Source organism: Dromiciops gliroides, chromosome 4, assembly GCF_019393635.1.
Source record: "Dromiciops gliroides isolate mDroGli1 chromosome 4, mDroGli1.pri, whole genome shotgun sequence".
In the NCBI taxonomy this organism is placed as follows: Eukaryota; Metazoa; Chordata; class Mammalia; order Microbiotheria; family Microbiotheriidae; genus Dromiciops; species Dromiciops gliroides.
In genome coordinates this window covers 367795517-367939695 of record NC_057864.1, presented here as the reverse complement: position 1 = coordinate 367939695, position 144179 = coordinate 367795517, and the positions used below count along the sequence as shown (strand labels likewise).

Below are 144179 nucleotides of genomic sequence, written 5' to 3'. Positions count from 1 at the left end.
AATGAGGAAACTATAGCTATGAGTGGTTAAGTGAGTTATCCATGTATACTTTACTATTGTCAAACACCTGAGGCTGTGAAGTGGATAGAGCTTGAGATTTGGTGGTGGGAAGACCTGAGATGGAATCTCCCCACAATTTACTTAACTAGCTGTGTGACCCTGAGCAAGTCACTTAACCTCTGTGTGCCTCAGTTTCCTCATTTGTCAAATGGGGATAATGACAGCACCTACCTCTTAGGATTGTTGTAGGGATCAAATGAGATGACATATGTAAAGCACTTTGCAAACCTTCAAGTGTCAACTAAATGCCATCATTATTGTCATCATCAAAGGTGCAAAGTGAATCCTAGATGGAGTCACAGAATTTCAGAAATCATCCTGTCCAGCTTGTTACTAAAAAAAAAAAAATCCCCTCTACTTCTTCCCTGATAAGTTAAACAACTTTTATTTAGAGACTTACAATGAATGAGGATTCAGTACTTCCAGAGGCAGCTTACAGAACTATAGCTCTAACTGTTAGGTGAAATGACTTACCCAAAGTCACACAGCTTGTAGGGGTTAGAGATAAGACTTTAAATCAGGTATCTAATTTCAAGTCCAAGACTTTTTTTCCCCTTGCTAACCACACCACACTACCTGTCACATTTAATGACTGACAGGTGACCAGACCTGACTATTTTACTGAGAAGGCACAAGTCTGTCAGTCTTGTGGGAACAGCAGAAAACATCATTGGATTGAATACTCTCCTTTCCCAAAACTTAGCAGTTTCTGGACCATAGACGGAGATCAGTAAATGCTTGGTGATTAATTAATTTAGAACACAAAAAAACATGAAAATTTATATGATTCCTTAATAGTTTTCTGTGATAATAAAGTATAATAGATTATAATATTTCTTTTTAATAACATATATACAGTGTATATGTATTATATATAGTAGTAGTAGTAGGCCTCCACCAGTGGCGGACGACCACGGATCAGCGCCTTGAAGAGCCACAGGCAAAAGTGTGGCTGTGCAGTCTGTGGGAGCCGAAGCTCCTGAGTGACTTATAACTGGTAACTGCTGCATCCCGTGTTGTATCTACCCCATGAGGAGTAGCTGGAGTGTCCTCTCCAGGGTGCTGGCCTGGGCGGATCAATTGGAAAACAAGCTGTTGCCCTTGCAGCAGGTTTTCCCTCTCCGGGACATTGGTGGATCCAAAGGAGAGGCAGAGCCAATACAGTTTGGCACCAGTGCTGCGGCAGGAGTTGCCAGAGGGATGTGATGTCCAACATCCAACTGCCTAAGGGACTCCGACTCCTGATTTTTCCTCGGGGTTAACTCCCGAAGCCTTTCCCATATATGAGTATAGCTACAAGGCAGCGGAGGTTTAAAATCAGGGTTTCCTACCCTTAGGCGGGTAGCCTGCCAAGAGCCCCACCTGCCCGAAGCGACTGGTTTTAAGGCGCCAGTGACTCACCTTCATCCCTTCTCCTGTTAGTGGAAACAGTTCCACCATGAGAAGGCCAGGAGTTGGGCTTAGGTTGTCAGAGGCTATTTGAGACACACGCTATTGGAGCATTTTATAGAGAATGGGAGCTTATTCCACTCCCACCCTGGCATGTGTAATGATTGGAATGATGCCACCTACTGGAGACTTGCTGTGGGAAAGCTCCACCATGAGGAAAATGCCTCAGAGGCATTGTGGCTTTTCCTTGGCGTCAGGAAATGACGTTTGCTCATGGGTGCTGTCTATCAAGGCTACCAGCCAATCAACTTGAGGAGCCTCCTATTTTCTGGGAGGAGACAGGAAGGAGGAAAGGGAGCCTGCGTGGAGAGCTCTTGCGCTTTGGGGTTCCTGACTTGGTTGTGGTGGCGGCAGAGGACTTCACAGGAAATTTGAGGAAAGATAGGAATGCCAGGCTATTGGAATTCTGTTTCTCAATCTTTTTCTATTTTCCAATAAACCCTTAAAAACCTAAACTCGTTTTATCAGTGATTTTAGTCAGTTTCCCCCAAAACTGGGGGAACAGATTAGAATCCACATTTAGAATCTTAAATTACACACATGACAAACCTTTTGGAACCTGTATTATATATAATATACAATAATAATATATTATATATGCACATACATTATATATACACACACACATTATATATACATGTGTGTGTATATATCTAAGTGTATGTTGATTGTTCAGTCATGTTCTACTCTTCCTGATCCCATTTGAGGTTTCCTTGGCAAAGATAGTAGAGTGGTTTGCTATTTCCTTCTCCAGCTCATTTTAAATAGCTGAGGAAACTGAGGCAAACAGGATTAAGTGATTTGCTCAGGGTCACACAGCTGGATGTGAACATTTGAAGATGAATCTTCCTGACTCCAGGCCCAGCTCTCTATCCAGAGCACCACCTAGCTGCCCTGTATATGTATGTACACACACATATGCATATATATTATATATGCGTTGTTCACATCTTAATACTCTTAAGCAAGAAATTTCATTAAGTTGTAATGATTTACTGCAATTACAGAAATAAATCTATATTCATTATAGTTTTACTGCTTCATAACCCTTAAGTCCTATTCATAGAAGCAGAATTTTGGAGAAAGGACATATAGCATTGGTTTTTCTATTCTGAAAAACTGCATAATGCCTAGCATGCCAGACTTGAGTTCAGGGTGATTTGGGCTCAAATCTCCACTCTGATATTTACTATCTCTATGACCCTGGGACACTTGGTTACCTCATCTGTAAAATTGGGGATAAAATTACCTGTAGTGGGGCAGCTAGGTGGTGCAGTGGATAAAGCACTGGCCCTGGAGTCAGGAGGACCTGAGTTCAAATCCAGCTTCAGACACTTGAGACTTACTAGCTATGTGACCCTGGGCAAGCCACTTAACCCTCATTGCCCTGCAAACAAACAAACGAATGAATGAATGAATGAATGAATGAATGAATGAATGAATGAATGAATGAATGAATGAATGGATGAATAAATAAATAAATAAACAAATAAACAAATAAATAAATAAATAAATAAATGAATGAATGAATGAATGAATGAATGAATGAAAATTTTAAAAATAAATAAAATACCTGTAGTAATGACCTCACAGGATTGGTGTAAAGCTCAAATGAAATCGTGTATCTAAAGCACATGTCTGTAAAGAATGTATGTAAGTTATTATGATCCCTTAAGTTATCTATATTATTTACAAAGCTGTAGGAAAACCTGGGGGGGGGGGGGCATCTAAGTGGTGCAGTGGATAAAGCACAGGTCCTGGATTCAGGAGGACCTGAGTTCAAATCTGGTCTCAGACACTTGATACTTCCTAGCTGTGTGACCCTGGGCAAGTCACTTAACCCTCATTGCCCTGCAAAAAAACCCCCCAAAAAACCTAGGTGGGCCCTGCGTCTTATTGACACAAACAAAAATATTGTGTTCTAGCAGGGCTTACGTGTTAACATTTGGAAGTATATGTAGGGTTATTTTTATACCAAAGCTCTGGCTGCAATATTGTTTCTTGGTATATCCTGCAGTAGAATTTTTTGGTTTTTGAGGGTCACAGAGAAGAAAACTAAGTGTCCACATTGTTGGGAAGTATCTTCCCTCCAAAGGATGGACATAGACTGACATCTAGTGGGCTAAGTGTGCAACAACTAATTCAGAATAGGGCTTCTTAATTTTTTTTCCATTGGGCAACCCTGAGTACCTAGGTATACAAAATATCTTCCTAAACTAAAATAGAGCCCACAGCATACAGATGCTCAATAAATACTTTTTGAATGAATGAGTTAATGAATGAATGAATAGCAAATACTCCATCTCTGATTATATTCTTTTCTTTTTTATTTTAAACTTAATTTTATTCTATTTGTTATTATATCCTATTTTATATTAATATTATTAATATCAATAAATTAACAACATATGTTTCTAATAGTATAATGTTATTATAGTGTTTTATTTTATTTTATTCTGAAATTAAGAAATAAAACAAGCATTTCCATAACAGTAGAACAGGGTGAAAAAAGATAATTGTATATTTCACTTTTAAAAACCAAGATGCTAGTATCAAACTAAAGAAAGATTAAGAATAAGACAGATTGGTGAAAAAAGTCCAAGAGCCCTGTGGCATTGATCAGCTCCAATGCCTCGAACATAATGGGCATTTACTACATGTTTGCTGATTGATGGCTGGTTGGATTGATTAATAAAAGTTTCCAAAGAAAGAAATGAAAGAAGGCAAGCAAATAATTTATTTAGAAGACCCCTAAGGGGTCTGGCAGCTATACTATGAAAAACCCAAAGCAACAAATAAAGGTTTAAAATATCAGGGTCAATAAACTGCTAGTCATTAAAATTCATTAAAGTTTTTCTGGGTCAAGCCAGTTCATGGAATAATTTACATGTTGAAAACAGTTGTCTAAAGAGGATTTGAGGAAAAGATATGAAAAAGAATAAGCTCAATTAAGCCAATAAACTTATTTCATAATAAAAATCATCTACATGTAACCACCTCCACTTCCAAGCACCCTCTCACTTTTTAACCCTTTGTAATATGGCCTCTACCCTTAAGAGTCTTATGAAATTGCTCTCAACAAAGCCACCAAGGACTTTCTAATTGTCATTTCCAATGACCTTTTAAAAGAATCAGAGTTGGAAAGGATCTCAGAGTCCATCCAGTCCAATTAGTCCAACAATCTTTTCTCCATCATACCAGAAAAATGGCGTTTTCAACCTTTACTTGAAGACCCCAAGTGCATAGGCATCTCCCAAGGATCCTTCCATTTGGGGAAAGCTCTAATTGTTAGGAACTTTATCTTTGCATCAAGCCTAAATCCATTGCTCCTACTTGTTTTCTTAGGTTGGATCCGAGTTAATGCCTCTTCCATTCCACCTTTCAAATATTTGAAGACAGCTAGCGTATCCTTATCCTTCCTTTGAAGACAGCTAGCGTATCCTTATCCTTCCTGAGTGTTCCCTTCTTTGGGCTTATAATGCCCAGTTTGTCAGACAATAGGATCTTGATAGAAGTCTTTTGCTATCCTGGATAACCTTCTCTGAATAGCCTCCCAGTTACTAATGCCTTTACTAAAACATGGCACATGAGAAAACTTATAAAATGTATTTTTCATGCATTTAACAAATGCATTTGACTTTTTTGAAAATCAATCTTTGATATGATATATCCTGCCCTCATTGAGACTCCCTTAACCTCCATGACACTGAATTATCTCATTTTCCACTTCTTTTCTGTCTCTTTAATTGCTTCTTCTTCACCCTTTAAATATTAGCCTTCTCTAAATTGAGGATTTTAACTTTTTTTGTAATGGATCCCTTTGACAGTCTAGTGAATCCTAATAATTGTGTAGTTTTTTGCCTATATTCCTAATTGAAGGAAATGCAAAATTGTATTTAGAGCCTAGTGAAAATAAAGATGTACTTTTTTTTTCTTTATCTAAGTTCATGGATTTCCTGAAATCTATCCAGGTTCCATAGTTAATGCTGAAATTAAGAACCTCTGGCCTAGAAGATCAATAACATGCTTTTGACCTCTAATAGCTATGAGCTATCTATGTTCTGTCTGGTCCTATTTTATCTCTCTTAGTCTCACTTGGAATAGATGTGAAAGGAATGTGTTCTGGCTTACCCTACCAGAACATGACAGGCTACCCCCATACCCTATAGCATACTAGGATATTTCAAGGGAATGGGGCTGTCTTATCTATTGCTAACAGCTGGAGTCCCTCAAGCTATGTTCTTTCAGTTGTTAGTTGGTGAGGAGCTAGCCTCATTTCCACTTAACCACCTATCATCAATTAGCTTTTACAAGAAGATATTTCCTGGCAAGTTACAGAAAAAAAACAAACATGTAAATGTCTTCTTGGTGCATACTTTCCCCTCTACCACCTCAATATCTAGGGGGAATAGACTTAAAACTTAATTCAGTTCTTACAGGGCATTAGTCCCACCAAGTCCATGACTACATGAGGCCTATTCTCAGCCTCCACTTGCCAAGATCTAAAGCACTGCTCTCAATAATTCCTCCTTACTATTGGAAGCATTGATGCTGGATTGACTATAAATCCATATACTGTAACACAATGATGCTAAGGCCCTTTCTGGCCCTTTCAAAACTCACAAGCTGGTGGATGCTCCATTCCCTTCAATCAAAATGGAAAAAAATGAACGGAATTTACAGGAAAAGGATTGGGGTCCATTCTTGGGCTACATGGCCTCAGAAGGGAGGTCATAAGGTCTCTCCCCCTATAGAATTGTTTCTCACTAGACTCTATGAGCAAATTGGTCTCTGAATGAAGTAAAGAGAGAAATATCAGAAGCCTGCCAGGCCTTTTGAATGCCTGTGCAGTCCCTCCCATTATGGACAATGTGCTTAGACAACTGGAGCCAATCATGTGGCTATTCATCCTTTTCAATCTTTCTAAGCCACTTCATGAAGTGAATCTTCTAGAGGACGATCCTCAGCTTCTCCATGTAGGGAAGTTATATCAACCAACCTGGTTAAGAGAGTCTGTCCAGGTACCATACTCTGGTCACATATGCAAAAGTCCCAAAAAGCTTTGTCAAAAGGCCCTTAATTAATGTTTCTAAATAAATCTAATTCTATAAAGCCAGTCATGGCACCAAGTATTTATTTATTTGTTTGTTTGTTTGTTTGTCTATTTATTTATTTATTTTTAGAGATACAGTTCTTTTAATGAATCTAAAGTGCTTGTTGCTGTGAATGTTCATTTCTTTGATATCAATATTCTCTCAGCAAGGGTATATGGCTGTATAAGACCAATATAAGACTATATGGGAGGCAGCTAGGCGGTGCAGTGGATAGAGCACTGGCCCTGGAGTCAGGGGGACCTGAGTTCAAATCTGGCCTCAGACACTTGACACTTACTAGCTGTGTGACCCTGGGCAAGTCACTTAACCCACATTGCCCTGAAAAAAAAAAAAAGACTATATGGCCAGAAAGGAAATGTTAATCATGAAGACCCTAAATAAAAGATCTAAGAAAATCTGCTATGCTACAATGGAACTTCTAGATATTGAGAGAATTAGGATTAGACTAATTAGAATGAGTCTATTGACTGGGATTTCTATGGAAAATTGAAAAGGAAAAATGGACAAGAATCACCCAAAATAAAGCATTATATACTGATAGAGAACTTTCTCCACTCAAGGTTCAACATCACCATTTCCTACAACTGGTCCTCAAATTACATTTTGAGTCTCTTCATCTTCCTAGCTCATCATCATTAATATCAATAAGCATTTATTAAGCTCTTCCTTAGGGTATAATATACTAAGTTCTAGGGATATAAATAAAGACATGGTTGGTCCTCAAGGAGCTCACATTCCAATTAGGAGAGTCAAACATGCAAGCAGCTTTGTACAAACAAAATACATACAATGTAAAATGGCAAGTAATCTCAGAAAGTAGGTACTAGCAAAGGAGGGAAAGGCCTTTTAGAAAAGATGAGATGTGGGCTGATTCTTAAAGGAAGATAGGGATCTTAGTGAACAGAGGTGGAAAAAGCACATTTAAGCCTTGGGGGTCAGCCCATTTTTTTTAATACACTCATATAACATTAGGCAAAAATATGCTGCAAACACACAGGTTTTACATATTTGTTTGGCACATGTGAACTAAATAATGTTATCTCCAATATCTGTGCATTTCAATTTATAGTGCAGGTTGGCATCCAATTTTATTCAGAGGGAAGAAAGAGATGGTGCCAATTTCTATCCCAGGTGTTGAGCCCCATTCCAGGCCTCTTTCAGGCAATCAATCTGCATCATACACACACACACACACACACACACATCAGATTAAGAACTCCTGCACTAAGTCTTTATCCTTGGGTCTCTTCTCTCTTCAGTCCTCTATTATGTCATCTACTCTTATAAGTTTAACTATTAGACATATTCAGATTAAGTCCCAAACCTTAATCTCTAGCCCTGGTCCCCCTCTCAAGCTCTGATTGAACATTTCCAAATACTTCCTGAGTATCTTTACCTGGATCTCCCAGGGCTTTAGCTTCTTCATCTATAAATGGGAAAGTTGCTCTAGATGACCTATAAAGTCTCATGCAATTCTACATGTATGAGTTGCACATATAGTTGAATACTGGCTCAAGCTGAGACTCCAATTCAATTTTTTGCATTGCCACCAAAAGGTTCTTCCCTTTCTGTTAACAATAACAACAATAATGCCTTTAAAGTTTGTAAAGTGCTCTATAAGTATTATTCCATTTGATCCTCTCAACAACTCCCAGAAGGTAGGTGCTATTATTATTCCCATTTTACAGAAGAAAATCACACAGCTAATAAATCTCTGAAACCAGAATTGAAATATAGTTCTTCTTGACTCCAAGTCCAGCAGCCTAGGTTATCTAGCTATTAGTGATAACTGTGTGTACCTACTACTATTGCCATTATAATAGGTATAAAGTATTTTTATCATATAGTTCCTGAAGATGAGCTTTCTGGTTGGTTGAGCAGTGAGTCATCAAAGCCAATCTGGAGAAGGAGGAGGTAGGAGCCTAAATTGTGAAATATCCAATCATCCAAACTTAGAAAATGAGCAAGAACTAGAGACCTTACTCAGTGAAGCTTAGTGAAAGATCCTAAAACGGACTTGGGTTTTGAAACAAGACTTGAGAGGATTATGGGTCACAGGAAGAATTAGGGGTCACACTGACAAGGTCCAGAGGAAAAAAAATGTGGCTGATAAGGGACTTGACTTCTTGGGGGAAACTAGATCTAGACGCTAGTCTAGAACAAGAACTGAATACTAACAACAATATCGATATTACAAGCACCTGAAATTTATTTCATATTTCCCATTTACAAAGCAGTTTCCTGTTAAAGAAATCATATATTAGACAAGTTATGGATTTTGCAAATGGAGAAACTTAAGCTCTGAGAGGTCAAATTCCACATAGCTATCATAGGAAAAATTCCAGAAGATCTATTGAAAAACAAACTTACTCTGTTATCTGAGAAGCCTGGATTTATTCATGGTCTGAGATTGAATATAGCTTTCTTGGTAGATTGGAATAGAGGATATGTTTTTGCCCATCTCTGTATTTTGTTTTAAATGCTGCTAAGGGGACTGTTAAACCATCAGTAACTTTTTATTTTCTACCACTTAAGAAAAACTTTCACTCATGTGATGTCAACAGAGTAAGAAAAAGGCCCCTTGCCTATCGTTTAACCTCTGTGGAGAATGATGAGAAGGCATGAGCAAGAATTGAACCCAATGAGGAGTAAATAGTTGTGACTTGAACCAGTGAAGGGAGATTACAGGACTCAGCTTGGCTCCAGTCTCCTGGCTTTCCATCCTTATAAGGTCCAGTCAAACTAGTTATCTTGCTCTTTCTTACACACTACATTCCATCTCCCATCTCTATGCCTTTGCACAGATTGTTCTCCATACCTGGAATGCATTCCTTCCTTATGTCTTCCTCTTACCTTATGTCTTCCTCTAATAATGCCTAATTTCCTTCAAAGTTCAGCTCCAGCTCCACTTTCTACATAAGGGCTTTCCTGATTTCCCAGCTGCTAGTGCTTCCTACTCAAAATGGCCTTATATTTATTTTGCACATAATTTGTAGATACTATCAGGATCCCCATGCCAAGACCACCCCTATCTTTTTACTACTCTCTTTTTACTATTAGGAGACACCCTGTTTTCCAGAGCTAAAGCCCAGCAAGCAAGCTATACCCTAAGACTGGCATAACAACAATCTCTTGTGCTCACCCTCTGGATGAACTCTGCTGCAGCAAAATCCCATCACTGTTTCACACCAGCCCCAGGTGGTTCCTGAGCTTGGGCAAGCAATTGCAGTACCTGTGTTCCAGCCATGAAGCCCTGTGATAAATCAAACTTGTCTCATTGTTCCTGTTACCCCTCATTCATTGTCAGGGCCACAGCTCACCACTTAGCTATCACTATATGTACTGAGATCTGGCCTCACTAAAGCAGGTCTATTTCTAAAGGAGACCCCAGTTTCCCTCCTCCAAAAGAATAAAGAAAGCTTTTTGCTATGACTACTATTGGCCCTATTTTTATATTTTGTTTTTATTTTATTTCTTAGAGTTAACAGTGGTTGTAGTACTCTGTGTGAGCTCTTTGGTATTTTTAGAGCTAACAACAGTAGCATAACCTCTGTGACTCTGGTCATTTGTTTTTTGACTTGACTATACCAATATAGATGGTCTTTTTCCTGATATAATGTTGCTACTGCTTTCCCTCAAGCCCAATCATCTTATATCTATTATGGATATTACTATATGGTATACATGTTGTCCCACCTCCACAGAATATAAGTTTCTTGAGAGCACAGACTTTCTTTTTTTCTTTGCATACTCAGTGCCTGACATTTGGTAGATGCTTACCAAACGTTTGTTAACTGACCTTTCAAAGTACGTGCAGTAGAGTTTTCTATGTTAATGTCTATTCATCTTGACCATACATCTCAGGCATAAAGGAATTAAACTTATCTAAGCTTTATCTCTCCATCAATCCCTAGCACAGCAGTCAGTGAACAGTAACTTCATCCATTTGTTGTCAGGCCCATCCTCCAAGAACCACCTAAAAATCCAAGCTATTGCATAAAACTTTGGATGCCCCTTCTTTCCCCTGAGCCTCTTTCTGTGACTTTTCATGAGCCTTATCTCTTTCAACTATGCTTTGTACTTATTTGTGTGCTGGTTGTGTTTGCTGTTATATTCCACACTAGAGCATAAACTCCTTGGGGTCAGTAATCATGTTTCATCACCCCCATGGGCTAATGTGGTTAAGCATAAATGCTGTTCAGTTATTTTTCAGTTCTGTCTGACTCTGTTTCCCCATGTGGGATTTTCTTGGCAAAGATACTGGAGTGCTTTGCCATTTCCTTCTCCAGTTCATTTTACAGATGAAAACTGAGGCAAACCATTAAGTGACTTGCTTAGGGTTGCATAGCTAAGTATATGAGGCCAGTTTTGAACTCAGGAAGATGAATCTTCCTGATTCCATACCCAGGACTCTATCCACTGTACCAACTTGATGTCCTTAAATGTAAATAATAAACACTTAACATATGTTCGTCAAGTGAATGAATGTTGGATGGAGAATGTATATTTTTCAATGAAATACAAGAAGCACATTGGAAAAAAAGCACTAACTCCAGAAGTATCTGCTTGAATTGTCATAATGCAGAAATATTCATATAAATCATTTTAAAATCCCTGTTAAAATCAATACTTGTATACTTCAAAATAAACATGATTTTCTACGTGTGGTGACTGCTTCCACTCACACAGATAGCTGCCATTCTACACTAAGGTCAGCCATTTTCATGAATTCTAGGGTCAAAAAAAAATTCCTTATCTGGTGAATAGGCCTGTGGAGGAAGGGGTGTCAGTCCTCATTTAGGCTGATCTTTAGATGACAGATGACACTATCTGTAGCCTGAGCTTGTGCTCTGCCGGCAAAGACTGAGAATACTTCTATGCCACTATGAAGTTCCATAGTAGGAATTTGGGGGCAGTTACATCAACGATATTGAACGAATTTTTTTTGAACAGGTGGAGAGTTAGGACCCAGGAGACTGGGAACTCCTTAATGAGTTGCCTCTGGTACAGAAGGGTTTATTATTAAGTGATTTGCCTGAGATCACAGAGACTACACTTGAATTCAGTTCTTTCTGATTCCAAAGATGATCCTTCTCTCCACCATGCTACATTGTCTCTCAAAATGGATATGATGCTGTACACACACACACACACACACACACACACACACACACACACACACACATTTTTCAACTTCTTTTCATGCCAAATCTCAGTCTCAGCTACCCAGGATCCACCATCTTCTCATCCTTATTAAGCTTTACCTAAGGAAAATTTGCTGTGTATGTACCTGGGTTAGCATAAGGGCTGGTATCTTTAGAAAAAAATTAAAAGCTATAACTATTCAATGCGCCCAAAAACTTCCCTGCAGCTGCTTATTAACAATATTATAGAATAAGATCATGGCTGGGTGTTTTTTTCCTATAGAAAAAAAAGGTAGCCAAAAAAGATTAAATCCAGTTTTCCCATTGAGATTGTCCATAGAGTTTTTTGATTTTTTTGTTTTGTTTTGTTTTGGGGTTTTTTTTATCCATAGAGTTTTAATAGGGTTTATTATAGAGCACTAACTGATATTTTTAGTAAGTGACTACATGCAGTTGACTAAATCATTCAATAAGCACCTAGTGTAACTAAGCAACCTCTACAAAACAACCTGATGGAACTTTTTTTTTTCATCTAAAGTCTCTTAGAACAGAGAGATATATAAAGGCTCAAAATAGATTCTTACGTGGAAATTCTACCTACTATGTCTTAATATTTTTTTCATTTCAGAGTTGATTACATTAAATCTGGATCTCCCCTACTTTAAGTAGACTACAATGGTAATTATTTTCTATTTCTCCCCCTCACCTCCTTCCTTTCCATCTCTCTCTCTCTCTCTCTCTCTCTCTCTCTCTCTCTCTCTCTCTCTCTCTCTCTCTCTCTCTCCTCCACTTTCCCCCTTCCTTCTCACCTCTCTCTGTCACTCTCTCACACACACAGAAATACATTTTCCTTTTCGATAAATGCTTTTTAACAATTTCAGTAGAGTAATATAAATGCCCCATATATCCCATAAATACTAAAATGGAGTAATTGAATATAAAGCCTATTATAAGTGACATGATGTCCAAATGGGAGATGACATAAAAGGGAAGTGGGAAAGAGGGGGTGACAGGGAACATGTAACAAGTTGGATGGCAGGCAGGATGCCAAAATATCTTAACAAACTAGAATAAAGGACTGAGTTCAATAAGATGTAGGTTTAAGAGGGATAAATAAAACCTCATCTTGACACAAGTACAGTGAAGACTGACTACACACAGTTGATGTGAGAAAGATTTAAGGAGTCAGTAGTTTAAGGTGGCAACCTCAGAATGTTCCTGTGTTCTTGGGATGTCTTAAGAGAGACCTTGTATCCAGAATAGCAAGGAGATGGTGCCACTGTAATCTGCCCTGGCAAGAGCCTGTGTTCAGTTCTGGATAATGCATTTTAAGGACGTTGACAAACATGGTGTAAGTAGAAAGAGCATTGCATTTATAGTCTGGGCAACTGGATTTGAATTCTTGTTCTGTTCTTCTGCTATTTCCTCATCTATAAAAAGGGAGTAATAATTGTACCTACCTCCCCAGGATGTTGCAAGGATAAAACAAGATAAAATTTATCAATCAGTTTGCAAACCTTAAAGTGCTATATAAATTCAAGCTATTATTATTATGTTATTATTATCAATAATATTAATATTAATGCTAATTGTTATTTTATCGATTTATCAATATTAACATCAATATTATTATTACCTCTATCTGACTTGGACAAGCCACTTCACCTTTCCATGCCTCAGTGTCCCCATCTGTACCGTGAGGAAGTTAGACTCATCAACCTTTAAGGTTCCTTCCATTTTTTTTTTTTTTTAGTGAGGCAATTGGGGTTAAGTGACTTGCCCAGGGTCACACAGCTAGTAAGTGTTAAGTGTCTGAGGCCAAATTTGAACTCAGGTCCTCCTGAATCAAGGGCCGGTGCTCTATGCACTGCGCCACCTAGCTGCCCCGGTTCCTTCCATTTCTAATAATCCTTTAGACTAGAGTATATCCAAAAGAAGATGATCAGGCAAAGGAAAAGGAGAATATTACAAAAGAATCTGGGGCGGGGCAGCTAGGTGGAGAAATAGATGAAGAACCAGACCTGGAGAACCTATCCTTACTGCTTAAAATCATAGATAGAGTCCTTAGGGACATTACACTGCTTTTCTCATTAGAATGCACTGACACCTTGTGGTCACCCAGGGGCATGCCTAGTAAAAAAGATGGGGATTTTGTAAGGTTTTAAAATCTTCAAATACTCATCCTTGCACATGCTATATGAAGAATTAAGTTGCCATTTTCAGAAATTCAATGAAATTCAAAAATTTTTTATACACACATACATTTATTTGTTTGTTTACACACACACACACACACACACACACACACACACACACACAAAATTGGTTTACTTCCTGAAAGAAGACCCAGTGTTCCCAAAATATTCAAGTTGCAGTTTACCCAGAGGGCAATGTTAGGGAGCTGCACTGTCAGTCTGAATAGTCTAGAATATATCATAGGATATTGGTCAGAAAAAAAAGCAGGAAATTTCATATCATGCAGTGTTCATGTAGTCTATAAACGTGTCAGTGCAAAAGTGCTTGGTTTTTTGTTTGTTTTGGTTGTGTTTTGGTTTGCTTTGCCTGGAGGAGGAGAGTGCCCCATCATCTCTCTTGATGAAATCCCAGGAGCACAATGATGAGATGCTAGTGGACAACGTGCAAACATGAGTCAATCCCCTGTAAAGTAGTTCTCCCTGGTGAAATTAGAGGAGCAGCTTGGCTGACTAACCAAAGATTGGCCTCATACCTGATGGGCCTTAAAAAGCAAGCTTGCCAGCTCTAAGAGACATTTGAGATAGTCAAGGCAAGGAAAAGCTTTATTCAGTATGACCCTTGTTATTTCTGCCAGAGGACAGCAGGGGAAGAGAAGTTTTCTCTCATCTTTCTCTACCCTCCTTAATGGGTTATAGCTTACTAGAGCAGAGCTACTCACCCAGTATGACAGAATGCATCCAGAGAAGAGTAAGATAAAGACAAGTAGTGGAGGTGGAGCAAATAAGTATGATCCCTGGCAGCAGAAAAGGGAGCCATAAAAAAGAGAATTATCTGTGGTAGTCAGGAGTAAAATTGCAGTGAGTAGAGGGCAAAAGGATCCTGGGGGGAAATATCATGAAAATACTATGAGAAGGGAAAGAATTTGGGGGCCCTGAAATATCAGAGGCATAAGTTGCCTTGCCCACATTTATGTGCCTCACTACCAGCATATTTGAAGTTTTTATCCACTTTTCCCAACTATGCTTTGTGCATTTGTAAACATGAGGAAACTGAGGCAGAAAGTTACTAATTTATTAATTCACTTAATTTCTTTCAGCCTCAGTTTCCTCATTTGTAAAATGTGGATAACAGTAGTACTTACGTCATAAGGGTAGTATGACTATCAAATTAGACAACATATGTAAAGGGCTTTGCAAACCTTAAAGTGTTATATAAATGCTAGCTATTATAAAAACATGCCTGATGTAACCTCCTTTCTAAATATTCCCATTTTATTTAACTTTATTATTTTTTCTTTTGCTTTCCTTCTCAATAGTCAACTTTGCTACTTCATTCCTTTTTTAGTCTGTTTGTTTTTTTCCAAACAACTTTGGTACTTTGATGGATCTCATGGATGTGAATACTCTCTTAAAGGGCATATAGATGGCAAACCCCACCCTTCCTCCTTATCCTATGTGACTATTTTCACATTCTCCTTCCACAGAGAGTCTCAAAGTGATGACTTTCTTCTAAAGTGATCCTCTTTATCCTTGAGAAAAGATTGAGAAATCTAACCATTCTATTCACACCCTTCAGCTAGTTTCATCCCTTCCCATCCCTTCCTGTGTTGTTGATTCCTTCCTTTTCCCCACCCTTCCAGCCTCACCTAATCCTCCACATACTTGTGCAATCACAGGTGCTTCCTTGTCCCTTTCATGCAGGACATGGAGGAGGGATTGGGACAGAATGGGAGGAGTATTACATTATTAGTTAAACACAAAAATTCAATACTCAATATTTTTTTAAATTCACTGAATTTAGAACTCTTAACATTTGTCCGAATTTTACCTTCTTATCTCCCCAGCACCTCACACAGCTGCATAATAATTACACCATAAATATTTTATTAAATTCTTATTTAACTTTGCAAAACAAGGTATTACTTATTTTATATTAATCTACTCTTTTCTATTGAAGTCCACCAATTGATCAGAATCATCAAAGACTAATCAGTTTACGGAGAGAGTAATATCTAATCTGTCAGAAAAAAGTCAATGAATGAAATCATTTTTTAAAGAAATGTAGCCTCCTCATTTGGCATCTAAAAGCTATTTTTACTCCCCACTGATATTTTCCACTTCAAAATTGTTGCATTTTTCATTGGTATATCACTTCCATCCCAATTAAGCTTCAGGGTTGCTTTCCACAGGCCCTAAACCAAAAGTTGGTCACTAGGGATATCTTTCAAAACAGTTTATATGAGAAAGGCTAACAGACCCTTAACTGTAGTGATATTAATGGTGCCTTTGATATATATTAGTGCACAAACAACTCTCTTCAACTACAGGGAGTGTTCATCAAACACACCACCACTTTAAATAGACACAACTTCTACCAGTCTTACCTTCATCCCCTCCAAGACACTCCACATCCGAAAACTCTATTCATCATTGGCATGCAACTGCTTAGTCTGGGCAAGGGAGTGATCTTGGCGAGACACTCAGCTTGCCCTTCCTGAACTCTCATGTTCCTATTTATGGTCTAGTCAGTCACAGTGGGTTGACTTCTGTTTCCCCTTTTAACATTATTTTAGACCTTGACAGGCCAATTTAATGAATGAAACCCATGAATGATCAAACCAGAGTAACAGAATCATAACAACAAGAAAGTGGCTGAAATGAGAACAAGAAGCACAGTGTAAATGATGCTGTTAATCAAAAGGTAAGAAAAGTAGTTTAAAATGACTTTGCCAAAGTGTCAGTGTAAGTAAAATGGCTGTTTATCATAAATTGATTACTTGTCATTATTATTAATATTATCAATTATTATTAATGATAATGCTAACTTCTCAACAATTAACCCATAAGCCAGCATGGGTTTACCAAGAAAAGGTAGGATCACATTAAACTCATTTCCTTTTTTGACCATGTAAACTGGCTAGTACATAGGCTCACCAATACTTTTACAATGTCATAAACCCTCATGAAATGTTCTCGATATGCTGGGTGGACCTCCTGGGGCAAACATGGGTAGGCAGAAAAGAGTTATATATAATGAATTATGATCTGACTTATTAGAATACTCATATCAATGGGATCACACATTAATTGGAGTATTGGCTGGTACAAATCAGACAAATGATATAGACATAATTGCACTTCGGCCTGGCATTTTACAAAGCATTTCATGATATTTGGGGGGGGGGCAAATCAAAAGATGTGGGTTGTATGATAAAATAAATGATACATATATCAAATGTGTAGAAAGCATTAAATTGATAATAAGACCTGTGATGCTGAAAAACAGAACTCAAGCTCAAGAAAGACATAAAAATAAGAATAATGTTCCAAATCTAAGAAGATTAAATTTATTAGGCATGAATATAAAATCTTACCCTTGAGGTCAAAATTAATAGCACACTTTTGAGGTGGCTAAGAATTGGAAATCAAAACAATGTCCATCAATCGGGGAATAGCTAAATAAACTATGGTATATGATTGTGATGGAATGTTATTATGCTATAAGAAATGGCAAGCCTGACAATTTCAGAAAAGCCTGGAAAGACTTATATGAACTGATGTATAGTGAAGTGAGCAGAACCAGGAGAACATCATGCACACTGATAACAATATTGATTGATGAGGAACTGTGAATGACTTAATTATTCCCAACAATACAATGATCCAAAAAAATCACAAAGGACTAATGATGAAGCATACTATCCACCTCCAAAGAAAGAACACAGACTGGAGCATGCTATTTTTCCTTTCATTTTTTTCTTTTATTCAAGTTTTCTTATACAAAATTACTAATGTTTTATATAATTGCACATGTGTAACCTCTATCTGCTTACTGCCTCAGGGAGGGGGAAGGAGAAGGAAGGTATGAGGAATAGAATTTGGAACTCAAAACTTAAAAAAAAAAAAGTTTATTATTTTTTAAAAAAATCAATAGCACATTGGGGGCAGCTAGGTGGCGCAGTGAATAAAGCACTGGCCCTGGATTCAGAAGGACCTGAGTTCAAATCCAGCCTCAGACACGTGACACTAGCTGTGTGACCCTGGGCAAGTCACTTAACCCTCATTGTCCCACCAAGAAAAAAAAATCAATAGCACAAATAAAGGATGGGTACAGAGATGGAACACTTTCTACTTCCACTTGAACTTTTCTTCTTTGCTTTAGTCTTTGTGGAAGAGGCAATTCTGCTACTCACCAAAGCTGACTCATCTATCTGTGGCTTTCATTTTCCCTTTCCTCCAATCTTCTTTAGGAGCTTGTCCAATTGGAACCTTTTTCATCCTCAATTGCTCCCTGTCTCTTGCAACCTTTCCCAAAACATATTCTCTCAAAAAAAAAAAAAAATCCTACACTTCAAGCTGCCATCACCTATCACATTGTCCTATATCTCTTCTTGCTTTTTGTTTCCAAGCTGCCAAAATAATTTTCTGTAATTGCTGTCCCATCTTCTTCATTACCCATTCCCTTCTCAACCCCTCATGACATGGTTTCTGAAGTCACCATTCTAATGAAATTCCTGTCTCAAAGGCTTTTCAGGATCTCTTAATGTCTCAATCTAGTGGACTCTTCTCGTTCTCATCTTTGTTATTTCTGGATTCTTTATATCAACACTCATTCACATATTCTGTTCTCCTTTGACTTCCATGCTATTTATTCTCTTAATTCTTTCCCTATTTGTCTGACTACTCCATAGCTATCTTTACCATTTCATTATCTATCTCCTTTCCTTTAAGCATGAGTATCCCAAATGCATGTGATGTCAATTCTCTCTACCTTCTCTTACTTGGTAATCTCTTCATCTCCTAAGGCGTCAATTATCAATAACTGCATGATTACCAAATTCCCTTAACCTACTTATCTAGCCCTGTTATGTTTCCTGAACAATCCCCACCTCCTCCTCATTCCTGCACCTCTACTTTCCTGCTGGATATTTCTATCTGTATATCCTATTATTATGTTAAAATCAGAAACTAATCCCATGCCCCACATCCTTTCCCCAAACTTTTGTTTTTCTATTAAGGGTATCACCTTTGATCCAGGCTCAAAGTTGGCTCAACCAAAACACAACCTTGATTCTTCCTTCTCCCTCATCTTCTTTATTTAATCAGTTGCCAAGTGCTGATTTCCATACCTTTCATGCCTTCACTATATAAAAATAATAGGCAATATTTATATAGTTCTTAGTATGCGTGATGCCCGTATAGTTACTCTTTATAAGAACAGTGGAGACAGGAGTGACTATAACAACTACAGAGGCATTTCACTTCTCAGTGTCATTAGGAAGATGTTTGCCAAGGTCATCTTGCTTAGACTGTGTAAAACTTGCCTACCGGGTTTACCCCGAATCGCAATGTGGCTTTCGAGCAGGGAGGTCAACTATTGATATGATTTTCTCGCTTCGCCAACTGCAAGAAAAGTGCAGAGAACAAAGAAAACCCCTCTTCATTGCCTTCATAGACCTGACCAAAGCATTTGATATGGTTAACAGAGAAGGTCTTTTTGAAATTCTCTCGAGAATTGGTTGCCCTCCTAAACTCCATAGTCTGATTCGCTCCTTTCATTGCAACATGCAGGGTGTCGTACAGTTCAAAGGCAACACCTTTAAAGCATTCAGCATAAACAGCGGAGTCAAGCAAGGATGCATGCTAGCTCCCACGCTGTTTGGAATTTTCTTCTCCATGCTGTTATGTCATGCTTTTGGTTCGTCAACTGATGGCATCTATCTGCATTCCCGGTCAGACGGAGGCCTGTTCAACGTTTCACGTCTGAGATCCAAAACCAGAGTGAGAGACCTGCTTTTCACCAATGATGCCGCACTTGCCTGCCACTCAGAGCGTGAATTACAGACCTTGATGGATCACTTCTCCCAAGGTTGTATGGACTTTGGCCTAACCATTAATCTTAAAAAGATGAAAGTCATGTGCCAGAGTGATGTCGCCTCCATTAATACACATCAGTAGCTACCAGTTGGATGTCATAAGCCAATCCTTGTATCTTGGCTCTATTGTCAGTGACAATTTGTCACTTGATTCTGAGATCAGAGGATTGGGAAAGCTACTTCAAACATGTCTAAGCTTGCCAAGTGTGTCTGGGCAAATAGTAAATGGACAAGACGAACCAAATTTGCCATCTATAGAGCATGTGTCCTGAGTACCTTACTGTACGGCAGCGAAACATGGACTACATACACTAGACAAGAGAAGAAGCTTAAAACTTTCACATGCACTGCCTTCGGCGAATCCTTGGCATATCTTGGTCAGATAGGATCACCAACACAGAAGTGCTCCAACATGCGCAACTTCCAAGCATCTACACGCTATTGAAACAAAGAGGCTGCGCTGGCTCAGTCATGTGCACCGCATGCAAGATGGGCCCATTCCTAAAGACCTACTCTATGGTGAGTTAGCCCCAGGCCAATGACCTGCTGGATGCCCCTGGCTTCGCTACAGAGATGTATGCAAGAGAGACTTGAGGGCTCTGGGAATAGACATCAGCAGCTGGGAGGAGATGGCCAAGGACCGCTCCCATTGGAGTTCAGTGCTCAAGAGTAGCTTGTGCGCAGCTGAAATGGGCCTCCAAGCTCTGGATTCAGAAGAAAAATGAATGAGATGCAGGAACTGACAGGCAACAGAGAGCGCAGTTTTCCGATGTCCTTGTTGTGGCAGGAGCTTGGGATCCCATATCAGACTGCACAGCCACACTGTGGCCTGTGGCTTTTCAAGGCGCTGATCCATGATTGTCTGCGACTGGCGGAAGCCTACTACTACTATGTGTCACATCCTGGGCTAATACTTTACAACTATTACTTCATTTGATCTATATAACAACCCTGCAAGGTAGGTGCCATCATCCCCATTTTTGAGAGAAGGAAACAGGCAAATAGAGGTCAAGAGAATTGCCTGGGATCACACAACTAGCAAGTGTCAGGGCTAGATTTGAACTCAGACAGGTCTTCCTGACTCCAGACCTGGTTCTCTATCCACTGCTTCATCTAGCTGCCCATAGCTACATCCACATAGCCACTACTGTAGTTCTGGCCCTCATTATATCTTGCCTACACACTATAATAGCCCTACAATTGGTTGCTTTGACTCCAGTTCTGACTTCTCCAAAACACCTTTTACAGAACTGCCAAAATAATCTAAGTCACATTTCAGACTATGTCACTCTCTTAACAAAAAAATTTTCAGTTGCTCACAATTACCTCTGACACAAAATGTAAACTCTATATCCTGGCATTTGATGCCCTTCAAAATCTGACTCTACCTTTCTAGCTTTATTTCATTAATTTTCTTTAGTCATTCACTCAAAGTTCATTCCAGCCAAAATGAAAACAAGCTATTCCACAAACTTAAAATTGCATTTGCTAAATCATGGAATTTATACAAGTTGTCTGTTCCATGCCCAGAAACTATATCTTTGCCTTTCAGAATCTTGATCCTCCTTCAAGGATAGGCTGAACTGTTACTCCTTCCATTAAGCTGATCCTTTAGGTCCTAGTACCTTCTCCTTCATTACACATCTGTGTACACCTTTCTCCAATTGAATGTAGGTTCCTTGAGTGATCCTCCTACACCCCCTTTTTTCTGCCTCCTTTTTGTTTGTCATCAAGCTCCTTAAAGGCAGAGATTGATTTTATTTTTATTATTTGTATCCCTAGAACTTAGCATAGTGCCTAACATATGGTGGATGTAAACATAAATAAAGGCTTATTGGATTGTATTGGGCTTTGAACCCACCTCTTCATGGAGGTGGAAGGCCCTCAGTTATTATACATTGCATGTTTTTGGATGTTTTTCTAGGTATTAACCAGCTATGCTGATTTTTTTCCTCTCTCAAAAAATATTATTTGGGGGGCAGCTAGGAGGCACAGTAGATAAAGCACCAGCCCTGGATTCAGGAGTACCTGAGTTCAAATCTGGCCTCAGACACTTGACACATACTAGCTGTGTGGCCCTGGGCAAGTCACTTAACCCCCTTTGCCCCGCAAAAAAAAAAAAAAAAAGATTGTCATATGAGATGGCTCTCTGGGAGAGGGAGAGGAAAGAAGGGATGGGATAACTATATTGATGTAAGAAAAAGAAGACATGAATAAAACCATATTTCTTAAGTAAATAAGAGGGTAGTTCACAGATTCTCTTACTTGAAGAGGTAAATAAAGTAAATGAAAACAGGATGATCCTAACTCCTGTGCATGGAATAGTTAAAGTATTTCAATGCGAAATTCTTATTTATCTGGAAAACTACTACCACAAAGTTCAAATAAACAGAATTTTCTTGCATTTTCACAATTCCGTGAGACCAAAAGAAGCTGAAATCGGAGTTTTATGTGGAAAAGAAACTTCCATGACTAATCATAGGGTAAGCAGATTCTCCCACATCTCTTGTGCCCTCTGCTGTACATCTGCAGAACTGCTGTCATCACTGAATTTAGAATAACCAGCCTAAGACGCCAAAGAATAAGCCAGTACCTTCTGCATCACCAAATAAAGCTTAAATCGTGAGCTTTGTCATCTTAGTGTTAAGCATATTTCATTGTTCTCTAATAAGTAAAAAAGTAAAATTTAAAAAATCCTCATATGCCATGTGGGAACTCTCAAACAGAATATTCAATTATTCCCCAATCATTTTCTAACCTGCAAAAGCTAAAATCATTGTGTAGTTTATTATTTTATTGATTGTATAGACGTTAAAAAGTGATGGATATAATTTTAAAATGCAGATTAAAATTAAAAATTAAAAGTGTGTTGTGCGTAGATTTGTTTTAAAAAGGAAAGACATACTTCTCCTAGGAATATCTCATGGTTTGGTGGTTTTTTAACCTGTACCTGAATTATCCCAGAATACGTCAACAGAGGGCGCCCTTCTCCCTTAAAAGAAACTGTTCCACTATTTCGGAGATTCTGCTAAAATGGTTCACTGGGAGACACACCTCCGTTAATTCCTCTCCTACTCTGACGGCATTGCTCATGTTGCTTCCCAAATGATGTCTAAGGCTTAAGTTAATACATAGAAAACTAATAAGTTCTCCAAAACAGATGCTTGAGCATGTGTCTATTTCCTCTTGAGCTGTCACTAACATTTACCAGATACAAAGCTGTCATATTCCTTTTGTTATAGCACACACAACAGCATGTGCCGCATGTGGAAGGCAGCCTTGCTAAACACACCCAGGAGCGTCTGTTTTGCTTGCAAAAAACTGAAGCTGCCAACCTCCATGAAGCATCACTTTCAGGAATTATCTGCCCTTTTTGATCTACCCTCCCTGTCTAAGCCAAACAATACTCATTGTCTTCTTGTGTTTCCCTACCATTCCAGTAACAATCTATTTTTTTTTCCAGGGCAATGGGAGTTAAGTGACTTGCCCAGGGTCACACAGCTAGTAAGTGTCTGAGGCTGGGTTTGAACTCAGGTCCTCCTGAATCCAAGGCTGGTGCCTTATCCACTGCACCACCTAGCTGCCCCCAGTAACAATCTATTTTAAAGAAAGCTTCAACAAACTGAAAGGCATTCCTTTCTTTCCTTCTCCACACCATCCTGGAACAATTAATTCCCCTTGTCTCCTCAACACCACTATGTATCCACAACTTTCCCTGGCCGCCACCCCGCCTCCCCCCATCCTCTTATTCAGTTTTTTTTGCCCCCTTTTTATCCAGACCATTCTTACAAGGAAATTCCAAAGAAGGGATTCCCTCTACCAGTTCATATCAGCACCTGTTTTGCAATTTCCAGTAGTAAGAGTTGACTGGGGCATTAAGTGGTTTGCTCTGTGTCACATAGCTATTCTGCATCTGAGGGAGGATTTGAACCCAAGTCTTCTGAATAACATATAACATTTAGACAGCCTTTTAAGGTTTCAAAAATGCTTGACAAATATTATCTCACTTTATCCTCACAACAACTCTGGGAGGTGGGTGTTATTATTACTCCTATTTTACAGATGAGGAAACTGAGGTAGACAGAGGTTAAGTTCCTAGGGTCACAAGACTAATAAATGAACTCAAGTCTCCCTGACTCCAGGTAAGTTTTCTATTCACTATACAATGCTGTCTGTCTCTCATTTCTGAGCTTTAGGAGAGGGGAAAGTAGAAGGTATAAAGATCTAAGAGAATCTATAATGTTCTAGCTCTCTGAAGTGGGCAGACCATAGAACCTTGTAAATGGAACATCTAACATCTAAAGTGCAGTTCAACCCAAATCAACTCAGGCAAGTTATTCATGAAGTTACCAAAATTGTAAGTGGGTATGTGTACATGTTGGAGTCAAGCTCCTTGAGAGCAGGGATTATTTCATGTTTGTTCTTGCTTACCAAAATCTTATTGAACGAATTCAACTCTTTTTGTGTGTGTGTGGGGGGGGGGCAATGAGGGTTAAATAACTTGCCTAGGGTCACACAGCTAGTAAGTGTCAAGTGTCTGGGGCCAGATTTCAACTCAGGTCCCCCTGAATCCAGGGCTGGGGCTTTATTTACTTTGCCACCTAGCTGCCCCCTGAATTCAACCCTTATTGAACACATTCGGTAATTGGCAACTCACTACCTCCCCAGGTATCTTATTCATCTTTTGAATAGGTCTGATCGTGAGGAAGTTTTTCTTATGTCAAGATGAAATCTGTTTCCTTAGAACTTCTACCCATTGTTCCTGTTGCTCCTTTCTGGGATCAAAAAGAACCCATAAAAACCCCTCTTCCAGCAGCTAACATGACCTCCCCTGAATTAAAAATATCCCTGGCTATTTCAAAATGTGGCATGGTCTCCAGGCCTTTCATCTTGGAATTAAATTAATTTAATGGGAATGAAAACCAGAACTCTTCTTTGGAACAAAGCTTAGTAGGCCATGGAAACAGCTATATTTTTGTAATCATATGCCTTGAACTTGAATCTCAGGACTGTGCCTTTCTACCCTTGAATAAGCCCATTTAATCATTGTAAGCTCCAGTTTTCTCTTCTATGAAATGGGAATAATAATGCTACCATATCTGTCTCACATTTAATTATAAGGATGAAATGAGAAAGTGAAACTGTTTTGTAGGTGATAAAGCAACAGGTACATTGTGTATTTTTTATTAATTATTCCAAAATACAGGCTGCATAATTTAGATATAATAATCTGCTTCCCAGCTGTCTCTTTTTCCTTCATGCATATAGACAAATTGGAGATCTGATAAGGATAAAGGATCTACTATGCTATTGTGTTTTCCCATTATCGATTAGTTCAAAGGTTAAGAAGGGGGAAAGTAAGAATAACTTTCACACCCAACTCCCCTTTTTCTCACGACTTCCTCTTATTCAATCAAACAGAATAGTATTTGTAAAGCTCTTACCACACATTTGTCGTTGTCATTGTTGCTGTTTGTCCTTCATTTCCTTTTCTTTTTTTTTTTAGTGAGGCAATTGGGGTTAAGTGACTTGCCCAGGGTCACACAGCTAGTAAGTGTTAAGTGTCTGAGGCCGGATTTGAACTCAGGTACTCCTGACTCCAGGGCTGGTGCTTTATCCACTGTGCCACCTAGCCGCCCCCTGTCCTTCATTTTCAAAGAGGATCAATGACATCACAGGATGATTTCTTGACTCGTGAGTGAATTGGATTTAAGTGAGACAGTTGCACAAAGTCATCAGCTTCACTCTCTCTTCCTGAGTCATGGAAGCCCAGTGACAGGAAAAAAGTCAGGATAACTGGGAATGGCTTGGGATGCCATAGATAACCTTGGCATCTTTGATGCCTGACCAAGCCCTAAGATGCCACAGTGCCTGTTTCAGCAGGCTTCATGGCCATTGGAACAAATTATTCTCATTCACCCATTCCATTGGGAAAAGTTTTCACATGCTTGGGGTAAATACCTCCCTAACTCACTAACAGGTTTGAGGCCTGCTGGTCACCTTGAACCTGGCTTAGCACATCTACGGACACGGTTTACTAAGGTATGGCTACTGTGATGCTACAGCTTATTGCAGCCACAGGTGACAGCTGAGTGCCAAGTAGACAACAAAGGTGGATGAGCAGCCCTGAAAAAAGCTTGGAAAGCCCTCACACCAGAGGTACTGGTCCTTCTTGGCACCCCATACATCCCTAACACATAGTAGGTGCTTAATAAATGCTTGTTTCTTTCCTTTTTTCCCTTATTGGTAGCTAGATGGCACAATGGATAGAGCCTGGAGTCAGGAAGATTTGAGTTCAAATTCAGTTTCAGTCACTTCCTGGCTGTGTGGTCCTGTGAGAGAGTAACTTAAACTTTGTGCTTCAGCATCTGCAACTGTAAAATGAGATGAATAATAACAGAATAATAACAGGGATGAATAATAACAGGGTTGTTGTGAGGATCAAATGAGATAATATTTGTAGTGTTTAACACAGTTCTTGATACACAGTAGTAGACTCTTAATAAACGCTTATTGCCCCCTCACTGTCAGGAGATAGATGGTGGTGCTGATGCAAAACACCCAACCTTGGCACCATCACCTGCATTTGCTGAAATGCGGACTTGATCTGTATAACATTGTGCGTTATAAAAAATAACTTGGAGGGGCCGCTAGGTGGCACAGTGGATAGAGCGCTGGCTCTGGAGTCAGGAGGACCTGAGTTCAAATACGGCCTCAGACACTTCACACGTACTAGCTATGTGACCCTGGGCAAGTCACTTAACCCCAATTGCCTCACTGAAAAAAACAAAACAAACAAACAACCTTGGAAGTCTATCTCCTTCACACACCATATTGGAATATCTTTTTTTAAAAATGTAACTGCTTATATATTTATTGCACCTCAAGGATGGCAAAGCACTTCACATACTTTGTGCAATTTGAACCCTGTAAGGTAAATACCACAGTGATTATTATCCCCAATGGGGGGAGGTGAGGCAATTGGGGTTAAGTGACTTGCCTAGGGTCACACACCTAGTAAGTGTCAAGTGTCTGAAGCTGGATTTGAATTCAGGTCCTCCTGAATCCAGGGCCGGTACTCTATCCACCATACCACCTAGCTGCCCCAACCCCATTTTACAGATGAGGAAACTGTGACTAGGAGAAAGCAAGAGACTTGCCCTGGGTAACACCTAGTCAGTTGACTGAGTCAGGATTTGAACCTAGGTGTTCCTGACTCTGAATCCAGTGATTTATCCACTACATGACCCAAGTGGCTCTTTAGTCAACCACTGTGTATGTGTAAGGTACTGTGCTAAGTACTGGAGACAAAAGGTAAGGAAATAACAGCCCCTGCCCTCAAGGATCTCACAATCTAATTGGGTAAACAGTATGTAAAGAACTATGTACAAATTATATGCAGTTTAATGGGAGTTAAGCTCAGAGGGAAGGCACTAGCAATGGGTAGCAGAGGGGGACATAGGAAAAGTCTACTGGATGCAGAGACAAGAACCAAGAACATGCTATGTAGGGAGGATAGCCACTGAAAAGGCATAGAGGGAGGAGATGAGGGGTCCTGTGGACGAAACAATAAAGAGACCTAAATTGTTGGATCTCTGAGCACGTGGAAGGTTCCTAAAAGGTCCCAGGACAATAAAATGATTGCTTTAAAACTAGACAGGAACCCGGAGGCTATTTAGTTCAATCCTCTAATTTTACAGGTCAAGAAATGAGGTGCAGAGACATTAACTGATTTTCCCAGAGTCCAATAGGTAATAAGTAGATGTATGAACCAAATCATATAATAAACATTTGTTGAACTGATGAAACTTAATAGAGATAAATGTAAAATCCTACACTTAAGTTTTATAAATTATTCTGCCACAATCTAATAGGATCAGAGATTTAAAGTTGGAAGGGACCAGGGGCAGCTAGGTGGCGCAGTGGATAAAGCACCGGCCTAGGATTCAGGAGTACCTGAGTTCAAATCCGGCCTCAGACACTTGACACTTACTAGCTGTGTGACCCTGGGCAAGTCACTTAACCCCTATTGCCCTGCCCAAAAAAAAAAAATGTTAAAAGTTGGAAGGGACCTTAGTGGGAATCTAATCCAACTTTTCATTTTAAAGATGAGGAAACTCGAAACCCTAGAGTATCTGATCCTGTTGCTCATCCAATATGCTGCCATGTGACCACGTTTATTCTGCTCCTATTTATTGTGTAGGTGGCAGATTAATCCCAGAGTTTTAGTCAAAAGCCAAGACTAGAATTCTTCTTAGGAGACATGAAAAGAAACACTAGTTCTGGGAAATGGGTGCTTGCTCTATTTAGCTCATTTTGATTAACCTTTTATTCTGTTAATTAAGCATTATTCTTTTCATTAAATAAATGTAATTTGTTTTGCTCTGATGCAGTGTGTCTCCTAGCCTATGGGAGTAGATGATCTTTTCAAGGACTAGAAAATGGAGAAGAGAAGAACACTGGAGCCCAAATCTCAGAAAATATTATATTTGGGAGGCTGGAAGAATTAGAAGAGCCAGAAAAAGAGGCAAAGAAAGAGCTGAGAATAACCAGGACAACAGAGATACTGAGACTAAGAGAAAGGAGAGTTTAAGAAATAAATGCTCAACAATATTTGCAAATTGAGGGCAGATAGGTGATGAAGAAGATAGAGTGGCAGACCTGGAGTGAGGAAACCTAATATTTCTAAGGTCAAATCTGGCCCCAGATACTTACAGGCTATGTGACCCTGGGCAAGTGACCATTTACCTCAGTTTCCTCATCTGTAAAATCAGCTGGAGAAGGAAATGACAACTCCAGTATCTTTGCCAAGAAAACCCCAAATTGGGTCATGAAGTGTAGGACATGACTGAAAATGGCTGAATAAGACAATATTTGCAAATACTTTTGAGAGTCTGGAGAGGATGAGGAATGAGAAAAGACTATTGACAACTAGTTAGCCAGTAATTGTTGATCTTTGAGGGACAAATTTCAGTGGAATTTTGACAGAAGAAGCTGGATTTCAAAAGGTTAAAGAGAGAGAAGAGAAGTGATGATTAGTAAGAAGTGCTGGTAGAGTACTCAGAGATGTCTGGTGGTGAAAGAAAGGGGAGCAATTGAAGAGGAACTAGTGGGAGTAAAGATCAAGTGACCTTTTTTTCATGACATAGGAAACCAAGAAGCCAGGATGGGATGGAGAGATTCAGGTGAGAGAGAAAATAATTATGCTCTTGAAGGTAAAGTGGAGGGACTGACCTTAGAAAAGTGGAGGGATGTCTTTTTTTTCTCTGAGATAAGAGGTTAGAGTTATGTGGTACACAGAGATGATGCTGTGGAGGGAAAGAATGGGGGGGGGAGTATAAATGTCCTTTAGATTATCATGCTCCATAATACTTGCTTGTCAACATGGAGAATTGCAGAGTTAAAGAGAAAGGTAATGTAGCCTATTACATTTGGGCTACTTCCTACTGTTTAGCTCATATGACTCCTAAGTGAGGTGGAGATGTGGGTCAAGTCACTTCAAAGTCTTCCATGATACACTCATAAAGTATTTTTAATTTACAATGTCATATAATTATTGATGGATTTCTCATCAGATCATATATTTAGAAATGGAAGAAAACTTCAAAGACATCTAATCTAAGTTATTTAAAAAAAAAAAAAAGGACTTTATGTTTCCAGTGCCCAGCACAGGGCCTAAAGCAGAATCAGTATTTGCTGAATTGATTAGTCTAGCCCCTTCATTTTACAAACCTGGAACTCAAGGCCTATTGAAGTTAAATGATTTGCCCAAGACCACACAAGCAGCAACTGGCAAAGCTAGATCCAAACCCACTTCATCCAATATCAAATCCATCCCTCTTTCCTCTATATGCCAGTCTCTCTTGATGTGTCGGTTTGTAAGGGTTGGAGAGATGGAGGTTATGGGGCAATTCTACCCCTCTTGAGGAAAGTGTCTGACAGCTGTCTGTTTACTTTATTTTATTTTTTTGCAGGGCAATGAGGGTTAAGTGACTTGCCCAGGGTCACACAGCTAGTAATTGTCAAATGTCTGAGGTCACACCTGAACTCAGGTCCTCCTGAATCCAGTGTGGGTGCCTTATCCACTTCACCACCTAGCTGCCCCTTGTCTGTTTACTTTCAATCTCCTTTCTCACATCCCTCCCAGTTGCCTCATTCCCATCCCCACCACTCCCCCCAAAGCAGCTCTATTTATCACCCTGCTTGAAGGTTCTATATTGAGAACCCAAGACCATTCCCAGGCCACTTTCACCTTTGCAAATGATTCTAATGGAAGTCAGTTTTCTACACTAGAAACAGTAGGTGCTTTGTATCAGGTTCTCCATTTAACATGTCAACATTCTGAAAAGTTCATTCTTTCCTAGTCAGCTCAGTAGGCTTTGAACTCTCCACAGAATGGAGTCAATGAAACAATTGTGTCAACTCTGAAAAGACATTCTCTTGTTTTGATCCAGCTTTGACTATGGAGTAACAAGACATTTATGAATGAACCCCTTCCTCATGAATATACTAGAGAGATTAGGAGACCAAAAATACCATCCACTGTTCAAGAATATGAGAGGGTGTAATAAATAATGGATTCCAGCATCACTACCCTGCAGCTGGATTTCTTTGACCAATGACCTGGAGGCTAATGCTGAATGTATCCCAAGGGTGAAGGTGCTTTTCAAACTACATGGAAAATTTTAGTAGAAAGTCCCTGAACCTCAGTTTCTTCACCTGCCAAATAAGGTTCTAAGGTCCTTTCCAATTTTACATGTATGATCCTAAAAGTAACATGTAATAAGACTTGTTAAGTTTGAAAATTAAAATAGCTAGCTAGCATTTATTTAGTACATTATGGTTTGGAAAGCACTTTACAAAAATTATCACATTTTATCCTCACAAGTCTGAGAAGTAGGTGCCTTTATTATCCCTATTATACAAATGAGGAAAATAAGGCAGATAAAAATGAAATGATTTGCCTAGGGTAAAACAGTTAATAAGTGGGGCAGCTAGGTGGCGCAGTGGATAAAGCACCGGCCCTGAATTCAGGAGTTCCTGAGTTCAAATCCGGCCTCAGACACTTGACACTTACTAGCTGTGTTACCCTGGGCAAGTCACTTAACCCCCATTGCCCCACAAAAAAAATAAAAATAAAAAACAGTTAATAAGTGTCTTCGGTGAGATTTAAACTCGGTTCTAAAATTACTACAAGTTAGGTGCTCTATCTCATTGAAACTACCTTGATTTAGACAGTTGGACAGGAGAATGAAGGCATACTTGGCAGGCTAGGGGATGGAACAAGTGTGGTGTGTTTGTTGCTGTTGTTGTTAACATTAATAATAACAATATAGGGGGGCAGTTAGGTGGTGCAGTGGATAAAGCACCAGCCCTGGATTCAGGAGTACCTGAGTTCAAATCTGACCTCAGACATTTGACACTTACTAGCTGTGTGACCCTGGGCAAGTCACTTAACCCCCATTGCCCCGCAAAATAATAATAATAATAACAATATAAACAGTATACTCCAGATTGGAGAGGAAGACTGAAAGATCTTATCATAGAGAAGGGGCAGGAAGGGCCAGATTATGGCATACCTGTACTGCCACACATGGAGATGACACAAATCATTTCTACAGTATGGGAAAGATTTGAAAATTGTACCTCCCATGTTTTTCTGGCTTTCTTAAGAATTGATTGAAAATATAAAAAATGTTTTGAAAATTTTTAAGCACTATTTAAATTTCAGGTTTTCCCCCAAATGCTATGATTTCATCTATGTGAAGAGGTCCTGGGAAGGCACTTTAACCTCCAAGGAAGATCATCACCTTGTCTCCAAATTAAAGAAAGCTGCCTAGCCACTGACAGAAGTGACTTGCCCTAGTTGACATAACGAAGATGTATCAGAGGCAGAGCTTGAACCTAAGTCCTGCTAAGGAGGAGTCTACCTCTCCATTCAGTCATGCTGCCTCATGAATGTCAATTATCATTATTAACTATAACACACATTACTTGATTTGTCACCAATATCTAAAGACTCTGGAAACCAGAATTTCAGACTTTGACATACATGCATTTGTGAAAATATATTAAACATCAATTTTTTCTTAGTTGTGAAGACTGCACATTGTTACATAGAAGGCAATTTATTTTGCTTACCCAAGGCAATGTTATGATTCCTGATGTCTTGGAAATGGGGATCTATACAAGGATTTTCAGTTAGAAAATGATCAAAGCAGCATTTTAGGGAGATTAATATAATCTAAGGAAGTTCCCAGTGTCCATATCTCCAAAAAAGACCTGCCATGCTTCCTCTTTTAGATATCCATCCATGTAAAGGCAGCATCTGCCTTTGAGTATTTCCTCTCAAAGGGAGAGGGCAAAGGATTAATTTAAAAAAAAAGGTACCAACAGAATGGAAAAAGAAAAATATTACAAATCAGGGTATTTCCATTGGGCTTAGACCATGACAGAAGACTAGCTTAGCCTCTAAGATATTCTAAAAGCCAACTCTAGGTTTTTAGTGAAATATAAGCTAGCAGTTCTGAAAGTCCAGTAATCATGGCTGGTTTTTGGTTGGGTTTTTTTTGTACAATGACCAGTAGAGTGTCTTGGATATAAGTGAGTTTTTAAAATATTTGATAATGAAGATAAACTATTTATTAAAGGATGTCATGAAATCTTTGTAAGTCTTTAAAAATAGATTCTTTACCATATGAAAAACTGGCAATTATATAACACTGAAGTTTGCCAAGTTCTTTACATACATTATCTCTTTTGACCCTCAATAATCCTCATTTTACAGATGAGGAAAGAGGCTGAAAAGAATGTTAACTTACAGTTTTTATTTAATTTCATTTTTTCAATGAACAAAAATATATCCTCTCTTTCCCAAACTTCTTCCTCCCATGGGGAAAAAAAGAAAAGAAAAACCTTTGTAACAAATTTGCATAATCAGAATAAAGTCTCACACTGGCCATGTCCAACATGTAGGTGTGTGTACATATATGCCTCATTCTGTAGCCTGAATATATTACCTCTCTATCAGCAAGTGGATAATATGTTTCAACATGGTTCCTCTGGATTAATACTTGGGCAGTGCATTAATCAGAGTTCTTAAATTTTTCAGTCTTAACAATGGTGTTATTAGAGGGCAGCTAGGTGGCACAGTGGATAAAGCACTGGCCCTAGATTCAGGAGGACCTGAGTTCAAATCGGACACTTACTAGCTGTGTGACCCTGGGCAAGTCACTTGACCCTCATTGCCCCACAAACAAACAAACAACAACCCCCCCCCCAAAACCCTAATGGTGTTATTATATTAATGTTCTCCTGGTTCTGCCCATCAGTTCATCTAAGTCTTCCCAGGTTTCTCTAAAATGATCCTTTTTGTCATTTTTTACAGAACAATAGTATTCCATTATTTTCAAATAGCATAATTTGTTCTACTATTCCCCAATTAATGAGGACCCTCTTAGTTTCCAGCTCTTTGCTGTCACAAGAAAAAGTTGCTGTTAATGTGTTTTGTTCATATAGGTCCTTCTTTCTTTGATATCCTTAGCATTTGGCAATATTTTTTAAAGTTTTATTGATTTTTTATATTATAAACATTTATAGATTAAATCCACTCCTTAAAAGGTATCATGTAAAAAAATAAAACAGTTGAGCAAAACTAAAATAGTGACCTCATCTGAAAGTGCACACAATATTCCACATCTGTAGTATACCACTACCTATTAAAATTATTTTTTTGTTTGCTTGTTTGTTTATTTGAAATGAACAAAAATCTAGTTTCTCTCCCTCCCCATCATCCACCCTATCAGGAAAAAAAAAAAGGAAAAGAAAAAAAATTTCTTGTATCAAATTTGCATGGTCAAGCAAAACAAATTTCCTCGCTTAAAACAAATGTTAAAAATTGTTTTTACATGTAATTGGGGAAAAATAAATTACTAAATAAATATGAAAAACAAATTCCCTTATTGGTTGTATGCAAAATTATATGTCCCTCTATGCAGTAAAAATTCATCACCCCTATGATATAATTCATCACTGGGTCTCTACAATTATGGATTGTCATTTTATTGATCATAGTTCTTACAGCTTTCAGAGTCTGATAATATATACAAATTATTTTATAAAGTGAAGCCAATTGGAATGGCGTTCATAGATGCTCTGTGGGCTGGTTAAATATATAAAAAATGCACACATAAAATGTATGCTAGAGGTCACAGATCAGAAGGGGCTGTTTGCTCAGTGAACCAAGATTGAACTTTGCTTCCTACTGGAGACTTATTTTACCAGCAGTTTTCACTGTTCACTGCCAATAAACCTTGGACTCAAGAGAAAAAAAAAATCTATGGGAAAAAAAGAACAAGAGGGAAAAATGAAAGCCTCCAAGCTTAGGTGTTTATAAGTTTTCTCCACTATTTATAAACTTTTGTTTCTTAGCTTAGAAATGTATAAACTCCATAGAAGTTCTCCCAACCACTCCCAACCACAAATGGTGGAGACAGTAGTGCCAATATTGTGTACCAAAAAAAATTATTCAGTAGCTGTAATAAGCCAACTGAACTCTTAGAAGCTACACAAGTACATTTCCAACCACTAAGGTTTCTGCCTGCTTTCCCTTACCTGATATGGCTAGAATAAGTTAACTACACAAACACTTTTTTCTCCTTTCCCTTCCCCTTCCTACCTAATAGTGTAAGCTGATTTCAGACCAAGAAGAAAGTTTCCTACTTAACCACAGGGATATTTGCTAATTAATATTTTTAATATTAAATTTCAATATTAAATATTTTAAATAAAATACTCCTCCACACAAATTCCTGCAATGAAGCTTTAGCATGAAGTTTAATTACCGAATTGGGTTTCAGTTTAATCTTGACGACCAGCATCAAGAGCTTTAGAGAATGGATGACCTCACACCTGGACAACTGCAATAGCCTTCTGGTTGATCTTCCTGCCTCATGTTTCCCCCAACCTTCAATCTATCCTCCACTTATCAGTGGGATAGGGCTAGTGAGTATCCCCTGCATTTCCAGCTGGGTAAGAATCAATCTTTAAAAAAAAAAATAAACATTATATAAATGTTTGGGGGAAAAGAGTCAACAGAAAGTTTGTATTACATATAAATTTATTTTTTTTTAAATTAATTTGATATTACAAAGCAGGAAGAACAAAGAAGTGGCATATTATAACAAACTGATCTGTTTGACACTAATGAATAATGTCAGTGGTAGAAAATAGTAGTGTGAGGAAAAGCTACATGTATGAGGGACAAGCCATTCTGGCATCCCAATGACATGATAGCACAATGATAAGGAGGTCTATACATTTAGCTAAGCTTTTCTTATAGACTCCACCATAGTTTTGTGAAATCATGCATGTGTGTGTGTGTTCTTTTAAAGAATAAATAAAAGTAAATGAGCAAGATTCTCCAAATAACTAAGCTATTGTCAAGTCACAAATTGAGTACCTTTGAGAGCCATGTGGATTTTTTGTGGTCATTTGTCAATAGACTACCTCACAGAATGGGAAAATAAAAATATATGGTGGACTTAAGCAGAAACTAAGTAGTATACTAGGTGTCCCAAAATGTAGTATAGTCTCCAAAGGTTCCTGATTTGAGACCAGGGAAAATAACGTAAGTCCTTAGAAAATCATGCTCATTATATTCTCTCATGTTCCATAGGGAGATTGAGAGGGATGGAGATAGTATCTTCAGACCCATCACCAAGATTGGCACAGCCACTCACAGACACAAATGGTGGAGACAGTAGTGCCAATATTGTGTACCAAAAGAAATTATTCAGTAGCTGTAAGAAGCCTACTGAACTCTTAGAAGCTACACAAGTACCTTTCCAACCACTAAGGTTTCTGCCTGCTTTCCCTTACCTAATATGGCTAGAATAAGGTAACTACACAAACCTTATTACCCTTGCTGGGGAGTTCTGTGGATGTTTCAGTGAAATTTGATGCACCCTGATGGTGCTAGCTCACATTAAAGTTTAAAATGATCACTTAGAATATAGAAGGATTTTTTTCTTTCCAATGTCTCAGTTCAGTAGTATAGTTATCCCTTCCACATTGCCAAGGGCTGGGGTGCAGAGACCCAGGGATCTGGAAAATCTGTATAAAAATGTTTGGCTCTCCCTTCATGCCATAGAAGAAGTCTCAGTTATTGTGGTATTAAAAGAGGGGAAAAATGTTGATATTATATAATAATTTACATATACTTTATGCATTTCTGGGTTCCTAAACTTTTTCTGCATCATCAGCTGGCCTTTGCGTGTTGACTGCAACTTCTACAAAAGTCCCCCCCAAATCCTATTTAGTTTCTTATGCAGACCTGTGATATATAGAAACCTGTGATGGGGAAAGCCATGATATGGAAGGAATAACTGTACTGAACTAGACTACAAGTGGGCTTCTCTTTGAATAAATCAAAGATGTGATATTAATTAACCCCACAATAAAAATGTACAATAAATAGGCATGATTCACTTGTAGATCTTCCCACAAATAATAACTTATAAAAATCATTCAAAATGAAGTAGGACCACATGGGATTTATTTAGTGAGTTTGGAGAGGTATGTGTCATTTCAAAAGTGTGGAGAAATCTTGGTGAAGATGTACTTCACCAGTGTACATCAGCATTTTGTCTATAATTCAATCCTAGAGAGTTGCTCAGGGCACTAAAAAGTTAAATGGCTTAGCCATGGTCACACAGCTAAGATGTGGCAGAGGAAGGACCTGAACCTTAGTCTTTCTGCTGGATTGATTTCTGACTCCAAGATCAGTCTTCTCTCCACTTTACTCAGTTGACTCCCAAGATTTGTATTTCTGTTTTTGTAGGAAGTGAATGAGTAATTTTTTTTTTGCTCCTATTTATACAATTAACAAATAAAGAAGCCTCCAAATTAGAAGTGATAATATCACCTTTTAAACTTTTGTTAAAATGCTAATGCAGGGGGCAGCTAGGTGGCACAGTGGATAAAGCACCAGCCCTGGATTCAGGAGGACCTGAGGTCAAATCCAGACTCAGACACTTGACACTTACTAGCTGTGTGACCCTGGGCAAGTCACTTAACCCTCATTGCCTCACAAAACAAAAACAAAAACAAAAAAGAAAGAAAAAATGCTAATGCAATGTGGAATGTCAAAGAATCACTCTCATTTCCACAGACTGTGAGCATATTAATCATCCAAAAAAAAAAAATCTGACTTCCAGAAGATTTTTTAATTTACTTGCTTTTCTCCTCCCAGTATGAAGAAAAGTGGAAAAGCAGTTCTATATCTCCTCCCAGGACTGGAACAATGCAGGCCATTCTTACATATTCATATATGTAGGAGACATCAGGAGTTCCCTCCTAATGCTGTGCTTGGTCCAGCGAGTTTCCCTGAGATACAAGTGTCACACGGATAATTTCCAATTCTGTTTTTGGCTGAATGCTTCCCATCAACATGCTAATATACGGCACTGGGAATAGAATTCTCTAGTATACTTTTTTTTTTCCGTGAAATTTAAAGTTCTCTCACAAAGAAATATGGCAAGCAAAAAATAAAATCAATCTTCTTGATTAAATGTTGGCAAATATGTCTTCAGCTTCAAAATGTCTGAGACAGCCTCCTTTCTGTCTTGATAGAAGCTTAGTCCTGTGATAAGTTCAACATCAGTGACACGGGCTCTATGAAGCCTCAGCAGCTCTTCCACCCACAAGGATTCCTGCTTTCCATGCTGTTGAGGCAAATAAAGAATCAAAGGAGAACCAGAAGAATAGGGCAAATAAAACAGACTTGTCACATACTCCATATTATTATTTGGTGTGAATAACTCCCATCTATGCTTACATGGCATTAAAAAAGAAATTTGTAAGAGGTAGTGTGGGGTAGTGGAAAGAGTCTCAGATGTGGAGTTAGAGGAACTGGGTTCAAATCCTGGTTCAGCTACTTACTGCTTGTATGACCCTGGACAAAGCTCTCTGGGTCTGTTTTTCCAGCTGTAAAATGAGGCGTCTATCTAGTGATAGTCATCTAGTGATGACTTAAAAGGTCCCTTCTAGATATAGAGAGCATTACAAAATGTAAAAATAGACAATTCTGATTATATAAAATTAAAAAGCTTTTGCACAAACAATACCAATGCAAGTAAAATTATAAGGAAAGCAGAAAACTGGGAAAGAATTTTTACAACAAGTATCTCTGATAAAGACCTCATTTCTCAAATATATAGAGAACTGAGTCAAATTTATAAAAATATAATTCATTCCCCAATAGATAAATGGTCAAAGGATATGAACAGTTCAGACAAAGAAGTTAAACTATCTATAGTCATAGTCATAAAAATGCTCTAAATCACTATTGATCAGAGAAATGCAAATTAAAACACCTAGCAGAGTGGTATATATGACAAAAAAGGAAAATATTGGATTTTAGAGGGGATGTGAGAAAGCTGGGATGCTAATTCACTGTTCCTGGAAAGCAATTTGGAACTATGCCCAAAGGGCTATATAACTGTGCATACCCTTTAATCCAGCAATACCACTGATAGGTTTATATCCCAAAGACATCCAAAAAAAAGAGAAAAAGACCTATTTGTACAAAAATATTTGCAGCAGATCTTTTTGTGGTGGCTAAGAATTGGAAATCAAAGGGATGCCCATCAATTGGGGAATGGCTAAATAAGCTATGGTATATGACTGTAATGGAATATTATAGTGCTATGAGAAATGACAAGCAGGATAATTTCAAAAAGGCCTAGAAAGACTTATGTGAACTGATGTATACCTAAGTGAGCAGAAAACCAGGAGAATGTTGTGTACAGTGACAGCAATATTGTTTGATGAAGAACTGTGAAAGACTTAACTATTCTCAGCAATACAGTGATCCAAGACAATCCCAAAGGACTGATGATGAAGCATACTATCCACCTCCAAAGAAAGAACTGATATTGATTGAACACAAACTGAAGCATGCTATTTTTTGCTTTCTTTTTTTCTTTTATTCAAGTCCTCTTATACAAAATGACTAATGAAATAATGTCTTACATAATTTTACATGTATAACCTATTGCTTACCACCTGAGGGAAGGGGAAGGGGAGGGATTGAAAGGAAGGGATAGAATTTGGAACTCAAAATCTCTGCTCCTCTGATCCTAAAATCAGTTTAGCATTGTTCTTTGCCCTAAAAAGGGTGACAAACTAATATATATCATGCATATTTCACATAGGAGGTGCTTGATAAATGTTGTTGCTATTTGTCCTTTGTTCTCAAAGAGGACCATTTATCAGGGAGGTAATGCCATGACTTGCAATGAATTGGATTTAAGTGAGGGAGGGCTATGCAAAGTCACCAGACTCACTTTCTCCTCCAGAACCATCTGAGTCCAGTGGCAAGTAATGCATCAGGACAACTGGAGATGACCCCAGATGTTTGATGCAATTAGGGTTAAGCAATTTGCTCAGGACCACACACCCAGCAAGTATCAAGTGCCTGAGGCTGAATTTGAACTCATATCCTCCTGACTCCAGGGCCAGTGCTCTATCCATTGTGCCATCTAGCTGCCCAGATTGATTGATGTATAAAACGAATAACAGACCTGACACACGCAGAATAAATTCAACTCAAATACAGCAACATTTATTAGCAAATTAATGCAATAAATGGTAATCTGCACTGATTGAGGGGTTGGATTAGATGAACTATTACCCTGGACAAGTCACTTAACCTTGTTGGGTCTCAGTTTCTTTATCTGTAAAACAGGAGGTAAGAGTAGAAGAATCCTCCAAGAGTAGAGGGTCCCTTATTTCTAAATCTTAGACTTTTAAAGTCTCTTCTGACCTTAGGATCCCATGATTCTAACCTCTAAAATGTCTATTGTGGCATTAGCCCTCTGCTGATCAATGGGAAAAATATAAGGTTTATATATGACATGGTTCCTGAACTCAGGGAACTTATGGTATAAGACACATACAGACATACACAAATGACTATAGCACAAAATGAAACAGCAAATAGGGAATTTCAAAAATGCTATGTGAGGTCTAAGGGAAGAAAAACAATTGTTGACTTGGAGGATAAAGGGGGAGGACAAAAGAAAACTTAATGTAAGAGGCAGCATTTGCTTTGGGCTTTAAATGATGATGATATAGTGAAGGAAATAGAGTTCTGATACTAAAATTAGTAAAATCTGGATTCAAATACCACCTCTGATACTTTACTAACCATGAGACCCTCGAGAAGTCATTTCACCTCTATGTATCAGAAAACTCCCTAAAATGTATCTACTAAGTTGATGAGGGAAGTTCCCATGCCAGGAGTTCTGAAATTAGGAATCCTCTACATTTAAAAAATGATTAAGAATTCCTAAAGTGAAAGTGGGAAGATGAGGCTTTCTAGGAATAGATATCAAATGTGAACATTTCTTCTTTTCTCTCTCCAATCAAGCTTCACATTGCGCTAAGACTTATCTTTCTTATGCAAAATCTGGTTATGCTTCTCTTTTTCTCAAAACCCTTCAATGGATGGATTCTAGTTGCTTAGTGAGTTGCTGGTCTTGGAATCTGGGTCTATAATTTCCAGCTTTTATCTCATACTTTTTTTCCCTTTATATACCCTGCATCTGGAATCATCTTCCAGTCATCCTGATGTATACCTTGCCACTGGACCCAGATGGCTCTGGAGGAGAGAGTGAAACTGATGACTTTGCATGACCTTCCCTAACTTAAATCCAATTCACTGTAAGCCACGACATCACCCCAATGTCATGGTCCTCTTCAAGAACAAAAGACAAACAACAACCAACATGCTGTAAGAGCTGTCCCACTGAGGTCCTAACTGGCCTGCTCCAAGTGGACAACACAGAGTATTGTGGAAGACATTCCTACACTGGGAAGGAAATTGGATTAGAAAGATTCTAAAGTACCATTTCAAGTCTAAGAATAGGTGAGATTCAATTATTCAGATTTAGCATTGAAAAAGTAGGATGAGGGGCAGCTAGGGGGCACAGTGGATAGAGTACCGGCCCTGGAGTCAGGAGGACCTGAGTTCAAATCCAGCCTCAGACACTTAACACTTACTAGTTGTGTGACCCTAGGCAAGTCACTTAACCCCCATTGCCTCACCAAAAATTAAAAAAAAAAAAAGTAAGATGACACGCACAAAAAGTTTCAAATACTCCACTAAGAGAACAAGGAAGTAAAAGAACAACCAACTATCTTTTATAAGAATCAGACAAAAAGAAATTCTGTTTGTAGTATAATTTTGTTTTATATGATTGCACATATATCAAATTGCTTATAATTTTAGGAAGATGGGATGGGAAGGAGGAAAAAAAATTGCAACTCAAAATCTTATAAAAATGAATGCTAAAGGGGGCAGCTAGGTGGCGCAGTGGATAGAACACCAGCCCTGGAGTCAGGAGGACCTGAGTTCAAATCTAACCTTGGACACTTAACACTTACTAGCTGTGTGACCCTAGGCAAGTCACTTAACCCCAATTGCTTCACCAAAAAAAAAAAAAAAGAATGCTAAAAATTGTCTTTACATATAATTGAGGAGAAATAAAATACTATTTTTAAAAAAGAGAAAAAATACATATTTTAAAATGGTAAATGAATACTTCAAGTATTTCTGGGATTTAATATTTAAGCCTTCCTCCTTACTGAAATTTTCACATTAAAATTCCATTTTTGTACCTTGAACATGTCGATGATTTCTTAGCTTAAACTAACAATTAAAAAAAAAACAACTACCTATTACTTCCTTCTACAGTGATAACTTAGGTCCAAGACTGTACATAATTATTAATATGCAATATTTAAGTTTCCAAATATACTTACAGCACAACTTTCACTGTTGTCTGTCCTGTGAGGGATAATGAAAGTGAGGGTCTCTAAAGAATTCTCACACCTCCAGGGAGTCTGGGTTTTATTTTTGCAGCTTGTTAATACAATGAAGTAGTGAGTGGGTATCAGGATTTCTTGATTACTGATGCGTTTGCTGTTTCTGTTCAAAAATGAATAAACAGATAAAAAAGCAAATGAATGAATGAGTGAGTAAATGAGTGAGTAAATAGATAAAAATAAATAAGTAAATAAATCTCTATTCCCTCAGGAGAAAGATAATACATTCTTCTTTATTGTTGTGTTTGAGTTCAGTAAACTATGCTTTTAAAGTATACCTAAACTCAAATCCTGCAGCATGAACCAGACTGACAATCTTTGTTAAATACCAAAAAGTGATACTTTTCCAACATGCTGCACACTCTCATTCTTCTCCAACCTATAATCTGGACTTCCTCTACTAGGCCCTAGCTCTTCATCCTGAAGCTCACTCCAGTCCCAGAATTCACACATTGGAAGTACTCCACTCACCCCATGGCTTTTCTCTGATTAGATGGCTCCCCCCAGAACTTTCATGAAAGTAGAGTACACAGGCAAACCAGGTCTTATTCATCTTCAGGACACACTCAAGATTTGATCTACTATGCTCCCAAGCTGGGTACCCTCATCTGCACCTCTACCACCAAGCTTGCCTTTTCAACTTTCCTTTATATGTTGTTGTCCCCCATTACAACATAAGCTTCCTGAAGGCAGGGGCTGTGTTTCTAGTCAGATTTGTATCCTTAGTGCTTAGGAGAGAGCCTGACATGACAGTCACCTAATAACTGCTTGGTGACTGACTGACAATGCTATGCTATAATGACAAGAAAACTATGATCACCACATGGTTTAAATCAGCATAATCAGAAGGATTTTATTGTCTATATAGGCATGCTGTACTGACTAGCATATGTTTGTAGACAGTAAAAATTCTTTAGATTATATTGGCAGTGGCAAACAGGTGACATCAGGAGGTATAGAAGAAGGCCCTCGGCATGTTGGGCTGACCCTTTGAGGCAGATTTGTAGGAAATAATAGAGAAGTCACACAGGATAAATAGGAAAGGGTGATCTGTGATCTGTCTCATGGGAGGGAGATTAGACCACAAATCTATCAAACTATAAACATAGAATATATCTATGGAACCTAGAAAAAAAGCATTCCATTTTGCCCAGATATTTAGAGCTACCATGCACTAAGATAAAAGCAAAAGCTGAAATAATCTAATAAAAATATTCTAAGCCATCAAAAATATACCTAAACTTATAAAAGAATAACTTCATATATGAGAGCTAAGTAGGGAAGCAAAGCACAACCCGGCTTTTATAGAAAAGTCAAGTTTTTACAGGTAGTACTCTTTCCTCTTCATTATTGACTTAAATGTTCATGCTTATTCATGGTTTTTAAGTTTTTAATGAGAAATTAATTTTCAAAAAGAAAAATTAAGGTCAGAATCAGAAACATGAAATATACTCTTTAGTAGAATAGAAATATTGGGATTCAAACCAAAATCATCCAGCTTGCTTAACAGAAAAACAAAAATGGAAAATAAGGGATTTTTTTTCTTTTTTTGTTGAGATAGAGAAAATGAGTACACTACAAATAAATGTACTAATGCAATAATACCTTCTCTGCCACTTACAGTCTTAGAGAGTTGTCTGGAGTACTAAAAAGTTGGGTGACTTACTGCAAATCAAAGAGTCAACATATGTCAGAGGTAAGCCTTTAATACAAATTTTTCTGGCTCTAATTCCTTTCAGTTTAAATTTAAAACATTTAATTTCTTTTTCTTCTCTACTCATTCAATATAAATAATACTAACCAACATCTTTATATTTACATTGGTTTCTATACTTCTCAAAATACTTCCATATCTATAATTTTATTTGATTCTCATAGATTGTTATAAAAAGTATTTATATCCTATATAGATTTATACACTTATTTTATTACTACCAGATAAATAAAAATAAAACTCAACTATTCATTCCCTTTCCCCTACTATTATTAATTCCCTTCTATACTTATATCTCATAAAAATCTTTATTCCCAAGATCATGGTTCTTTTATTTTCTTTCTAGTTCCAAATTTTTTCCTTCTCTTTTCCCCTTCTCCACCTATTGAGGGGGCAGGAAGAACCATGGTCATTACAAATATGTATAGCCATGCAAAACAAATTCCTATGTTAGCCAATTTCCTTTATTTTAATTTTTTGATTTCTTGTCCCCTTTTTCCCCATCCAAAGTACATGGTGAAAACACTCACTGATTTACCCCCTTACTTTTTTTTTTTTTTTTGCTGGGCAATTGGGGTTAAGTGACTTGCCCAGCGTCACATAGCACCCCTCCTTTTTTTTTTTTTGCTATTAAGAGAAAAAGCTAGAGAGAGAGAGAGAGAACTTTATTGTCTGACTTCTATCATATTTAATTAGTTCAAAGACTTCCATTTCTCAATTACATATCTCTATTGTGGTTTTTTTTTTTTAGGAAACAAGTTTAATTTTTACCCAAACTCAGGAGGGCTATATAACAAAAGTCTGAGAAATCCTTTCCTCTCACAGATGGAGTTCCCACAGGCACTAAAACTATTTGAAATAAGAGGTCCTCAGTCATGTGCTTTTCTCCCCTTCTCTCAATTTCTAATTGCCCACTACTCTAAACTCTGTGTAGCATGAAGAGAAAATGCTGTAAGGTATTTTTTTTCCTTAAAATTTTTTTCAGTAGCAAAATAATAAAATAATGTAAAAAAAATTAATTTTTACCTAGCTTCAGGATTACACACTGTTTTTCAGTCAGAAACAATTCTCATGACTTTTCTAATCACTAATTTTCTAATTCATCACTTCCAAATTTATATATTACCATTTCCTTTCTAGTATACTTAATCAGTTATCATTTGAAATTGAAGAAAAATATCTATCATAATAAAAAATAGAATAAATATCTATCATAATCAAAAAATATAATAAATAAAATATCTATCATAATTAAAAATCCCCCTCTATAATTTTTTGCCCTTCAACACCTCTCTTTCTGAACCTTCTTTTACCCTTATCATGAACTCTGATCCTGTTGGATTGTAGGGAGGGTATTAGAACAATCACTGGGCCTAAGGGTGAAGTCCTCTCATGAAAAAAGAAAAGGAAAAACACCACAGAAGATAAACCAGAAGCCAGGTCAAGTTAGGAACCAGAAGACCAAAGTCCAAGAAACAAGGAACAAATACAAGGTTTCAAGCTAGGGAAGGCCACATGAACTAAGACACATAAACCAACAAAAGTGTAAATAAAACAAGTTTGTCTTACACAACCGTCCTATTTGCAGTCCTGTTCTTCCCTAGAGGTCTTTCTCACTGCCTCCTATCTCTGATAAACCAGTGATGATGTTGTAGGATCCCTACTCCCTAGAATGCCTCTCCAGATTTCAAAGATTTTTTTTTTGGTGGGGCAGTGTTGATGGAAGTCCTCTGTTAGTTATAACATATGCAAGAAGTAAACAGTATCCCATGTTCTTAGACCCATATTCAGGCCTATATACTAGATACTAGTTGTTTCTTCAAGTAAAACATTTCAAAGACTATATATGTGTGTGTATACATACATATATACACATATACACATACATGTATATACACATATACACATACATATATAATATGCACACACACATATATACACATACATATATCCTGTGGTAAAAATTATTTATGATTTAGATTAATGTTGCAAGTTTTTAGCTGAACCATGTGCATGCTACTGAGCAGCTTTTGAAGGACCTCCCCTTTTGGGGGAGGAAAAACTGAATGCCGCCAGAAGGGAGGCAACTTCTGGTAAGCAGGGTATGTTGAAAAGTTTGCTCTCTTATGGTCTGGCAAGCAGTCTGGTGGCATCCTGGACCTGGCAGTGGTGCATGTTTTTGCTCTGATGAGTAACTGTAGACTGACCGAGGTTGGCGAGTTCAATTATGGAAAAACCTTTTCCTTTGAACTAGCTTAATTGGGAATACTCTGGGATTGCAAAGGCTAAGCTTAGAGTTAAGACTATCTATCTGTATTTCTACTTTCTTATTTCCTTAATTGGTTTCACCTTTGTGGTTTAATTAATTCCCAAGTAATAAAATCTGATCCTTTATGAACTAAAGCTCAGAGGCTCATTTTCTTATTGGCCTGGGAAGAATATATAAAAAGGAAAGTTCAAAAGGGAAATTAAACCTAAAAGAGGCCCTCATATTTCCAGGACCCCAATATTAAGGTGACTCACCCAAATAATGCTCCATATATCAATTTTTGGCCCTCACAATACATATACATACTCACACATATATACACATACATATATACATACACACACACACACACACACACATATATATATATATATTTTCTCCTTGTCCACAATGCAGGACATTGAGGGTTAAGTGACTTGCCCAGGGTCACACAGCTAGTATAAAGTATGAGGTTGGATTTGAACTCAGGTCCTTCTGAATCCAGGACCCATGCTTTATCCACTGCACCACCTAGCTGCCCCAAGTTGATTATTATTTACCCAGAAACTCTGTCTCTTGGGCTTTTCATTTGTCTCAATAGACTTTTGGGGGGGGGCAATGAGGGTTAAGTGACTTGCCCAGGGTCACACAGCTAGTTAGTGTCAAGTGTCTGAGGTCAGATTTGAACTCAGGTCCTCCTGCAGGGCCACTGCTTTATCCACTGCATTTGTAGGAATAAGCAAAAATTTGTGGGTATATTTTGCCATTAAGTTGAGTGACCAAAGGAGGAACTATGGAACAGGGGTAGACCAGGATCAACTACTTACTTTCTAGACTCCAGAGACAAAGTGACTGGATCCACAACCAGGGTCAACAGATTAAGTACTCAGTTCTTGCCCATGTCACAAGCAAGAGGTGTATATACCAAAGAAGCTGAGATTGCAGATTTGGCCCCTGTCTCCTGTTTTGGCCAGCAAACTCAAGTTGCCCAGAGTAGATTGCTAAAACAATTCAGAAGAGGACAATAATTCTAAAATACTTATATGCAAAGCTTCAATAAAAAATATAGCTTGCCCAGAAGATTGATTAAAATTCCTCAAAGAAATGATGAAAGAATTTTTTTAAATGATAATTTAAATGAAATGAGAACAATAGAGAAAAGAATTAGGTAAGAAAAGGGAGCCTGGTTAATATATTTCAAAAATAGGGAGAAAAAAGAAATATGAGTAATGAAGGAGGGAGACTTTTTAAGGATGAAATATTTGTATTTTAATAGGGAGAAGGAGATTAAGCAAGCATTCCCTGAATGTTAAATGTGATAGGACTCATAGAAGGAGTCTAATAAGGTAAAGAACCTGGAAGTGATTTTTGTTACATTTTGGTTACTTTAAAAGAAAAAAGGAAAGAGGAAGGGGAACAATACATCAAGGAATAAAAGCAAAGGAATGGGGATACTTATCTCACAAATCCGAGAGGGGGGAAGTGGGGCACAGGTAAAAGTCTATTGAGAAAGGGGGCAGTGGCTAAAGCACTGGCCCTGCAGGAAGACCTGAGTTCAAATCTGACCTCAGACACTTGACACTTACTAGCTGTGTGACCCTGGGCAAGTCACTTAACCCTCATTCCCCCCCCCCCAAAAGTCTATTGAAACAACTGAAAAGCCCAAGAAACAGAGTTTCTGGGTAAATAATAATCAGCTTGGGGCAGCTAAGTGGTGCAGTGGATAAAGCATGGGTCCAGGATTCAGAAGGACCTGAGTTCAAATCCAACCTCATACTTTATACTAGCTGTGTGACCCTGGGCAAGTCACTTAACCCTCATTGCCCTGCAGAAAAAAAAATAACAAAAAACTCAAAAACCAAAAACCAAATAATAATCAACTCAATCCTAATTTGGTTATTCATATAATAGAAAAATAATCATTTCTCTCACTATACAAATGAAGGGATTAGGGCAATAGGCATCACTTAAACCCTGTTTTCATCGGAATTGTCAAATGGTTGTCAAACATACAAAAACACACACAAACATTCACACACACCTCAACAGGCAAACAGGAAGGGACAGACAGAAGGGGATGAGACAGAGAACAGATTCAGAGAGTAATGAGTCATGAGAAAACAAACTCTAAATTCAGAAGGGAAATTGTGAAAAGAGGAAAGAAAAAAAAGAGAGTCATATGGAAACCATGTTTCTAGATAGATAGATACACATGTATGTACATATATGTATATATACATATATGTATAACGTGGTAAGATTATTGGAATTTGGCAGACCAATTGGGATGAGCTAAATCTGGCCTGCCCTGAGTGACGTGTGCTGCTGATATCAGCAGGAGAAACCACTCTTCACAGGCAGTTCTGAAGGACCTCCCCTTGTCGGGGAGGAAGAGTAAATGCTAGCTGAGGGGAGCTCAGGCTTTTCCAGAGGGACTTTCTCTTCTGGTTGTGTGAACAGCAGGAGCAGACGAGTCCTGCAGGCCCTGGCTACAAGCTGGTTTTCCATTGAAGCTACGGAACCCAGGTGGTGAGTTAACATATGAGCCCTGCTCTTTTGAATTAGCTGAACTGGAAGTGAGTTTGGGGATTGTTTAGACATAGGTTAGAGTTAGGAGGATTATCTGTATTTTTTTCCCTATTCCCTTGTCTTTGATTTTATTAATTTCACCTTTGCAGTTTATTTTATTCCCATTAATAAAACCTGATTCGTTTATGGAAAAGAGGCTGTTAGGCTCCTTTCTTATTGGCCTGGGAGAAATATCTAAAAAGGCAGTTTGGAGGGGAGAGAGCTTTGGACCTAGAGGTCCATTATTTCCTAGACCCCAATATTATGGTGAGCCACTCAATTAACTCTCAATATATTAAATTTGGCCCCCACAACATATAAATATATGTGTGTGTGTGTGTGTGTGTGTGTGTGTGTGTGTGTGTGTGTGTGTGTATATATATATATATAAAATACATAAGTGTGTATACCAGCTATAGTCATCTTTTCCTCATCTTTTTTTGATGGGGTACAGCTAGAAACACTGCTATGACAAAATGCTATTCTGCTATCATTATTTTATATTCAGTATTCAACAGACTATTTCAAAGATAAAATAACTTTTCTTTGTAGCTGATTAACATTGGAATATAAGTTCATCTTCTGTGGCTCACTGAAAGCATCCTTGGTGCAAGTCCAATAGCCCCACATGATTTTTATCTCTTTAGTCAGGCCTCAATATTTTGTAAGCTTTTAATTCCAAGTAGCTTAGTGATTATGAATCTTTGCAATGGTGACAGCTAAATATTATTTTTTAAATTGTATGAACCAATGTTTATTCCCTTGGCTGTTGTGGGCATAGTTCATATGAGTTAATTGATCCAGTTCCAGTGCAGTTTATCAGCTGAGTTCTTCAAGGACATTTTAAAGTCTGTATTTTTTGGATGGATTTGTTGTTTGTCAGTCCATTAAAAAAAGTGAGATTCTGATGTACAATTCTCATCATCAGATTATGTCTTGCTAAGTATTGAACAGGCATTAAATGTGTAGTAATTGTTGGGCTAAAGTGATATGTTAGGCTGTTTCCACTGTTTTCTTGAATAAATCACATTAATCATGAAATCTGGATTCTTTAAAGTAATTCTTTATGTAGTTTCTAGTGGCAATAAACCAGTTTTGAATTGCCACCATAACGTTGTCATTTTTGCTTCCACAAACAAATCCACAGGACTCAACATTTGTTCAATACTCCTCTGGTGACATATTGATGTTGACTGAATTGATGTCAAAAGGTATTTTGATGACAATCTTGGATCTCAGTCATTTAATAAGCTCCATAGAGAGTAAAGCCACTTTCAGTTACATTAAACAAATCTAATGGTGTGTTCTTGTAAGCACCTTTCAATATTGCTCCCTAAAAAAGCTGTGCATACCCTTTGACCCAGCAATACCACTTTTGGGTCTTTTTCCCAAAGAGATTATGGGAAAGGGAAAAGGACCTACATGTACAAAAATATTTATAGCTGCTCTTTTTGTGGTGGCAAGGAATTGGAAGTTGAGGGGATGCCCATCAATTGGGGAATGGCTGAACAAGTTGTGGTATATGAATGTAATGGAATACTATTGTGCTGTAAGAAACGATGAGCAGGAGGAGTTCAGAGAAACCTGGAGGGTCTTGCATGGGCTGATGATGAGTGAAATGAGCAGAACCAGGAGAGCATTGTACACAGTATGATCAACACTGTGTGTTGATCAACTGTGATAGACTAGATTCTTCTCACCAATCCAATGGTACAAGAGAGTTCCAAAGGACTCAAGGTGAAAAAGGCTCTCCAAATCCAGGAAAAAAAAAAAAGAAAGAAAGAAACTGTGGAATATGGACGCTGATTGGATCATACTATCTCTCTTGTTTTTGGTGGTGCTGTTTTTCTTTTTTGAGGTTTTTCCTTCTTTCTCTGATTCTTCTTGTATAACATGACTAATGCAGAAATGTGTGTAATGTTATATATCAGATTACCTGCTGTCTAGGGGAGGGGGACAGGGAGGGGAGGGAGGGAGAAAAAATTTGAAATTGGAAATCTTATCTAAACAAAGGTTGAAAACTTTAATTAATTAATTAAAAAGATATATTGTTCCCTAAAGTGATGTTTGCTTATTCCAAAAATATTTCTCTAGGTTTCTGATCTGTTTGTCATGTGATTTAAGAAGGCCTTCCTTTCTGGAGTTAATATATTTAGTTTCCCATAGTGGCTTAGGATGATGGGCCCTATGTTTGGCTAATAATGTATGAGATTTGTTGGGGTACTTTTTACTCTGTTATAGTCCATTTTATAATTCTGAAAGTCTCCATTAACACTGGTATGGCATACCTGTTAATAGCTTTAGATATGTTCTTTCAATTCAGTTTTGATTTCTAGAGAGCAGTAAGTTTCTTCATATATACAGCCACTTTTTGAAATATTTTTTTGATAAATAACTTCATGATATATTTTTGCTCAGTATGTTCTTACTGGAGAAGGCCAAGCCATTTGTAGGAATTGCTTACTTCCATGCATTCAATATGCCCTCTAGATTCAAGCTCAAAGCCGGCAATTTTAATCGTTCCTTGGTGTACATAAGGAATTTTATATCTATTAAGTCTAATTATTAATTAATATTGTTGCTATAGCCCTATGGTTTTCCAAGTATACTTGACCTTGGCAATCTTCTGATCTAAAGGTCAGGAAGGGGGTGGAATTTGTTTGAATAGTTGTCAGACAATACTGTTGAATACCCACAGGAGTTCTTAAAATTCAAGTGAAAGGAATAGTCACTAGGCTGACTGGTCCAAGTCATGATCCAAGAGAAAACACAAATAAGAGGCCAGAATTGACAAGAATCAGAGTTTCTTCATCAAAGCCAATATCCAAGAAGTGAGTCAGAAGTAGGAAGCAGGGATAACGGGAAAGTTTCAAGCCAAGGAACTTTGCATGCAATAAGGAGACTTATAGTACCAAGGATGTCAACACACCCAGTATTTGAAGCACTGTGTTTTTATTCACTGCAGTGGTATGTGTTCTCTGGTGTCTCCTTGCTTTGATAGAACAGAATGACCACACAAAAGCATTTCCCTGCTCCCCATTTTCTCTTCTGTGATAGTAATACTATGGAATCAGACATCTTTTTTTGTCTATTATTACTGTTTTGATTTTACATTTTCTCTTCACAGTCTTGGCCTTAGAGTCTATGAGAAAATAATTATTAATAATGAATTTCTTGGGGGACCTAGAGATCAGTTTCTCAGTCCTTTCTCCCTCCCCCCACCCCAACTCCAGAAAGTCCAGTTCTCCTAGATCTGGGACAAACCCAAAGGAACAAAAGAAATGGAGATAGATTCTTTGTCTAGCACTGTGAAGGTCTGATTAAACCACACCTAGATCATGGATTTTGCCTTGAGCAATTTCAGGGAGGGTCTTCTGCATTCTTTTCTCTGTTGTCATCTGTAGAGTTCTTTTCTTTTTTTTTTTTTGGTGAGGCAATTGGGGTTAAGTGACTTGCCCAGGGTCACACAGCTAGTAAGTGTTAAGTGTCTGATACTGGATTTGAACTCAGGTCCTCCTGAATCCAGGGCTGGTGCTCTATCCACTGCGCCACCTAGCTGCCCCTGTACAGTTCTTTTTAATGTAGACCACCTTCAAGTTATGTCCACCAATGGAATTAAATGATGCTAGCCAATTAGCTTTGATCAAAGTATAATGACCCACCTCTATCAAAAGAGGATAAAAACCCTTGGAAAGCAGCATTAGAGCTTCTTGGGTTTAGAGTTCTTCTGGGTCTTCTAGGTCTTCTGAGCTCTCTTAGATCTCTTTGAGACCATGGGCTATCTGTCTGGGAGACAGCATAGGCCTTTTGGGGCTTTTCTCCTGCTCAAGCTAACTGGCATGCTGAAGCTCTCTCCCTGCTTTCTCTACCACTTGGCCTGAGACCATGAGAAGTTAGGGAGACATGTGGTCAATCCTTTACTGGTATAATATTAATAAATAATAATATGCTCACTGCCAAAACTGATAGCCTTAGCAACAGTATCTAATTTTTAAAAACAAGGTCTGTCATTTCAGCAACTTGCTATCCCTTCAGCCTTATCCCATCATCTTTCTAAGTCTTTCTGTGTTACCCTTCAACCCTAGGTCTATGCATTAAAACTTTGCTGTGACTTAATTTATCTTTCCTCCCTTCTTATCTCAGAGAATGAAGGATCCCCTCCCAAACATTAATCCCTCCAATTGTTCCTCATCTAGTCTCCTCAAAGACCTGTCTCTGTTGCCCCTCTATGGTTCCTTCTTTTCTTTCTACAAACATGTCCAGGTCTCACCCATTCTAAAATTTTCCATCAATGGCATCACCATCTTATTAGTCACCCATACTCAAAACTGCAGATGTATCTTTGACCTTAATGCATCACTTTCTGTATCCAGTCAATTGCTGTCTTATTGATTATTTTTTAAATAAATAAAACAAACATTTCCATAACGTGGTAGAATAGGAAAAAAAAGATAATTTCCCATGAAATTTCAAATTGATTATGTAAAACTTCCTATTCCTTTTAAATATATAGCAAAGTTATCATGTAACTTTTTTTTCCTTTCTGTCTTCCCTTCCTTCACCTTCCACCCTAGAGTTGGCTACAATTAGACACAAATATGTATATTTATGCAAAATTATTCTATACAAACTTCTATTCAGTTCTTTCTCTGGATGCCAATAGTGCCTTCCTTCATATGTCCTTTGTAGTTAATTTGGGTATTTATTATAGTCAAAATTACTTCTAACTCTGTAACATCGCTTACATCCATCACTTTCTACTCACACTGTCCCCACTCTAGTGCTTGTAGAGTCTTTGATACCTTTGCATGGTATTAAAAAGAAAACTACACTTTGTGTCTTTTTTTCTTGATCATATCTAAAGAAATATCTCTTTGCCTTCTTTTGGTATATACCCTATGATTTACATTCAAATAATTGACTATTTCTTGCCCCTTTGTGGCAAACCTTAGTACTTTGTATACATAGTAAAACTGCTATTTTAGCCAGATGTTTGCAATGAGATTCCTGTAACAAAAAGCAATATCCAATATTGTTGTCTGTATTTAGCAATGCCAACAGTCACCATTTTAATATTTTCTATTCTCTTTTTAAAATATGCTAATATCCTTTGATTCAGTTTTTCCCTCATAAGCCACTGAAAAATAGAACCAAATCCTTGCTTCAAACATTACTCATAGGAGTAATATATAATATAATATAATATGTAGGTAAAAAAAAATCATGACTACACAAGGGACAGAGAAGATCACAGATGGTAAAATTAATAGTTTCAATTGTATACAATTAAAAAGTTTTATATAAACAAATCTAATAAAGGTAATATTAAAAGGGAAACAGTTAACTAGGTAAAAAACTCTGTAACAAGTTTCTCTGATAAAGTTCCCATCTTCAAGATATATAAGTAACTGATTTGGGGGCAGCTAGGTGGCGCAGTGGATAGAGCACTGGCTCTGAAGTTAGGAGTACCCGAGTTCAAATCTGGCCTCAGACACTTGACACTTACTAGCTGTGTGACCCTGGGCAAGTCACTTAACCCTCATTGCCCCACCAAAAAAACAAAAACAAAACATAAGTAATTGATTTTAACTCATAAGAAAAATATCCATTTCCCAATTGATAAATGGTATAAGGATATGAGCAGACAGTTCTCAAGGGGGAAAAAATGACTATCTGTAGCTATATTTTAAAAAGGCTACAAATCATTGCTAATTAGATAAGTGTAAAGTAAAGCAGTTCTAAGATTCCATCATACAACCATCTGAGTTGCAAAGATGACAAAATAAAATTATAAATGTTAGAGGAGCTGTAGTAAAATAGGAACATAAAGAGTTGGTAGACCTGTGAAAGTGTACAAGCATTCTGGAAAGCAATTAAAGAGATTGGCAATATCACTTGTTAGTTGTTACTGTTATTACTGATTTAAGAAAGTATAAAATATATATGCCAGAAGAAACATGTTCTTACTGTTTCCGTATTTCTGGAGTGTCGTATTGTCCATTGTAATCCGAATCAAACACGGGACCACTGACTACATTCACTCCATTTCTTTCTCCAGCATACCTTGGGAGTAGGATATTATGGAAGTAATTCCATATGACTAAACCAAGGAGGAAAAAAAATAGTATTTTAGCAAGTTATAATAAAATCATGTGGTAGAAATTTAAATACTCAATTTAAAAAATAAATCTGTCAACTACAAAATAGTATATATATCTATATATATCTATATATATAGATATCTATATGTCTATCTATCTATCTATCTATCTATCTATATCATATATATAGACACATAGGTGGCACAGTGGATAAAGAGCTGGGCTTAGAGTCAGGAAGACCTGGGCTCAAATCTGGCCTCAGACACTTACTAGCTGTGTGACCCTGGGCAAGTCATTTAACCCTGTTTGCTTCCATTTCCTTATCTGTAAAATGAGCTGGAAAAGGAAATGACAAACCACTCCAGTATATCTGCCCAAAAAACCACCCCGCGAAAAACAGCATCACAAAGATTCATAAATGACTAAAACAACTAAAAAAAACCATATGTACATGTTGCTTTGTGTCACTATAAGTGTATTGCATATATGTGTCTCTATATCTATATACATGTATGTGACTATCACTGTGTATTTGTTTGCGTAGCTGCTTTATTGAGTATAGAAATCAGAGTTACAAGGCATGTTGGCCAAAATCTCAATGAAACAATTTCCTCACCTATAAAATAAAGATACTATCTGTACTACTTCCTACCTAGAGCAACTAGGAATTTGTGTAAAGTTATTTGGAATGATAAAACATGACCTAAAGGTAACCTTATTATCTCCATGATGAAACATCTGTAAAGTGAATAATTTCTCCTGTAGTTTGTTCTATAAATTTTCAAGTTCCCTTGGTGTATAAAATAAAGTTTTTCATGAATATATCTATGGCAAAAGAATTGAAACAATAAAGTTTGTGCTAGGACATGTTTACCTTGAAAACTCTGGTACATTGGTATTATGTTACTGGTAATCAGAGCTTCATGATGTCTGTTATTGGAGCCTTTAGTAAGTTCTGCAAATAAGAAAAAAAAATTTTATTAAAAAGTTGGGGGTTTTTTAATAATGTTAGAAAGTTCACCTTCTTAGAGACTGGGCGAAGGAATTAAGTTGAATATCACTCTAGACCTACAATGTTTCATCAGAATAGTATGACATCTTGGGAAATTACAATGTTTAAGGATTTTGCTTAGTCACATTCCTTCAAAAAGAAAAAGAAAATCACATGAGAATTTTTTTAAAGTCTCCCTATTAACTCATTGTTGCTTTGGTAGAAAAAGCAGAAACTTTTAAAAGTAAATACCAATTATGAAATTTTGTCAATATTTATCTGTATAAATTACTCCTTTGTTGCATCATCCAAATAAATTCATCGTATTGTCATTTGTCCCTACCTAAACTAAGCTCCATTCTTGATTGAGAAATAGGAAAAATATACATATAAACCACCCTTTGAATGTGGAACAACACTGATTATACAAAATGAAAAACAAAACAAAAAATGAATTGGCCTTGAGATGCTTGCACAAAGCTGTCCTATATAATTCTAATACTAAATCTTTAGTCTGTTTTATAATGCAATTGCCAAATGATGACCTGAGATAGTTACTCAAATGACTATGGTGGGGAGTTCCCTCAGGCTTCGAGAGTCAATAAAACTAGCAACTGTTATATTTATCATTCCTTAAAAGATGCTCTGAGGGGCAGCTAGGTGGCACAGTGGATAGAGCACTGGCCCTGGAGTCAGGAGTACCTGAGTTCAAATCTGGCCTCAGACACTTAACACTTACTAGCTGTGTCCCTGGGCAAGTCGCTTAACCCCAATTGCCTCACTAAAAAAAAAAAAAGATACTCTGCCAGAAAGCTATAATATCATCAATGGAAAACCAATATAATGAAGACTCTTTCCTACTTTATAATTTAATATTAAAAACAACTTTTAACATTCATTTAAAAATTTTTTTGAGTTCCAAATTCTCTCCTTTCTTCCCTCACTTACCCCCCCCCATTGAGAAGGCAAGTTATTTCATAAAGTTTATACATGTGCAATCATGCAAAACATATTTCCATCTTAGTCATGTTGTGAAAGAAAATACAGACAAAAAAAACAAACAAGAAAATGAATAAAGAAAAAATACTGACTCTTTCCTTTTAAGAAGACTAGTTTACCTTTCTGCTGCTGACATTTATAATCACATTTTAGGCACCAAAAAAAAAAAAAGGGGTTTTTTAAACATTTCAAAGCTCTCATGCTTTCTTTCCATCATCTATGGAGTCATCATGCTACAATAGGAAAAACAATGGCTCTGGAGTCAGAACTTGGGTTCAAATCCCACCTTGAATAATGTGAACCTTGACCAAACCACTCAAGTTCCCCTGTCCACCATTGCCTCATCTATAGAATGAAGGGGTTGAATTAAATGAATTCTCAAGTCCCTTCCACTCTAGAAATAGAATCTACCATAAGCTTTCTCCTAATCTTTACACAAAAAATCAGAGGAAACCTTCATATCTATGGTATCAGCATTGTCCTAGCTTTTATATATAAAAATAATTTTACAGAGATCAAGTCTTTATTAATTTTTCAAAAATCATAATTCCAACAACTATCAAGCAACAATATCATGACAAAGTGTGGGTCTAAAATAATTTTTTTTAATTAAGTTACACTCACGTGGAGGGGAGAGGAATCCATAACTTAGTTTTGGGTTATTTTTATAAAATGAACACTTCTGGATGGGACTTGGAGGTATTCGATGATCCTGGTGGAAACAGTTTGAAAAGTCTTCTGCAGAGAAACTGTCCTAATGAAAAAAATAATATATTCAATTGGATTCATATTGGTCAGGAGAAAAACAATTACAGTGCTCTTTCAATAAATTATTATGACAGCAAGCTATATGAAGAAGCAGTATGCCACTGTAAAGAGGGCTTCATTTGGAGTTGGAAGACTTGGGTTCAAACCCTGCCTCTGTGCTCACAACTTCTGAGTACTTGAGTCTCAGCCCTCTCATCTATAAATGGGGAGATTGGACTAAATCAGTGGTTCATAACCAGGAATCCATAAACTTTTTTTTTTTGGTGAGGCAATAGGGGTTAAGTGACTTGCCCAGGGTCACACAGCTAGTAAGTGTTAAGTGTCTGAGGCCAGATTTGAACTCAGGTCCTCCTGAATCCAGGGCCGGTGCTCTATCCACTGCACCACCTAGCTGCCTCCATAAACGTAAAAAAAAATTGATAACTGTTCTATTACGATTTATTCCCTTTGCAAACCTACATATTCCATTTTCTGCTTTTAAATGTATCATTCTGAGAAAGAGCTCATAAGTTTCAGACCACCACAGGGTTCTGTGACAAAACAAAAATGTTGAGAACCCTAGACTAGATGAGCTTTAAATTCCTTTCTACTATGCCCAGAGGGCAATGGGACTGTGCATACCCTTTGACCCAGTAATACCACTACTAGGACTGTATCACAGAGATCATAAAAAGGGGGAAAGGACCCGCATGTACAAAAATATCTATAGCAGCTCTCTTTGTGGTAGCAAAGAATTGGAAATCGAGGGAATGCCCATTGAGAGAAAAGACTATATTTGGACCCTTCTCAGAGCCCTAAAGGCAGAGAGTGAGTCTGGTTTCAGGCCCTATATCTTTGTGGTCCAAACCTCCCAGCAGGGGGCCGCTCAGCTCTGAGGATCCAAGGCTCCTGGGCCCTAGGCCCCAGCAGGGCCTGAAGAGGGGCCTGGGTTTTGTGGGAGTCGGGCTGGACTGGGAGTTCACCTTGAGGTACCTGAGGTGATCCCCTCATGACTTGGAGCTCAAGCCCCAACTTGAGTTTTGTTTTGAAAGGTTATGTTTACACAAGCACTGTTTAGTGGGAAATGGGGACATTCTTACTCCAGCATAGGGTTGGAGCCTAAGGCCACAATCTGATTGGTCGGTAAACAGAGCAATCTGATTGGTCAAACCCCAAGTCAGGTTTTCTTTCTTGAAGAGTTATGTATGTTAACACAGCATTGTTCTGAGGAGGAGCTGACACTCTTGCCCAGAATAGGTTAAGGCCTGGTATCGATTTTTGTAAAATCTGATTGACCGACTGCTACTACCTGACTAGTTTCTAGCACTGTGATTGGTCCACTTGGTACAATCTGATTGGTTGTTATTGTTATGCCATGTTGATAGGGGGAAGGTATGTAAATGAGGAATAGTAAAAAGCCTTAATGTGATTGGTTGGAGGGGACCCCTTGAAGGGTATAAATAGAAGTGAGGGACCTCACTTCAGTGCACTCTCCAGCACATTCAGAAGAATGCCCATCTTCATGAAGATGAATAAAGAAGCCTTCACCCACTGATTCTTTGAGCAGTGACCTGCTAGCAACACTAGAGATGGCAACACTATGTGAGCTGTTAACTGTGTTTCTAACACCCATCAATTGGGGAATGGCTAAACAAGTTGTGGTATGTGAATGTAATGGAATACTATTTTTCTGTAAGAAATGATGAGCAGGCTGATTTTAGAAAAACCTCAAAAAACTTTAATGAACTGATGCTGAGTGAGATGAGAACATTGTACACAGTAACAGCAACATTGTGTGATGATCAACTTTGACAAACAGGTCTTCTCAGCAGTGCAATGATCCAAGACAATTCCAAAGGACTCATGATGGAAAATGTTTTCCACATCTAGAAAAAAGAACTGTGGATTCTAAATGCAGATTGAACCATACTGTTTCTACTTTGGGTTTTTTTTCTTTTTTGAGGCTTTTCTCTTTTGTTCTGATTCTTCTTTCAGATCATGACTAATGCAGAAATATGTTTGATATAATTGTACATATATAACCTATATTGCATTGCTTTCTGTCTCAGGGAGAGGGAAAGAAAGGGGGAAGGAGAAATATTTGGAACTAAAAATCTTATGAAAGCAAATGTTGAAAACTATCTTTACATGTAACTGGAAAATAATAAAATACTTTTATGATTTAAAAAAAAATCCTTTCCAGTTCTGAATCCAATGAACAACCCTATGAATAAGGAAGGGTAGGGGTGATACCTGAATTATTCAGTCTCTGAATTTCCTTCAGTGTTTAACTCAATGCCCTGCATATAGAAGATGTTGAATACATTTATATGAACTGTATAAAAGAAATATAAAATCAAAACAGTAGATTTCTTGATGTGGTCCTCCATAAAACATAAATATCAAGTGTATAATTGTGTATGAGGTGAAAGGGTAAAAGTGCAAGAAGAAATGTTGGTTTTTAAAGAAATTGAACTATATTTTGTACTTATCCACATTTTTTCCTTATAGTTTGACTCCCTTGGAATAAGCAAGGATAAATGTAACATGTCCCCAGTTTCAGGAATAAAATGCATCAATGAAAGTAGGAAAATTCAGGGGCAAATATAACCACGAAGCTGTACTTCTTTGGTTTTAGTACAAAAGACTAAATTAAGTAAGAACAAAAGACAGCAAAGGTAAGGTATTTATCTATTTTGCCCTAGCAAAAGAGAGAATGAAAAAATATTCACAGTATATCAACAGAGTACATCAAAATGTATCCTGCCAAGATGATTCAAGATTCTTCAAAACTGCTAAGTATTCCAAGTTTAGTCTAAGAACTACAAGAAAGTCTGTGGTCTACACACCAGACAATAGAGATAAGTAAGAATCACTCATTCATTTCTAATATACATAATTCATCCACAAAGTATATATTACTACATATCCTTATTCCTATGTTTGGAATGCAATACTCATAGTTTCAACAGTATGAGGTTGGCTAACGTCTTTATTCAAGATTCTAAAATAATTTTGAAGTTGATTTTGCTCATTGGCTTCCCCTTCAATTCAAGAAATGTGAAGTACAAACTATATTCAAGGTTTTTGGCTAGGTATTCAATATGCAAAGATTCTCAAAGAGCTTACCCTCTAATTAGATTTGGGGAGAGAGAGATAAAAAAGCTTGAAGAAGAGATATAAGCAAAATACAGTGGAAATTTGAGGAGGGAGAGGACATTTTTACCAGGGGGGTGTTGAGGAAAACTTCATGAAGAAAATGATAGGTCTGAATTGACAAGTGGAGGAGAGACTTTGAGAAATGGATCTCTCTCTTCCTTGTTACTCTCTTCTCTCTAGGTCTTCAGGACACCACTTTTTCCTGATTTTCCTCCTCCCTCTCTGACTGTTCCTTCTCTGTCTCCTTTGCTGAATCCTCCTCTGGATGACATCCTCTAACCATCCATGTCCTTCAGGATTCTGTCCTGTGCCCTCTTTTCTTCCCCCACTATATTACTTCACTTGATGATCTCATCAGCCCCTGTGGATTTAATTACCATTTCTATACTGATGATTCTCAAATCTACTTTTTGCCCCCCAGTTTCTCTGACTTCCAATCTCACATATCCAATTGCCTTTCCAGCATCACAAACTAGATGTCTAGCATGTTAAACTCAATATGTCCTAAACAGAACTTTTTATCTTTCTCCCTAAATCCTCTCCACCCCCTCTTTCCCTATTACTATAAAAGAAAAAACAACAACGACATTTTTTTTAGGAACACAACCTAGGAGTCATCCTAGATTCCTCACTATCTTTCACCCCCACATCCAAGCTAATGCTAAGTTCTCCTGATTTCACATTTATAACATCTCTCAAATATGCCCCCTTCTCTCCTCTTACATTGTTACCCCCTGGTATGTACCCTTGTCACCTCATACTTGGATTATTGCAACAGCTTGCTAATGGTTCCACCTTCCTCCAATGGTTCCAATCCTTCCTCCACTCAGCCTCTAAAATGATTTTCCTAAGGTCCATTAATATAACACACACACTCAATAAACTCCAGTGACTTTCTATTGCCTCCAGGAACAAATTTTTTAAAATGCTCTGTTTAGCATTCAAAGCCCTTCATAACCTAGTCCCCCCCTCCTGCCATACCAGTCTTCTTATACCTTATTCCCCAATACATATTCTTCCATCCAGTAACTTCTGACTGTTCCATAAACAAGACACTTCATCTCTCAGCTCTGGGAATTCTCTCTAGTCATCATCAATGCCTGGAATGTTCTTCCTCTTTTGCTCTGACTGTTGACCTCCTATGCTTCCTTTTGGTCCCAACAAAAATCCCACCTTCTACAAGCCTTCCCCAAACCCTCTCAACTCCTCTGTTAATTATTACCTATTTATCTTCTATATGGTTTCATATGCATATATATACACACACACATATACACACACATATACATACACATATATGTTTGTGTGTGTATATATATATATACACATATGTGTATGTGTGTTTGCATAGTCTCTCCCTTTAAACTGTAAGCTCCTTGAGAACAGAGATTTTTTCCCTCTTTTAGTATCCCCAGAACTTATACAGTACATGGTACATAGCAGGCACTTAATACATGGTTATTAATTGATTGATTGATGGAGGGGAGAAGTGAAACATACAGATGGAAGAGGACAGGATGAGAATGGAAAACAGTGCAATATAAACTGTAACATAGACTATTTAAAGCATGACATATTGTTGCAAATTTAAAGTTGTTCCAGATTGTAAAGGGACTTGAATGTCAAGTCCAGAGGTACATACTTTATTAGTAAATTTATTAGCAGTAACCTGAAGATTTATGAGGAGAGGGGTGACATGATCACAGAAGTTTGTAGAAAGTAAAGATTACTTGGCTAGTAACATAGAAGACAAACTGGAAATGGGGACAGACTAGAGACAGGGATATATGTGAGTAGGTTAATAATCTAGGCAAGAAGAGATGAGGGTCTAATCTAGGATGGTTGCAAAAGAAGTCAAGGCAATGCTCCAGATGCAAGAGACATTATGGATCTAGAAAGAGCATTGTTTAACAATTGAGTGCATACATATAGTGAAGTGACAGCCAAATACTAGGCTCTAATAACTAATTGCTGAATGAATAAATGTGTCAAAAGTTATAATCCAGGCAATTTTCAGGGCAGCTGGGTGGTGCAGTGGATGGAGCACTGGCCCTGGAGTTGGGAGTACCTGAGTTCAGGACCGGCCTCAGACACTTGACACTTACTAGCTGTGTGACCCTGGGCAAGTCACTTGGCCCCAGTTGCCTCACCAAAGAAAAAAAAGTTACAATCCAGGCAATTTCTTGGTGATCACTTGTAGATGAAAAAGTTTCCCTGACTAAACTGAACTGATTCTATAGGTACCAATCACTTACAATGCTATAGCTAAAAGGAATTTTAAAAATTATCTAGACCAACTGCCTAATTTTAGAGATGAGAAAACAGGTTAAATTGCTTTCACAAGATCATAAAACCAGTTAAAGGCAAAGTCAAGTCTAGTCTCAGAGAATCCTAGAATTTTGAGAGACATTTAGAGATCTTACCTAACTTCTTCATTTTCTAGACATGGAAGCCAAGACCCTGAGGAGTTACTCAATTGACCTAAGATCACACAGGATGCAAAGAGGTGCTAAGACTGACTGGTATCCAAATTTCCTGGGTCTCAGTTAAGTCTTTCCATTACAAGTCATTTAGTTATAAATTAAGATTGACCATGAACAAATACCCACTTACTATTTTGACTAATAATAATGGCCATTTAAATTGTCTATGAGGTACACCACAGTCACATATACTTGCATTTTTTCCAACTGTGTAGGAACTCCAGAGTGGCATTGTGATGTCACGGCTGTATGCATTTACAAACTGGTGTTGATAAAGAAGACAAAAAGTGCTGTTCTTTTGGAGTACCCGAGGCCTTCCATAGGGCAGGATGTTACGTTTGATCATCTTTTCTAAAATTGTTAAGGGAAGGAAAATAAAACAGGCTCTAGAGAACACAGTTACTATTTTAATCCATTGACCACATCTGAAAAAGTGAAAAGTATTTTCCGCACATACATTCATCTAATATTTGCTTCTGATTATCTCAATTTGGAAGTCAGCCTTAATGCTCTAAATCTACTTGTAAATCATAAAGTCATAAGACATTTTTTAAAAAGGAAGAAAGAGATCATTATAGTTTGTGCCTATGAGCAGACAAAAGGAATACAAGAACATAAAATCGCTGTAGATCTGGGAGATCACAAGTTCTCTAGTGTATATATACTTCACCAATTAAGGCCACTTCAGACTGGGTTTATGAAATTTTCTAAAGCCCGTTGGTCTTTATTATTGTTAAGTGTCAATTGTCTTTATTAGTAATTCTTCCAAGCCTTCTGATTTGTCCTAGAATGAAAATTTCTTAACCTCTGAAAGTGAACTGGGTCTATTTGTTTTAGGACAATTGAATTGTACAGCACGTAGGTGAGCAATTGTGAAACTAAAATTAAAGAACTGTAGAATCCTAACCTGCAAGTGAGAAGGAATCTCCTTTATGACATCCCCAATTACTGTAATGGTCTTTGAGATTCAGTTGAAAGACTTCCTCAGTAGTGGGTAACTCTACCCACTGAGAACATCAATTCTACTTTCAGACATCTCTCTTAGGAAGTTTTTTTTTCCCTTAGATGGGAGTAAAAAACTATCTTCTACTCACATCAGAGTTCTACCTTCTGAGGCTAAGCAAAATAAGTTTGATCTTTAAAATACATAGAAGATGGGGGCAGCTAGGTGGCGCAGTGGATAAAGCACTGGCCCTGGATTCAGGAGTACCTGAGTTCAAATCCGGCCTCAGACACTTGACACTTAACTAGCTGTGTGACCCTGGGCAAGTCACTTAACCCCCATTGCCCTGCAAAAAAAAAACCACACCAAACAAACAAAAAAAGAATTACACCCTCTTGCACACAAATCCAATTAGAATAAAACAAGAGTTTATAAAATACATAGAAGCCCTTCAAAAACTTGGACAGTTATACTATCATCCTAGTTCCTCTCCTCTTTAGATTAAACATTCCCACTTCCTTCAACTAACTCTTACATGGAGTGATTTCCAGGCACCATCCTGGTTATTCTCCTTCAGACACACTCTAGGTTATAAATGCCCTCCCTAAAATATAACCCTCAGACCCAGACACAATACTCTGGACGTGCGTAATCAAAGCAAAGTACATGGAGACCATAATTTCCCTCACTCTGAACACTGCATTTCTTCAACACTTTAAGTATCTCTGATTTTGTCTGGGAATTCCACCTAACAATACATCTTGTAATGTAATGTAAACCTTGCTGGTTTAGTAGATGACCTTTCAGGATGTCTGTGAGCAAAACAAACAGAAATATGTATCACCCTGTGACTAGCCTCTCTGAAATTAGATAGGCTGGTCTTTGGGAAACTGACTAAAATTTATATCTTTGGCACTATAACTTAGAGTTTTGTTCTGTTTTTCTAGCTTGGTAAACTGTATTAGTTTTTATACTTTACCTCCTCATCATAAGGAGGTATTAGAAAAAGATTTTTCTTCTATTAATACAGGCTACTCTGATATATATTGGCTATAGGAACCTGAGCAAGTCATTTAAACTCTACATATTCTAGGCAACTCTTTAACTATAAGTCACAGAAAATATACCAACCTGCATTGGTCTTGGGGGAGTTTCTTTCTTATTTTTTCTTATTTAAAGTTTCTTTAATGTTTTCTTATTTAAAGTTTTTTATCTTATTTATCTTATAGGAATTTCCTATGCCAATAAAATAAAAGGTCCAATCCCATTCCTTATCCCTAATATAAACTAAACTTTCACCTACTTTATTAACTTCCAAATCAGATTATTGACTTTTCTTGTGCCAAGTTGTTGACTCATTGAAATTGTTTTTCACTAAAAGGGCATAAGGAAGCTAGGCAATATAATGTTGAACCTGAAGTCAGGAAGATTTAAGTTCAAATCTAGTCTCAGACATTTATTAGATGTGTGATCCAGGGCAAGTCACTTAACCCCAGTTTTCTCAACTGTAAAAGGGGGGCAATAATAGCATCTACTTCTCAGGATTGTTGTGAGGATTAAATGAGATAATATTTGTAAAAACCACTTAGCACAGTACCTGACACATAATAGGCACTATATAAATGTTTATTCCCTTTCCCTTATCTGTCTCACTTTCCTCATCTGGAAAATATAATAACAACTGCCTTCGAAGATTTTTGCAAGGATTAAATGAGATAATATTTGTAAAGTAACTGCAAATTTTAAAGAACTATATAAATGCAACTTATTATTTAAACCCTGTCTTCTTCAAATGAACCATTGTCTACCCATATCCAACTGATCCAGCACTCATGTAATTGACTTCTGAAATAAAATAGGACTTTACATTTATGTATCTCTATTAATTTTTACCCAGTCTAATTCAGTCCAGATTTCTGAGATCTATTTAGATCTTGACTCTACCATCCAGTACATTAGGAATATAAGACAAAGCTCATAGGCCACAAAACTATTCTGATCAAGATAGCTAATTTCTGGAAAATATAGCTATGTGAAAAAGGAAACTGAAGCAACAAATCTCTGTACAAGAAAATCAGACAATCTCAGGTTCAGGGTTGAGAATTCAGTAGCCCCCAATCTTGTGCGGAATTTTGCAAGAGCTGTTGCCTTAATGATTTAGGCTGCTTCTAAATGACACCAAATATACAGATGAAAATTGAAAAAAAAATGAGTCATTTGAATATTTCCAATTTTTATTCATCTATTTAATTATCCCAACTTTACATATACTGAATCACTTTAATATGGCCCCTAGCGCCTAGCACAGCATCCCATGGATATAAGAGGCTTGGTAGAAGCTTTTGATGGCAATGTTAAACCATCATTTGAGGCTCTATTATTAAGTACCACTCAAACCTTCACAACATCTTTCTCATGGGCATAAAGAGTGATTCAGCTCCCTACCAAATATGATATCGTTCACTATTTCCAGTGTAAATAATCCTGCCCGCCCCCCGCCATGACTAACAGTCTAGACTGTCCAAAACAAAGAGATCTCTGTGTTTCACCAGGTAGGTACATTAATAGTAGAAGCTCCTTTCTGGGAGTTTTCTACAAGAAACTTCTATGTTTCTTATACTTCTGACTAAAAATTCATTTCTGCATTTCTTCTGGCTTTATATAAAAATAAGACTGTCTTACCTTCTTCTGTGGTCATATTTAACTCAGATTGAAGATCCACTAGGGATGAAGCCTAAAATTTGGAAAATTAAAAAAGGGATTCACATGAATTTGTAAGATCATAGTTTATGGCTTTAATATAGGAACTGGACACTGTAATTAACTAATATTGATCTTGTGTAAAATTAGACATGTTGAAAGTCTTCTTCCTATTTTTAATGATCATAATTCCATTAAAAATCCATCATGTTTTAGGATAAGTAAAACATTGGAAATACATAAATCAAAAGCTAGTCATTTCATGCCACCTCTATTCCTACCATCTTCCTACAAATTTTAATCAGATCAGAAACTAATAGGAAAAAAAGAAAAGAAACCAGCCTCTAAAATATCTTTATGAATGATTATTCCATATGTTTGGCAATACCCCACCACAAATTCATCACCTGCTCGGGCTCTTAATCATAAATGTATAGTGGGAAACAAATATAGTCAAGATAAATTTGTCACCAAAGAATTACTTTGCTCCCCCCTCCCCTTTGTTCTCCCTCTATTTAAAAGACATAAATGACATCACAGAAAATAAAAATCATTCCCAATTTAAATTCAATGTCCCACGTTCTTCTCTCTGTTTTTCTGTCTCTGTCTTTTTTTCTCTCTCTCAATAATAGAAGACAATACAACATACTCCATTCTTCAACAATGACTCAACTCTTCCTTATCTAAATCACTGGCTTAATCAGTGATAAAACACAAAAGTCAAAGTGCAAAACTGGGAAGTCAACTCCCCAAACTAAAACAAAAATACCCAACCATTCTACATCTGCCAATTTTTATTTCATCATCAAACATTCATCAAATGTCTTCTATATTGCATTGGGCTCTGCAAAATTATAACATTCAAATGAGTATCTTCAGCCTCCTTACCGAGTCACATGAGCAGCCAAGGTTCTCTCTTGTTTTCTTTGTAAAAGGACATTTTGCCAGGTGGCTTACTTCTTTGGGGTGCTCTGGTATGTAAACAGGTTTCTTTAGAAGATGGTTAAGACTTCCATGAGTTCCATTATTTGAAGCTGGTTCCAAATTCAGTAAATCTACAAGGATTTGAAGAGTGGTAGATGAATATTTGAAACAAACTCAATATAAAAAAGATAGAAAATGATAGATCTTATTTAATGGCATTATTATATGCTCTTTTTTTGAGGCTAGGCTTCCCTATCTCACCCTGCCTGAAAATGTGGTGACCACTCACAAACCTGATCGCACTACTAAATGGCACAAAGAGGTATGACCTGTTCCACTTTTAACTCAGGCTGGTTTGCTTCTCCTTAGGCAATCTGGTAGCCCCATGCTCCAGATTTTTCAAATGCCAGATTATGGGAACATGTACAAATATAATGGAGTATATCGTAAAAGGTTCAATTCATATAAAGTATCAGGCTGAAACTAAGATATTATAAAAGGCAACTCCTTTATTCATGCATTCCTACCTTTACCTCAAATTCATTCTTCGGGAATGGTGATGGGTACTGCCCATTCCCACCCATTTCTTCCCCCTGTCAGAGCCAATTATCTCCTTTCTCAGGTCTCTATCACTATATCCTCTTCACTTTCTCACAATTTCTCCTTCATTGGCATCACTGATGCTTCTTTCTTTTGGTTCTTCTCCTACCTGTAGAATAGCTCCCTCTAAGACTCCTTTGCTGGATGATCATCTTCATCTATCACTTTAAGTGTGCTTATCCCACAAGACCCTTTTCTAGTCCATTTTTTATTCTCTCTCTACACTCTCTCCTTTAGTTTTGTCGTCAGTACTATTCCCTCTGTTCATTATCTTGATGAAAATGATTTACAACTCTACCTATCCAGCCTTCACCTGTCTCCTGAGCTCCACATCAACAACTGCCTGCTGAATATAATCACTTGGATATACTATAACATCTCAAACTCAAACTCATATTTCACCCAGACCTAATTCCTTCTCCACAATTACCCCTTCTGTTGATGATACCACTATCCCTTCCACTAATCCAGGTTTGAAACCTTTGAATCAATCTTTCCTTCTCTTCCCCTCAATCAATATATGTAGTAATCACATTTCTTGAGTCTTGTTAATACTATCTCAATGATACCTCTTAAAGCCATCCCCTTCTCTCCTTCCATAGCCTCTACCTTAATTCAAGCCATGATTCAGGGGGTAGTTTCTTCATGTAGAATCAGAGGACCTAGGTTCAAATCCTACTTTCACCACTTACTACCTTTATGAACTTGAGCAAGATGCCTCAGGCAAAAGACAATAGTACAGTATAGTGGATCGAACACTGAACTTGGAGTCAGGATGACACAGGTTCATATTCCACTTCAGATACTTACTAGCTGTATAACCTTGGGCATGTCTCTTAACCTCTCTAGACCTCAGGTTCCTCATCTATAAAATGAGGGAGTCAGCTTTGGTGACTTTTGAAGACCTTTCCGGCTATGAATCTATGATTCTGTGTTTCTATGATCTCTCTGTATCTCAGTTTTCTCATTTGTAAAATGAGGTGCTTTAACTAGATAATCCTTAAGGCCCCTTCCAGGTCTAAAATCTATGATGCTTCATCATTTTTTACCTGGATTATGACAGTGTGCTCATTGGTTTCCCCAAGGTCAAATCTCTTTCCTGTCTAATTTATCTTCCAACTAGCAACCAAATCAATATTCCTAAAGATCAGATCTGAACATGTTAACCACTTCCCTTCTCAAAAATCTTTGATGGATCTCTTTTGTCTAGCCTTGTACTTTAAAGTTCTCAACATGTTGGCTCCTGCCAACTTTTCCAAAAATATTTCATATTACTCGGCTTTTCAGAAAAACTAGTGTTCTTTCCCAAACATGAGATTCCATGTCCCACCTCTTTAATTTTACACAAGTGGACCCCCATATCTGGGACTTACAAAATATTTGTCAATAGAGTGAGGATAGGAGCATGGTCAATATATCAAAGATTATCACAAAAAACATATGTACTATACCAATATCTATGTGTCCATAGAATAGCTTACTAGCTACACTTTCATTCCAGGTAAATTCTCAGAAATAATGAATCAGTTTGCACTTACCACACATTAAGTTATAAATTTCAATGTTTTCAAAGGGTTCAACTTTAGTATTATGTTTGAATGCAGGTCCATAGCCAATGAAGAGGGCCTATGTTTTGACCAAAAAGATAAGCATTTAATATCAAAATACATTGAGATGTGCCTAAAGAGCTTTCATCTGTAGAATTTTAATTTAATAATTTATTTGCATAGTCTTAGGGAAATATTAGAAGGAAAATATCAATTGGTAAATAAATATCCTTTATTAGTAGTAATAATGATACCTTACAGGGGAGCAGTGTATAGAGCACTGGCCCTAGATTCAGGAGGACCTGAGTTCAAATCCGACCTCAGACAACACTTACTAGCTGTGTGACCTTGGGCAAGTCACAACCCCAAATGCCTCACCAAAATAAACAAATGATACCTTACATTGATATGTTTAGTATAAACTCCCCTATGAGGTAGAATTGACAATACTTGGCAACTTAATGAATTGTGCGCAGGGGGAATAGTTAGGGGTATTGAGGAAAAGTGAGAATAAGTAGTTGAGGATAAATCCTTAGATGCAATCTTGGGTTACTGGAATAACAGGGACACCTTTTCCAGAAATAGCAAAGTTAAGTGAGTGATACAGCCAGAATGGGAAAACCAGTATTTTAAGAAGCACCTTATATACATCATTCATTTGATCTTTGCAACAACCTTGTGAGAGTAATACTATTACTATTCCTGTTTTTCAAAAAAAGCAAGATAGAAATTTAGAGAGGTTAAATAATTTGTCCATGGTCCTACAACTAATAAATGCAGTAAGGAGAATTTTAAAATTTTAATAGAGGTATGCCTCACTTTAGGCAATTTCTGAAAACTTACACGTAAATCAATTTATACTAAATCAAATCATTTTAAGTGCATAAAAGAAACTTTTTAAAAGGATTTTTAAGAAATCCTTTTGCAAAACAGAGAACCATTCTATATGTGTTTTGTTTTGCAAGTTTGGTTTTTACATATAAGACTTTCTTAAGGGTATATGTTTACAGTTATTCATCAAGTAATCTTTTCTTTTAAAAAAGACAATGGGGTATAATATTTTCACTTACTTGCATATTTGAGAATATATTATCTGAACCATGGAATCCAGATGTACAAGATTTTCTTTCTGCTGGATTCCTAATTTTGACATAGACACATCAATTAACATAATGTAATGACATATAACTACAATGTGATTTTTTTATATTTACTGTGCCTGACATAGAGTGGCAGCTTTATACATGCTTGATTGGCCCAATGATCTAAAAATAATCACCTACTATGAAGACACAAGACTGATGAACTAACTAGCTTTAAAAAAAACCTACTGTACAAGTTTCATTTACCTTTTGTATACCATCTTATAAATTGAATGAGAGAAGTTATTCTCTTTTGTCTTCTTATCTCTTCCCCTTTTGCCCTCTTTCCCCAAAACAGTATGGTATTAATAGACCACAAGATACTCAGTAAAGTACCACTGTTTGACTCCTAATTCATCATTTAAATTGAGCCAGGGTCAAGAAGATGGTCATATACAGTATACACTCTTTATTTGGTGGCCATTATACAATTTGATGATTTCAGTCTTGGTTTATCAATACTGTTACTTTAACTGGTCCATAATTTTCACTGAGTGATCCAGATGTACAGAGCCTTATTAAAGTACTCTGGGGTGGAGTACAAAACAGTTGGTACAATCTTTACCCTCATGAAATTTACATCCCAGCAGCATGTGCTTGAAACTACTTGCAAAGCAATATTTTAAGGAATAGGAATTAAAATACCAAATTGGCATTTAAATACTAAGAAAACTCCAAATAAAGGGTAAGAAGACGTTGGTGAAGTGAAGAAGGTGGCAGTACACTTCAATATAAAGTTTTCAAGGATTCCTTGCATCTTAAAGTGATAGAACATCATGATAAACATCTATATTTTGAATATCCTGTTAATGCATGATTAACTGGCTTCCCTCTCTCTCCTCTTTCTCTTCTTTGTTTCATCTTTCTCCTCGGACATCTTTTCACAATTTTCCTTTAGTAATTAGAACCATAGTAACAATTTTCACTATTCTTACTTCTAGCAGCCCTGGTGATTTTTATTTTGCAGGGTCTCTCCCATCCACCTCTTCCTTTTTATTCCTACAGCCACTATCCTAATCTATATCTTGTTACCTGATTATCCTACTCCTGGACCCCCAGCTTTTATTTTCTTTTCCCTTGGATTCAAACTCTGCACAGAAAAACACTTACTAGCTTTGTAACCTTGGGCAAGTCACTTAACTTCCTCGGGGACAATGACCTCTTCTGTAAAATCAGGAATAGAACTATCTCATAAGGCCATTTTGAGTGTAAAATGATATAAAATGTAAAGAGTTTTGCAAACTTAAAGCACTATATAAATGGCAGCTATCATAACATTATTAAATCATGGTTATTATTACTAGCTATTACTAGCTGCATGACCCTGAGAAAGACTTTTGATCTCAGTCTCAGTTTCCTATTTTGTAAAATGGGGCTAATAGCACCTATTTCTTAGGACTGTTATCCTGTGATAAAACCAAATAATACCATAAAGCTCTTTACATACATTAATGTACTTTCATTATTATTCTAATACAAACTACCCTCACATAATCTGCCACAAACACTGTTTATAATTTTATTTCCTTAGTTCACAGAAGGCACTAAAAGAGAAGACAAACGGAAAACTTACATTGCAAGTTGCCACTGAGGATCTAAGTAGAATGTCAAGGGTTCAATTCTATCATTCTTTGCGAAGTGTAAACGCTTGGGTAAATATTGTTTCAAATAAGGTTTGAAGTGCTGATCTGATTCCCTGCACTGAAATCACAATTTTAATTTTAAAAAGGCAGAATCATTATTTTCGTGTTTTCCAAGAAGCATTCCATTAAAGTCCAACTCTATTCCCTCATTGTGCCACAGAAGCTACCCTGGGCTCTTGAAGGTTATGCCAACAGAATAAAATGCTCTGGGACTCATCATGAAGGGTTAGAAAGCATATGACTATGATCCTGAAGATGTAATGCAGATGTTTTGTCCAAGGACTAGCCTAGCTAAATTTGGAGAGCCTCAGAATGAGAAGGTTGGCACACTAACTCAGAAAGACCACCCACTAAAGAAGCATAAAGGGAATTGTGTTGGTGGAAGCAATCCTCATACCAATGAAATCACAAATCCTTGGAACACTGAAGTATAAAACCTTCAAATGAGTAGGCTTACCACAAAATGACTTTGAAAATCATGATGAAAATGTTTCCTGTTAACAAATATTGTTTTGTTTTGTTTTACTAGCTTGAAATGGAGACATAAAAATAAACCATAACCTACTTCTCAAGACTCATCTAAGTCCAATATCCAAGCTGACTGATATGTTCTAGGTAGGACAAATTTGGTGTCACTAAATATTATCTTTGTTCTGGTTATTATTCTTTTATCCAGAATGATAAAGACTTTCCTCAATATTTGTCATTAAAATATAATGATCTACCTTAATGGGATAAACCCTTAAGCCTCCTTAAAAGTTACTGATTAGGCAAAATAAACCCACATAGGCAAAAATTTCAAACTTGCCATCCCACAATACAGTTTTTACATTCTTTACTTAAGCCATGGTAGGATAAAATATGTGTTTAACATTACCCCTCCAAATCAATGACTTTTTAAATTTAGATTTACTTAAACCATAGTGAGTACTCAGTGAAATTAAGAACAAGTAGATATTACAAAACAAGTAATACTTACAGAAAGATTTCTGGCAATGTCTTCATAATTAACTGAAAGAATACCAGATAATTAGAAAGTGAGAGTTCGTTACATAACAAAAAATGAAAAAACAGTGTAAGAACAACAAAGGAATTCAAGCAAAAGCATTGGGTTAAATACTTAAGGTTTCAAATATCTATTTGTGAAGTTACCATGCATTAAATTTAAACTCCTTGAAACACTTCCACAATAAGCTCAAAATAAATGTGACTTGAATATAAAAGGTCACATGGCAAAAGCTAATTAAAAGGGAAGGAAATCTCTCATAATGAAAACTAATGGAAGATTATTAACCCAGCAAAGATTAGAAGCTGTCATAAAAATAGATTTGATGACATGAAATTAAAAAGCTTTTCTGCAAACAAAATCAATGAATCTAGGATAAGAAGGAAAAATATCATCTGGGGAAGAACTGTATCAAATATTTCAAGCAAGAATTTTATATCCAAAATATATTGTGGAATTACCACAAATATTAAAGACAAATAGCTATTCCCTAAGGGACAAGTAGATAGAGAATATGAAACAAGTGGCTCTTAAGAAAAAGAATTATACATTATTAAAAACCTATGAAAGACTGCTTCAAATCACAACTAAGAAAAATACAAATTTAAAAAAAACTTTGAGATTTCAAAAATTGGCAAAGATAACAAAAAACCAGCAATAGTCAATGTGGGAGGGATTAGGGAAAGATAGTGGAATTAACATTCCCTTGGTGAAGCTATCAATTGGTTTTACTATTCTAGAAAACAATTTAGAACTGTATTAAAAACAAGTCTAAAATGCCTGTGCATATCCTGTGACTCAGAAACCCCAATAGCACACATATAACTCATAGAGTTAAAAGTTAGAATAGTGTTTTGTATATACCAAAATATTGATGCAAGTACTTTTTGTGGTTATAAAAAATTTAGAGAAATGTGATTAACTGATACAGGAATGAAATAGGCAATGCTAGAAAATGATAATACAGCAATGGACATGGATAGAATAGTAAAAAGAAACTAAGTGCTATGTAATCACAATTACTAGTCTCAGACCTTCCTCCCTTTGCAGAGATGGAGAACTCTGAGTGTAAAATATAGTACATACTGTTAGACATAGTTGATATGTTAGTTCTTTCTGAGCTATTTTCTCCCAACCCTTTTTCTTTTGTTTGTTTCTCAGAAGTACACAAATAATTTACTGTTCTCCTTAAGAACTGAAAGGGCAGAGAGCATGGGGGTGGAGCAAAAGAAAATGGCTTGGAATAATGTAGTATATTTAAGAGGCAGTGTGTAATTTAATTTTTCCTGTGGAATCAATTTAAAAATAAAATTTTAATACCATTTATATTGATTTCAGATTGTTTTTTTTTAAGGATAAGACTCATTGATGTCTTACAAAGCCTTTTTTCTTTAAAACTTTTTTTGACAATATAAATCATTGTATATATTTCCCCAGAAGACAAATGGTTTTGTATTAGTAACCAGTTCTGTTACTGTTATTAATTACAATGAAACTGACTTGCATAAAATACGTTTTAATATTTTCTAAAAAGTTCTGTCTGTAGGTCCCCTAAGATGAGGAGTCCTGTACTTTAGCAGTATAATTTATACACTATCACACAGAGCAATAGCACTTTTCTAAGTGCTAAAACTTAGCAAATCAGGTTGGAAGACTTGAGAAAGCATGGCTATATTTCCTCTGCCGTTGCATTTTCATAAAGTGCTTGAGTTACAGAAGATTTAGGCTGCGAATCAAAAATTCAAAAGAAAAATCACATTCTTATCTATCTGATCCCTTTTCTCCTTCCTGGTCAATATTGACCAAGTTCAACTTATAATAACAAGTTCTGAATACAATCACTTGTTTTCTGGTAAGTTTAAATACTTACAAGTCTGATGATTATCTGGAACATCAAAAATTCTAAATCGAGCTGCAGGACCATAAAATACTTTGACATTTTTAACATCCCCCAAATACTTGTTCAGGTAGACATATTTTTTACAGCTACCTTGTTCCATTCCTAAGGAGGAAAAAAAAAGGATTACAAAACAACTGGAATTCTAGGAAGGGAGGGAGGGAGGAAGGAAGGAAGGAAGGAAGGAAGGAAGGAAGGAAGGAAGGAAGGAAGGAAGGAAGGAAGGAAGGAAGGAAGGAAGGAAGGAAGGAAGGAAGGAAGGAAGGAAGGAAGGAAGGAAGGAAGGAAGGAAGGAAGGAAAAAGGAAGGAAGGAAGGAAGGAAGGAAGGAAGGAAGGAAGGAAGGAAGGAAGGAAGGAAGGAAGGAAAGAAGGATGAACCTAATCAGGCAGAATGAACTTTCTCTTAAGAATTTCATTTGAAAAATGATCTATGACAATTCCAATGGACTCATGATGAAAAATACAATCATCCTCCAGATAGAGAACTAATAGACTCTGAGAGCAGATTTAAGCATATTTTTTTCTCTTAATTGATCTTGCTTCTTTTTTCCCCACAACATAGCTAATGCAGAAATATATTTAGCATATTTCTTGCTTTCTCAATGGGTTTGAGAAGAGATGCAGGGAGTGAGAGAATTTGAAACCAAAGATAAAAATTAAAAATAAAAAATTTGAAAAGAATTTCATTTGGCAAGTTTAGCATCTTTATCACGTGCCATAATTGATGCTACAGAGAATAGAAAAGAAACATGACAGGTTCTCCCTCCCCCTTTAAGAACTTCATTTTCTAGCGATCATTATTACCTGACCTTGTTTTATGACCTTCTCCTCCCCCTAAAATTCCTTAATATTTATTCTTTTTAAAAGAAGTAGAAATATGCTAAGGCCAGGTCTAATAATAGTCTACCTCATATCTACTTCAACAAAAGGGAGATGGAAAAGTCTCATGAAAATACAATGGTCTAAAACACCAAACTGCATAATTTGGGGGGGGGTAGGGGGAATAATCTTTTAGATTTTCTTTTAATGACTTAGATTGGTGACTGCCTCCACCCCCAATTTTTTTTTTAGTTAGTCCACTACAAATTTATTTTACTTACAATTAACTGAGCTGTCACTGCTACTAAGCAATTATTTTATACCTCCCTACATGACTCTATCCCACTCATCACAGTGTATCTTCTAAACATTTCCATCCCTCCTCAAACCCTCCATGAGTTCCCTTACTTTCACACTTTTTAACTAAGAACTTTAACTCATATTCTAGCGGGGGGAAAAAATGAAGCCACTTGCTAAGAGCTCCCTCTTCTCTCCTCTTTCTCATCTTATATTACTCACTGTATCTCCTCATTTACTTCTCCCTAGTATATTGAGATGACCCTTCTTCTAACCAAGTCTACCCCAAATTAATAAACAATTACTCCCTCCTTTACCTCATTTTGGTAGTTGGGTTTTAAATTTCCTCCTGCACATTTCACGTTCATATTATTTTTCCCCCTAATTTCCCCAAAGTATCAGCATAAGATTCCAGTATAAGAAGGAAACCACAAGAAATTAATTTTAAAATGTGAGGGCAATCAGAGACAATATAAGTAATTTCTTGGCACCCCTGAAATAAAGTGTAACAGACATGAATTTAAATTACCATGATCTGACACAAGAATAAGGTTTATACATCTGTGTAAGTTCATTGCTTTAAGACCATCCATCAACATGCCAACGATGTTGTCAACTCTTTGTAACGCCTTGATGACCTAGGAAAGAGAAGAAATTTCAACTGATTGAATTTTAACTTCAGATATTTTCTTCTCTATCAATATATTTGTATTTTTAAGGAAAAAAGCAAATTGAAGTACTTATCTATACTATATAAAACATTCATTTGACAAATACTCATGGAATACCTCTGATTCAAACTATGTCTCAATTCATATTAATGAACTTTAAAAAATTGACCATGGTATTAATCTAACAGCTGTATGATTCATTGCAACTGAGTTTGTATTATGTGTCTAGTGAATTTATCATGACCAATAATTTTCCTAAAACATAGAAATAATTAAATCCTAGGGGAAAAAACCCATAAATACAAGGACATCAAGTGACATTTCAGAGCTGATACCTTGTAGCATTTATCTTTTACTACTCACCACACAGAAAACACCCCATCAGTATTCATGTTCAGTTTTATACTTAGATAATGTGTCAAATCAGCTTATTCTTTATCTCCATTCATTCTACTATTCTAGAAGTAAGTTATAACTGTCTCTATCAATATGACCTTCCATTCACTCAAAGATATACTGGTAACATAAATTTATATTTTGTTGAACCAACATAAATCAGTTTAAATTTGTCTGAGAATTTAAATTATTTTATTGCTTGCAAATAAATTAAATTTTAGAGATAAGCTCAAATGGATGAAACAAGAGCCCTAAAGTTGGTAAAAATGATTCAGGAAAGTAGATTTTCTAAAAAAAAAAGAGGGTCCTTTGACTGAAGAAAATAGAATAAATAGGACTTAGACCTGGTAAGGACCCTAGGGGACAGCTAATCCTCACTTCCCATAGGAAGACACTAAGGTGGAGAGAAGTGGCCTCTCAACATCAAACATCTAATAAGCTGTTGGACTGGGATTAAAATGCAGGTCCTCTGCCTGAAAATCCAGGGCTCTTTCCACTATGTTTTATTGCCACTATATCTGTCATCAAAACAACCAATTACTTTTTTTAAAAAAAAGAGAAAGTCAATATGGTAATGTTTTATATAACTACACATGTATAACCCATATCTGATTTCATACCACCTCAGGGTGGGGAGAAGGAGGGATAAAATTTGGAACTCAAAACTATAAATAAAAATGTTTATTATTTTTTAAAATAAATGGATAAAAATAAGAAAAGAAAAAATTAGTCTTTTGGGTTGTGCTGGAGTAAGCAAGCTGATTGGCTATTTGATGAAACCATTATCTGAGTAGAGTTTTCCCTGAAACATATTTGTGTTGTGCTATCATATATACATAATTTTATTTAAAACTTGTTTGCTCTATAACTCAAATTTTGCCTGCCTACCTGGGAAGAGAAGAGACATAGGAGAGCTGAAGCAAACAAGCTAAGAAATAATTCAGTTCATTTAAACAAAAAGTAATAAAACTCAAATCTCCTTTCCTTGTAGTTCCTGCTAAGCTTCCAAGTGAAGAGTGATAACTGATACAAAAATGTTTGAGAGTCATTTGTAAAAAGAGAGACAGTTCATACAGATTTTTGCTAATATATAATACAGAAGCAGCATTTCCCTTGACTGCTGTTTCATAAGTTACATTCATCGAAATGTCTAGTTGGCAAAGCCAATGCTGCCAAGATTTAGGAGCAACTTTTGACCTAATTCCCAAATTTTCATAAAATTCTGGAAATTAAGGTATTCTTAAAGAAGCAGGAAACTATCCAAAAAATTAAGGAAGTCAGCTTCCTTTCTTATTGCCCATCTCCTCTTATGAACTCACAGAGATCTGGGATCTTGTGAGTCTGCTAGGTGATACGGAAGATGCAGTGCAGGACCTGGAGTCAGGAAGGCATGAATTCAAATCTTGCCTCAGACACTAGCTCAGTGACCCTGGACAAATCAAATTCTTTATGTCTCTGTTTCCTTATCTATATAAAGGGGATAATAATATTCAAAACCCAGGGTTATTGTGAGGATATAGTGACATAACATATAGACAGTGCTTTGCAAACCTTAATGTGCTATATATACACAGCTCATCGTCATCATCACCACCACAAACCCTTGCTTGGTAAGAATTTAGTTTCAAGACTGATACTGACCGAGGATCCTGGGCACTGTTGATTAAGTTTTTAGATTGCCATAAGTTTTAAGAAAACATCCTAGGAAATAAGGAAACTATATGCAAACAAACCACTCTGCTAACTATATTGTTTCTCTAAAAAGTTCAAAGCCATGGTTCCATACAGTTTTCCTCATCCTTCATTCACCCTGTCCCTGAAGTCCTATACATGTCAGGAACGTGCCTAAAATTCAGGTTCAGTTAGCTACTGGCTTATTCCAGAAAATCACCAATGAAAATGTACTTACTTCGCTGCTGACGGGTCCAAATGAATGACCTGAAGAATCTGGTTCTTCTAAATACAGAGTGTAAAAGTGTGGTCTAAATCAAACAGTATCAAAATGTAATATTTTATGAACACATTGAAACATAGAATAGAAAAGATTAGTTCAAAAATTAGATATCAAATAAAAACCCATTTCATATTACAGAGGTAATATTTAAACTGTTGAGAAAGAAATTGTATGTTGGATACCTTGAAATATTTGAAATGATTAATCCAATAGATTAGTCAAAGCTACACTAACAAGAATGGCAAAGTAACTAAGACTATCAAAAGGTGTTTTTTCTTTAAATTATGTTACATAGCTAACTTCTCTAAGACAATAAGACGAGAGAACATAGAATTTCAATTCTGCACCTACATACCTTTCATCTTTAGGAAGCTTTAGCCACTGAAGAATACTCAAAACTCTTTCTTCAAATGGGATGGAACTAAAAAAAAAAAAAGTAAGACAAAAAACCAATGCTTTTGAAGATAAATCAAAAGAAAAATATCTATGACAAGGGCTGATGTAAATCAGTGAGTTAATAAATAGATATTTATTAAGTGGCTACTATGTACCAGGCACTGGGCTGAACTCTGAGTGCTCTTGCTGAAAGGAAGCAGAGAAAGAACACCAAGTGCTCAGCCTAAAAAACAGTCTTCTTTGGTAAATAATAATAATAATTTTTAAAGCTAGCATTCATAGAATACCTGTTTACACTTTGTAAATGTTATCTCATTTGATTCTCATGACAACCCTAAGAGTTAGTTGTTATACTTCAAAGAAGCCAACTACTTGTTGTCATTGAAGAAGGCAGGTAGTTTTTCTCTATGCTATTTTCTACACCTGTGACTAAACATTCACATTCCTAATGATCCAGAAACAACTTTTTCTTGGTCTAGCCCTGTGATTTCATCTAATGTAGGGGGCAGCTAGGTGGCAAAGTGGATAGAGCATTGGCCCTGGATAGAGAAGGACCTGAGTTCAAATCCGGCCTCAGACACTTGACACTCACTAGCTGTGTGACCCTGGGCAAGTCACTTAACTCCCTCACTGCCCCACAAAAAAAAATTAATTAAAATAATGTAGATGAGTAAGTCATTTGTAAAAAGGCTCAGAGAGGTTCAAATGATATTGAGAACTTAGATGACTTGTCCCCTGTCTCCCAGACTGTATGTGTCGGGGGCAAGATTTGAAACCATGTCTCCCTTTTTCCAAGGCTAGCTCTGTAGCCACTATGTCAAACTGCCTTCAATCATACTTTGGAAACAATATTATGCACTGGAAAAGCCCGGGAATTCCATAAAACATACATTACTATTGTTTTACCACAGGTATGCTCTCTTAATTGCTTATATCATCAGATTAAGGGAAGGGATAATTTATGAGCAGTACAGGAGCCAAGGAAAATCTCTTGTATATACCCAGAAGAATAGCTGGAGAGCAACAGAGAAGTATTTTCAAAGTATTTGTTGGGGCAACTAGATGGCGCAGTGGATGGAGCACTGGCCCTGGAGTCAGGAGAACCTGAGTTCAAACCTGGCCTCAGACACGTAACACTTACTGGCTGCGTGACCATGGGTAAGTCACTTAACCCCAATTGCCTCACCAAAAAAAAAAGTACTTGTTTCTAGATTGGGGCTGCATTGCATGTCTTTTTTTCTTCTTCCCAAACAATTTATTTAGTTGTAAGTCAATAACTCTTTATGTCTTGTGCATTTTCTAAAAAACAATGAAGAATTTTGTTTTAAAATTCTCATTAGAATTGAATGAACTTCCTAAAAAAAATCTTTAAAAAGACTTAATGGGGACAGCTAGGTGGCACAGTGGATAAAGCACCAGCCCTGGATTCAGGAGGACCTGAGTTCAAATCCAGCCTCAGACACTTGACACTTACTAGCTGTGTGACCCTGGGCAAGTCACTTAATCCTCATTGCCTTGCCAAAGAGAGAGAGAGAGAGAGAGAGAGAGAGAGAGAGAGAGAGAGAGAGAGAGAGAGAGAGAGACTTAATGGACTAACGTCTAGAGACCTGGACTCTTGCCCTAATGATTCTACCTGCTAGCTGTGGGAGCACAGACAAGTTGTTTAAGCTCTATGGGCCTCATTTCTAAAAGCCTAATTTATGAAATGATAAGATAAACTCTAACATTCCTTCCAGTTCATAATTTATGAGTATTCTCTCTGTCTCTGTGTGTGTGTGTCTGTCTGTCTGTCTCTCCTTTTTGTGTATGTCATGGACCCCTTTGGCAGTCTAGCAAAGCCTATAGATCCCTTTTTGGAATAATGATTTTAAATGCATAAAATAAAAATACATGGAATTATAAAGGAAACTATATATATATACATATATATAATTATCAAAATATTTTAAAAACAAATTAGCAGACTAGTTAAGAACTCTTGCTCTAGATCATGAAATCTAAGTATCAAAAACAAACTTCTCTAATAAGGTTCTCACACTTCATAGCAGTGGTTTAAAAAATGAACTGATTTTGACCTACTGTGATGGACTATATTCTTCTCACCAATGCAATGGTACAGAAGAGTTCCAGGGAACTCATGATAGAAGAGGATCTCCAAATCCAAGAAAAAAAAAGAAAGAAAGAACTGTGGAGTATAGATGCTGATTGAACCATATTATTTCTTTTGTTTTGGGTGCAGTTGGGTTTTTTTTTCTTTCTATTTTGAGGTTTTGCATCACTGCTCTGATTCTTTCTCTTGTAACAGGATTAATGCAGAAATAGGATTAATGTTATTATGTGTATATATATGTGTGTGTATATATATATATCTATATGTTTATGTATAGAGATATATAGATATAACCTATATCAGATTACCTGCTGTCTAGGGGAGGGGGGAGGGAGGGGAGGGAGGGAGAAAAATCTGAAATTGTAAAGCATGTATAAACAAAAGTTGAGAACTATCTTTACATGTAACGGAAAAAATAAAATATCTCATAAAAAAAATGAACTGATTTTCAGGCAGTTCTCTTAATTCATTTAACTTTTTCATTTAAACAATTTGCAACCAATTCCAGACTAAGGGCTCTTGTCTAACTTCCTGCCAGAAAACTTGGCTGTTTCAAATCTCTTTTTTTTACATTTTAATTCATAAAACATTGATGAAGTGCCTACTTTGGCTTAGGTTCGAAGCATCAAAGTTGGAAAACAAAGAGTCCTGCCCTCCATCAACTGACAATTTGATCATATTGGTCAACCTACAGCATCAATAGTCTAAGGAAACAGGGTCTAGTGGAGGTGAATGGGAAGAGAAGCATGTACACAAATAAATATGATAAAAAGTAGAATGTTGTAAGGGCAAAGGAGAAGATCATATAAAATGCTATAATAATTTTGAGAACAAGGGATGACTTTCAAGGAAATGGATCAGAAAAGACTTTAAGGCAGAGGTAGAACCTAAACTGAAGCAGCTAGGTTGTACAGTGGTTAGAGTGCCTGGACTGAAGTCAGGAAGACTCCAAATCTAGCCTCATATACTTACTGGCTGTGTGACCCTGGGCAAGTCACTTAACCCTGTTTGCCTCACTTCCTTCTTTGTAAAAAATGAGCTGGAGAGGGAAATGGCAAACCACCCTTGTATCTTTGCAAGAAAACCACAAATGGGATCACAAAGAGTTGGACATGACTAAAAAATAGCTAACAACAGCAAGAAGAAGAACCTGAGCTGGTCCATGAAGTAGAAGATTTTCATAGGTGAAGATGTAAGAGGGAGTACATTCATTTAAAGGATAATAGACTTGGATTCTTAGACTAGAAGGGACCTCAGAGGCCATCTAGTCCAGTCCCTCCCAGTCAAGTAAAGTGAGATTAAATGACTTGCCCAAAGTCCCAAAGGAAGCATCAGGAAGAGAATTTTAATTTAGGTCCTCTGACACCAGAGTGAGTGTTGTACTACAACCCAAGCACAAGGCACCACCTATATAAATACAGGAAACAAGAGGGAGAAGGATGATATTAGACCAGTTTGACTGTAACATAAAGTACAAAAAGTAGAATAATGGGCAATGAGGCTAGAAATGTAGGCTAGGTCAAAATTATGGATCACCCTAAATGCCTGGCTAAAACATGTATGTTTTATTCTGTAGGGAATGAAGACTCAGAGAAGATGCATTGTTAAACCTTTTCATTAGGAGGATTATTTGGGTAGTCAGGTAAATAATCATTTAGAAAAAGGAGAAACCTGAAACAGAAAGACCAGTTTAGAAATAGTCATAATATCCCAGGTGAGAAGTAATAAGATTAGTGGTGGTGTGAATGAAGAAAAAGCTGTGGATGGAGTAAGGACTTAAGCACAGAGGAGCAAGTCAATAATACTTGCTGTAAAGAGTATGATGGGCAATCAGAACTGAAATATTAGAATTTAAGCCTCTATAATACAAGGGTATGAAAAATCATTCTAGAAGCAGGTCTTTCACATACCTCTAATAACAATTCATATTTATATAGCTCTTTAAAGTTTAAAAAATTCTTTCCTTGAAATAATTTCATTTAGTAGGTAATACTGGTATTATTATATCCCTTTCACTTATGGAAAAACTGAACCTCAGAGAGCTTAAGGAGATTGTGCCCATGATCACTATAATAAGCTAATAATTGCCAGAGGCAGAATTTGAACCTAGGTCTCCTGACTTTAAGTTCTGTAATCTTTTCATTTCACTGTGGTGAGAAGTAATATTGATTAGTAGATAGGGCACTAGACCTAGAATTCAGGAAAAATTAGGTTCAAATCATATCTTGGACATTTTATGTCTATGTGATCCTAGGAAGGTCAGTTGACCTATGATTCATTTTCCTCACCTGTGAAATGTGGAAACTGAACTGGATGGGCTCTAAATTACCTTCCAACTCTAAATATATGATCCTATGGCCTTAGGAAAAAAAAATCCATGTAAACATACCCATTATACATTTGATAGATATCTGGAAGAATTCCGTTAATTTCCACATCTGATCCAGGCCAAAAAAATGTTCCAGACTTAAGACCTTGATACTTAGTTGTAAGCCAAATCTGAGGAGATAATTAAGGAGAATCAGGAAATTATATAAGCATCCAACATTTAGGAGATTTTATCATCATCAATATATTAACCTAGTATGCAAAATGTTTCCATCTAGTAGAAAACACCACCTATTGAAGGGATTATGTATTTCTTTGAATGAGAGCACAGAGCAATTAAAATAATTGTGGATAAAAAATAACTTCAAAAACCTCATAAATGAGTGCTGCCAATTTTAGAATTGTATACTCAATTAATGGTGGGGTTTTTTTCCTAGAAAGAAATGTATTACTTTCAGAAGCTTACATATTCCCTGATCCTGTTGGTTAACCTATTCCTTGGCTCCAGCAATATCATAATACAGAGTTCCTTTAGAATGCAAATCTACCTAAATGAAATCTTTTTAATTACTGTGACAAGGTAAAACTCCATGAAAAGTATAGGACATTTGAATTGCTATAAAAATGGTTTTTAGGACATCTATCATGTGATGGGCTAATTAACTTTTCATGGAGAAAAGCTACTCCACAGCCCAGTCTCAGGGATATGTGCTGCAGGTATGAGAAGGAAGTAGGCCAGCATAACCCAATACTACCAAGAGGCATCCAACCATTCCAGAAAACCCTACTTTTCACCAGGAAGTAGGTTGTTTAAACTCCAGGGAATCTGACATTCGACTCTGAATGAAGCAAGTAAGGAGTTTAAAAGAAGTGTTTTCATAAAATTAAACAAAGGACTCACAGGTTCTCCTTTATACCACTCTGGGTTGAATTTCTCTTTATTTTTAAGTGCAAAGGAAGCATTCATGTTGGGGTCATACATTTTGTTGTCAACGATTCCATGAGATTCAGGATACAGACCCTAAAAAGAATATTTAAACCAATACAACACAAATATTATGGGTGTTATAATATATTTTCACCATCTCCACCACAGTAAAAACAAAAACAAAACAAACCTAAACTAAAATTATCAATATGTTCTAAGAGTATCCAGCCAGTAACTGTACCTTTTAAGGACCACTCAGTAACATGGTTTAAGGAAGGCATCTTTGGTTCAGTAGAAAGAACCTTGGTTCTGCAATCAGAGGAGCTGGTTTCAAATCCTACCTCTAATACTGATCTGAGCCTTAGTTTTCTCATCTGTAAAATGAGGGGTTTAGACTAGCATGTCTCTAGGGAGCCTTTCACATCTAGATATATAATTCTATGAACCATAACAGAAGGATAAGCTTAGCCAAAATAAAACTTACTTCAATGGATTAAGTATTTATGACTGCACATGGGCAAGAAAAGAAGTCAGAAATAAAGGACAGATATCAGATTGGAAGGTATGAAGTTTAGAGAAGCAGAACACCTAAACCACTCTTAGGAAAAGGTCTTAAGTTTTTTCACATAGCAATAGAATGCCTTGCTAATAAAATCTAATTTGCCTAATAATTAGAATAAGCTAATTTGACTAATGTGCAAAAAAGAGCTTGCACAAAACTGGGCCAAAAGAAATCCCCAAACTTTGAACTAAAGTCATACTGAAATTCAGTACCTCCTTGAATCACATTAAGATAGAAAATGTTGCCTCAAGTCACAATAGGACTATAAACCTGTTAGATAAAATAAGTTTCTCAGATTCACAAAGCAAGTCAGTTACAAAGACCAGAAGAGAATGTGATACAAAGTCAGTCAAATGAAGTAGGCTTTGATGAAGAATGAAACTAATCCTTTGTGATCCCCATCCATTTTTTGGTTAAGAATTCTACCCACCCTTCCTTGCAATAGCTATAAAAAGTACCTTCCTTCATTTTTCTTCCAATTGTTTTTTATGGTGTGATATTTTATATTTAAATATCCATTTAGAAATTTTCCTGTATACTGTGTAAGATGCTGGTTTAAACCTATTTTTTCTTAAATTATTTTCTAAATTTTCCCAAAATTTCTTAAAAACCAAAGAATTTATCCCAGGTAGTTTATGTTCTTGGGATTATCAACCACTGAAAAAAGTAAGTTTTATTATTTCTGAGTCTTGCTGTTCCATTGATTTGCTTTTCAAGTTTCTTTTACCAGAACCATAATTTTAATGATTGCCAGCTTACAACATACTCTGAAGTCCAAAAGAAATCATTCATTCCTACCATTGTCTCCCTTAAGATTCTAGACTTTTTGTTCCTTGAAATGAATATTATTATTTAATGTAGCTCTATAAAGTTATCCACTCATAGTTTTATAGGCATAGCACTAAATTGTAAATTGACTCAACCACTCTGGAAAAAATTTTGTTTACAAATACAAAATATAACTATAAGGTTCAGGCTACTTCTAGACAACAGAGATGACAATTCTAGGCAACATGCCCCAAGTAGAATAAAGAAAAAACGAAAGGCTCTATATATTCCCAGCAGCAGTATGTGTGTATGTATGACCATGAATGCAAAAAAGGCTGGAAACAAAATGTCCATTGACTGAAGTATAGTTAAATAAAACATAATATGTGAATGCCATGGAATATTAATAGTAGCATATGAAACAATAAACATGAAGTGTTCAGATAAAAATTGAAAGATTTATTTGGACTGATGCGGAATAAAGTAAGTAAAATCAGGAGAATAAAGTCCACAATGATTTCAGCAATGCAAATGTAAAGACCCAAACAACCTCCACAACACCAACAACAAAAACAAAAATACTACAATTAAATGCTTTGTAGTTACAATGACCTCCCTTAGCCTAAGAGAAGAGATGAGGAAAAAATGACTGCCTCCTTTTGTTGAGGATATGGGTCCTTATGGGTATGGAATATTATATGCATTTTAGAAGCATATGATGAGTTCATTGGTTTTACTTAATTTTTTCCCCATTGGGCACAGAGGAATTTTCACTATATATGGAAGAAGATATGCAGATATATATTCAGAAATGCTTTGATATGAAAACAAAGGGCACCAATAAAACTTTAAAACAATAATTTAACTACTTACTGGGAAAAAGCTATAATTTTTTAAATCTAAAAACTCTGAATTAAATCTTACATTGTAGAGAGGTCAGCCAACACGGTGTAGTAGAAGCAAATATTAAACCCAAGCTTTCCCCCAACAACTACTCCACAAAGATCTAGAAAATTCACCAGTCTGAGTCTTAATCAGGAAAACCTAGAAAAGTTACAGAGAATCATTTTTGTAGCCCAGGTCAGAATAAGAAGACAGACATAGACATCCACAGACACTAGGGAGGGAAAGTAATAAGGAGAGTGTTTTGCTGGAACTGAAATAGAACCTGCCAGTGGTTATGTACCAGGGGAAGAAAAGATCCCAGATCCAGCACAGAAGGGTATGTCATTATGTATAGAACAGGGACAGGTAATATATAACTGCTTGAGCACTTACTAGTCATATGACTAGTGCTAGTCATAGATAGTGCAAACTGAGGAGGGGACCTCTAGTTAGTATAGCAGTCCAGCACAGGGAGCTGCTGTCCCAAGTCCTGGGCTATGTACTGAGCAAGGAGTAAGTATATAAGCATGCAGAAGCTGTGTGGCTCTAACTCCAGGAACAGAAGAGACTCTCAGATCCTATCCCCAGGCCAATCTGAAACCTGCCATAAAATAACCATGGCAGGAAGTCCTAGCCAAGGGGGAACCTGCAGAGCTTTCCAGATGACTCACAGTGGCTGAATTCAGCAATAGTATCCTGGAGTTCTAACCAAGGGCAAGTCCATAGTTCTGTGACTTGGACTCAGAGCCAAGTCAGAAACTTGCAAAGTACAAATAAAGAGGGTAATGCTCAGACTTCAACTTGGATCGAACTGCTTTGGGCACACTGAAAGTTTACAGGTCCCCAGTCTGAACAGTCCCTGAAATTCTAGAAGAAAGCAATAGTCAATACCCTCAAGAAAACGGCAGCACAACCCAATAGGTCACAAAACAGGACCAAACACATGCCATAGCTTCCTTCAAGAAATATAGGGAGGGGCAGCTAGGTGGCGCAGTGGATAAAGCACCAGCCCTGGATTCAGGAGGACCTGAGTTCAAAGCCGGCCTCAGACACTTGACACTTACTAGCTGTGTGACCTTGGGCAAGTCACTTAACCCCAATTGCCTCACTAAAAAACAAAAAAACAAAAAGAGAGAGAGAAATATAGGGGCAGGGGCAGCTAGGTGGCGCAGTGGATAGAGCACCGGCCCTGGATTCAGGAGGACCTGAGTTCAAATCCGGCTTTAGACACTTGACACTTACTAGCTGTGTGACCCTGGGCAAGTCACTTAACCCCAATTGCCTCACCAAAAAAAAAAAAGAAACAAAGAAACAAAGAAAGAAATACAGGGGCCTTGGCCCCAACACAAAGTCCAGAGTCAGGAATTAAAGCTGAAAGAATGAGAAAAAAACAATCCGATGACAAAGATATATTTTAGTATAAGAGATGCCTAATACACAAACCCAGAAGCAAGGAATAACTCCAAAATATTGACAACCAAAGACACAAAGATAAAAACACAACTTGAGCATAAGTTTAACTAGAATTCCTAGAAGAGTTGAAGCAAAAATATTTTTAAAGAGCTAAAATGATTTTATAAATGAAATGCAGACACTAGAGGAGAGAATTGGGAAAGATGTGATTATGATAGGAGGAAAGAAATCAGAACTTTTGGGGGGGGGGAAGAATCGGGAACTAAGTTACCAATGTGGCACAAGAGGTACATAACCTCGACAAAGCAACAGGCTCCTTGATAATTAGAATGCACCAAATAGAAGCTCTATGAGACAATAAGAAATTTTAAAACAATGTCAAAAGACTGAAAAAATGGGGGGGGGGGGTGTAGGGCATAAAATAGTTCATATCCAAAACAGCTGGCCTGGAAAAGAGACCAAAGAGAGATAATTTAAGCATCACTGCACTACCTAAAAGCCATGACCAAAACCAAAATGATCCTGAGCATCCTATTTCAAGAAACCAAAAAAGAAATCTGCCCAAATCTCTTAAAAACAGAGGGCAAAAGTAAACATAATAATTTATTGGTCACCTCCTAAAAAAAATTAAATCTCAAATAAAAACTCCCAGTAATATTATATCTCCATTGTTGCTCAGTGAAAAAAGAAAAGAAAATATATAGTTTACCGTGACAATGCTGTAGTGATTGGGAAAAGTTTTTGTTGGATATACTGGTCTCAAATTTGTAGTGTGTGTGCCACAATTTTCTAAAGGAAAAAAAAAAGATTTCCATTAATTATTAAATGTTTTATAAACAGCTTATCTTCTTTTAGAAATAGATGAAACATGAATATCAGCAACCAACAAAGGAATAATGAAATTGGACATGGGTTTAAAAAAAAGGTGTCAAATAAAATTGTATAAATCATTCTAATGTAATAACTAATTTTCATATGTAGAGAGCCAATGGTAAAGTTCTACAATGTTTCATCATACCCTGTAAGCAAATAGAACTTTTCCACATACTACATACAGTGGAACCTGAGTTCTAGCAATTCCTATTGAACTAGAAAAGCTTCCAGTATACCCAAAGACAAAATGTTCTGTACTGCAGAAGAATCAGACTAAATTTGCAAAGAATACCAGAAGGTTAAATAAGTGATCATTTCTTTTTTTTTTTCCTCAGCAACTCCTGATGAAAGTCTACCAATGTGTAGAGAGCTTATAAATTCCATTAATTGAAGTAGAACCCACATAGGCAAACTCCTTGATCCTTAAAGTAGAAATAATAAAAGAAGGCTGAATAATTAGTTCCACATTTTTAACCAACAAACAATAAACATGGTACCAAAAATGTATACCAAATTTCATTTTTAAATTTAAAATATTCTATCACTTTATAAGCAACAAAAATCTTCATATGGAAAGATACTCCAAGCATATTTTTAAAAACTAGATACTGGTGTGTTTTATTTTATTTAATAAATGCATAGTTGAGGGCCAGTGTGATGCTATAGGATAAGAGCTCAATTTGAAATCAGAGGATCTGTGTTTGAATCACAGCTTTGTCATTCTACTGTCTGTGTGCACTTGGGCAAGTTATGAAAGGGCTAGATGAGATTGTCATCTGTTTCAGATATAAATCTATGAGTCTATGAAAATCTGAATAAAAATCAAGTCATCTTTCTACTGACACACTAATTTCAGAGATGTTTTTTCTTCATTTCTAATAGGTCTGCCATTGAGAGTGACTTCTAACGATTAAGCTTTGAGTTCCTATACCTATAATTATCACACTTGAATCCATAACCTAGCCTCTCCAAGAAATAATGATCTATAAACAAATGATTATATGCACAAGGAAAACTTTCTTCAGCATGACATGTTAATCTTCTTTAATGCAAAGAATCATTTCATACTAGTGGAGGGTTGACCTACTCATTAATATACTTATTAAAGTTTTTATTTTAATATTTGATATTTTCTCTATGTAAGGTTTAACCATATTGCCCAAACTAGTTGGTGCAGCAGATAGATTGCCAGGCCTGCAGTCAGAAAGACCTGTGTTCAAATCCAGATTCAGACACTTACTAACTTGGTGATTCTGGGCAAATCAGTTAACCCTATTTGACTCAATTTCTTCATCTGTAAAAATAAGTTGGAGAAAGAAATGGCAATGGGGCAGCTAGGTGGCACAGTGGATAAAGCACTGGCCTTGGATTCAGGAGGACCTGAGTTCAAATCTTGCCTCAGACACTTCACACTTAATAGCTGTGTGACCCTAGGCAAATCACTTAACCCTCTTTGCCCCACAACAACAACAACAACAACAACAACAACAACAACAACAACAACAAAGAAATGGCAAACCACTCCAGTGTCTTTGCCAAAAAAAAAAAACTTCAGATGGAGTCATGAAGAATAGAATATAACCATTATTTTTTAATCAGGCAACTTTTCAATGGATCTACAATCTCGTCAAAATGAGCATTCCCTAAAATGCAAATTTCAACCTATTCACATCTTTATCATTTGTAATTCTTCTCCAGATCTTCTGAAAAATCCTTCAAAGGAAGTCTACTCAATATTTCAAGAGCTTTCCTTTAGTCTTCTGATATTACTTAAGCCCCTAGACAGTACATAAACTGTCATTTTTTGTATATAATTCATCATTGATATTATAGTACATCTTATTTATGCCCAAATGCAACTTGTCATTGCCTTTTGGGTAACTTGAAGTTTTTATTCCTCAAAGACTACACTATTCCATGATTTATAGCCAGATAACATTGTTAGAAAAATTTGATAGTGAGATGTGGGGTTTTTTGGTTTGGTGGGGGGGAAATGGGGGAACTAGAAGAACTGAACGATTTCCAGAGCAAGAACTGATAAATAGAAGTATGTATTTTAATGGTCATACATATATATATATACTTGTGTCTAATGGTGGCCATCTCTAGGGTGGGAGGAGAAAAGAAGAAAAAAGGGGGGGAAAAGAAAGTTATATAACTTTATTATATATTTAAAAGAAATAGTAAGTTGTACATAATGGATTTGCAGTTTTATGTGCAATCATCTTTTTTTCTATTCTACCATATTGTGGAAATGTTTATTTTTATTTCTCAAGTTCAGAATAAAATTGAAAAAACAATTCTGACTACTCTACCTGTTTAATTTGGGGCTCACCAATCTGTAATGTCTATATAAGATACACTTGTAAATAAATCAAAATTGTCTGTCTCATAGTCTCAAAAATGAATATTTAAAATTTCCTTGATCTTCTTCTGAATCTAATTAGATTAAATCCTTTTTCACTAGTTGTAGGTCTAATTATAGAGACTCAGCAGGGTTATGGAGTTCAATATTATCAGCACAATAACACTTGTGAATGGGAAGATCTCACCCTCCATCAGGAATCTTTCCATATTAATTCTCACCTGGATGCATTCCATACCAGTGGCAAAAATCTTTAACAGGAAAAATTCCTGTTTTATGACCTTCTTGATACTAATAATAAAAAGATCAAGCAAAATTATCTTTGTTGTTGTATCTAGGAAGCATTCTTATTATCTGAATTCATACCTGAAAGATACCTTGGTTGGTAAAGTTTTGAAAGTAATATTTTCCCCACCAAATCAAATATTGGTTTTTATAGTTAACAAACAATTAAGTCCTATAAATTTTTGTATTTTCTGCAACTTTCAGTCAATTTTGTGACAATAAAGATGTGATCTGCTAAAAGATATCACCAGTATGGTAGCCACTGATGAGAACTAGCCTCAGACTAGTCTAAGCATAATTAAGAGTAAAATTTATGGGCCCTAATTCTGACTATTAGTAAAGGCAGCTACTGGGAAGTGCAAACAACTTCACTTCATTTTGCCTCATACTTTGTGTCTAGCTAATCTGTGGATTGCTTTTTTTTTTAAGTTTGTAACCCACAACAAACTACCTCAAGGTCATTAATTATTCTCTGTCATCTGATATTAGCAGTTCAATAATAAACTCAGGATTGGGGTTTTATCTTAACTCAGATAAAATTCCTTTCCTTTTTAACTAATAAACTTCTGACAGACAATCTCAAGCCATGCATGTTTATATGATAAGCATGGACCTTGTAAATGAAATGTTTTATAGAAGATATTTATTACTTTTACAGGGATTTCTTTTCCCATGGTAATACTGATTTGCAAGAGGGGCACAAAACAGCCTATCAATTAGTTAAAATACTTTAATCAATAAATTGGATTAAATTCTTATCCTACTATGGAAAACATTATCATTTAGAAGTCTCAAAAGAAAAATATAAGAAAACTAATTCTTCTATAAATATGCATCTCAGAGGAATTTTAATATTTTAAACAAAATAAAGATCACACTCACAGCCACATATACCAATCAGTAATTATTATTTTGCAAATCCAAAAGAGCAATGTTGGAAATTATTTACATGCCAACCAAGACCCCAGAACTTAAGTTTTACAAATGAGTATAAAACCAGTCTTCCAAAGTTTGAGAGAAACAGAGAATTAAACACATTTATATTAGTCATTAGCATCATGCTGCTGTTGTTGAGTCATCTTCAGTCATGTCTAACCCTTCCTGATCCCATTTGGGGTTTTCTTGGCAGAGATACTGGTATGGTTTCCTATTTCCTTCTCCAGCTCATTTTACAGATAAGGAAACTGAGATAAACCAGGTAAAGTGACTTGCCCAGAGTCACATAGCTAATAAGTATCTCAGGCCATATTTGAACTCAGGAAGATGAGTCTTCCTGACTTCAGACTTAGCACTTTATCCACTGTGCTACCTAGCTGCCCCATGAGCATCATAGCTATATACTAACTACTTACTTAGGAATATGACTCTTATTATCTGTTGATTTTGAAAAAATCAATGTTAATTTCCATCTATTTTCCTAGTAGAATGGTAGGTATGATCATTTAGTTCGCTGACAGTGAGGAAAGTGCCTTGATTTTAAACACCCAAGTACAACCCATCCTCCTTCATTGATAAAGACAATGGAGATTTAAGAGAAAAATGGATGTTCATAAAGTTGTTTGTTAAAATGATTTAAATCTTTGGCCTTAGTAATACATTCGGTGTTTTGTGCACAATGATCACTTAATGGAGGCTGTTGATGGAGATGAATAAATTGGGAGGATCTATTATAAGCAATTAGTATACAAGTTTTTCATGTGTTTCCATTCTGAACAAGAACTATGCTTCAGTGCATAAACCCGTATTCTAAAAGGAATTCAATCTCTTCCTTAAAGTTTAGAATTCTACCTTTAAATCCCCAAAAGACATACATAAAAGATGTTCTGTTTATTATAGGAAGCCAAGCTTCTGGGAAAGAACAAACACAAATAAAATGGCTGAAACTAATGATACTAAAATAATTGTCCCTATTACAGCTTTATTTAAAGCAAGGCATTACAGTAATCCCAACGTTAAGAACTGTTTAATTATCTGTCCAGCTACTCCAGCCTCTTGCAGTCATGGATGGTTAGTGGGGGGAAAAAAAAGGAAAAAAATATCCAGAATTCTACTGGTACTTTTCCAAGCATGTTTCCCATCATCAACTCTTTCATTGAAAGATCACATTACCATGTTTAACAGTAAAGTTACTCACGTAGTTTCTTAATAACAGGAAGAAGTCCACCCCAAGTGTGCAAATACTCTGCTCTGAAGCCATCCAAGGAAAACAAAATGGTAGGTGGGATTTCAAACCTAGGTCATAAGAAAAAGTTGTTTTTAGGAAAGGGCATTTTGATGAACTTTATCCTTCCTTTTGATATTCTTCCATAATGAAGAATTTTCCACTAAGATGGGAGTGAAGAGCCAAACAGACATAAATGCTGTCAAAAAAATTTACATGCACACAAACACACATATAAAAATAGTGGGTTTTGAGATAGGACAAGAAGAAGTTCTCCAGTATGTTAAGCCTTACTTTTTTTTTTTTTTTGCGGGGCAATGGGGGTTAAGTGACTTGCCCAGGATCACACAGCTAGTAAGTGTCAAGTGTCTGAGGCCGGATTTGAACTCAGGTACTCCTGAATCCAGAACCAGTGCTTTATCCACTGCGCCACCTAGCCGTCCCCAAAGCCTTACTTTTGGAGGAGTTAGGGAAAGATATAGACAATTATCCTAGAGGATTAGGAGCTACTGATTGTTTGTGTGTGTGTGTGTGTGTGTGTGTGTGTGTGTGTGTGTGTGTGTGTGTGATACCTATATTATACCTAAATATTTAATATGTATATGTATCCATCTACATATCTAAGTATTTATAATGCTTTAAAAAGCACTGTTTAATGGACAGAAAAACAACCCACCTGGGAGAAAGGAAGATCTGGGTTGAAGCCCCACTTCTGAGACATATTGCTGTGTAACTTTGGGCAAGTGACTAAACCTCTCAGTACCCCCAGATAATTCCCTAAGACTATAAATTATAGGACAGTTACTCATCTGTCTTAAAGGAAATTCTCAGTTCAAAACCAAAATTACATGTATCTACATACAGGAGTATGGTGTATGTGCATTATATATGTTTATGTGGACATTGTTTTTATGATATACAGATGTTATATAATATTTTCTTAAGTAGTCACATACTGTTTTATCAATCACAAGCATTTATCAGACGTCTACTGTGGATCAGACACTGAGGATACAGAGACAAAATGAAATAGTCTCTGTCTTCAAGGACCTTATATTGTATCAAGATGCAGGATAGGGAGGAGAGGGAGAGAGAAAACATAAAAGTACAAATAAAACATATACTATATATGTATATATAATATGTGTATACATACATACACACAAGCTTACATAAAATATGTCCCCCCAAGGGGATCAGGAAGGGCTTCATGTAAATGTGGCACTTGAGCAAAGCTTTAAAAGAAACCAGAGACTCTTAGAGGTGAAGCAATAGTCACTGGTAGATGAAAACAAGATTATTACCATTGTGAATCACATTTCAAAAAGGTTCTCTTTACTTTAATTGTGAAATAATCATATATCGCTGTAATCCTTATAAGGTGTTTCTAATACTTTCAGAGAAGACAGGGAATAAATAAGTGTATTCAAGGTATGGGGAAGGGAAGGGAAGGGAAGGGAGAGTTATCCTGTGCAAAGGCATGAAGGCAGGAACAAAAGGATCACATAGGAAGATCACCAAGACCAGTTTGACTTTACCAGAAAGTATGGGAAGAGGGGTAACGTATAATAATCCTGGAAAGGGAAGGTGTTAACAAACTATGAAGGACTTTTAATGTTAAAGAGTCAAATCTGTATTTGATGCTACAAGTCACAGAGACCCACTGGCCATTACTTAATAGGATAATGTCTTGGTAAGGTCTATACTTTAGGAAAATTATTCTGACAGCTGTGTGGACTATGGACTGGAGTGAAGAGAGTTTGGAGTAAGAGAAGCCAATTGTAGAGAGGCTATTGTAATCATCCAGGTGAAAAGTGATGAGGACCTGACCTAGAGTCATGGTAATGTGAATAAAGTGAAGTGGACAGATGACGAGGTATCTGAGGCTTCATGAGTGTATAGAGTCCCAGGGGAGGAAACTCCATCTATCAATATTAATTGTCAACTCTTCTGCAACTTAGAAGCTATCTCAGGACATTAGAGGTTAAGTACATACAACCAGTATGTGTCAAAGTTGGGACATGAATCCAGGTCTTCCTGATACCCAAGCCAAATTTCTATGTATATACTATGGATATGTATATAAAATGTGTGTATAATATTCAGATATATACACACTCCTATAAGCATGTAATAGTCTTTGATAGAAAGCATACTATGTGATGCAGCAAAAGCAGTTCATTTGAATAAAGAAAAAAACCATGAGACAGTCAGAAAAATTGGGTTTGGGTCCATCACAAGCCTTGACTCTGAGACCTCTGACAGATCACTGAGCCCTTCTCAACTTGTTTGCTCCTCTGCAGAATGAGAAGGCATGACCAGGTGACCTCTAGAGTGCCTTCCAGCTGTAATATTCTAGTCTAGTCTAGTCTAGTTTGAATCATTGGATTAGTATCCCCAGGAAAATCAGGTTCAAGGATGATCATCTATATTCTATATTTATCTATATTCATGGAAAGATGATTATGGATTTGAGTCAGATTAAACTCTGAGGATGGGGTCTGGAAGATACCCAGCCCCACCCCAGTATAGTTAGTTTAAAAGTTTATTGCTTGGGGCAGCTAGGTGGCGCAGTGGATAGAGCACTGGCCCTGGAGTCAGGAGTACCTGAGTTCAAATCCGGAATCAGACACTTAACACACACTTACTAGCTGTGTGACCCTGGGCAAGTCACTTAACCCCAATTGCCTCACTTTAAAAAAAAAAAAGTTTATTGCTTGTCAAATTCTCACTGTCTCCTTTAAATTTTATTGCCAATTAACAGTATTTTTACTTCTGCTCAGTCTCCCCACTTGTCAGCTACATCTTAGTTTTATCTGGAATCCATCATGTGTCAGAACCCCAGTCCCTGTTGAGTGGGTTAGAGGATTTGCCCACCGATTCAATACTCGGGACTCAAGAAGAAAGGAAAAGGCTCAGCACAGGATGCGGCAATTAAGTTGAGACCAGATGTTAAGTGACATGTTTCTTTTTCTCAGAGCAGAATCCCCTTGACCCTAGGGTCCCAACAATGGATTATTCTTTTATTCTTTATTCTATTTCTTTGATTTCCCAACATAGCCGAAGATAAATTTTAACCCTGTCATCCTTCTAAAATTAACACGACTACAAAACAATGCTGAAACACCTGAGTGACTCTTCCTGTTATTCAAGTTGAATATCTTTAGAGATAGGGGTCCGGAGAGGGGAAGGGGGAGTCAGTGGAAACTGTGAGATCTGAAACATCTGACTGTCACTCCCCCCGTTCCCTCTTCCTTTGGTTTGACCTTGTTCCCCCTCCCCTTTTCCCCCTTGTTCCTGGAACACATATGCATGTCTCCATACATTGATCACGACCTAAACATGCACCCTGGGTGAGACAGGATTGGATGTTAGATTGTGAGCTCGCCCTAGTGTGCATGGGGACTTCCTCCCTACCAACATTACTATAAAAGCTCAAGGCATGTATTAGTTAATGCGACTCAGTTATTGAGTTTGCTCATTCCTGCACGAATGTAATAAATCTGTCTCTGCTTGACTTGGTGGTCTCCTTGAGTTATTTGAGTAAACTGAGGCAGTTTGCGCCAAACAGAACTATAGAGTAATTTTAAATGATGATTGCCATTAAAAAACTCTACCAGTTCTCAGTTGAATGTGTCATCAGTGTTTAGAAGGAAGAAAAACAGTGAGGAAAGACTTGCCTGAAATTTCCCTTATTCATGCAGAATTTCCTTTGTCTGAAAATCTAGCTCAGAAATCTTACAGATTTTTATGACTCTGAGGTTTCAATCAAGTAGGAAGTATAGCCAGAACTTAACAAAAAGGGAGTATTCTTTAAAACATATATACATTTTTCTTTGTCTCCATACAAAATAAAAAGTTATTAGAAATGAAAACATTGTTTAAGATTATTAATTCAAACAATCAGCTATTAAACATATTTCAGAAGGTTTCTTATAACTTTAATTGTGAGAGAGTTACGTCTCACTAACAACCTTGTATTTCTATCGCATTCAAAAATAATGTATGATTTCTCATAAATCGCATACTTAGCTACTAATGGATCTATTAGCTCATCATTGTGGGGACTCCCAAAAACCTGCATCACAGCTTACTCATACTTTATTACTCTGGGTGACTCTTGTCACAATATTCCCAATCATCATCCTTGGGGGGGGGGGCTTATCCAACCCATTGTGGGGGCTTTCTATAGTGAATTCTTACTGTTGCCTTAACATTCTTAAAAGATACCAATGGGACATGTTGACTATCTATCAGGCATTCCTCCTCACCAAGGGACACAAACATTTTTTCTAGTCAAATATCTCTTTAGTGATTAGTCCTTCCTTGGTTAGTAATATGTTGCAGCCTACTCAGACCCATCATGTATGTCTCCATTGACTTTTTGGTAAGCCACAATTTTCATTATCTAAATGGTATTCTGTAACTTGTGGCCTTGTACCATCACTAGAAGAATATTGCTATTAAAAGGGATTAGCCTTTGTTTGGGGAGAAGTTGGGGAACATTAGAAGCACTGCCAAGTTTCCCAAAGCATTCCACCTCACTGTCAGCCTCCTAGTCAATTCTGGAACTAGTTTATTTTCTGTGCACATGGCCCACTCAGACTATGTACTAATGCACCAGCTCAATGAGTTCTACACAACTATACCCAGCTACATATCATAGGCTGGACAATTTTAATAATAATAACCCTATAAATTAAAGAGGGTTTTTAAAAGAAGCAATCATTTTTTTCAAACAATGTACAAATATCCATTCTCCATTCTTAATTTATACCAGAGTAACCAATGCATTTCTTCAAATTATGGAACAAAATTATGATTATTTTTCATTTAAATTCAATTCAAATATTTATTTAATTATTAGGCACAGGGCACTGTGCTAAATACTGAAGGAGATGCAGGGATGAATATAGCATGCTTCTCCCTTAAGAAACTTATAATCATAGTACATATATAGAGAGAGATAATCATAATAAAGAAATAGCATAAATATATACATGAGGAAAAAAGTGCTTTAAGAATTCAGAAAAGGAAAAGATTGTTTCCAGCTAATGGGAAGGAGTCATATGTATGACATAGACTGAACTGAATTTTGAAGAATAAGTTGGATTTCTATAGGAAGAGATGGAGAGAAGGCATTCGATCAACAAGTATTTATTATGTTCCAGGACCTGTGCTAGTTTCTGGGAATACAAAGACAGAAAGGTGCTTATATCTTATTGGAGAAAAGATTGTACATACACATATATGTACAAAATAAATACAAGCTAATCTGGGGGATAGAGTGAGACACTAACATCTGAGGAATATCAGGAAAGGTTTTTTTTCTAGGAGTTAGTTTTTAGCTGAGTCTTTCAGAAACAATGAATTATAAGGGTATAGGTGAGGAGAGAGAACATTCCCAGAATGGGAAAAAGACTACACAAAAGCATGTAGATGGGAAGTGGAATATCATGAGAAAAATCAGGGAGGTTAGTTTGGCTGAATTATAGAGTGCATGTATGTGCATATAATAAAGGCATGGAAACACGATAGAAAAATACGAGTTCTGGAAGTCATTCAGTTTGGCAACAACAGAGAGTAAAAGGAGGGTATCATGTGAGACCAGGATGAAAAAGCAGTTTAAAACCAATAAGTGAAAAAGCTAAAGACCTAAGAATTAGTTGATTCAATAAAAGCATATTATATTAAATAGACCAGTATACTCTAATGTATAATGTTGCACAAGTTTTGGGGATAGTTATTTACCATCCCACTGCATGTCATTGAGGATGGGAAAAGGGACAATGAAAGATCTCTTTTAAATATAGAGAAAAGGGGGAGCTAGGTGGTGCAGTGGATAGAGCACTGGACCTGGAGTCAGGAGGACCTGAGTGCAAATCTGGCATCAGACACCTAACACTCACTAGCTGTGTGACCCTGGGCAAGTCACTTAACCCCAATTGCCTCACCAAAAAAAAATTTTTTTTTAAATATGGAGAAAAGAATTTTTTTAAGTGGAGGGGGGGGGAGGGACTGAGATTGTCACCCATCATCTTACCCTGTTGGACACTGAGGCTCAATAATGTTTTCACATTTTTCTTCCACCCAACTTTTCTCACCTAAAAAGAAGATTTTTAAAGAAATAAAAATGTATTTGGATAAATATGATTATCAAAAATATAAGAATTATGCTGGCATATCATCATAAGGCAGGGGTTTTTTTTAAACCTGCAAAGCCCATATGAATGCTCAGACTAGCATGATGAAATATCAAAGTAGATAAGGAACTGTTACAGCTCTAGTAACATTTAATTAGACATCAGTAAAAAATGGGAGAATGTTTAAGGGAATAGTCTAACCTAGGATTCCCTTATCTACTGATGACACATGCTTCCTGGGTATATGTCTCATTTTCCTCAACTGTAAAATGGTGATAATAATAGTACCCACTGGGACAGCTAGGTGGCGCAGTGGATAAAGCACCGTCCCTGGATTCAAGAGTACCTGAGTTCAAATCCAGCTTCAGACACTTGACACTTACTAGCTGTGTGACCCTGGGCAAGTCACTTAACCCCCATTGCCCGGCAAAAATAATAATAATAATAATAGTACCCACCTCCCAAGGTTACTATGAGGATCAAATGAGATCATATTTATAAAGTGCTTAGTAAAGGGTCTGGCACATAGTAGGTACTTAATAAATGCTTTCTGGTTTTGTTATATTTTTCTAAAACTTTTCTATTCTATTTCTTCCACTTTTCAGTTCTTGGATTTTTCAGCTAGAGCTTAGAGTATATCTAAATCCCCAGGTCATCAGAAAATAAAATCTCTTAAATCTTAATCCATTCATTCTCATATAGTCAGGTTCCACAGGATTTCAAGGAACTGTGGTTCATGGCATATAATTTTTACCTCCTGCTGTACCTACCATAGTTACATACTAGTAAAACCTATTAATATTGGTTTCCTGGGGGCAGCTAGGTGGCACAGTGGATAAAGCACCGGCCCTAGATTCAGGAGGACCTGAGTTCAAATCTGGCCTCAGGCCCTTGATACTTACTAGCTGTGTGACTTAACCCCAATTCCCTCACCAAAAAAAAAAATATATATATATATATAGGTTTCCTGCTTTATACTTTTTGAAATGCTTTCCTATCCACTGTTTCATTTGATTTCTCATAGCAACTCCATAACAAGTCTATCTGAGTATCAGCAGATATAGAATTCATTTTTGAGTGGGGAGAAGCTAAGCTTCTTTTATGGATGTGAAAACTGAGGTCTGGAAATTTACTCAACTTGCTTAAGGTCATTCAAAGAAAGTGACAGAAGTTGGATTGTAGCCCAAGTCCTCTCCATCCAGATCCAACATTCTTTTTACCAGTCTATCTTCTGTCTCTTGATCCTTTTACAAATTGGACAACCAGGCCACTGAGCAATTATACAACTTACTCAAGATCACAGAGTCAGTCCTAAGTGACAGAGACACATCAAGAATCAAAGTCTCTTAAATTTTATTCTAGGATCCTTTCCTCTATGCCATTATCTATGCTTGTGATGTAGGTACCGCTCTCTCTCCACCTCCCAAACATGATTGTCATAAGAGCTCTCTTCACCTTCCTCCCAAGGTCTAAAGATGAGACATGGGCCAAAGTCCAGGAAACATCCATGAAAATTTTAGTGTATTGCAGAAACAAAATCAAGTCAAGAATTTTTACCTTGGCAAACAGAGTCATAGTTAATACAGCAATCACCCTTTTCCTTGCAGTCATCTGTACAGGAGCAGCGACTTTTTGGCAATCTTTTCTCACCACATCTGAATTTGCTGCAAGTCCATATATGCTCTGAACCAAAAGAAAAAGTCAAATAAAATGTGTTATGATTTAAATCCAATGCTATCACCAACATACATACCCCCTTGGAGGTCAAATGTGGAGTTCTCAAGTCTGACTTCCACTGACTGTATGGAATTTAAGGTCAAGATTTGATGTAAACCCCGTTCTTACCTGCACACAACCACAGGAATAAGCATCAAGATAAGAAACTGAAAACATGCAACTACACCTAGTTCAAAACAATGACTTCTCAGTTTCACATTTTAAAAACTAAGACATCTTCCCCATTTACCCCTTCCCCAAGTTCATATTATACTGAAAAATCACAGCACCAGTTCCCTTATGCCTTCCTGAAACAAAGATGTAGGCACTTTGCCTCCCTCATTGCCCAGCCCCAGAATGCCTGAATTTTTATCTTCACCTTATTGAGTGTTGTGAACTAATATGCTCATAAAAGCTCATTTACTTAGGCTTATTGTAAAGACTGCTCTGTGAATTTTCTAGTGCATCTGGGCCACATTTTCCCAGAGATGCTATCTAGCTACAAATCATGGTACATCACAATCTCAGAAAAATCACAATTCTCAGTGACCCAGTTGTGAGTGGAGAGTTACTGCATCACCACCACCACCACCACCACCACCACCACCATCATATTTATATGGTGTTTTGAAGCATGCAAAACCCTTTGCAAATATTATCTCGTTTAATCCTCAAAACAACCCTAAGAAGCAGGGGTTATTAATTTTACAGATGAGGAAACTGAGGGAAACAAAGGTTAAGTGACTTGCCCAGGATCACACAGCTAAATAAATCTGTGCTACATTTTAACTCAGGTCTTTCTGACTCCAAGTCCAATATTCTATCACTGAACTACCTAGATGCATACTACTGGCTCTAAGCAATCTCCAGCCCATTATTAATAACATACATGTAATGATTGCATAAAAGACATCACCCAGGATATGTATGACTAGAAAAAGAGGTGAATTGCTCATACAATGTTATGAGAGCTGGCATAGAGAAAATTTAACTGTTACATTATATTGGTATCCATAAAATATTAAGGAAACAAGATCTCTGGTATGTTTAGTGGCTCCTTATGGAGAATTTATGCAAAGATGTGGAAAAGATTGTACACGGTAAGAGTGTGCATAGCTAGTAATCTGCTCAGGTGGAGGAAATACCCATGTCAATGTGATTTTAGAGCCACTGAACAATTAAAGTATAAAATCTGTAAAGTATGTAATGAATACCACTTCTGATTAGGGAAAATTCTCTTGCTCTAATGAATTTTTTAAAGATTAAAATTAGGCAAGTACCCAAGAATTCATGTTTTGATAAGATCTATAATGACTAGAAAAAGGATAATTAAAGGATTAGTGTATCAGACAGCCCCTAAAAATCAAGCTCAAATACAAAGTTCAGAGGAAGAAATGTATTTGACATGCAGTAAACAAACACACATACTTCTGTCATGTCACTAATTTTTTTTAAAGTATTTGAGCATAAATATTTTGAATATTAATATTTTTATACCCAAGTAACTTGGAATTTAAAAACAAAATATGTTCCCTATGAAAAGCTGACCTGTGTAGCCTAAGCTATGTCTATGCATGTTTCCTAGATTAAAAAAGAAAAAAGGTAAGCTCCTCCTTGTTTCTATATACAGAATGTGATTATGCCTTGAAACTTTTAATTTAATTTTTTATTGCAAACTTAATCATCAAAAATACAATATGCAAAAAGAAGAAAGGAATATATAAGGAAATGAGCTTTTGTTATGCAGTTTGCTTTTAAAGAAATATGAAATATAGATAGATACATACACATATACATATATATAATTTTACTTCTAGTAGCAAAGTTACTTTATTCATTTGTGTTCTCTTCCATACTTGTTTCTTCTGTATATTTCTTAATTTTTATTTAAATCTTAATATTTATTTAAATCTTTTAAAATCTAACTTCTATTGATTCCATGGGGGGAGAAGGGGGTTTGCACATGTCTCTACCCACAAACCTATTACTTTCTACCAGCCACTCCCCAAGCTAATGCCTCCCCTTATAACAAATACAGTTAGATCCCTGTTTGAATAATAAACCCTCTAAAGTAGTTACATATATTTGAATTTGCACTATTCAAAAGTTAAAATTATGTAAAATATAGACATTAGTCCTAGATCAATGGAAATATGTAGTATGAATTTGAATAATGTGATTACTTTAGGGGATTCATTATTCACACTAATTGGGACCTAGCTACATTCCAGGAAAACAAATCAACACATTGGCCATGTCAGAGAACCTATACCTCACCCTGTATCTCAAGTCCATTGAGCCTCTGTGAAGTCATGGGAGGTATTTCATCATTTATCTTTTGCAAGAACAAATTCTCTAATAAAGGTCTATGGCAACTTGCATCTTTTCTACTTGTTATTCCCTCTCCTGGTTTCTCCTCCCTTTCCACTTCCCCATATAGTTTATACCTGGTTCTATACATGTTTCCTGGTAATCAAGACAGCAGTTTCCAAGTTCAACACAGGCAACATCACAGCGACAATTCCCAAATGTCCTCTCGAAACAGCGACCTTTGCAACTTTTGACTGAAATATTAAACAAAGAGTTAGCTGCTGCTAGGAAATATATAACTACAAACTGGACATCAGCTTTTCAACACAAATAATAAAGTCACTGAGAAAGAGGAGGCTCAAATCTTAGGTTATACAGTAGTACCAGCAATCATGGTAACTTAATATCCTATACCATAAAGATAGTCTGATTGTATAATGCAATCATCTTTACAAGGTTATATCAGAACTTCTTGCTAACTAAAAAGAAGGACAATTTGCAGTAACATAGTCCTTATAAACAAGGTCTATTAAGATTCAGACTTATAAAATGAGGAAGAAAATAAAACAGGAGTTCTAAATAAAACTTCAGGGCTGAGGGAAGTTTTCTGATAGCACCATGGTCTGTCCTAGCTTGCATGAAGTTGTGGGGCTGAAACATTTGGCCAAGTGCCAGGAAAGGAAGAATTTTTTCCTAAGGCCACATGTTTCATGGATATAAACAGGCCTCACTGGACATAATACTGGTAAATGTAAGGCTAAAACAAAGTAAATATAAAGAAGATCTTTAAAAAGGTTTGAAGACAGTCAACTAGCATTTATTACCTTCCTTGGATATTCCAGACACTTTGCTATAATTTGAAGTGCTATACCAGTTCAAGTGAGAAAGAAAATAACAACACCACATAGATGAATAATCAAGTAGCTCCTTGTGCTTACAGTTGTCTCATAAATTCTCTAAGTCATTGGCAAGAAAATTTTCACTCAATTAACTTTGGGGTATTGGACAATCTAGGGTAGTTAGGTAGTATAATGGATACACTCTACCTACTGCACTACCTAGCTACTCTAGATTGTCCAGGCTTGGACTCAAGAAAACCTAGCTCAAATCTGGCCTCAGTAGCTTTGTGACATTGGCTGAGTCACTTAACCCTGTTTGTCTTCATTTCCTCCTCTGTAAAATGAGCTGGGGAAGGAAATGGTAAACCACCCCAGTGTCTGTGCCCTAGAAAACTCCAAATAGGGTCACAGAGAATCAGTCACAACTGAACAAGAACTACAATGGAGCCATATGCATACACACAAAAAAAGTACAATGTGAATAACTTTTACTTTCTAAATCCAGAAACTTTCTTAACCCAAGAATCACAGTTATAAATTTGATCAAGTTTCTGAGAGGCTAACAGTAATCAAGTATCTTTATAAAAGATCTGTATTATAAGTAATGTTTAATACTATAGTTTTGTTTTTATAATTGATACTAAAATCAGTATGAATTTTCCTTCAAAAAACTGCGTGCCTGTTCCTCATTTTCTGAAAATAGAATTGTAAATGCTGAGGAAGTACCTAACCTTAAGTAATTCCTAAAGGAAACCCTTGAGATTATTAGTGCAACAGCCTTTGGCACAGCAAAACTTTAGAGTAAATAGTAATGTGAGTATTGGGCGGGGGGGGGGGGGGATTTGAAAGGCTGAGGCAATGAGTCTGGGTTTTCCAAAAAAAAAAAAGCATAATAAAAAATCAGGCAGAAGTATAGCAGTCTCATGAAAAAGTTCATGGTGCAAGATGTAGTTAGGTAGAACAGTGATACACACATACACCTCAAGCCCATCACAGAAGTGTGACTATGCAGAGAATATAAATGATTGTATTTTAAGAATTATTTTAGCAGGACATGGTTATTTTGATCTCGTTGAACCAAGAAGTGACTATTTTCCTTTTATAGGATGATTATAAATATTACTCATTTTTTACATCAGACAGATATTGGCTTTTTTATTTAAAAAAAGATTCTAAGTTTAAGTTATTTAACATATAGTATTATTATTTTAACTTATTCAGAAGGAAATTTCTGATTAGGGTCATTATAATGTTGTGATGGCTTTAAAATATTAATTTTACAAGTTGTAAATATTTATTCTGGAGAGATTCTTAAGGAAATTTGAAGTTTTATCCTACTTGAAATTACTGGACACTATTCTTAATACTACAATAATGGGAAAATTTGTCAAGAGGGAAAAAAGTTGCCTAGTCAATCATCCTACTATTAAAACTTCTTAGGAAAACCATCTATTGTTCCTAAGGGGAAAAAATATTCTAAATTGTTTTTCTAAACTGAAAGGTAAACATTGTAATTCACTCAAATATTAGGGTTCTTACATGTACATACATACTTATGTATTTTTTCTATTGTGAATTCTGTCCCTCCTAAGATTAAGGAAACACGGGATAAGGAGTTGGGGCCCACTTTCCCTACCTTAACTAATGTAATCACAGAAAATCCGGAATGTAATTACAAATTGCAAACTAGGTGTTAAGGAATATTCCAACAACCTCACAGCAATGTATGAATAAGTCCTTAATGTGAGAGGATAATGGGGCTTTGGTTATGGATCTTTATCCATTAGAGACACAGAAAAGATCTTGTGATCATTTCAGAGAATCAGTTCTACCTCTCAGACTGGGCATAAAAACAGCAAGTCTGATCAGGAGTTGGCCAGTCCAGTGGTGGAAAATTCCAGGTTTAGGAGCTCTTTCTGGAGACAAATCCTTGTACCTGTACCATAGGGCAGCAGAGAGTGGAAGAGTGAATGGTGAAGAGAGGGTATTATGCTCTTCCCTATATCCTATTGACCATGTCACTGGAGAAAATAGATCAGTGGGAGGCAATGCATTTAGCCAGGAACAGAGAAGCACCTGGAAGTTGTATGGATAAGAAGATATAGTCAGTTACCCAAGAGGTCACTTGAAAGGATGTGTCCTTTCATGGTAGATAGAAGTGCTGGATATGAACTCGAGAAAGGGGTGGATCCTGAAAACCAATCTAGCTCTTGGCCAATCAGCACAAATGACATATCCACAGTGAGCTATGTAAGGGGTTTAAGAAGGAAGAAAGGATTTCTAGTACAAGGAGTTGTGATTTATAGCCTTATTATTATTATTATTGCATTTTGAGCCCTCTCTTCCCAAGGATGTTATGTGTATTCGTGGGATATTGCACCCCAGGCTTTTGATGGGAAGCTTTTGTACCAACTGTGCTTGCTAAGCCATTTGATTAAATGCTTTTTGCTGAGAACTTATTGAGTCTGTTACTAATTGTTCATTGGAAGCACATCCATTTGGGCATGCATTACAAATGAAACCTCACAGGATTATGTCTAGAACCTGAGAGGTAACAGTGACCCATCAGAATTTAACCTGATAATGTGAGTGGAAGTTGGGGAGAATAGCCTCAGAGGGGGGTTTACAATAGTAAAAACTTTAACACCCCCCACCAAAAACCCAACCCTATGCCTTAAGACTACAACCATTTGCAATGCCAGAATGCCAGGAGTCTCAAGAAATAATCAGTTTATATTTATAGAATGTTTACTCTTTATAAAGTGCTACACATACATCATAAAATTGGATCCTCACAATGCTGTAGAGGTTGGTAATGCAGATATTATTCTCATATTGTAGAAAAGGAAACTGAGGCACAGAGCAATTAAGTGACCTCCCCAAAGTCATATGCCCAAGAAGTGGTAGATCCAGGAAAACAATCCAAGTCTTTCCATCTCAAACCAATTGAACTTTTCAATATATTATGCTGGCTCACAGAAAATTCCACAATAGGAAAAGTCACCAAACCCCAGTATGTTCACCCAGAAAACACAGAGACTTACCACCATGACATTCCTATTCTGAAACAGTAGTTCTAGGGGACCAGCAAATTAAATGTAAGGCTAGGTTCTTAAAGAAGATTGTTGTTGGCTTCTCTATCAGGCACAGTTATTTAAATAATTTCTCTGCTCCTGATTTTAGGTTCAAATGTTCACAAAAAAGGTTGATATAAAAACATCATCAAAGTACACACATGAAGGGGCAGCTAGTTGGCACAGTGGATAAAGTACTATCCCTGGAGTCAGGAGGACCTGAGTTCAAATCCAACCTCAGACACTTGATACTTACTAGCTGTGTGACCCTGGGCAAGTCACTTAACTCCAATTGCCTTATCAAAAAAAAAAGTACATACATGGCTGTTATCATATGGGGAAGAAGGTATAAGATGGGTTCCAAAAATAAGGATAAAATAAATGCAAAGATTCTATAGATATTTGTGATGGAATAATATCAATCAATATCTAATTTTTAACCATAGAATTACATGATATTTTTATATACTATTATGGTTACCTTCTCTGGAACAGCTTGGTTTCAATCCAAATATACACCCAAGGATTGTTGTTAACATGCAGACAGATAGTACCTGTTTAAAAAGAAGAGTCCATTGTTAGTCATAAGTATCTATAATGTTATTACTTCATGTGAGGGAACAATGTTTCTTAGCATGAAGCACAGAGGGGAGTGTGAAAATTGGAGACCTTCCCCTTGCTGAGAGTGACAATGTGAGAACCAGGCCTGTAAAGAAAACATGTGACAACGTCCAGAAGCAGCCTGGCATCTGGAAGTTACCACCTGTTAGTCGTGTCAATCAGTGCTACCAGCCAATTAGCTTGGAGCTGTGTGTGTGTGGATGGCCCTGCTTGCTGTTTCAGAGAGGGCTTCTGGGAGAAGCCTCTGAGAAGCAGCCTTTTTTCATCCAGAACTGGTTTGTGGTGGCAGAAACTTCATATGGACTGCAAGGTAAAGGGAGGTTTGCTAGGGTTTTCCATTCTGTAAGCAAGCTTTTCCTCTCTCTATCTCTCTTCACTAACTTCTAATACACTTTAATAAATACTTAAAAGCCTAAACTCTTGATGAATTGATCAGTAAATCTTAGCTAGTTTCTCCCCCATGCTGGAGTCAGGTCAGGCGACCACACATTAGATTTTAAACATCACAGCTAGAATTTTAGGCTTTACAATTCACAGTTAAGAATGTTAATCCAACATGACTTAGACATAAAGGGAGACACCATAGGCAAATTAGGAGAGAAAGGAATAGTTTTCCTCTCAGATTTATGGAGAGGAGAAGAATTTATGACCAAACAAGAGATAGAGAATATTATAAAATGCAAAATGGATTGTTTTGATTATATTAAATTAGAGATTTTATATGAACAGAAGCAATGCAGCCAAAATTAGAAGGAAAGCAGAAATCTGGGAAACAATTTTTACAGCCAGTGTTTCTGATAAAAGCCTCATTTCTAAAATACATGCTAAATCAAATTTATAAGAATACAAGTCATTTCCCAATTTGTAAATGGTCAAAGGATATGAACAGTTTTCAGATAAAGAAATCAAAGCTATCTATTGTCATATGAAAAATTGCTCTAAATCACTATTGATTATAGAAATGCAAATTAAAATAATTCTGAGGTACCACCTCACTAATATGACCAAAAAAAAGGGAAAATAATAAATGTTGGAGAACCTGTGGAAAAATTGGAACACTATCGAATTGTTGGTGAAGTTGTGAATGGATCCAACCATTCTGGAGAGCAATTTGGAACTATGCCCAAAGGGCTATGGGGATTGTGCATACCCTTTGATCCAGTAATGCCACTATTTGGTCTGCATCCCAAAGAGATCATAAAAAAGGGAAAAGGACCCACATGTATAAAAATATTTGTAGCAACTCTCTTTGTGGTGGCAAAGAATTTGAAACCAAGGGGATGTTCATCAATTGGGGAATGGCTGAACAAGTTGTGGTATATGAATGTAATGGAATACTATTGTGCTATAAGAAATGATGAGAAGGCAGATTTCAGAAAAAAATTGGAAAGATTTAAGTGCACTGATGCTGAGTGAAGTGAGCAGAACCAGGAGAACATTGTACACAGTAACAGCAACATTGTATGATGATCAACTGTGATAGAATTAGCTCCCTTCAGCAATATAATGATTCAAGACAATTCCAAAGGACTCATGATGGAAAATGTTCTTCATATCCAGAAAAAAAAGAACTATGGAATCTAAATGTAGATTGAACCATATTATTTCTACTTTGGGTTTTTTTTTTTCTTTTTTGAGGTTTATCCCTTTTGATCTGATTCTACTTTCACAATACGAGTAATGTGGAAATGTACATGTATAACCCATATCACATTGGTTGCTGTCTTGTGGAGTGGGGAAGGAAGGGAGGGAGGGAGAAAATTTTGGAAATCAAAATGTTATAAAAAACAAATGTTGAAAAATATCCTTTATGGGGGCAGCTAGGTGGCACAGTGGATAAAGCACCGGCTCTGGATTCAGGAGGACCTGAGTTCAAATCCGACCTCAGACACTTGACACTTACTAGCTGTGTGACCCTGGGCAAGTCACTTAACCCTCATTGCCCTGAGGGGAAAATGAAAAAGAAAGAAAAATATCCTTTACATGTAACTAAAAAAATACTATTAAGATTGGGGGGGGGGGAGAATGTTAACCCAAAAGTCACTAGAGTTTTTCAGCATTTATAAAAAAATTATTCAAACCACAATCTGGAGATTCACAGTAGAGAAGTTAAAATTTAGTCACAAACTGAGTAGAAACATTATATAGTCTGAGGTAAAAGATTCCCTTTTTTCTTATCTGTCTTTCTCTCTGCACTGCCAAAATTTGGACAGAGCTTAAAAATATATAGAGAAAGGAAGTCTGTCTTTCTCAAGATTTAGAGAACTCCTTGGAAAAGCTCACATTCTTCCCCCACCCCCCAAAATTAGTTTATAAGACACAGAGAAGCATTTGCAAATAAGGTTTTTCCTTCTTAATTCCCTGTGCACAAATATCTAAAATCTCAGTGAAAAGATGGAATTTCTCCACAAGACAGACACAAAGACTATAAACACCAGTGACAAAGCTTCTTTAAAAAAAAAAATGAGTGTGCACAGGTGTAAAGAACCTTTTCAGGCCAAATATGGGACCGTTAGAGATTCTAATAAGTCAGATTAGTTTTAGTAAGGGTGGCTCTGGGTAATGACTAGAGAGACTTCCCTTATCATTCAACTTAATCTTTTCAACTTCTATTTTTTGGTTTAGAAGAATCCACTACCAGTTTATCAATCACTTGCCAACTGTGGTTATTTGTGACTGCTCACCATGCCACTGACCAATAATGGTTATTTGTAACATAGTGCTTCCCTAAACCCTTTTCGATGGGAAGTGTCACACTTCCTACTTTCCAATTATAGTGAGAGGCTCAGAATTAAACCTCCCTCTCCTGCCAATGGCAGTAAGTGGCCTGAGATTTATTTTTTATGACTTCCCTAAAGCGCTACCACTGACACAAGTCTTTTGATCACTCCTCAGCTTGAGCTGGGAATTTCCCTTTAAGAAAAGAAAATTTCTTCAAGGGACCTGTACCTTAAGAGAATTTCCTGGATTTTCTATTACTAATCAATTCTATTACTAATCATTCTATTACTAATCAATTAGACACACTTAAACACCAAAATAAACAAACACAACTTCAGCTTCTCCTACAGCAAAGGGGCTTACCTTGGCTTGGAAAGCCTGAGACTGAGCAGGGAGTCAGGTCTCTGGTGCAAGCCTCTTTGGAGAAATCCCCTCTGGTGAAAATATCACCTAAGTACTCTGAGGGGGCCCACCTAAGAGGTTACTCTGAGGTCTAGCCTCCCACACCCAACCCCTTCATGGTTGCCAAGTTGTAATAGTTAAAATTAAGGTAGATTGAGGAATAAAGTACAAAGCATTACCAATTTAGTAAAGCAATAATTTACCAATAAATAGGATCTCAGCTTTGATTGATTAAACTAGAGAAAAATTATAATGATATTGGTTTTGCTAAGAACACAAATGAGGGGGACAGCTCTCTTTTGTAGTTTTGGGGAGTACAGAAAAAATAGGAAGGCCAGCATCATAGATGGAAGAAAATATGATTGGGTGTAATTGTAAATGAGTGCTAGCAACAACTCACTCCTTCCTTCTCTCATGTGACTAAGAAATGGTTATTGTTTGAGTCCAACTGCACCTGCAAAGACAGAAATAGCCAACCACACTTCTTTGGATAACAAACCAGACATCCTTGAGTGATAACTTGGTGGTGTAAAGATATTAGACCAGACTCCCTGGTGTCCACCCAAATCTCTTAAGGGTAACAGATTTCCTTCACATGAGAATACAACAATGATTAACAAGATAACTGTATTTTTAAATTTAACTCCTTGCAGACCAGCTAAATTTCTAAATTAAGTTCAGAGTCAAAGAATCATGACTTAGGCAGTTACAGGACAAAATCAATTAACTATAAATTGGATTTTTTTTTTTTTGGTAAAGCAATCAGAGTTAAGTGACTTGTCCTGGGTCGCACAACTAGTAAGTGTCAAGTGTCTGAGGTTGGATTTGAACTCAGGTCCTCCTGACTCCAGGGCCAGTGCTCTATCCACCACACCACCTAGCTGCCCCAAATAGGATAAATTTTAAAACATAGAGAATCAATCTGATTATTTCAATGTAGCAGTGACAAAAGAGTATATTTCAAGCATAGGAAATACCCAGTGCAAAGACACAGATAAAAGAGAAAGAATCTCATCTATGAGAAACAGTAAGCAGCCCAGTTGACTAAAGCATTGAGCAAATTAAGTGGCATGCATTCTAACACGATAGAAAGGCAGGGGACAGGTTGTGAAGGATTTTAAATATAAACAGAAGTAGCAAGATGGTGCAGTAGATACAGTGTTAGATGTGGAATTGGGAAGACCTGAGTTTGGCTTTAGACTTTTATTAGCTGTGTTACCCTGAGCAAGCCACTTTCTGTACCTCAGTTTCCACATTTGTAAAGTGGGATAATTATAGCCCCTATCTCCTAGGATTGTCATAAGGATAAAATTAAATATTTGTTTTAAAAAAGTTCTTTCCAAATCTTAAAGTACTATGCAAATGTTAGCTTTTGAAATTATTGCTATTACTACTACATTTGTTACTGGAGAAGGAAATGGCAAACCACTCCAGTATCTTTGCCAAGAAAATCCCAAATGGAGTTATGGAGAGTCAGACATAACTGAAACAACTGAACAACAAAACTGTTTGTTGCTGGGGGTGTTAGGAAGTTAAAACCTTGGCCAGCACTGTCTACCTAGATAAGAGGTTTGTATGTGTGTGTGTGTGTATGTGTGTGTGTGGTGTATATATATATATATATATATATATATATATATATATATACACCACACACACACACACACACACACACACACACATATAATTTCTTTCATTCGTGGCTTCATGTCCCTCTCCTCCCTTTCCCCTCCAAAGAAAAAAGAACCAAGAACTCTTAGATGTATGTTCATAAATTTGGGCATCAAAAACTCCAGGTTTCAAACTGTTTCTATTGTCCTCTGACATTATGTTAGTTAGGAATCTAAGTCTAACAATTTTCACAAGGCTATGAATTGGATTCAGATTTGGTTTCCTTCCAGAAAAGTCTGCTCAGCAAAGTCAAAGACTCATCTATTGTAAAAAGATAAAATAAATCCCAGGTAATATATAATAGTATATGTGATATGACATTTAATTGAAATTATGCTAACAAGAATAATATCTTTTCTTGGAAGTATCAAACTCAAATGATATCAGCAAAACCAACATCATTATAATTTTACTCTAGTTTAATCAAACATTTATTCATCACCTACTATATAACAGGCACTGTGCTAAACACTAAGAAAAATTTTATTTGGAACTTAAGGAATTAATAGACCAAAAGCAAAAAGACAGAATTGGTTACAATTACTTTGTAGAAAAGAAAATTCCTGGTCTGCAATTTTATTATGATACTAAATCAAGTAAAAACTTACCTCATCACTTATTTCTTGTTGGTGATGCTAAAATTGGCTTGTAAACTATGAAAGTCACATACTTCTAAGTTTGCATTTCAGACCAGCTATGTTCTGGCCAGAATCAGACTTCCAAGTTTTAGTCTCTACTTCTTTGATAAATACATTTATCCTGAGCTTCACACACAGAGAGCAACTAGGTATTTCCCAAATATGCCCCTTAGTTTCCAACCTCTGCCCCTTTGCACATGCTTTTTTGCTTGTCCTCCCCCCTCATAAGTACCTACTAAATAAAATTATTGCAGATCTGGATCAAATTCTTCCTCCTCCCTGAATTTTTCTACTCACCCCAATCAGAAGTAATATCTCTTTCTTCTGAACACCCACAGGATTGTGTGTGTGTATGCATGTGTGTGTGTGCGCGCACATGCATGCAAGCCCACATCAAAGACAAGATATGAATCCAGCTTCTCCTTGTATCATGTTATCTTCTGTGACATATTTGAGTAGAGAGGCTGAATCAGTCCATTAACAAGCATTTATAAAGCACCTATTATGTGCCAGACTATGTGCTAGATTCTGAGAATAAATAGATAAAAGAGATAACAATACACTTAGATATATAGAAAATAGATAAGAAATTATTTAGGGAAAAGGGCATTACTATCTAAGGAGATCATATATATAAGGAGATCATGGGGCAGCTAGATGGCACAGTGGTTAGAGCACCGGCCCTGGATTCAGGAGTACCTGAGTTCAAATCTGGCCTCAGACACTTGACACTGACTAGCTGTGTGACCCTGGGCAAGTCACTTAACCCCCAATGCCCTGCAAAAAAAAAAAAAAGGAGATCATATATTTTCATATAGAAAATGGTTCTTGAACAGAATTTTAAAGGAAATTCAAGATTCTAAGAAACAAAGGTCAGGGGAAATGTTAATCTCAGTCCAACTGTCCTTTTAGTTGGTGTGATGAAAATCACTACTACTTGTAACCTGAGATTTCATTCATGATGTTATGACCTCTAGCATCTGTAAACAAATTAAGAAATTATCTTATTGATTTTAGCACCAAGATCCTGTGCCAAATGATAGGAGAGGGAGAGAGGCTATAGAAAGAGGTAAGACTTGATCAAAGTTAACCTATCAAGTTAATTCCCATTTTGTATTTCACTTGATCTCTTTTCCTAAAGAGCACAAGAATCCATAGAAATAGACACAATCATACAAATCCTTCTTTTTTACAAAACTTCTTTTTGCCACAAAGGAAACCCTGAATTATGGAAAGTTAGGTCAGTGGAACAAAAGGACTGATGATGTGCCCTGCCAATCTGGAAAGATTTCAAATACAAACCCAGGGAGGAACAGTCTGTCTTTTTCTCCAATAACCAGCCACAGTAAGTTCACCAGAGTGACCCCAATATGATCAATGATTCTTCACCAGCACCTCTAAAAGACTATCCCCTGAGTTACAGAGAGGGTAGAAGAAAGCTGAAATGGTGGAACAAGTACTCACACTAACAAAATTATAGATCCATACAGTATTAAAGTGTAAATAAGCACCAGAAAGGTTAGATATCAGTGAATTTGTAGAAAAAGCCAATTGATGTTGAAGTATTGGCTAGCATTACAAAGGCCAAAGCTCAATGCTAAGTAGGGCTATCTATATAGTACATACCATAGGTATTAGAAATAAATGCCTGAACATTTTATTAATATTTTTACAATTACATGTAAAAACAATTTTAGCATTCATTTTAAAAAAATGTTCCAAATTTTTTCTCTAGCTCCCTCCCATTCCATCTTAAGAAGATAAACAATTGTATATAGGTTATATATGTTCAGTCATGCAAAACTTATTGCAATATGTCATGTTGTGAAAGATAACACAGTCCAAAAAGAAAAGAAAAAAATGAAGAAAGTAAAAAATAGTATGCTTTGATCTGAATTAATACTCTATTAGTTCTGGGGGCAGCTAGATGGCGCAGTGGTTAAAGCATTGGCCCTGGATTCAGGAGTACCTGAGTTCAAATCTGGCCTCAGACACTTAACACTTACTAGCTGTGTGACCCTGGGCAAGTCACTTAACCCCCATTGCCTCACTTAAAAAAAAATACTCTATTAGTTCTTTCTCTGGAGGAGAATAACATTTTTCATCATGAGTCCTTTGGAATTATCTTGGATCTTTGTATTTCTGGGAATAATTAAATCATTCAGAGTTCATTATCATACAATGTTTCATTTATAATATTATTTTCTTTTTCATTTCTATTATTTCACCATACAAAAACTAACATTTAAAGGAAACCTAAGATCAATGGTAAACCTAACATAATGTTATAGATTTCTTGAAATAAGTGACAATAAAAATAGTTTACATTTATAAAACAGTTTAAAGTTTGCAAAACTCTTTACATATATTATTTCGTTTGATCCTTACAACTTTGTGAGGTAGGTTTGATATAGGAGGCAAAAAAGGGTTAACAGAAAAACCTAAGACCCAAGCTCTAATTCAGATATTAGCTCTAGAAGGGATTCAGACCCCAGTTAACGGATAACTTCATTAATATGTCAGGGCCTAGCTTCTCGCATAGCCACATTAATCAGTACCCATAACAAGAACATAAGGGGCAGCTAAGTGGCACAGTGGATAGAGCACCGGCCCTGGAGTCAGGAGGACCTGAGTTCAAATCCAGCCTCAGACACTTAACACTTACTGGCTGTGTGACCCTGGGCAAGTCACTTAACCCCAATTGCCACACACACACACACACACACAAAACACCAAGAACATAAAAGGCCAGGTCAAAAAGACGGTAACAATAACAATGATAGACTAACAGGCTATAGAAAATCAAACTAGAAATAAATGAAAAATGAAGATGTTTTGAAACTAAGCATGGGAATCAGAAGGAGACATGCGCAGAAAAGGCCAAATTTGTCCCCAGATTCACCTTATGACATGTAAATCCCCAAAACACACCTCCACAGAAAAAGGTACCCACCTGGGAGGTTGGCTTAGGACGCCAGGAACTCCAAATTAGGATAGGCCCTCCCCTGTACCCCTGTACCTCCTTAAGGTGGAGATTATTATAATGAGACTGATAATCAATTTATCCATACTATAAATATAACTATCTTTTCTTTCCCTATTTGAGAGATACCTTTCCACTATTCTGGTTTATTTTGCGACAATGTCTCAACTCTCTAATAGAGTTTCTATTGTGCCCACCCTGGTAAAAACTATCTGAATCAATCAATAAATATTTATTGGGGCAGCTAGGTGGCACAGTCGATAGAGCACCGGCCCTGGAGTCAGGAGTACCTGAGTTCAAATCCGGCCTCAGACACTTAACACACACTTACTAGCTGTGTGACCCTGGCCAAGTCACTTAACCCCAATTGCCTCACCAAAAATAAATAAATAAATAAATAAATAAATATTTATTAAGTGTCTACTATGTGTCAGGCACTGTGCTAAACATCATTACTCTCTAAACTATTGAAATTGCTTAATAGGTCTTACTACCCTCATTCTCTTCTCTCTTCAAATCAGTCTTCACATTGTTTGTTTTGTTTTGTTTTTGTGGGGCAATGAGGGTTAAGTGACTTGCCCAGGGTCACACAGCTAGTAAGTATCAAGTGTCTGAACATGAATTTGAACTCAGGTCTCAGGTCCTCCTGAATCCAGGGTCGGTGCTTTATCCACTGTGCCACCTAGCTGCCCCCTTCACATTGTTTATCATCCTTTTATTGACCCTGTCCTTATAACTCTACAGTGAATCCCTGTTGCCAAAGAACCAAAATTCAAACTCTTTCCCCTGGCATTCAGGGTTCTACACAAGATAGTATAGTCACATCTAGGAACATTTGCTCACCACAGTTTCCTGACTCTGTAAGTACTGAAACTATTCCAATTAGGATTTTAAATAATTATAGGGTGTTTACAAAAAAACAAAACAAAACAAAACAAAAACCATTTTGTTAGTTCCACAAATGTTAACTTAGTTAAAAATTAACAAATGTTATTCATAACATTAGATTTCATCCTACTTATGATCTAAAAACTATTCCCTTGAGGAATTAGCTAGAAGAAGAAACCAGATGATGCAATAAATTCCGTTGGGGTTTTTTTGGCTCTTTTTTTTTAATTTTGGTGAGGCAATTGGGGTTAAGTAACTTGCCATGGGTCACAGTTAGTAACTGTTAAGTGTCTGAGGTCAGATTTGAACTCAGGTCCTCCTGACTCCAGGGCTGGTGCTCTATCCACTGCACCACCTAGCTGCCCCCTGCTCATGAGTTTTAATTATATGTGGATGATAACCTAAAGTACTATAATATCACTTTGTGGCATTTTATTTAGTGACGAAGAAATTGTTTTTGTCTACTATGATCTGACCAGAATTCTAAAAGATGTAAGTAAATTCTAAGAAAAGGTCTAGGAGTTTTGCTCCTGTCCTTGGTAGACAGATATTATTTATTCCCAAATTGCCACAATGGACAAAAAATAAGAAACAGTAGCCAGATAATTGAAATTCTGTTCCCACTTATTTGTAACTCCCAAGGACCCAAACATGAAGAAGCTATCAAGGGAGGGTTAGGGACTAGACCTGTGATTGTTTAGTAGAAGGAATTCCCATATAAGGAAACTAACTATGCAGGTCCACACCTTCTTTGAAACTTACATTTAAAGAGAACTGAAGGGGTCAAGTGACTTGTCCAAGTTCACACAGACAGAATGTGTCAGAGGAGGGACTAGAACTTAGGTCTTGTTGGGACCAATGAATATCATCCTCACCACTGTGCCCTTAATGTACCTGTGGCAGTTCAGTAAATAGAGAGGATTTGATATTAAGAGTACAAATAGTGATATAGCACTATTCAAAAACATTAAAATGAAAGCAATGACTTTTAAGAGATAACAGAGAAATACAATTGAAAACAAAATTCAAAACAAAAGATTGACATTCATCCTTGACTTTCTAAAAATCTCAATATCACTTTTTTGCAAGGAAAAGAAAATGTATTTGCTAAGAGTAAGTTATCACTTCAAAGAGTGTATTTCCTCTAAATGACTAAATGATTTTATCAAGAATGCTTTGCTTAAGCAGCTGGCTTCCATATTTTGTAAATGAGGGGGGAAACAGGCATACAAAGGTTGAGTGACTTTCCAAAAAAACCACATTAGCATTATTGGAATTTGGAATCTGGGGGCAGACTGGGTAGAATTCAAATGTATAATCAAGCTATCTTCCTTCCATGAAATCACTTTCCCTGTTTAAAAAAAAAAAAAGTAGAGGAAAGAAAGTGAACCAGTTCTATGACCAAAATATAGAATGAAAATTCTGAGATTCTAAGTTCATATACAACTGTAATGTATGGAATCCTGAACTTGAATCCGGGAAGACCTGAGTTCAATCTGAATCTTACTATTTGATCCTAGGCACATCACAGTTTTTCCAGCATAATATTACCTATAGTACCTACCCTGACAGGATTGTCATAAGGCTGAAACATAAAATTTAAAGTGAATATAAAGTTTAATAAAAAACATAAGTGCATATAAAGTTTAATAAACAAGTGAATAGGGGGCAGCTAGGTGGCACAGTGTATAAAGCACCAGCCCTGGATTCAGGAGGACCTGAATTCAAATCTGACCTCAGACACTTGATACTAGCTATGTGACCCTGGGCAAGTCACTTAACCCTCATTGCCCCACAGAAAAACAAACAAAAAACAAGTGAACATAGTTTAATTTTTAAAGTTTAATAAAAATTTAAGCACTTTGGGGGGGGGCAATGGGGGTTAAGTGACTTGCTAAGTTAATGGGGGTTAAGTGACTTGTTAAGTGACAGGGTCACACAGCTAGTGTCAAGTGTCTGAGCCCAGATTTGAACTCAGGTCCTCCTGAATCCAGGGCTGGTGCTTTATACACTGGGCCTGGCTGTCCCAATTTAAGCACTTTCAAAAAGTCAGACACTATTCTTGGTTACCTGCTTGTTTGTTATGTCAAGAAGGTCCCCATATCTTCATTTTGCCATCTCTTAGATAAAATTGATAGAGAAGCACTGTTGCATAGTGGATGGATAGCTGGCCTCTGAGCCAGGAAAGCCCAGATTCTACACAGATTCACACAAACTAGTTGTGTGATCTTGGGTAAATGATTTAAACTCTTGGTAGTTCAGACAATTCTCTAATATATGTTGCATAGAAGGTACTGATTCACTTTAGAAGAAGTTCCTTACTGAAATGACAGGTACCATTCAAAAGACAATAAAAATTCTTTTAAGTATAAGGATGGAGGTCCATTGAATGCATCAATTCCACCACACACACCCACACACACACTTAAAATTGACTCTTTTCAGGCAAGAAGACCTCAATTAAGTCAAACTATAAAATATGTATGAATGAGGCTTAGACATCATTATTAAATCAATTAAATAATCAAAAGCATAATAGAAACTTTGAGTAGTCTTTGAAAGCCATTGGATGAGATGGTATTACACTGCAAAGGAAACACTTTGGGATTGTTTTGTATATCAGATCAGTTCAAAACCCTGGATCAATTCCAGTGATCAATTCCAAGAGAAGAATTTCAGCCAAGCTCTTGAGAGGAATCACTTAGGAGAGGGGGGAGGAAAGAAGTAAAGGACAAGTAGAGCTTTCATCTCCTTAATTCCCCTATCTAAGCTAATGAAGTGCAGTTGACTAATATCAACTGGTAATCCCAAGGGAAGGACTTCATAGTAAAAGGAAACCACACCCCAGCCTCTTTAGATTCAATCTTTCAATTTAATTCAATAAACATTTAGGTGCCTACAGTGTACCAGGAACTGTGCAAAGCTCTAGGGATACAAAAAGAAGCAAAAGATAATCCTGGTCCACAAGGAGCTTACAATCGAATGGGGGAGACAACATGCAAGCAAATATACACAGTCAGCCATATACAGGATAAATAGGAAATGATTAACAGAAGGAAGGCACTGGAATTAAGAGGCATTGTGGAAAGCTTCCTGTAGGAGGGGGGATTTTATTAGAGACTGAAAGAAGCCAGGGAACTAAGTAGTTGGAGTGGAGGAAGAATAGCCTTTCTGGCATGGGAGACAGCTAGAAAGAATGCCAGGTGCAGAGAAATGGAGTATTTTATTCATGAAACAGCCAGAAAGCGAGTGTCACTAGATGGAAGAGTACATGTTGAGGGGTAAGGTGTGAGACCGGGAAGGTAAGAGAAGGTCAGGTTATGAAGGGCTTTGAATTCCAAACAGAGCATTTTGTATTTAGGGAGTGGGGGGAAACAGGATCAGACTTTGTATTTTAAGAAAATCATTTTAGTAGCTGAATGGAGACTGGATTGAAGTGAGGAGAGACTTGAAGCAGGCAGATCCACTAGCAGGCTATTGCAGCAATCAAGCCTTACCCCTAGAAATTGAAGAGGATGGGGAGGGTACTGTAAAGGCCCTTGGGGGACTTGACCTGCCAGCAAGAGTGGGAATTCAAAGGAGCATAAACGTCAAAAGATAAAGATGACAGAAAGGTAGGCTTTCAAAAATGCTCCAGTGATATAGTAATCTACATTTGCAATAGCAGACCAAAATATCACTCACATTACTGTTTGTTTTGAGTACAGGGGAGAAAGAACACAATGCCCTTGGATGAGGATGAATTGTGGTAATAGTGGTTGGGTAATTGAAATTGCAGTTTTGAAAACTTTTGAATAAAGCACTTTGTAGTTTTAGTTGGAGGAGACTATTGTACAGATGATGCTATCGGGTTCTTTTCCAAACCTCAATCATTAGGTGAGGGAAGATTTCCCAACATTTTTGACATCCAACTGACTGGTAATATCATGGTTTCTCTGCTTTCCAATGAATGTTCCAAATATGCTAACCATCCAAGGAACTACCTTGGAAAAAACTCATAATTTGTTGTTTGTTTTTCCCTCCCAGGTGAGCTAACAGTGGGAATTAAGAAATAACTTCAGAAAAATAAACACTAATGTTAAACATAAAATTAAATAGGTAGCTTAAGAAAACTCACAATGAAATGCAGTTTTTAAGTAAAATAATTTGTTAGAATGTAATTATGTTTAGCCTTTTAATATGATGTTTTAGAGAGAGTCAATGAATTTTGTAAGAGACCTTGTAAAGCATCTGGTGAAAACACTCAGATGCAAATGGGATCAAACAAGCTAAATCTTTTCCCAAGGCCACACAGCTAAGAAAAGTCAAGTCTCCTCACTCCCAGTATTAGGATCTTTCCTTTTAAATGTTTTAGTCCAAAAAAACCAAGAACAATTAAATTGTGATCCTTATTCACAAAGGGATTATTCTTCTCCAGTTTTAGCCTGGTACTTATTAGACAAGGCCTACACATCTCATTATTCTCAACCCATCTCTGCTTTCCCACCATCATCAATTTTGTCTCTAAGACCAACCCATCCCCAAATCAAATGCACATGGTTGTTAGAAATAAAAGGAAATAAATAATCATGAAACTTGTAATGTTAAGCACATCTGATGAACATAGCTATGAGCTCTAGGGCCTCACATTTCATGTAGCAGCAAGAGAAAAATGAACAAATTTGATAGCTTATAGGGATCTCAATGGCCATCTAGTAAAACACATACCCAAACTATGACATATATGACAATCCCCTCAGTCCCCTATATTTGATATTTTTACTGGGTCCCCAAGAGGCATTAAGAGAAGGGATTTCAGGGGCAGCTAGGTGGCGCAGAGGATAAAGCACCAGCCCTGGATTCAGGAGTACCCAAGTTCAAATCTGGCCTCAGACACTTGACACTTACTAGCTGTGTGACCCTGGGCAAGTCACTTAACCCCCATTGCCCCTCAAAAAAATAAAAATAAAATAAAAGAGAAGGGATTTCTTTAAGGCAGGAGACAGAGCCAGCAGATTATCTTCAAACTTATTTTGATGTGTCAGCTCATTTCAAGGGATCCAATAGGAACATTGTACATAACTTAGAACTTCTGCCAGATTGAGTAAGGCACTTCAAACTTTAACTGGTTATCTCTAAGCATGTCAATGGTCATCCTTAGGGATTCTATTCTTTACAATCAGAAAGCACAAAAATATAGAAACTATATAGAACAAAGGAATAATTTGAATAGCAATTCTAGCTTCTAGGGCTCTTTCCTACTAATTGCAAAGAAAATTTTCTAACCTTAAACAGGAATGAGAATAAACAATAAATTACCTAAATCAAAGAGATTTGGGTAAATCAAGTTCATGGGAGGTCACCAAGAAAGGGTTTATTCAGCTCCAAAAGAATTACCACTATAACACCAACTTAAGCCTTTTTCTCATATATATACATACATATATATATATACACACACATTGTTTATCTGACACAATCAAAAGTTCCTTTACTTCAAGGACTATTTCATTTTTTCTTTCTAACTCCAAAACCTAGCACATAGTAGGCACTTAATAAATGCTTGCTGATTAATCAACTTTATTAGTGTCTCTACTGTAAGTCTTCAACTAGAAAATGAGTACCAAATTAGTAGTAAATTCCTTTGTTCTCATTTTATCTTTTTTTTTAATGGGGCAATGAGGGTTAAGTGACTTGCCCAGGGTCACACAGCTAGTAAGTGTCAAGTGTCTGAGGTCAGATTTGGACTCAGGTCTTCTTGAATCAAGGGCTGGTGCTTTATCCACTGTGCCACCTAGCTGTCCCTTTTGTTCTCATTTTAACTGTGACTTCAGTGATATAGTAATCATTCATTGCTATTAGCACATCATACGTTATTAAAAGGTTAAGAGTGATTGATATATTTATTTCCTTATATTTAAGGTTAATATTTGGAAATTCAAGCAGCTGCTTGATGTGCTAAAAGTTTATAAAATGAAGGCTCAGGTTAAGAGCAAGTGACAAATATAAGGTCATTGTCTACTTTATTTCAGTGATAATCATAGCTTTTCAAGTAGGGTCTTTTGATTTTCCCAATGAAGAAACTGAGATGCAGAGATGTTAACTGATTTGTTCAAGGTCACATGGGTAATGACAGGAAAAGGATTTGAACCTAGGTCCTGTGACTCCAAAGTCACTGTACTGTTGCCCTTCCTGACCTGTTACCACCTCTCACAAAATTCTCAAATTGAGGCTTGCTTACAGTTAAATTATGATATGGTTGAATGGATTTCATGGAGTATGATTCTAACATTGCTCAAAAGTCTTAGAAGGACCAAAATTTAAGAATATCTCAAAGAACCAAACAAATTTGGGGGTCAATTGACACACCTGGCCCTTCTAGTGTTAAGCTAACTGTCTAAAGGGGAAGCTAGGTGGCACAGTGGATAAAGCACTTGACCTGGAGCTAGGAGAAAGTGATTCCAAATCTGGCCTCAGACATTTGACAATTAATATCTATGTGATGGTGGTCAAGTCACTTAACTCTGATTGCCTCAAACATGTGGAAACATCTCCAGTCATCCTGACATATATCTTGCCACTGGACCCAGATGGCTCTGGAAGAGAAAGTGAGGCTGGTGACCTTACACAGCCCTCCCTCACTTAAATTCACTGCAAGTCATGACATTGCCTCCACATGTCATGATCCTCAGAACAAAAGAGAGACAACAACTGTCTAAACAATACATAAAAGCTTATTTACGAGGCGGAGCCAAGGTGGTAGAGGAAAGGCAGTGACTCACCTGAGCTCTCCTAAAAAAAACCCTCCAAATATCTTTCAATAATGCCATAAGACAATTCCCAGAGCAGCAGAACCCACAAAAGGACAGGATGAAATAATTTTCCAGCCAAAAATAACTTAGAAGGTTGGGAGGAGAGGTCTGTTGCACCCAGGTGAGAATGGAGCATAATCCAGCACTGGCAATGCCAGCATAGACCTAGTGCCAGAAAACCAGGAGCAGCGCTTGGGAGCCACTGAATCAACAGCTGCACTGGCTTCTCTGAAGCTCTGAGCCCACAGATGGTAAAGGGTAACTAGTGTGAGAAAATTATTAATAAGAGGGGCTTGGGGATTCCCAGTGAACCCCCACTGAGAGAGCCTGGCCTGACCTTTCTTAAGGCCAGCCCAGAGTCAGGAAGTTACCTCATTCAAAACCACACCCACTTGAAAGCCCTGTTACCACCAGAGAATCTGTTCTCTGGACTCTGACACCAGCACGACTATGCCAAACCACCCTCAAATCCAGTGAACCAATAGATTTGAATGATGCTAGCCAATTAGCTTTAAGCAGTGAGTAAAGGTCACCTCTTGTCCTTCTCTCAGAGAGCTTACACTCACTGATCTCCTTCTTAGCCTGGGAACACAGAAGGGGAGCAATGTGGCCCAGTTATCTCTCCCTTCTCTTTACTAGCTAGGCTTTTCTATCTTTCAAAGCCATGCGAGCTCTCTTTATTAATATCTAATATGCTTTAATAAGTGCTTAATGCTCCAAAACTGGTGCAGTAGCCTCTAAGTAACAAATATATGGTAAACCCCAGCTAATTTTCCCTAAATATGGGACATAAATAGGGCAACCATATATAATTTTACATGCCACACTAGGCAGAAGGAAATTACAGGGATCTCTTTTCTGGTACTGAGGTAGGACTCTGTTGTTTTGCTTATACTAGGATCCATGTTGTGGCCCTGGGCAGCAATCCCAGAGTGAGAAGGAGCACTAGCACACCAGAGCTTGCAGCCACAGTGGAACAGCATCCCTCATCACAGTTTCAAAGCAGAAAAAAATGCTTGTGCTCTCTCACAGACCAGAGCACAGGCCAGGAAAGTAGCAAATACACCTCTCTTTAGATCATACCACCTTTGAAAAACTGAAAACTTACAGGTTCCTAGAAGTATCTCTGAAAACAGGTGCCCAGAACCCTGGAAGCTTGGGATAGTGTACCCTCCACCCTGGAAGAAGATCCCTACTTTAACAAAGAGGTAAAAGTCAATAAAGAGGCTGGGAAAATGAGCAAACAGGAAAAAAAATCTGACCATATAAAATTACTATGGTGACAAAGAAGATCAACACACACTCACAAGACAATAACAAAGTCAAAGCTCCTACATCCAAAGTCTCTAAGAAATATGAATTGAGCTGTGTGACCCTGGGCAAGTCACTTAACCACAATTACCTCACCATGGAAGATCTCAAAAAGGATTTTGAAAATCAAGTAAGAGAGGTAGGGGAAAAATTGGGAAGAGAAATGAGAATGATGCTAGAAAATAATGGTAAAAAAGTCAACAGCTTGATAAAGGAGACACAAAAATTCACTGAAGGAAAAAAAATCCTTAAAAAGTAGAATTGGCCAAATGGAAAAGGAAGTACAAAAGCCCATTAAAGAAAATGATTACTTAAAAATTAGAATTGAGCAAACAGAAGCTAATGACTTTATGAGAAATCAAGAAACAGTGAGAGAAGAGAGAGAGAGAGAGAGAGAGAGAGAGAGAGAGAACAAGATTATGTGAAAATGTGAAATAACTCATTGGAAAAACAACTGATCTGGAAAATAGAGCCAGGAGATAGAATTTAAAATTCATTGTACTATGTGAAAACCATGATCAAAAAAAGAACTTACACATAATCTTTGAATAAATCATCAAGGAAAGCTGCCCTGATATTCTAGAACCAGAGGGTAAAATAGAAACTGAAAGAATCCACTGATCACCTTCTGAAAGAGATCTCAAAATGAATACTTCCAGGAACCTTATAGACAAGTTTCAGAGTTCCCAGGTCAAGGAGAAAATTCTGCAAGTATCCAGGAAGAAACAATACATGTAGCCACAGTCAGGAGAACACAAGATTTAACAGTTTCTACATTAAAGGATGGTAGGGCTTGGAATATGATATTCTAGAGGGCAAAACCACCAAGAATCATCCACCCAGCAAAACTGAGTATAATCCTTCAGGGGGAAAAACAGGCATTCAATGAAAGAGAGGATTTTCAGGCATTCTTGATGAAAAGACCTGAGCTGAATAGCAAATTTGACTTTCAAATACAAGATTCAAGAGAAACATAAAAAGGTAAACAGGAAAAGGAAATCATAAGGGATTTAATAAGGTTAAACTGTTTATATTCCTACATTTTTTACTACTAAGAACTTTCTTATTATTAGGGAAGCTAGGAGTATATATAGACAGAGGGTAGAAGTATGAGTTGAATATGAAGGGATGGTATCTTAAAAAAATAAAATTAAGGGGTGAAAAAGGAATGCACTGGGAGAAAGAAAAAGGGAGAGGTGGGATGAGGTAAATTATCTCATGTAAAAGAGGGAAGAAAAAGCTTTTACATTAGGGGAAGATGGGGGGATTCAAGGGGGAGTGACTGACCCTTACCCTCATCTAGATTGCCTCAAAGAGTGAATAATATACACACTTGATTGGACATAGAAATCATTCTTACCCTGCAGGAAAGTAGGAGGGGAAGGATACAAAAAGGAGGGGGGGGAGTAGAAGGGAGGTTATATTGAGGGAAGGAGTAGTCAGAAGTAAAACACTTTTGAGGAGAGACAGGGTAAAAGGAAAGAGAATAGAATAAATGCGGGTGGGGAATAGGATGGTGGGAAATACAGTTAGGAATAGTAACCATGGGGGAAAAAAAAGGTTTGAAGGAAGTTTCTCTGATAAAGGCATCATTTTTCAAACATATAGAGAACCAAGTAAGGTTTACAAAAAACAAGAGCCATTCCCCAATTAATAGATGACCAAAAGATATGACCAGTTTCCAGATGAAGTAATCAAAGCTATCTATAGCCTTATTTTTAAAATTTTCTAACTCACTTTACCTCCTACCTATTAGATTGGCTAATAGGAAAGAAGAGGAAAATGACAAATATTGGAGGGGATGTTAGGAAAATGAAACAATGCATTGTTGGTGGAGTTGTAAATTGTTTCAATCATTCTGTAGAGCGATTTGAAACACTGCCCAAAGGGCTATAAAATCATGCAAACTCGGGGGCAGCTAGGTGGTGCAGTGGATAAAGCACCAGTCCTGGATTCAGGAGGACCTGAGTTCAGATCTGGCCTCGGACACTTGACACTAGCTGTGTGACCCTGGGCAAGTCACTTAACCCTCATTGCCCCGCAGAAAACAAAAACATGCATACTCTTTGACTTGGTACTACCACTAAGTCTGCACCAAAAAGAGATAAAAAAGAAAAGAACCTATATGTATAAATACATTTATATCAGCTCTTTTCTGGTGGAGAAGAATTGGAAATTAAGGGGATGTCCATCAGTTGGGACAGGCTGAACACATTGTAGCATGTGATTATGATAGAATAATATTGTGCCATAAGAAATGATGAACAGGATGCTCTCAGAAGAACCTGAAAAGACATGAGCTGATACAAAGTGAAATGTACTGTGTACAAAGTAATAGCAATATTTTAAGATGATCACCTGTGAATGGCTTAGCTATTCTCAGCATTATAATGATCCAGGAGAATTCTGGAGGACTTATGGTGAAAAATGCCATCCATCCCCAGAGAAAGAACTGATGGTGTCTGAATACAGAATAAAGCATACTTTTTTTTTCTACTTTATTTTTCTTGAGGTTTTTTAATCTATATTTTCTTTCACAAGATGACTAGTCTGGAAGCAAATGTTTTACATGATTACACATGTATAATCTATATTGAATTGCTTGCCTTCTCAAGGCGGGAGGGAGGAAGGGAGAGAATTTGGAACTCAAAAATTTTAAACGAATGTTAAAAATTGTTTTTACATGTAACCAGGGAAAAACAAATTACAAATAGAATTTTTAAAGCTTTTTTAAAAGCTTATTTAGATCCACAAGAGAGGTAAAAGAAGAAGAAAAAGTATATTACTTCTTCCTCAGGGGTGCCCATCCCCATTCCACTCTTAGAAGAAGGGAATACAGAAGCTGGATTAAAAAGAATTACAAGTCTCCTCCAAAACTTTGCTCCTACATGGTTGTTCTTGTCTCAACAGTTGCCACGTTTTAATTTTTTTTTTAATTCCTTATTTCTGTCCAACTCTAAATCAAAGCAGAAAAGCAAAAGGTGGAAAGAACATTGTGTTCAGTTAATTCAGGCAATTGATTCCAACTCACTTTTTTCTAAATTCACCTTTTAAAACACAGTTAGTATGCCACTTTAAATTTAATCAAGAAGTATGCTTTGTGGAAACAGCCAATAAAAACACAACTGGAAGAAGTTTTATGCAATAGGTGATGAGTTCTGGGTAGGGCTTAAGTGGGAAGGTATTTTCATTCACAACTATAGACATGTACATGAGATTTGGATGGGAGTTTCTTAATGAAATACAACAGTAAGTTCAAAAAGAAAAGAAAGCAATGTAAATATCTTTGACTATGTATAGTCCTAAACTTATTTGATTAAATCTGTAAACACATTTAAATAAGGCATCTAAAAGTCTGATATAGGAAGAGTCTTTGAAAATTTGCCTTTGAATTTAACAAAATATTTGATTGATTGTATCATTCATTATTTACTAAACATCTTTTAAGTTAAATGCAAAACAACAATGCTACCTAGCCATGAAATGGAACACAAATGCAGTCTAAGATATCATCCATGCCCTCAGAGAGCAAGTCCAGTAGGAAATAAGAGGCATACACGTTGTGAAATAGTTGTGTTACCATTCAAAGTAGTCTTTGATTAGGTGCCAAAGGTAATAGGGTTTACTGGCTATATAAAGTTCCCAAAATTGAGGGCTAGAAGGGCCAAAGCAGGACTCCCTGGGGGGGAAATGTACACACAACAAGATATACTTTTAAGTTTGACCATCGTCATTAATTTTTCTTCATCACTTTCTTAAGTCTAGACCATCAAAAAAAATAATAAGTTAAGCTCTAATTTGTAGCATTTGCCTATTTCTGATGTATAAAAACTCACACTGAAAATTTCACAGGAAGCTCTCGTGAGTTTGTAGGAGCTGACTCCAGCTTACCACTGAGTTAAGGAAAGGATATAAAGTAAGAGCTGGGCTCTAAATTGAGGGAGAGACAGACAGACAGACAGACAGAAATACAGAGACAGAGATTGGAAGAGTAGAAAAGAAAAGCAGAATCATTCTAGGCCAGAGAACATGAATGAAGTATATTTAGAGAGAATTAAGTACATTTTGGAGAAAGGCCTGATATGATTAATTGCTAGAATGGCAGGAAACAAAAGTTGGAAAAAGAGATTGGGATTGGACTCCAGAGGACCTTAAATGCCTAGATCTTTGGAGTTTAATGTGTAGGTAATTAAAAGTTGCTAGAGGTTTCTAAGCAGGGGAAAGATGGTTAAAATATTTGAGATTACAATAGGTTTGGACCTAGAATGAGGTTAGTGAGTGAAGAAAAGAAAGTAGGGAAAGAGTTAGAGGACTTGATCGTGATTGAGCGTTATCTGATGCTCCTTACCAATACTCAATGAGCATTAAGATGCTCATTGACCATAAACAAATCATAACCTCCCTGGGCCTTAATTTTGCCTGAAAAATGATGGAATTAGACTAAATAGACTCTTAGGTCCCTTTCAGTTCTAAATCTATGATCCCATGCTTACAAGAAACATGTCCAAATTAGATTCACAAAAGTTTGGGGACTGCTGGATCAGGGTAATAGAAAGGAAATGTCAATGATCTTGGACAATAAGCTCTATGAGCCTCAATTTTCTCATCTGTAGAATAGGTATAAAAGAAGTATTTACAGCTAGAAATTTTACCAGGTGAACATTAGGAGAAAGACCACTGCATTCATTGGTAATAAACAAGTTAATAAGAGGGATGGATTTGGACAGGAAAGAGAAGGAGTTTTGTTTTAGACATTTTGAATTTGAGATGCCTATGGAGCATCCAGTACAAAATGTCCATTAGATAGTTGGTGATGTGGGATGGATCTCAGGAAACTAAGGCTGAGTATTAGATCTGATAATCATCTGAAGAGATGAAAATTGAACCCATGGGAGCAGAAAAGATTACCAAGGGAGAGATTATAAAGGGAAAAGAGAAAACAGCCTAGGACTGAACTATGTGGTACAATCATAGTGAGAATGACATAGGTGAAGAGCCAAGGAGACTGAGAAACAACAGTCAGACAAATAGGAGATGAACCAAGAAAACTGAGTCACAAAAACCCAGAGAGAGGTTATGTAGGAAGAAAAAATGGTCAATATCGTCAAATGTTGCAGAGAGGTCAAGAAGGATAAGGATTGAGGAAAAAGCCCTTAGATTTGTCAGTGAAGAGATCATTGGTATCTTTGGAAAATAAAGTTTCAGTTGAATGATGAGGTCAAAAGCTGATTTATAGAAAGAAGGTTTAGAAAAGAATGAGAGAAGAAGAAATATAGGTACTAAATAAAGATGTTTTTGGTTTTTTTCAGGTGGGAAAGATATAGAATCATAGCTGGTGGGAATGGAAGCACCTAGTATGGATTTTTTTAAGTATGGGGAATACTTGGGTGTGTTTATAGACAACAAGGAAAAAAACTAGGTACTGGGTGACTGATGATTGGAGACAGTAGAGATGACAGTGGAAGCAATCTGCTGGAGAAGATGGACAGAGGATCAAGTGCATATATAGCCTGACTTTGGCAAGGTACTCAAGATTTGGGGGCAGAAGACCAGGGTTTCAACCCCACTCTGTTATCTACTACCTATGTAATGTTGGGTCCCAATTTCCTCATCTTTATTTATTTATTTGTTTGTTTGTTTATTTGTAGGGCAATGAGGCTTAAGTTACTTGCCCAGGGTCACACAGCTAGTAAGTGGAGGCCAGATTTGAACTCAGGTCCTCCTGAATACAGGGGCCAGTGTTTTATCTACTGTGACACCTAGCTGCCCCCTTTTCCTCATCTTTAAAATGAACAGAGTGGGCTGGAAGACTTCAAAATGTTCTTGCAGCTCTAAAATTACTATTCTACGGAGTTTTTCTCCCCTTTGTAAAGTAAATAATGAAATGTACTTTTCAAATCAAAACCACAAAATGTTACAGATAGAAAGGGCCCAAGTGATATATGTTCTAACCCCTGAATTTTTCAGATGAAGAAAATGAAGTCTAAAAAGGTAAAAAACTTGCCCAAGGTCACATAACCAATAAGTGATAGATGAACATGAATTTTCCATCTCGCATTCTAATATTTTTTCCACCACACAAAAGAACTCAATTTAACAATTTAAAAAAAATCTATAATTATAATATTTTAGGATTACAAGATTTTAGACATGAAAGGGACCTTAGAGGTTTTTGAAGCCACTGTCATGAGTTCCCATCTTCCCTGTCCTTTCAAACCTTTCTCTGTATTTACCATCTTCTTTCATGCCACTCATAATAGAAATGGTGGCTCCTTTTTAAAAGGTCTTTACTTTTTTACCTCAAACTGACTCCCATTCTGTGTCTTTTGGGAACCTTTCATATTATTCACCCATTATCTTCAATATCTCTATCCATTGGATCTTTCTCTGGTACCTACAAAACATGATTAGGTCTTCATTACTATAAAAACCAACACTTTCACTTGACTTTGAAATCTACTCTGTGTCATCCTATTTCCCCCTTTCCTTTCACTGATGAACTGTTGATCTCTTGATTGCTAAATCAAATTATTTTGGGGAATGACTAAACAAGCTATAGCATATGAATATAGTGGAATATTATTACACTAAAAGAAATATAGAAAAGCACAATTTTGGAGAAACTGGGGAAGATATTTTTATTGACCAATGCAGAGTGAAGTGAGAAAAATCTAGAGAACAATTTATACAATGACAAGATTCTAAAGAAAAAACAATTTGGGGGGGCAGCTAGGTGGCACAGTAGATAAAGCACCAGCCCTAGATTCAGGAGGACCTGAGTTCAAATCTAACCTCAGACACTTGACACTTACTAGCTGTGTGACCTTGGGCAAGTCACTTAACCCTCATTGCCCCCACACACAAAAAAAGAAAGAAAAGAAAAGAAAAAAAGGAGAAAAAAAACTTCCAAGAATTTTAAAAGTTTGATTAATGCAATCATCAACCATATTTTGAAAGGAGGGATAATGAAGTATACTACTCTTCTGACAGAGAGGTCATAATCTCAAGAGGTGAAATAAGATATTCTTTTTTTTTTTTTTTTGCAGGGCCATGAGGGTTAAGTGACTTGCCCAGGGTCACACAGCTAGTGTCAAGTGTCTGAGGCCAGATTTGAACTCAGGTACTCCTGAATCCAGGACCGGTGCTTTATCCACTGTGCTACCTAGCTGCCCCAAGATACTCATTTTCATATGTAACCAATTTGGTGATTTGTTTTTCTTGATTATGCACATGTATTTAGAAGAGGTTTTTTTCTTTTTTTTCTATGGGGAGAAGGGAAAAGGAGGATTGATAGCTGTCTTCAAGTATTTGAAAACTATCACGTGAATGAGGAATTATACTTACCCTCTGAAGACAGAACTAAAAGCAATATGTAGAAGCTGCAGAAAAGCAGATGCGGGCTTGATAGAAGTCAAAACATTCTAACAATTAGAGCTGTCCAGACTGTTCAGATTTGAACAAGCTGTGATGATAGCAGATTCCTTTTCACTACAGACTTATAGTGGTTGTCCTTTATTCTCGAAGAGAACCAAAATTGTATCACTATGTTGGAGTCAAGGTACAGTGTGTTACACTGTGGCTGATCAAAACAATATGACCTCAGAAGGTTTTACCTCAGCTTGGGCACAAATAGTCCACGTAAACATTTGGAATGAATATGTCTCTACATTTGAGCATCTCACATCTCTTTTAAGTTACTGCAATTTTTCTTTGCACAGCTCCTTCTTTGTTTGTCATACTAGGCAGTCCTTTGCCCATGTCTCACAATTGATTCAAAAGTTCTTCAGAGAGACCTTGAGAGTGTCCTTGTATTGCTTCTTCTGACCACTATGTGAGCGCTTACCCTGTGTGAGTTCTCTGTAAAACAGTCTTGTAGCCAAGCACACATTTGGCATTCAAACAACATGGCCAGCTCATGGGAGTTGAACCCTCTGCAGTAGAGTTTGAATGCTTGGCAGTATAGCTTGAGAAAGGACCTTGGAAACTGAAACACCTGGGACCCTCTGAAGCTTGGGACAGTGTAGCTTGGAAGTAGGCCCCACTGTAAGATGGAGTTAAAAGTCAAGTAAAAGAAGGCAAGATGAGCAAGCAAAGAAAGTTAAGAACTATTGAAAGTTTCTTTAGAGACGAGGAAGATCGAGGTGAACCCTCAGAAGAGGATAACAACCTCAGGGCCCCTACATCCAAAGCTTCCAAGAAAAATATGAATTGATCTCAGGTGATGGAAGCACTCAAAAGGGACTTTGAAGAGAAAGTAGGAGAGATAGAAGGAAGATTTAGAGAGGTGAAGGGAAGAATGGAAAGAGAAATGAGAGTGATGCAGGAGAGTCATGAGAAAAAAGTCAACAGCTTAAAAAGCGAAATGGAAAAGGAGATACAAAAGCTCTCTGAAGAAAATCATTGCCTAAGAATTAAGATTGAACAAATGGAAGCTAGTGACTTTATGAGAAACCAAGACACAGTAAAGCAAATCCAAATGAATAAAAACAAACAAACAAACAAACAAAAAACCACAGCGGGCAATATAAAATATCTCCTTGGAAAACAGCTGACATGTAAAATAAACCCAGGAGAGATCATTTGAAAGTCATTGGACTACCTGAAAACCATGACCAAAATAAGAGTTTAGATAGCATCTTCCAAGAGATTATCAAGGAAAATTGCTCTGATATTCTAGAAGCAGAAGTTAAAATAGAAATTGAAAGAATCCATCAATCACCTCTTGAAAGAGATCCCAAAAGGAAAACCTGTAGGAATATTATAGCCAAATTCCAGGGCTCCCAGGTCAAGGAGAAAATATTACAAGAAGCTGGAAAAAAGGAATTAAAGTACTGTGGAGCTACAATAAGGATAAAACAAGATCTAGCAGCATCTACATTAAAGGACCAGAGGGCATGGAATATGATATTCCAAAGGGCAAAGGAACTAGGACCATAGCCATGAATCATGTACCTGACAAAACTGATTGTAATCTTTCAGAGAAAAAATGGGACTTCAATGAAAAAGAGGACTTTCAGGCATTTGTGATGAAAAGACCTGAAGTGAATAGAAAATTTGACTTTCAAATACAAGACCCAAGAGAAGCATAAAAAGGTAAACAGGAAAAAGAAATCGTGAGGGATATTAAAAGATTAAACTGTTTACATTCCTACATGGGAAGATGATACATCTAACTCATAAGAACTTTCTCAGTATTAGGGTAGCTGAAAGGAATACACTTAGACAGAGGACACAGGTCTGAACTGAATATGAAGGGATGATATCTGTAAAGCATTTATTTTTTGTTTATCCTTGTTCTTTGTGGGGCAAGCAGGGTGGGTTGTCTTCTGTCTGGGGCTGAGTTTGGGTTTGGGGCTTCCTGGGTCTAAGGCTGGTGCTTTGTTCACTGTGCCACCTAGCTAACCCATGATGACATCTTTAAAATAGGGTTGAGGGGTAGGAGTAATGCACTGGGGAAGGGGAAGGGGAGAGGTAGACTGGGGAGAGGTAGCTCACATGAAGGAAACAAGAAAAAAGCTTACGGAGGGGAGGGGAAGAGGGAGAAGGAGTCGGGGAGTGAGTGAAACACTATCATCAGAATTGGCTCAGAGAGGGAATAACATACATACTCAAGTGGGTATAGTAATATAATTTTGCCCTGAGGGAAAGTGGGAGGGGAAGGAGATAAGGGGAAGAGGGGGAGAAGAGGGGGAGGAGGGAAGGGAAGATTGGGGGAGGGAGCAGTAGAAAGCAAAACACTTTCAAGGAAGGTGAAGATGTTCTGCATAACTGCACATGTATGACATATTGAATTGGTTGATTTCATAGGGAGGGTTGAGGAGGTAGGGAGGAAGAAAAATTTAGAACACGAAATTAACTCAAATTAACTCAAAGACCTTAACCTCATAAGAGTGGACTCAAGGAGGGAATAACATACACATGAAATTGGGAGGAGTAATCTATTTAACCCTATAGGAAAGTAGGATAGGGGAAGAGGATAAGGAGGGAAGGGTGAAAGAAGGAAGGACAAAGCAGGGGAGGGGGAAGTCAGAAATAAAATACTTTTGAGGAGGAATAGGGTAAAAGAATATAGAAAATAAAGCATATCATGGGAAGGGAATAGGATGGAGGGAAATAGTTATGACGATTGACTATAATGGCAAAACGTATGATACCTACTTTGCTGAACTATTGTGAAGAAATTTCTTTGTCAAGTTTAAGGTACTATATAAAAGTTATGATGAACAGGATGCTATCAGAAAAACCTGGAAAGACCTACATGAACTGAAGCAAAGTGAAATGTAACTGTATACAAAATAACAGCAATAGTGTAAGATGATCTGCTGAGAAGCATGTGATTATTTTCAGCTAGGTAATAATCCAATATAACCCTGAAGGACTTATGAAAATTGCAGTCCATCTACAGAGAAAGCACTGATGGTATCTGAAAACAAATTGAAACACATTTTTTTTTGACAATTCCTCAGTCTGAAGTTTTGTTTTTATCTGTTTTCTCTCCCAACCTAGCTAATGTGGAGATGTTTTCCATGACTAATTGCTTGAGTTCTTGGGGTGGGGGTGGGAAGGAAAGGAGGAAAAGAAGCTGGAACACATAGTTTTTAAAAATTGATGTCAAAATGTGTTTTTACATGTAATTTGGAAAATAAAATTCTAAACAGAGAAGAAAAAGAGAGAAAGGACCTCAGTGAAAAGTACTTTATCTTGCCAGGTAATCTTCAGACTCTTCCTAAGTCAATTAAAATGGAACCAATTCAGTTTCCTGGCATGTCACTCGTAAAATGTCCAGGTTTCACAGGCATATAACAATAAGGTCAGCATAATAGGTCTATAGACATTCAGTTTGGTAGGTGGTCTAACACCTCTTCTCTCATGCACTTTCCTAAGGAGGCTCCCAAACAATGAGCTAGCTCTGGCAATGCATGCATCAACAGGCTTATAAACAAAAGCTGGATGAACATTTGTTGTAGATGTGATGGAAGGAATACTTGAACTAGATTGGTTTCAAAGGAACTTGCCAACTCTGAGATCCTATGATCTTTGCCTTTTGGAATCTTTCAAGGGTCAGGTGCCAACCCTTCCCTGGTCCTCCCCAAATTAAAGGTTTTTTCACCCTTTAAATATTCTAAGAGAACTTTGCCCTATAACTGGTATATCTGAAGCTATCTTGCTTGAATTTCTTCCTATCACCTCCTCTACCTCTCAAACTTTCTCAACATCATCACCTTCTCTCTTACGTTATTTTTGTCACAGGAGGATATTCTTACTTACTAAAGCAAACCCTAAGACCCCTTTCTGACTCCCTAATCCTATTCTCTTCCACCTTCTCAAGAATCTTGCTCTAACACTCATCATCTATCTCTCCCTTGGCATCAGTTCCTTCCTGTTCTCTTACAAACATCCTCAGGTTTCTATAGTTATGGAAAAAAAGAAAAAATACTCCAGTATCCACTTACCTTTCTTTCCCAACAAGCTGCTATTCTCTCTCTCCCTTACCCAATGCTATTTTTTTTATTTTAAAAAAGTTATCTCTGCCTGATATCTTTTCTTCATCGCTATTTAAAACCCTTATAATCAGGTCTCTACCACTCTACATCTCTAAAGTGATTTCCAAAGCATGAAATTCAGTAGTCATTTTTCAGTTATCATCATCCTTGACCTCTCCAAAGTTTTTTTTTTTAAGACTTTAATTTTAGGGACAGCTGGGTGGCACAGTGGATAGAGCACTGACCCTGGATTCAGGAGGACCTGAGTTCAAATCCAACCTCAGACACTTAACAATTACTAGCTATGTTACCCTAGGCAAGTCACTTAAACCCAATTGCCTCACCAAAAAAAAAAAAAAGACTAATTTTGTGTTTAACAGCATGAACATTTTCCTAAACATAAAGGGTTTCAGTAAACCCTTCCCAATGACTTCTCTCTCTCTCTCCTCTCTCCTCTCTCCTCTCCTTTCTGTTTGTCCTGAATCCTCTTTTCTTCTCTCTATATACTCTCCCTTTCACAACCTCATTGATTTCCATGGCTTCAACTATTCCCCTTTAAGAAAATAGCTCCAAAAACTATCTCTTTTATCCTGACCTCCCTTCTGAGCTTCAGATTCTTATTTCTTTTTTTTTCTTTCTTTCTTTCTTTTGGTGAGGCAATTGGGGTTAAGTGACTTGCCCAGAGTCACACAGCCAGTAGGTTTCAAATGTCTGAAGCCAAATTTGAACTCAGGTCCTCCTGAATCCAGGGCCAGTGCTTTATCCACTGTACCATCTAGCTGCCCCAGGATTCTTATTTCTAACAATACCTAATACCTCTCCATCCTGAGGTCATACCAATATCTCAATTTCAACATGTTCAAAAATGAGTTTCAGTATCTTCCCCCACATAAACCCCTTACTTCTTCTGACTTCATTATTTCTGTTTATGGCAAATCCATTCACCTTGTTTCCTGTGTTCAGAATGTTGGCATTATCTTTGATTCTTCCATCTTCCTCACCTCTCACCTGTTATCAGGTCCTGTCAATTCTACCTTCTCATTATTGCTCACATCTATCCCACTTCCCTTCTCTCTAGTCCCATTGGCTCTAACCTAATAGAGACTTTTATTGCTACCAGCCCTGAAATACTGCAGTGGATTAATTACAGAACATCCCATCTCCATCTCTCACTTCATACCTGTATATCCTTATTAGAATAATCTTCCTTATGCGTGAACATCGGAATTGTCTTATTCCTTTGCTCAGAAATTTTCAGTAGCTCCCTGTGGTTTACTGAGGAAATTTCAAACTCCCCTGCCTGGAATTTAATATCTTCCACAATATGGTGCCACCAGATTTTTCCAAACCTATCTCACAGATTCAGAGTTAGAAAGGGCATTGGGAAAAAATTTTTTAATTGGGGGGGGGGGGGCAGCTAGATGGTGCAGTGGATAAAGTACCAACCCAGGATTCAGGAGGACATGAGTTCAAATCCGACCTCAGACACTTGACAAGAGCTGTGTGATCCTGGGCAAGTCACTTAAGTCTCATTGCCCCAACAAAACAAAACAAAAAAAAAAGGAGAAAAAAAAAAGAAAAAGAAGGGCATATGGGGGGTGGGGGCAGCTACGTGGCACAGTAAATAAAGCACTGGCCCTGGATTCAAGAGGAACTGAGTTCAAATCTGCCATTAGACACTTGACACTTTACTAGCTGTGTGACCCTGGATCACTTAACCCTCATTGCCCCACAATAAATAAATAAGTAAATAAACAAAAAAATAAATGAATGAATGAATAAGTGAATGAATGGATGAATAGATAAATAAATAAATGAAAGAAAAAATAGAAAGGGCATTGGAGACTATCTAGTCAAGAATGCATCACCAAGAATCCTCTCAATGACATCACCAACAAGTGGTCATCCAGCCTCTATTGTAGAGTAGGGGCTGAGGAACTATGTCCAAAGGCAAACCATAGAACTATTGGGTAGCTTGTGTTAGGAAGGTGTTTGTAGAACTTTTTCCCCTTACATTCACCCTAAATCTGTCTCTCTCACCCATTGCCACGATTTAAACTGTCAAATTCCTTTTCCACCTGGCATTCCTTCCCACTCTGCCCCCTAATCCAATATAACAAGTATTTATAACAAGTACCTACTCTGCATAAGGCACTGAAAATTCAAACATAAAATAAAAAAACAGTCCCTGACCTCTAGCAGCTTACAGGATAAATGTTAATAGTTTCTTCAATCCATTCTTATATGACATTGTCACCCAACATTTTATTATCTGTCTCCCTCTTCATAATACTCCCTTCCATATGTTCTGTATTCTAACCAAACTGGACTACTGCTACTCTTTTCCCACTCACTGGGTTCTCATATTTCCAGGCCTTAACTTACATTGTTCTATGCTTCTGCAATGTCCTCCCTTCCCTTCTTCTCTGGGGAATTACAGTAATTTATCTATTTTTTAAAGTCTAACTAAATTGTCACTGCCTCCTTAAAGCCTTCTTGGATTCTTCTCCTGTAAGAAGACCCAGCATAGCACTTTGTTTTGTAACTCTCATAAGATCATAGCTCTAGAACTGGAAGGTACCTCACAGGATGACTAGAACAAATTTTACAAATGATGTGAATGAAGCCTATCACAAAGCCAAACAGGTAGGAAGCATCAGAGGCACAATTTAGACTCAGGTCTTCTGACTCCAGAGGCAGTATTCTTTTCTCCATTCCACATTTCCTCCCTAATGCATTTATAATGTAGCATAAACAGAAAGAAAGTAGCTTTGACAAAAATAAAAATGAAAAATAATATAACCTAGAGTTAAGTGCATATAGGTGCAGCTAAATAGCATAGTTGGATTGAGCTCCAGTCCTGAAGTCAGGAAGACCTGAGTTCAAATCCTTCCTCAGACACTGGCTGTGTGACCCTGAGCAAGTCATTTAGCCTTGTTTGCCTCACTTTCCTCATCTGTAAAATGAGCTGGAGAAGGAAATGGCAACCACTCCAGTATCTTTGCCAAGGACACCCCAAAAGGGATCACAAAAAGTCAGACACAACTCTTTTTTTTTTTTGCAGGGCAATGGGGGTTAAGTGACTTGCCCAGGGTCACACAGCTAGTAAGTGTTAAGTGTCTGAGGCTGGATTTGAACTCAGGTACTCCTGAATCCAGGGTCAGAGCTTTAACCACTGCACCATCTAACTGCCCCCCAGACACAACTCTTGAATAACAAATAAGTGAGCATACTATAGAAGTCATAAAACTATCAATGTAATATCCCTGATTCTTATAATGTGTGAACACTGACTTGCATATTGAATGAAAATGGAAATTCCTAAACTCTGACCAATAAGATATGGCAATGGGACTTTCTGAAATTCATGATTACATTTTCAAAAACCTATCTTAAATCTTATCTCAAGCCATTATGACTGTAATGACTTCAGGTCCCAACAGGCATTATAATTCCAGTGACCTGGTATCCCTACACCTTTGTTCACCCAAAGGACATAAAAAGAAGAGAAAGGCCAAAACCATATCCAGTACTAAAGCTGCAAAATACTTTCCCTGTTGTGTTTACTTTCTAGAAAAGCCTTTCTAGGCTTACTGAAGACAATTTAACTCCAAGGTGGTAGCGTTCTTTTAAATTATTTTTTAAAGTCTTCACAACTCATCCTCTTAAAAAAAAAACAACTCATGCAAGTCATAAAGAATATTTAAAATACAGGGGGCAACTAGGTGGCACAGTGGATAAAGCACCCGCCCTGGATTCAGGATAACCTGAATTCAAATCTGACTTCAAACACTTGACAATTACTAGCTGTGTGACCCTGGGCAAGTCACTTAACCCTAATTGCCCCGCCCCCAAAAATATTTAAAATGCTGCTAGAGAATTTTGGTGAACAGCCATTAAATTTATTCAAAAAAAGTTGAACTCTGAAAGATTTACATCAATATATTAATGATACATTATATAATATACTTATGAGAAAGTCAACATGATAGATCAGAGAACTGGCTTTGGCATAACCAAGACCTAGTTTCAAGTCTCACCTCTCTTCCACTTTTCCACCTCTCCCACCCTGCCACCTTGTCAGTGTGACCCTTAACTTCTCAGTGATCCAAGTAATCCTAAAACTCTAAATTGAAAAGCAGTTGTTGCTCTGCCTAGGTAGGAGTCTCCTAAATCTAGAGCTCCCTGCAGTAAAGAAATCACAGGTCCAGTGTTTTGTTTTGTTTTTTAACGATATTATTATTATTATTATTATTTTTAGTGAGGCAATTGGGGTTAAGTGACTTGCCCAGAGTCACACAGCTAGTAAGTGTTAAGTGTCTGAGGCCGGATTTGAACTCAGGTACTCCTGACTCCAGGGCCGGTGCTCTATCCACTGCGCCACCTAGCTGCCCCTAACGATATTATTAAAATTGCTAGAATCACATGTTAATAGAGGTGATACATGATATGATTATTCTGTGTAATTATTAACATGGTGATGATAATTATAGTAAACCTCCAAGTTTCAAGCACTCCAGTTGTAGTGAGCAGGACAGCCACTCACATTGCTGTTGCCTCTCCAGTCTGTCTGTCGGTCTATGTGTCTTGTCATTCTGTCGGACTGTCAGTCTACCTGCCTGCCTGTCTTGTCAGCGTGTCTTTCAGTCAGTTTGTCTGTCAGTCAATCTTCTCAGTCTGTCAGTCCGTTTGTCTTTTTGTCAGTGTGTCAGTCTGCCTGTCTACCTGTCTGTCTTGTCAGTCTGTCTGACTGCCTGTCTGGCAGTCTGTCGGCCAGCCTGCCTGCCTGCCCACAGTCTGCCCGGGAGCCAGGTGGTCAGATCACACGGTCCGTGCAGGGCTAGAGCAGAGCCCTTTCCAAGCAGGCACTGCGGGCCTGGCACTGGCCCCGGGCGGGGGCGGAGAAAAGGCGGCACCTGCTCCGAGAGTCCTGGGGCGGGCCCCTGGGGCGGCCCCTGGAAGGTCCGAAGGACCTCACTCACCAAGGAGAGCACTTTGTAGGTGTTGGGATCCTTGGCTTTGTGCGCCCGCGCGCCTTTCTCCAGCTGCTGCTCGTCCCCCACGTCCAGGGAAGCCAGCATGTTCACGGCTGCCTGCGGGTCCCCGGCAGCGTCCCCGTAGCCCTGCTCCTTGCCCGTCCCCGCGCGGCTCTCTTTGGTGCCCCGGTGGCTGCCGCTGCAGCCGTCCTTCTCCATGGTTGGCTCAGGCTTTCCGCTTCTCAGGCTCCTCTGCCGGCTGGCTTGCTTTAATAGAGTCACAGAGGGCGGCCTGGCCCCGGGGACTCCGCCCCCCTCCTTCAGCCTGCCTCCTCTCAGACCCTTGGCTTTTTTCCCCTAGCCAATAATGTAGAATGTGAGGGGGAGAGCGGCCCAACGCCCCGGATTATTTGGCTTCCTGTCTGATTTCGGGCATTCTGGCTGTTGGGTTATTTTGGGTGTTTTACGTGTGTGTCTCTTTAACTTCCCCCAAAGCCTTTCCCCTCACCCCACCCTGGGCACCATCTGAAGACTTGCAGGAATCGCCCTGCTTGGTACCTTAGTATTGCCTGAATTGCATAGTGTGGTCTGCAGAGGGCATGAGATCATGTGGCCCCAAAATAGTGCAGGAGAAGGAGGATGGATAGATGCTGTTTATAAGAGAACAGAACAAGTCCGGGACTCTCCTGTGTGACTTTGTAGGCAAACGGGAACGGGTAGCAAGGGAGCCGGTCTCCCTCCCTCCTCTTTTTCTCCCTCGTAAATAGAAGAAAACATTGTGTTTCCTCACTAAAAGCGTAGACTCAGAGGAATTAGAACTGGAAGGGACCAGTCTATTGGGAAATGCAGACTCCCAAGGTTTTGGTGTAGTTCCCGTTTTGTTGTTTTTAGTGGAGTCATATGTTGGTCCTTTTAAACTTAATATGCTGGAAATTTTAAAGCGACTTGTCTCTTGCTGTGCTTGACGTTTTGATATTAGACCAGCAGAGACTCAATTGTGTTCCCTTGATATTGTAACAACAGCAAGAAAAAGAAAAAGTAAAACGAAATATTTGCTGCGGGAATTCACGAGGCTAAAGAGGTGTCTTTTCTGTGAGTTTCTTCAACTGGTTTCCGCAGCTTTCATAGGTAGTTGCCCATCAATAGCAAAGACCACGTGTGTGATGCAGACTCACACTTGCCTCTGCATCCTTAAAACAATGCCTGCCAACAGTCCAGGCTTTTCAACAGCCATATTAACCCAATATTGAAGGGATGTTTGT

General features: G+C 37.2%; 1 protein-coding gene across 1 annotated transcript; it reads right to left on the bottom strand.

Annotated features, from left to right (window-relative positions):
• Positions 1-34983: 34983 nt before the first annotated feature.
• On the bottom strand, positions 34984-143194 carry ENPP1 (ectonucleotide pyrophosphatase/phosphodiesterase 1). Its single transcript, XM_043963302.1, has 25 exons — positions 142924-143194; positions 108914-108986; positions 104657-104773; positions 102051-102176; positions 100394-100454; positions 94324-94421; positions 89376-89455; positions 85012-85131; positions 84172-84281; positions 79632-79697; positions 79232-79304; positions 76785-76893; positions 75112-75243; positions 73215-73246; positions 72166-72293; positions 70521-70590; positions 69442-69529; positions 67268-67434; positions 66362-66413; positions 62933-63087; positions 56972-57101; positions 55232-55312; positions 54224-54356; positions 41664-41829; positions 34984-37561 (listed from the first exon to the last, which is right to left on the bottom strand). Exons 1-25 carry the CDS (start codon positions 143134-143136, stop codon positions 37391-37393), a joined length of 2751 nt encoding a protein of 916 aa, XP_043819237.1. The 5' UTR covers positions 143137-143194; the 3' UTR covers positions 34984-37390.
• Between the last annotated feature and the right edge of the window lie 985 nt (positions 143195-144179).

Bases quoted from the DNA above. Each gene is read 5' to 3' on its own strand.
- ENPP1 (XM_043963302.1), bottom strand. From the start codon at position 143,136: ATGGAGAAGGACGGCTGCAGCGGCAGCCACCGGGGCACCAAAGAGAGC. The intron at 75,244-76,784 runs GTAATTTAAATT...TTTCCTCCTTAG, and splicing joins TATTCTTGTGTCAGATCATG to GAATGGAACAAGGTAGCTGT. The intron at 63,088-66,361 runs GTAAGACAGTCT...TAACAATTTTAG, and splicing joins AAATATGACCACAGAAGAAG to AAAAGATGATCAAACGTAAC.